Source organism: Solea senegalensis, linkage group LG5 (genome assembly GCF_019176455.1).
Source record: "Solea senegalensis isolate Sse05_10M linkage group LG5, IFAPA_SoseM_1, whole genome shotgun sequence".
In the NCBI taxonomy this organism is placed as follows: domain Eukaryota; kingdom Metazoa; phylum Chordata; class Actinopteri; order Pleuronectiformes; family Soleidae; genus Solea; species Solea senegalensis.
Genome location: NC_058025.1, coordinates 9,474,468 through 9,618,222, shown reverse-complemented (window position 1 = coordinate 9,618,222; position 143,755 = coordinate 9,474,468). Strand labels below are relative to the sequence as shown.

Below are 143,755 nucleotides of genomic sequence, written 5' to 3'. Positions count from 1 at the left end.
TATATATATATATATATATATATATATATACACATATACATATATAAAATGACTAAGTGAAATTTTAGCAGTGTAACTCGATGTTTTAGCAGGAGGAACAGGAATGTCTGGGTGTATATATGTGTGTGGGGTGGTGGCGCAACTATGAATAATTGTCAGATAATAACAGGCATTTTAGCTTTAACTGCCCATCCATAGTTTTATTCTGATGACAAAACGTGAAACCAATATAGAAAGTATAGTACTGAGCAAAAGTCTCACGGTTTGTGATCAGTGGCATTTGGATTGGTATGATGTGGCTGAAAGTTGGTCTTAGATCCAGCATGCGCAAGCTGTCATTGAGTTTTACTCATACAACATGTGTATGTAATGCTCAAGCAAAACCTGGTGTAAATGACTTTTTTCACAGCAGATATTTGTCAACATGAAATAGTTGGACAAACACAGGTTTAAACAATAAATAATAGTCCATTTGCTCAAGTGTATCGGTAGAAAAATTGGTTATTTTAAAACTGCATACATGGTTTCTTTATTTTCTGGATGTGCTCCAATTAGGCGAATGCAAATAATCGCAATAACATCTTCTCGATCATCTCAGTTTCTGCCCATCCAGGCAGCCTCTGAGTTTTCAAGCTGATATGGCGACAGCAGTGTTATCAAATATCTCAATTTCCAGGGCTCTAAAACAAATTTCTGCATTTTTTATATGCAGAATAATGGTGGAACGATTAAACTTTTAACAACCAATGGCATTGTTAATGACACCGCATCTTCCACAAGGGCAATACAATAGGGTAAACTGCAGCATGTGATGTGAGGTGTTATGGGGTAAATAAAATGTGTGCAAGGACCTCACCATGACATAGTGTCTCTGCATCTCTGTCTTTTCACTGGCCAGCTTCTCACACTCCAGCTTGAGACTGAAAAAAGTAACAGTACACCATTAGAAACCTCACAAGAAAGTAAATTTGACATTGTTCAACCCACGTTCATCAGTATAAACCAACATCTTAATTTCCCAAACAAATGAGAATTTACAAATACAATTTACAAATACATTGTATCCTTTGCTTACCAATTAAAAGGGTCTACGAAGACAAATACTACTCTTAACATTGTGGGGCACAGAGCTGCTCTTCAAGCAAATTACAGCTAAACGGAAGCTACGGCTCATCCTGCCAAACTTTGATAACCACACTGGCTGTATGATCTTTGGTTTAACCCTGCTCCTTGTACGTGTGAACCTGCCTGTTGAAGTGGCAGAACCTTTCCGCTGTTGTGGTCAACCCTCCCTTACGACACAAATAAATAAAAGCGCGGACACACACACAGCAAAGAAAAAGACAACAGCACACATACTCAGACAGTCTGTTTCCCCAATATACAACCACACATGCACACACAGGGGAAAATAAGGAGTGATTTATGTAAGCCTGAGCCCACACGCCACCCTCTGGCTCCCACCCATCATCAAGACTTTAGACCTACCGCAGTGCAAGCACTAACACTGATGCATGAGTCTGCCGCATGTGTGCACACTTTTGTGTGTATATGAAACTAACCCAGGTTTATGGGTTAGTGTGAGGCCAAGCCCAAATGTTTTTGTTCATTATGATAAGGAGGGTGGCTGTGGTCTCGAGGGTAGACAACAAAGACAAAATTGACTGTCATAGTGCCCAAAAAAAGAGGTTAATCACACATTTTAACCAACATTTTGATGAAAGGAAATTCACATTTATGTATGTTTCTATCCACTGACGTTACGCAAATACTAGGAAATAGTTCACCAAGATATACAGTAGGTGGTGAAAAACATAAAGTCCAGGTCATCACAGGAGAAGGATTAACAGGCATGAGCTTAAATAAAGGCGTAAATAAAGAGCGACAGTAACTGTTGATACGTGGTTGTGTTTCGTTGCTGTTTCCTTTTTCAAGTGCAGTGAAATGTGATTTCTAAACACTATCCCTTCTTTGCTGAATTGGTTTAAATATAACAACTTTTGAACCTAAAATAAAAATATTAATAATAAAATAAAATAATATTAAATTATCTGTTTCCATTCAGGCATTCAGTTTTTTTCTTGTTTCAGATGGGAACCCAACATCCCTCATAGGGACCAAAGCCTGGTCCCAACAAGGCAGAACCACATTTCCAAGGCACTGATTACTGTTAGGATGAATACACTAATTGTGATGGGGTTAGTTATAGTAAAAGTTATGGATAAAGCCTAATGAATGGAAGTTAAAACAGTGCCCCAACAAGAATAGCTGCACACACGTCTGTGTCTGTGTCTGTGTGTGTGTGGTGTGTTGTCCACCTGTGGTACTGTGCCTGAAGAAACTGGAACTCCTCCTTGATGCGGTCTAGTGACTCTGGGATGGTGAACTTGAAGGGCTGGCCTGGAGCCTGGTGGGGCGTCTGACACACAGATTTGATTATTAACACCACAGACACTCATCAGGTTGCCTATATAGTATATATGATCCTGTCCGGGTGGCATGGAATGTCAATAGTCAAGTAGAGGCAGTTACCAGACAAACAACATTATCAATCCCACGTTATGTTTCTCTGTGCAGGTGCAGAGACCAATTAACAAGAAAGAAAGGGGAAAAAATTTAACCATGTACTTAACCTCAAGGCTGCTAAAACAACAACATACCCGGATAAGACAAAGAGAGGCTCTGTGTGTGTGTATGTGTGTGTGTGTGTGTGTGGTTACAGCCAGGTAACTACTGTTGAAGCAGGAAGGGAAGAGTCTTACCGGGTGCCGCCCCTGGGGAAACATCGCTAACTCCGGGAGGATGCAACCGTTTCCTTAAAGACCACGTTTCACTGGGGGATGGACGCGGGCACAAGGAGGATGAGAGGTGCTCCCGTTCACGAAGACGAATCCATCCGCTGCAATTATTATGACCAACTCTGGTGAATTTCAAACAAACCCGGTCACCTCCTTCCTACTTCGTTTAACTTCACCGCCCGTTTAATGTGAATCCGCGCTCCCTCCTTGGCTTTCAGTCGTCGTCTGTGTTCTGCTCCACCGACAGTGCGGCCGTAAATCAACCGGAAAAAAACAGTGGAAACGGCTCATTAGCTGAAGGCAACTCAAAAGTGTGCCCCCTCCTCTTTGGATGAAAAATGACTGGGGTCACCCCCAATCACTCCGGTGTTTATCTTCCGCAGGATTCGCTGTATTTCCACCACGCAGTCGACCAAACAAACAAGCAAAAGGGGAACAGACGAGAGAGATTCGAGCCGGTGGACGGTGAACAGACAGCCGCAAACTGCGAGCTCTCATCAGAAACAAATCCACACAAATTAATAGCAGTGAAGAGTTCCCACTTGACTCGACACGGACGCTAGTTGGCGGTTGAACAGTCAACAAAAACAGAAATGTGTACTTCCCCCGCGAAGTGTGAATACAAGCCTGCGTCCGGAAAAAAAGACGTTTTAAGGAGAGAAAAAATAAAATAAAACGTGTAGTTAGGTTTGATAACAACAACTCCCACAGCGGCGGCGACGACGGTCCAACATCTAGCTGTGCTTTACCTCAATAGCAACTTTCTCACGCGGTTTCACGCTCCCCTGCTAACTGAAACTAAAGCCCAGCCCACAAAACGGCTCCTGACAAATCAGAGCTGCTGTTCCACGTGGGGACATCGGAGTGACGTATGACGCTAACCAATAGTCGCGCAGTACGCCACCGCGAGGTCGTAGATCTGGTTGAGCTACGCTGCTGTTGACCAATCGGGCTCACGCAGGGAGCTGCCACTCCGGAGGCGCGCGAGGCGGGCAGTGCGGTGCATAAAAGCAAGTCTCAGCTGTCAATCAAAGTAACGTGGGCTCAGCAGGGTTGAAGATGCGCGCGTGCATCCACTCATAGATATTACGCATTTCTTAGCCCCTAACTCTTACTTTAACCTTACCTGTCCACTTAACTTAAACCCAGTTTTAGCCCTTATCTTAAAACCGAGTCTTTACCCTCAAAAAGATAGAGCTAAAATGTCCTCACAACACCCTCATGTCCTTAAAATGATGGGTTTGAGCCTAAATTTGTCCATAACCTAATAGAGACAAGTATTTTTACACAGAGACAGATATTTTATTTTTCGTCTTTTTTGGATGCAAAACCCTTTCCCCAAATTTATCCCTTAACGATAACCCTCATTTATGATAATAATGCCTTGATAGTAATGGATTTTGGTCCTGAGGCAGTGTTAATTCCAGAAAGAGTTCTAAAGATTCAAGATTCAAATGGTTCAGTGAATTAAAAATAGACAACATATAAATTGTAAATTATAAGGGATAAACTGTAAAAAAAATAAGAAGGTATATACATTAAAATGTTCATTCAAGTGCAAATAAGTGCAAATCATCTCCAATCTCTATCTTCTCTTCATGTGATAATACACTGTGTAAAAATCTACTCACACTTGTCATCTTTGTTCAAGCACCTTATAGCTGTTTTATCTACAGTTGATCTATAGGCCTAGAGTCACAGAGATAAATTAGCTTTAAGTGAACATTGTGATGTCTGAGCAGTCATGTCACTTTAGGATTTCATATTTGTGTGAAAACAAACAGCAAAGGCAAAGAAAGGAAACAGGTAAATCCTGATTTAAAGCAGTCCTATTAATGTTTGCAGAATTATATGCTATAATCCGAGAGCAGAGAAGGTGCAGAGAAACACAAATGCACAATTTGTGCACAAACACATGCACTCTGATGTATGAAGTGACATTAAAATTACATAATTAATTTAGTATTGTTGTTGTTGATTAATACATTACAAACCCACATAACAAAATAAATGTGGGTTTCTTTCTACTTTTATTGGTGCCAGACTAACAGAATTTATGACTTTTCAACTTAACATTGGTTACATACTTGGAGATGTTGGTGTAGCTTTCATTATTACCAAAGTGAAAAGTTAAAATGGGTTAGGGTTATTTACATAAAACAATACATGCTCCATAAGAAATGGTGTACAATCTACTTTATATGTATATAGAGCAGACTAAAGTAATGTTTTGTAGTGTTTCATACATTCTGTCCCTGTACTGATTTGAGTAAGATGGAAATATCGCGCATAAACAGCCAAACCAAATAGTGAGTTAGAGACTGTGTGTGTGTTTTTGTTGATGTGGTGCATCTGGTTTGTTGGGAAACCATAGACGTCCTCTAAAACCAAATACCATCCATCCATCCATTCATCTTCTACCGCTTTATCCTCCACATGAGGGTCACTGGTGCCAATCTCAGCTGGCATAGGGTGAAAGGCGGGGTACACCCTGGACAGGTCACCAGTCCATCACAGGACCACATATAGAGACAAACAACCATTCACCCTCACACTCACACCTATGGTCAATTTAGAGTGTCCAAATTTGCCTAATCCCCAAATCTACATGATTTTGGACTGAGGGAGGAAACCAGAGAACCTGGAGTAAACCCACACACACATAGGGAGAACGGGAAAACTCCTTGCAACACTCATCCTGGACACCAGTCTTTGTATTTGTGAGATTTAGCAAAGCTGACTGACCAGCTATGTAACCGATGAGATCTGAAGTAAATGACCAACAACAGATGTGATACTGTGAACATGTCGTGATTGGCGGAGTGGTTGAAAGTGCGTCGTAAATCAGGCCTCTCTGTGCTCCACTTATCCCGTCTAAGCAGCACTCACTTCACATGGAAAGGCCCAGAGAAGCAGAGAGAGAGCTTGACCATTGACCCTGTGAACTTTGACCTCAGCAGCGGCTGATCCGGTCCATATGAGAGATGTCTGACTGTGACCACATTATTTCCAGGGTCTCACCAACAGTCACACACACACACATGCACACACACACACACAGGTGCTATTCAGTGGGTGGTATTGTTAGTAACAGTATGCGTGTGTGTGTCAAATTTTCTTCAGTCTGATTAAAATCATTCTTATTAGAAAGTACAACTTCCCTGGAATTACATGGAGATAAAAAATCCATCAAAATTTTATTTAGAATAAACCATTTTGATTGGATCCCTAAAACCAGAAATGATTATTGGGCTCAGGTCACGTCAGTCAACATGGTCATTTCAAGTTCTTTTAGAGAAACATGGAGTAAATCGACATCAAAACAAACACTTTTACTGTTGAAATTCTGTGAAAGATTGTCATAAATATCTTTATAGTGACATCAGGATGAAATTTTGTGGTATAATTTTAAACTCCTATTGACCACTGAACAGTTGTTTTTCTTTTTTTACCCACTTATTTTCTCTAGACCGACCCCCTCTTAACCAGACTTAACATTGGCTTATCATTGGCCCCTAACCCCTGCTTTACAGTAACAAAATAAACCACGATGGTTGGATTATGTAAATAGTTATCAGCAATTACAGTTCAACAAGAGTTAGTTTAGAAGAACTGACTCCTAAGTGATGGCGATCACTTAGGAGAGTGATGGCGATTACTTAGGAGAGTGATGGCGATCACTTAGGAGAGTGATGGCAATCTCCTAAGGTGAGTGTGTGACTCGCTTCCTTCCCGAAATAACTTTTATCGTTTGCTGTAACCATAAAGAACCGCTAACAATCCCCTGCGTGAAAAGAAGTATGTTTGCTCAATATTACCTCAGGTTCAGATAGAAAAAGGTCAAGTGTCTCAAACTCAAATGACCTGGGGGAGCCACTGAGCATCTCGTCTCGTTGGAGGGGGCCGGTCAAGTGAAAAAAGCCCAACTTTTTTGGGGGAAAAAGCAACTATTCCTTAGGTGTGGGTGATATGAGCTTAAAAAATATATTATAATATTCCATCGTGATTTTGCAAATAACAATATTTGTGTCAGTAGTTGACAGAATTTCAAAATAAAAGTGTTAACATTATGTAGTCCACAATACAAAATGTATTTATGATGCAAAGCTAATCTATTAATAAAAAAAAACTATACATAAATAACAAAGGTTGAAAGTCATTTGGAGGGCCACATCAAATCAATTGGAGGGCCACATGTGGTCCACAGGCCTCTGCTCTAGGTTATTAGCTCTTTTTTTTTCCTTTTTTTTTTTTTTATAAAAATTGACCTACATGGTGTTCTTCAAATAACACTGTTGTCCCTAAAGAAGCTACAGGCTCAGCAGTTTTAATTTGATCTATGATGTGGTGAATTCCAACCTTACATGAACTCGTCTGGATGTTGTACAGTCCAGAGTTTGTTTAAACAGTCTCTAATAAGAAAACCGCATCAGTTCGAGACCTGTTTTCTTCTTGCTCCACCAAAAAAAAAAAACATCACATGTATGCAGGACAGACAAGTTATTGTGCTGCAACTAATGATTATTTTCATAATCGATTAATCTGTCGGGGCCACACGGTGATGAAGTGGTTAGCACTCTTGCCTTGCAGTGAGAAGACCCGGGTTCGAGCCCCGGTTGGAACAAGGGCCTTTCTGCATGTTCTCCCCGTGTGTGTGGGTTTTCTCCGGGTCCTCCGAAAACATGCAATGTGGGGATTAGGTAAATTGGACACTCTATAGGTGAGAGTGAATGGCCGTCTCTATGTGTGTGGCCCAGCAATGGACTGGCGAACTGTCCAGGGTGTACCCCGCCTATCGCCTGATGTAGCTGAGATTGGCACAGCGACCCTCTGATTAATCAATTAATCGCTTGGTCCATAAATTATTGATCGGTGTTCGTCAAACCTGGAAATGATGATGTTCTCAAATGTCTTGTTTTGTCCACAAACCAAAATGATTCACTGTTAATGATTTCTTTGTTATCCAGAGCAAAGAAATAAAGAAAATACTCACATTTAAGAAGCTTAAACAATCGGAAATGTTGTTTCCATCATGAAAAAAGCTTCAAAACGATTAATCGATTATCAAAATAGTTGTCGATTAATTTAGTAATCGATTAATAATCGATTCATCGATTAATCCTTTCAGCTCTACAAGTTATAACCTCAACCAGAACATTTCTTTACACGAACATCGGTCAGGTTCACAATCAGCATAAACCACCTTTAATTGGACCAAAGTATGTGCTTACATTTATTGTGACCTGGCTTTTATTCTAACGTGTGTCCATGTAATCATGCTATTTAGAAAAAACTATGAACATGCTATTCAAAAAGTTGATACCGTAATGCACAGAGAAGAATCTATTTTTAGCGGGTTTTTACTATTTTTACACTGACAATAATAGGATACCATATCTTTTGCGCAGCGAACGGTGACCTGGCAGCACATTTTATTGACTTAGAGTCCGAAGTAAGCACAACATGGTTAAGATTATAGAATTAAGATTTCAAGGTAAACATTAATGGTTTACATAGTTGGATAATAAAACCATTCCAGGTTGCCTTGGGTCATGGAATGTGGCACGCTAATCTTAAATGGGATCTTTAAATACTCTGTTTCACAACCAGTGTTAGCTACTGTTCTGCTTTAGTGATTAGACAGCAACAGTGACCAGGTAAACGGGTAATGAGCTCCTTGCCTCCTGATTTCCTTAACAAATAGCACCTTGCCCAACTTTACCTCATAAGTCTCTGCCGTGTCCCTCCAGGTTATTTGTTTAGAGTGGAGATGCACACAATTAGCCTCCGCTTTGGACGCGACACAAGAACCTGTCATACATAAGCCTCATTTGGTTTGCAAATGTTCCATTTCTTTCTGAATTTAGTGACGAAAAACAAATGGTTGAGCTTCTGTTTACAAGAGTTGGAGAGTGTGTGTGTGTGTGTGTGTGTGTGATTGAGGGGTCGGGGTGTTGCAAAGGAGAAGTGCGTATTGTAGCGGTGACCTGGTCAGCATGTGGAGGACAGGAGAGGATTACTAGATAATGAGTTAACGAGCAACTTTTTGTGGGACAACAAACGCAGTGATCCCGCTCTCACCCTACACTCACCACAAGAAGAACGTTGGTGCGTGTGTGTGAGCTTATATGCAAACATGTGTTTTGTAGGGCTGTCTACAATTTGAATGGCTAGATATGCACATTTGATTACTTTAGACAGTGTGTGCGTGTGTGTGCACAGAGATGCTGTTAAAGAGCGTATTCATGGTCATGAGGTGCTCTCTGTGCATGTGTGTGTGTGTGTGTGTGTGTGTGTGTGTGTGTCAACAGCAGATGATTTGCACGAGTCTTCTGGCTGAGCTGTCCCATGGAGCCCTTTTGTTTTGTTGTGACTTTGTCTATTTTTAATGTACAAACTGGGACGTCATTTAAATGTCATCGTCCCTTCCTGTCTGTTGTCACTTTCTCTTTGTTTGAAGGAGTGGAGGACACATTTTTGGTTCCTTTTGTGCAAAAAATGTGAATGTTTTTGTGCCTTGAACTTGAAGAGGAGGGAGATGTGCTTGGTGAGCAGATGATGGTCTGCATTTGTTACCTTTACATGAGGGAGCACGCGCCACATCTCACTGTTTGGCAGGATCATCTTTCAACCATCAAAACCATGCAGAGGGACAAAGGCACAAATCTACTGTGTCAACACAAACTGTTTCCACTGAGGAACAAGTGTGTTTACTTTGCTCTTTTGAAACTTTCCTCTTGTGACTATTGCCACTGTAAAGCACTTATGTCACCCTCAGAAAGCAGCGTGGGATCATGGAAACTGTTCTTTTGTTGTCTCATTTGGTTCCTCTGGGTGTTTGTGCTTTACGAGAAGAGCTTCAACAGCAGAAAGCACAGCAGATGCCAATGAGTAGTTGTTAACAAATGCACACAGGAAAATTTAAAAACAGACAACACACCTGTGAACTATGAATTTAATTTCCCCCCTTGGCTAATTAGTGCTAAATATTTCCTTCCTTACCCTGATATTTCATAGAGGGGTTCCACAGCAAGGAAGACAGTAAAGGGAGAATTAAATGTCTTTCAAATGTCTATTACCTTGAATAGAAGTATGAATTTCAAATTTTGGAAATGTTTTGCCTAATGTAAGTACACTACTCAACAAAGTAAATAACATTAGTCTCGTCTGTTTTTTTTATATTTAGATACACAAATGTTATGTATTATAAGTCTGAAAGCCAACCTTGTCACCTACTACATCATCTAAATTTAGATGTCCAATAAAGTCTCTGATGTCCCTGTTTGTAGATGAATTTACGAGAGTAAAGTACTCAAGGTTCCTAATCTCAATGGGACCTTTTACCTCGCTAAATAAAGGTTAAATAAAATAAAAATGAAATAGAAACTTCGGTTGCAACCTTGTTGTATTTTACTGCTCACACTTCAGGAATGAACTTTACCCTCTCGTACCTCCTGTACACTAAATCACAACTGTCACCCGTCCACGGTGTCTCCGTTGGGTTGCACATTAAATCATCCCCCACAGACTCTTGTTTTAAGTCTTTGGGGGCAGATTTGTGATTGGTGACCTCTGACAATCACAGTTGATGGCAATAACATATGTGAACATAATAGCGCATACATTTTTATGGAGTATGTTGTGGAAATATTGAAAGCGGACATCAACTGCCTCTGCTCATAGGGAGACACAGTTGATTTAATGACTTTGGGTCCTGTTTCACCCTTATATTTATTATGAAGAATATGTTCCAATCCTCTAACTTGATTTATATGAGTGACTTGTTGCATGTATTACACATAATATTAGTGTAACTGGAAATCATGTCATTTCTGAATCTGAAGAGAGGATCAGATGAGCAGTTCATGTCTCCCTGAATAGATTCAAAAACACCTGCCAGACCTCTTATGCAGACAAATTCAATGTGGCCTCGTTAAAGGAGGTGTTTCCCACATCTCTCCTCGTCCTTACCCTCTGTATCTCCTTCCTTGTTGACAGCACTGCCTACTTTGTCAATATTTTAGTTTATACTGTTGTCAAAACAAGTGCAAGTTATGTATGTGCAACACATATAAGATGTACAGCACACTGGTGTACGTGTACACTTACTTTAGCTTATTTGCTGTTTTGCATTTTTTAGCCGAAAAATCGCTAAAAAGATTTGAAATAAACAGAATTTATCAGTGCTTATACATACTCTGTTATTGTATTGTACTCATCTTTGCACTTCTTGATTCTTGATGTCATAACGCTGCACAAGTTAAGGTAAATTCTGAGAGAACCAACAGCCGTTTGCCCTGTATATGAACTGTCCATGTAAAACGGATTAGAATACTCAGAGAGGCAGATAACGATCATAAAAAGTGAATCATTGGTTGTCATATAATGTGCAGTCCTGGTATTTAATGTGCAGGGATCAGTGCACCATGAGCCACATGCAGATAAGATCTTCATATTGAAAGGGAAATAAAAGGACTTCCGAAAAATCCATGATTTATGGCTAATGTGTATATTACATGCAGGAGGTTTTTAATTTACTGTGATTGTGAGAGTTTCATGATCCTATGTTGAGAATTACTAGCCAAGAATCCAGTTAAGCTATAGTTTCATGTTGTCCAAGCTATGCGAAACAGGTTTCTGGCATTTGCTGAAGCCGCAGTATGGTGTTCATTCCCAGTTTGCGGAGTTCTTGTCTAATTTATGACTGCGCATTAAACGGCCTCGCACCAGGCAGCCTATCGTGTAAACAGATCAGGGCTTTTACAGGCAGCTTGCCGGCTGTTTAAACAGAGGAAAGGGAAAAGGGGAAAAGGCTAAAATGCTACAGCTAAAATGAAAACATGTGTGACTGTGTGTTTGTGTGTGGCGGCGGCGGCAGTGGTGGGGTTGAAACGAGACGATGTGGAAGTGACACAGTGTGAGGCAAAAATGCACACGTAAAAAAACTTGCAGACACACATAAACACACACACGCATATACACTCACACACGAGAGCCTGTGCACCGCAAAAACCTCCAGTTTTATCAAGTCCAGCTGTGAGTGGAGTCGAATCAAAGGCAACATGTGGAGCAGAGCTGTGGTGCTGCAGAGAAAATCAAGTCCAGATGGGTTTCAGTCTGTCAGACAGACCTGCTCGCCTCTTGTGTTTTATCCTGCCTTGTTATGTCACATGTCGACTGATCTTTCTCTCTTCTGCTCTGTCCCTTTTGTTTTATATTATGGCTCTCCTGCTTCACAGAGGTGATTTGCAACACAAGCAAAGATCCCAGCTCAAAACCCACACCTTGGCCCAGGGCCGCGGTGTCATCCATCTGTGTTTCTGGTCACAAAGACAACAGGACATTGTCAGGGGAGAATAAGAGTACAGAACAGTGTAGATCATGTGGTTGTTTTTTTAAGAGGTTTCGGTGGTTATACTCCGTTTGTCCTAACATGTGTAGTGGCAGTCGAAACCATGATCTACAGCAGATGGTCGAGGAAAAGGCTGGCTAATCAAGACACGCACGCACACACACACACACACAGAGAGACACACAGTTCAAAGCCTTGTGTGGGAAGAGCATGGCTTATGTTATATATCACAGTGGAGAAAACATAACAAATCACTTTAAATGCTGAAAAATGATTTCTAACAGAGACATCGTGTAACTCTGAAGCCATTATACAGCGATTAGGAGAGACCACACGTGGTTGTGTTCTCAGTGTTTGGTTCTGAGGAAAGAGCGAGGCCCTGGGGTTATCATTACGATGACACTCTGTATGAATGCAGGCCGTAACAACAGTGAAAAGGGGAAAGATGTTCCCAATTTGTAATGGTGACTAAGTCGAACTGCTGTCAGGGATTTGTCTAAAAAAACCCTCTGTTTTCATTTTTTTTATATGTCGTAAACAGTTAGTGACAGTAAAACAAATCAACAACACTTGTAATTGATTATTCATGTTGCATCCAAGCTATTGATGGTGTTGTTTCATGTGATCAGAGTAGTTCACATCCATTACTGATAAAAACTCCATTAATTGATGAATTTTAAAAAAGATAATGAATGTAACCCTGAAGTAACAATATTTGAGGTAGAGAATGAACATGTGCGGCTTTTCAAACTTTGTCTATAAGGTCTACAATGTATGGACACTCTTGCTGCAGTATCTACTGGTAAAGCTTGGGTGGTGGTTGAGGCCTGGGTCATACTTTCCGTGTTCCGTGTCCGCAGAGAGCCGCTTTGCATTTCTGCATATTTGTGGTTTTATTCATGAGGGTCTCTGTCCGTGTGTGTACTCGGTCTCTCGTTCCATTCCAGTTGTGGTGATATCTCACCCTCATTTGATGACCTTATTTTTGTTTTCAAGCACTGGCTGGACCTCCTTGTGTGACCTCAAACAAGTGTCTGGTGTTACTGAACCAAATAAGACCAAATAAGAACGTGCCACCAACTGGACTGGACTCAAACTAAAATGTGACATCGACAGACTGCAGGTCACTGATTAGTCAGAGAGTGTCATTACTGGAAGAGTCATGAGTGCGACATCCGACACAGGAATCAAACCGAACAATGCCCAAATGTAGATCAGTTAAAAAGACTTAAAAATCCTGAAAACATGTGTTCATCTCTAACATTTAACAAGGGAATTTCTAAAATCTCAATATTTAATAGAGGAGTCTGGTGTATTTAGCGACAGCACTAAAAGCCGGCAATCATGTGCCGAATTACAACCAGTCTGTGCTCCAGTCATGCAGGAAGTATATTTAATGATTCAGTACACCGAAAACAGCTAATTAGTTTGTGTGTTTGTGTCATGTATAGAACAACATCATGTCAGTTACATGCAGCTGCACTATGACAACCCCATGAGGAGGGACTATCATAATTGAAAAACGGCATGCCTAATACCAAGCCGAGTAGAGTAGAGTAGTGCTAGAACTTTATAATGGAAAAGTGCAATAAGATGTGCTCAGGTGGCGCACAGAGAACTCTCAGGAACGGTTCGTAATCAAAAGTTGTACATTTATTGCGACTAAAAGACTCCACTAATGTATGTTGTGTAAGTTCTTGGCTCTCATTTCGACTCGAAATCTCCTCTGACTTCTCTGTAGGCTCTTATACATCGGTGTTCGGGTTTATTTTTTTTCATACAGTATCTCATGGTTTTACAGCAGGGAGGAATGTTCAAAGTCTAAAACACAGAGTCAAACTTTAAGCGACTGTGGTATTTTGATCTGTCTTTTTGATCCCCCGTGTTTGATCTGTCTATTCTTTTTGAAGCACTCACCCCTCATTTTCCTCCTCACTTTAACAAGGATAAAACAGAAAGCAGAATTGTAGCCGCGGAGTCGGTCAGCCACGACAACATGGAGTCTTTCATGTTGAGTGTAGAGTGAAAAATAAAGCTGGTGTTGCTCTGCAGTCTCTGGATTTGAGAAAATATTGCCCATTTAAATGCATTCTCTTTGTTGTATGCATGTGCGCGCATGTGTGTGTGTGTGTGTGTGAGAGAGACACAGACAGAGAGAGATGGATGTGTGTATTTTTTCTATTATCCCTTTTGCTGTTTGTGTGTGTGTGTGTGTGTGTGAGCTCATGCAATGCTGCACCCTTGTAGGTGTGTCGGATGTGTATTCATGGTCTACAGATGACTGTTTTCTTACCAAGCACTATCGCACAAGTGTGTGACGCGAATGTGAGCTATTTGTGGAGGGGCCTTTGTGTAAAAAAAGGGAACAAAGATGCCTCTCTAGATACATCAACAACCAGTTTGTTTAACAGCCATGCAAATAGGCTCAAGGGAAATGCCCACCACGAGTGATAATCAAAGGCTCGTTATGGTCATGGGAATGCAAATCCTAGTGTGTGTGAGTGTGTGTTTTTTAGTTTTATCATCTTTTAGATATTGTGACGTTAAAGTCTATACTTGCTTCAATTATTTGCACATAGTTTGTATGACAATGATCTCTGCATAATGCAAATTGAACTGACTCTGTGTGTGTGTGCGTGTGTGTGCGTGTGTGTGTGTGTGTGTGTGTGTGTGTGTGAATGTTCACACGCGCACACTTGCAGTTGCACTCTTCAGCTGTCTGGCTAATTCTAGAGACAGGCTTAGATACTAACACTCTTGCGACTCCTTAAGTAAGCACTAATGCTGTTAAATCACAACTGAGCTGTTACACACACATTGAGAGAGCAGATAAAGATAGAAGAGGCTGCGGTGTGTGCACTCTATTTCACACACACACCTCTGATAAATATAAGCAAGATATTTATCTTGCTTATGGTCCATAGCCCTCATCAGGCTTTATGGCTGAATCAGCGTGTTGAATTAGTGGCGTCCTCCATCAATGATGTTTAGCTTTACGAAGCATGCAAACACAAGCAGCACACACACACAGATATACTGTATATATATACATACACATATAAATACCTTCCAGACTGAAGGTCAACTGATATGGGTCTTCATATGGCCGATACAGCAAATTACTTCTTTTTTTTATTTTGGCCAATAAATGTAGATGAGGTGCTTCTTTCCTCCATCTGATAAAATATGACAGATTAACAATAACAAATTGAAGACAAAATGGCTTAATTTAAATTTAAAAAAATAATAATAATGTATAAAACAAATATTAATGCATGTAACTTTGAAAAAAATATAATATATATAATAAATAATAATTATCTGAGTCATTAAATAATAGTTGGTCGATGCTCTGACGTCACTGGGTTAGTGTTAGTTCCATACATTTCCGGTATATAAAGATATGTTAAGCAATTCAAGCAAGTTTATCAATCATTGCATATGTTTATGTGGGTAAGAGGAGAGTGCAATCCTGGATAAAGAAAAGGGGGAGGACTGTGAGAGACAAAGATGTAGGGAACAAGTAACGGAGAAAAAGAGACTGATGAGAGATAAAGGAGGAACTGAGGGTGGGAGAGAGTAGAAAAGCGATGAAGACAGATGGAGGCGGTCAGTGAGAGGAGACTAAGAAGATTTACTGTAACCGAGTTATTCAACACTGATAGAGAGAGGCTTATGATTAGATACAGAGAGAGAGAGAGATGTTTGTTCTTGTTTTTCTGCACAGGAAGTGTTAGAAGTTTTTAAGAACCCACCTTCTTATTTAATAATACTGATTGACCAGGAGGGATGATGCAAATACTGTTAGATAGCTTTCAAATGCATTCAACATACATTCATTCACTCATCTTCTACCAATGTATCCTCCTACAATATTTTGTAAGGTGCATATGCCATTAAAAATAAACACGGACTGATGAGAACTGCCAATATCGAGGATTTGTTGTATTGCTTCTAATGTGAGCGGGCAGAGCCTTGACCCATGTGTCATAATGCTTCTCTAGATACATCATCCCAACAGCCACAGTTCATCTTGCTATACAGAGTCAAACCATTACAGGATTAAAAAAAAAAATCAAAAGTCACATGATGACAGTGATAAAAACCATTTGAGAACACAATAATGTGAAAAGGGCCACATGGTTGCACACTGTTGCCTTACAGCAAGTACAAATCAAGGACCTTTTGTATGATGCAGTAAATGTGTATTTGTCTGAAGGCAGAGAGGATTTTGAAGACAAATGCCAGAACCTCCAGACCTTATGAAGTTCTCTGGTCTGGTCTTATGAAAGCTTATTACACTGCTGGTATCCACAGAGCATACTTGTAATGAAGGGTTAATACAATAGCCTCCCTTAACCACCTCATCCCCACAGCAGCTCTTTCCTTTGACCTTATATGAACCTTGCTAACCGCTTCACAGCCTCACAGATCAATGCTAAATCTATTAGAGCAGATTAGCAGCAGTGTGTAATGGTGAGCACAGTATCTATTGGGATCTCAGGTGTAAATACAGACTAGTGGTAATGCCACGATTGGCTTTGGACCTGCCATGGCCAGAGCTGAAAGCCATTATAAAACTGAGGTCGCTTTAACAAGGTCAGTGCATGTGGGCCAATTATGGTTTGGTAAAAGGTCACATGACAAAAGCAGTGAGAATGGAGGTGAGAGGAGTGGAAGTGACAGGGAGATAAATATGACATTTAGGTCAAAGGTGACACTTGCAGGAACATCAGACTTAGGCCACGTCCAGACTGAAACGGCGCAAGGCATAAACAATCTTTTTCTTTGCCGTTTTTGAAAAAGTTCCCCGTAAAGACGAAAGACGTGAACACTCTCCTTTCCTCTGCCGTCCTCTCTCAGTCGAACAGGATGCTGAGCCATCGTGCTTTGAGACTTATAAGCAGCCTTTTCTGAATTAGCAGCATGTCTTTAATGTGGAGGAGCGAAAGAGGGATGGGAACAGAGAGACAGAGATGAAGCAGAAACTTCAGCAGCTTTGTGGTTTCGTATGGAATACCACAGTCCAAATTTTCAGCCCTTTTTTTAACCAGAGTAGTTAACTGACAGCTGTTTGTATTTACAGTAACAGCCACAGAGAGAGCTTGGAGAGGAAAAGGGGGCTTTCTTACAAGTTTAAACAACCTGGGGAGGAGGAAGGTTTTGGTTAATTCCGTGTTTTTATCCAGACTTCAGGGCTGCCTGTGTTGGCAGGTTTACCATTTTGGTCCTCACTTAAATGTTTCCGACAGCTCTTTGATCGGTTGCCATCAAACTGAGGCAGATGGATGAATCCTGTTGACCTATCACTTTTCCTCTAGAGCCCACAGCAGATCAGCGTTTTCATTTAACATCTATGTTTTTACAAGATGGATCAGCCCCAAATTCCTGACAGATATTCATGTTTCCTAGAGGAAATATTTATTCCCCTTGAACAGCTTTGAAACTACTGAATGAGCAGCTGTGACATTTGGTCACTCTAACTGGTATTAACATTCACCCTGAATGAGCCGGTCACAAGTGGACAGTGGACGTCATTTCTGTTCGCAGAAACACATATTATGTAAATGACAAATCTGACTGTACAGATGTGTCTGTTGTCAATGTGTTTGCATGTGTGTCTGGGTAGAGAGAGAGAGAGAGAGAGAGAAAAGGAGTGGCGAGGAGATGCTGTAAGGTACGCAACACAAACAGAGTTTGTGGAAACTGACACATTGACTAAAATGGATGTGTATCACTTCCGATGCCACAACGGAAACGCAACGCGAGGGAGAGACTTTGAAGCGCTATCTGAGCAACTTAGGCCTCGTTTAGACTGCAGCCCCAAACGGATTTGTAAACATAAGAATATGATCTTCCTGACCAACTGTTCACATTATGTATTGCAAGTGATCAGAACCGTTGTCTAGACTTCAGATGCAGATTTGGGCTACAGTGTAAACAAGGAAAATAAGTGCACTACTCACGCTGCTGTAACATGGAATTTGGTAACAAATAAATGAATGTATAGAGCTGAGAAGTGTAAAAGTGCTGTGAAACAGCAGTGGGTTTGAGAAAACCAATCTCCACAGACCCTCAGTACATTTTCTACTCGCCATCATAATCATGTTTCAATGATTTCAATGAAACGTCAGAACAAATCAGGAAAAACCCACGTATCAGTCTTCTGCTGTGTTTTTCAAGTCTTCATCTAGACAAAATGTCCAGACCCAACACATAACACATAATCTTCAGTAAGTCTATCTTTTCCCTGCACGACCTGAGGACCTCTAATCATCAAAGGCCAATATGTCAACTGCGCTTTCACGCTGTAATCTAATTGACAGGCTGAAATGGCTGCCTCACGATCTGTGCCGAAACAATAAAGTGTGACCAGGCCTCTTTAGAAAAGACAGAACACATTCAGGGGGACAAATTAATTTCGAGTTTCTGAAACCCATAACTGGTAAACAGGGTGAGAATGTCAGAGAAGTTCAACAGCTAAAAATAAAAGGGGGAAATTTTAGAAATAAGTGTTGAAGTTATCTAACTGCACCCTGTTTACTGTTTTCTGGGTTTCTGGAACTCTAAATGAATTTGTTCTTTAGTTGTTTAACTAAAGAAGCCTGGTCACACTTTATTTGTTTGCTTCTTAAACTTAACATAAAATATTGAATTATTTGCAGTTGCCAATATTCATGGCAGAAGTCTACTACAAAATGTAATTAATCATGTGCTATTAAATTACACAAACTGATAAATAGTGCACAAAATGTTGCTTTACAGCATATCCTCCTGACCTGATGTTTGTCGTACATCTTGTCATTCGAAACCAATGCCCAATACTCAGGAATGGACTTGTGGAGGTGGAAAAAATGTGATTATAAATGCCTAAGAGTGATTATATACGCTGTTTTATCAGCATGTGATTACAAGAACACAAAAGTGCTTGGTATGTATGCTCTAACCGAACAGTCGCTGGTATTTTCTGCTTCCACTACTACCGTAAATACCCATTTTCAACGCCACGCATTGCCTGCCCCAACAAACACAGTCATTGTTCTCGGTGGCTGAAGGCAAAGTACAGCTGTTAAGTGGTGTGTCAAAGCAGTTTGAGTCGGCTCCGAAAGTCAGTTCATTACTGAAAAGAGAGCATTAAGTTTCCTTCTGAGGATCGACCTTCAAAACAAAAGTTCCTGAGGCAAATTTCACCCTACATCAAGTTTTTTTTTTTTTTTTACATGCTGGATGCTTTCTCATCCTTGCTTTCAATTATAAAAGTTAATATTTTAGTTTTCTTATGTGGAAATGCTTCATCATCTATAACACAGCCAGTGTTGTAATGTAACAAAGTACACATATTTACATGCTGCAACATGGGGTTAAGTGTCTTACTCATGGAAACAACATCCCTAAGCAACTACTTTTGTTTCATATCCATGTGAAAACAACATGTTGAAGATTATATTTTGCAATAATTGACTGACCTCATATAATTATTTAGTTTTGAACCATTTAACTGTTTCTTTTAATGTTTTTCCTAAATTGTAGTTGCAAAAAAAACGCAGTAATATTTTACCCAAACATTTTCTCACAAATTCCACAATTATAAAGCAAGCCATCGTTGTTTCTTGCAGCCTGGAATAGAAACTCAGTCAGACCAAAACCTCGCCCAGCTGCTTAACAAGGGCCTCGTTCATACTTGGCACCTTGGGTGATCCAGTCACAAGTGGACGGCTCTAAGTGCTTCGGTTTACACCTGGTATTAGCATGTGTCCCAGCATGCATCTCGAATGACCACTTGTGCTCTCATCTCCCTGCTTTTTATGTAAATAAACACACAGATTATTTCTGTTTGCAAAGACCAAATACAGTGTTGTTTTTAACCCGTGCCTGGTTTTCTATTTTCTACTGTGTTCCATGTTTGTAGGGCTGGGTAACGATCTGTAGGATAGAGGGAATGACCACGATCCTTCAGCAAATTGTGAAAACTAATACGTAACTGAAATATTTTCCTGTTGAGGGTGAAACATGCACAGGTTATGGTAATTATGCACATCCGAGCTTTGAAGAAAGTTTGGTTGCACTGCAGCGAATAGTTAGTCAGTACATTTACATGTACAGTTTAATCAACGCCATAATCAGACTAAGACAGGCAATCGGACAACTTGCAAAGTCCGAGTACATGGGGAGGAGAAAATCTATTTAGTTGCCGCTTTATTTCAGTTTCCTGTTGACCTTTACATCACAGAAAAACAAACAGTGGGATGGAACCTGCTGTACATGGTAATCGTGATACAAATTAGACGGCGCATGGCTCTTGCGGTTGCTGTGTTGTCGGGAGAAAGACGCCGCTGCCGTATGATTTACTGCAACAGTACTGCAATTTATACTTCCGGGACAAAGACCAGGGGGGAAATTTTGTTGCATGCACAGAACGCCAAGTCCGACTCCAGTCCGACTAAGCCTATAAATGCAGGAGTAATCAGACCATGAATCGCATTATCCAGGTATGTTAGTCCAACCAAGACTAGCTCGATTTTTTTACATGACATTAAGAAAAAACAAAAAAGACTAAAATCAGACCTTTAACATGCAGGTGAACACACTGAGAGATTAACAGAATCACTGTTATATATAAAATATGGTGTCAGGATAAGTGTAATAAAATGCATTTGTCAACCCACATCCAGGCGACATATGTGCATGCCGTACCGTTACCATACCGTTCAAATCATCCTTTAAAACAGCCACTGGGGCAGTGTATGTACACTGTGTGTGTGTGTGTTGAATTATTGCACTTGTGGTAGTTAACAGAACATTTTCCATGTTGAGAACAAAGCGGTACAGTGGCAGAGAGAACAGCAGCAAACACTGCTGACGCATTAAGTGAGGGTTTAAGTGTGTGTGTGTGTGTGTGTTTTAAACACTCCTGAGGGAATTTGTCTCTAATGAAAGGCAGACAGTCCCAGGCAGACTGTGAGGTAGCGTGACAACATGCTAATGACTTTAGTTGCCCTTAAAAAGTCTGCTTTCCCCCCAATGTCTTTCCAAACTCACATCATGGATATATGAACTTCACAGAAGAAAAATAAAAAAGTGCCTGTTCTTTTGTTAAAAAAAAACCCCAGAGACACAGAGAAACTATGATGAGTAAAAAACACACAATTGATCGCTGAAAGCACTTTAGCGGGGTTGGACAGCCGGGTGGTTAGCAATGATGCATGTGACACCAGTGGTGCTGATTTTACTCACCACATCAATGAAATTGCTTTTCCACAACCGAAAGCGTTTCAAAAGTTGTTTGCTGCTCAAACAGCTGATGACCAAGCATGACAGAAATCTCCATCCTCCAACACTGACAAATTGTAAGCTTAAAATTAAGTTTGGCTGTGCTTCTGCCGAGTGTGGCGAGTGAAAACTCTTCTTGACATCTCAGCTGGTGAAACTTTCATGAGGTGAAGTCTGTCTTTATAAGGCTACAGGGGCCTCCGCCCTAAGTTGTTCTTTCAAAAACTACTAAAGTATTCACACAACAAATAAAAACGTCCATATTCTACCTTAACATAAATATAACAGCTGTATTCAAAGTGTGGCTGAGTGGGTAAAATAACTATTGAAAAAAGGACCACATTTTACTGTGGTTGAAAAATAAGGGAAGCAGTGTTCAGTTTAGTATCCAAAAAATAACACTCATTCACAATAATAATTCTTTTACTAGACCAAGGATAAGGCAACTTTGACCGGTAAGTATCTGTCGGGCATCAACGTTTTCAAAAGTCTAATTTTCTGTCCATCCAGACTTAAAACACTCCATTATTTTAAACTAAAGCAACATTTCTAAACTTGTAGGGGACAAGGAACTCTGGAGTATACAGTACTGTAGAGAGGATGGCAAACAAACATGAAACATGCATTTTTAATTCAAAACATTGTAATGTGGATGGAGCCTAGGCCTGCATATATTTATATCATAACATCTAAGAGTGTCACTGTTAAAACAAAGTGCAGAGCAAACAAGGATTAAGATGTGATAGAAAGCCGAGAGTGGACGCCGAGTAGAGCGTTGATATTTTTGCATGATTTATCTTATCCCACAGAAAACTGAAGTTAAGTAGAGTTATCAATAAATCAATAAATGATATAACATATAAGGATAACCCAGACACATTAAACAGCAACACAATGATTTCTGATTAATTGCACAGATAATCACCTTTTCTTATAACACAGACCAAATGTAAAGTGAAAAGTGAAGTTACAGAGAAATAAAAACCCGGAAGAGGATTCAAAATAATGTCGCTTTGTAAGGGTTTTTGTTTTTGTTTTGTTTTTAAACAAAAACATGATCCATGTGTGTGTGTGTGCAGGTGTCTCTGTGTGTATGTTTCCTGATTGAGGGTGGGCCCATTAACCCACAACCTCTCATAGCATATGGGTCAGTGGTTTAGGAAAAAATGTTCTAAACCACAACCACACACACACACACACACACATTCACAGACACACACAGTGACTAACCACGACACACATAACCACACCATCGTGCCAACTATATATACAGAAACACACACTGAAAAAACACCCTGTTCGTGTGACACACATCATAACAAACATTTCTCACTAAACCAAACACTCTGTCATGGTGAGCGCACGAGCGCGCGCGTGTGTGTGTGTGTTGCCGTATTGAAGTTTTATGATGAAACATGACGACTGACCCTAATTTAAACCATATGACAGTGCCAGTGTTTGATCTCCACAAGCTCTCGGAGTCACAAAGGGGCTCACGGTGTGTGTGGTCACACATTCACTTTACACATGTGATGGGTTAAGGGTTTCTCTCCCTCGCACTCACTCACTCTCACACACACACACACACACACACACACACACACACACACACACACACACACACACACACACACACACACACACACACACACACACACACACACACACACACACACACACACACACACACACACACACACGCGCACAGACACACACAAAGTGACTTTAAGCATTGCACAACTACCAATCCAGGGAGTCCATGTTGTGTGTATATTGCATCTCTAGTGGAAATATCTTAATTAAAATGTGTTGAAAAGAAATGACAGTAGTCTCTTTAGATTCAAAAGGCAAAACAGTTCTCATAGGGAAATGATGATTTCCTAAAATGCTTATATAGCTACAAACGCAAAGCCTGTAATAAGTGCCGCAAACGTATAGTTTGCCCAATAGTAAATAAACTTTGCACAATATTGACAATTTTGTAAGATTTTCATTGAAAAAACAAAGCTACCAATGACAAAAATGGAAGAATTGATAACTTACACTTTCTTTTTTCTGAACTAAGAACTCTTTGGTAACTATTTTCCCTCAATTTCTCTTGCCATCTTTTCATTTTGCTTTATCTTCCTGTGTTCACTTTTCTTCTTTTTTTAATAATTCATTCTCACACCTCTTTCCTTTTCTCTCCAATCTACCTGGCACTGTCCTTCTTGCAGCTTTACTTTTCCTATTTCTCCCCGTCTCTCGGTCTCTCTCCTGAGACATTACTTACTCTTGGCCTCTCTCCTGTGCTGATAGTCTTTACTCAGGAGAAATCTCACAGAAGACGCGGCACAAAGCTGTAATCCCCCATGACTGTGTCTCTGTTTTCTATCATGGTCTTATAGGATTCACTGTGCACAAAGAGAACACACTACACAGCCACACGGTAACACAAAGACACTGATAACACACACACACAAACATCGAATCAAAAGGAGCGCATTTATGTGTGAGCGACAGAGCGAAACTGGAGAACATGTCTATCTGTTTGCATTTATTCCACGTTGACTCTGAGCAACACTCTAATGATACTCGCCGTGTACCACTGGGAAAATGAGCTTATAGTCTCACACACACACACACACACACACACACACACACACACAGAGTTAAGTCCACATAGAGACATGTGATAACCCGACCAACACAGGTTAAAGCCAACAAACAAACAAACACACATACAGTACAGTAAGCATCTTTGTTCAGGCGTAAACCTCTCAGTAACAGTACCAAGCTAAACCCTGTGGGCTTTAATCAATATATCTTCAGGAAACATAAAATAACCTGCCACTTTATAGGGTACACCTGTTCAGCTGCTTGTTAAAGCTTAACTAATCAGCGACTCAGTGCAGACTTTGAAGTGTTTAAGAAAGCGGCATTGTTGGAAGTGCAGGTGGGCTAGTCTGGAGTTTGTCTGAAACTGCTGATCCACTGGGATTTAGCATTTCCAGTGCATGTATCCAATGTGGACCAGTTCAATTGGTGAAAAGGCCTTGTTGATGCCAGAGGTTAGAGGAGAATGGCAAGACTGGTTCAAAGTGATAAAGACAGGAGTAACTTGAAACTAGCTTCTTAAGTGTGAATATTTCCTGGATTCTTTGCTCCATGTAACAAAGAAATCATTAAAACAGATTTTTAGTTTGTGGACAAAACAAGACATTCAAGAACGTCATCATTTCCAGGTTTGGTAATCACAAAGAAAGCATTAGTTGCAGTACTACTACAAGCACCTTATGCAGAAGACTATCCACCTGAATGCACAACAAGTCAAACCTCAAAGCAGATGGCCAAAGCAGCAAAACAACACACTTGTTGCCGGTTTTAACACTGAGTGGGGCTATGGTGTTGCTTTTGTTTTCTTCCTCTAAGTCATTTTCTTTCCGCTGCATGCATGATGTCACAATTAACGCACGGGTGAGGCCGGGGTGAAAGACAAAACACCACAGGGCAGAAGAACAATTTTTGGGTTTATATGGGTATTACCCACTAATTTTAGTGTGAATGAGGCTTAAGGTACAAGTTAAAACCACAGTACACAGGATCAGTAGAAAAATAAGTTGTCTATTGAGTCTCATTATCAGCACAGAAAAACAGCCAATAAGAGAATCGTCTCTCTCTGAACTTCCCTGTGATTAGTAAGAGGAAGTACCAAGTCAACTCATCTCTCAGAGCTCACAATTTGCATATGCAGAAAGGTCATTGTGGAACTATAGTTCAGAACACCAAAACAAATCCTGTACTTCTGCCTAAACTCACAATCAGACAACACAATCACAATTACTCACTCTTCTTTTTGCACACTTATTGTGAGTGGAGGAAATTGTTGTTGAGATCACAGCAGAATAATCGGCAAACAACATCATGAAGAGTTTTTCTTCACCATTTTCTTTTCCATTTATTCAATTATGAACAAAAAATATTCAAAAAAAGAATGCAGGATATGCAGCTGAGCAACTAACCATGTACTACTTAGTGAACGAGGGTTTTATTTTGCCCTTAAGCCATTGAACAGATACACTTTGCATTCCTTCAATGTTCTGTGTTATTAAATTAAAACTGTATTACTAATAGCCACGAGCTGTTATCTCTTAACATGTTTTAATGTTTGGGGGCATAAAAGTATAAACACAAGCATCTTAAAACAACTCTAAACACAAGTGGATGCACCTCATTTGAAATGCCTGCTCTTAAAAGCGGCAGGTGTGTGTGTGTGTGTGTGTGTGTGTGTGTGTGTGTGTGTGTGTGTGTGTGTGTGTGTGTGTGTGTGTTAAAGGGATATTTCAGATTTTCTAGTTAAATGATTTAACAATGTTGCATCCGTTCTACTTCTGGGGTCTGTGTCATACAACTTAATCATCAAACATCTGAAATATCCCTTTAATGAACACAACGTGTATGTGGTGTGAGTGTACATGGCTGTGGTAGGCAGTAAAGGAAATGTTGACTTGTCTTTGGGGGGACATTTTCACCTTCTGAGGACAATTGGCTGGTTCTTACAACTTTAAATGGCTTTTTGAGAGGGTTGAGATGGTTCAATTCAATTCAATTCAATTTTATTTGTATGGTTGAGGGCTAGGGTTAAGCGTTAGTTAGTTGTGATGATTAGAGTTAAGGGCTATTGGCTGTGTGTGTGTGTGCTCCAGGTATTACTCAGGTTGTGGGACCTAAATCTGTTTACACCTTATGGGGACAAAAATCATGTCCCCATAATGGACATTATTACATTTTAAGTTGAAGATATGTTGTATGGTTAGAATGAGAGTAAGTCTACAGGAAATGAATGTAAGTCAACGTATGTCCTCTGAAGTCATGTAAACCAGACTGTGTGTGTGTTTGTGCATGTATTTGTTACCTGATGTTAGGATTAGGCATTAACTGGTTATGGTTAAGGTTAGTAATAAGGCTAGAAAAAGAGGTAGGAAAAACAAATGCGAATTAATTGAACTGACAGAAGAAACAGAGAAAGGAAGAGAGGAGAGAGGAAAATAAAGAGCTACTGTTAACACCCAGAGAGAATAAATTTTGTGTGTGAAAAAAGATGGATTGAGAGAGGAGCGGAGAAAAGGGCAGATTTGGAGGTGTATTAGTGAAAAGCCCTGTGGGGGGAAATGGTTATAAATAGTCCAAAGACACAGAGCCGAGATTGAAAAATAAAAAGAATGAGAAAGAAAATGATGACGCAAGGAAGGTAAAGAAGGGATGGAAGAGGTGGCGTGGAAGAGTGACCTACCTCAGGACTTCATGGATGACTAGGTTTTCATCCAAACATCCCAACATGCACTGCACTGCCACTCTGGGATGAAATCAGCCTGCAGCAGCCAATCAGCCATGGCCTTTTATACCAGCTCGCCTCAGGGCAGAGTGTGCACTAGTAAGTAAGTGGCTGTATTTGTGTCTGTGTGCGTGTTTGCATGTGTGTGAAGTCAAGCGTGAGTGTGCACACACATCTGTCTGTGTGCGTGTGTGTGTGTGTGTGTGTGTTTATGGATATAGACGTCCTCACTACACTGCCTCTCTGATTTATCTTCAAACAGACAGCTCACCCGTCTCCTCTCCCACACCTCCACTCTCCATCGCTCCCTCCATGCCCTCTCCGTCTCTGCTGCGCTCACAACCAATCCATCCATCTTCCAAAATACCGTCTCTCACCCGCCCTGCCTAAAACCCATCTCTCCCTTTCACCCATTTTGCTCCTCCATCTATCTCTCCCCCATTTTCTACCCCTCCATCTGCATTTACTTCCCGCAGGGCAGACAATTTCATGAATCCCACTGAAGTGGAAAGATTTTAGATTTAATACATCCCACACTTGTGATGTGTTCAGGCTTCAGATGAAGGGCTAAGAGGTTAAAAAAAAAGAAAAAGGGAACAAGCAGAAGGTGTAAGGAAAGTTTTAGGAAGAGTACACGAATAGAAGCATAAGCCATTGTTTGCGGTCATCGTTAAATATGGATAATCATGGATTTTTGATTATTTGTTTTACTACAATGACCTTGTAACTATCCAATTTGTGGAGCACCTATTACCACAAGGTGGCAGCAGCAATCATTAGTTAATGGACTGCATTTGTGTTTACAGAGGTGATGAAATGTAAGTTTCTTGAATGCATCTTAAAGCCGATCCCCGAAGTTCACTGAACGCATCTAATAAAAATGACTGCCCTCTGACTACATGATTTCTGCTGTTGAAACATAAGTTTTAAATGTAGGTTTGGGTCTACACGGAAACACTTTTTCCTCGGTACCATATGTATTTTCACATACTATGTTGGGTTGTTCATTTTTAATAAAGTGAGTTGTGGAGGAGAAATAATCCATTTCTGTCACTTTGGTAAGTGACTGTTGAACAGCATTTTTTTGCTTCAAATAACCCATTAAATTAAATAATATAAAATTGGTACTTTATATTGAATGCAAACATGATATGCTGATATTAATTAGCAACGAATACAGCAGAGGATGATGAGAATTAGCTTTCATTGACAGGACCAAAGTGAACGACAGATCAACACCGTCTTGCCAGTATCAGTATAGCTAAGCGGTATGTATGTATGTATTTATGTATGTATGTATAAGATAAGATAACGTTTACTTTTAAACTCATTTACACTGTAAATATCTAATAATCAGGGATAGGATGAATATTCACTTATTTGATTGTAAAAAAAGTCAGGTTTTTCTGAATTATTTCAACAGGGTCATTCAATGCATCTCAGCTGCTCCTCTTACTTTCACTAGCTTTAATGCACTGCTGTTTGTGTGATAAATTCATATTAATAATATATGGATGTCACTGGTCACTTGATGATATTTCTAAAGTAATATCTGGTTATTAGCTTAGTAATGAGGATTATTATATGATACCATCGTAGTAATACCACACACAATTTTCATTGTCATTGCTATTTATGCTATTGCATGGTGATTACTATGAAAATAACATCTTTTAGCATAATATTACTTCCCAAGTACAAACTTATTACCAAGATATTGACGATATTGTTACTGTACTGTAATGTTAAGTGTATCAGATGAAGGCCCCAATATTTGACCACTTCCATTGTGAATCTTCTACTGGTATTTCTACAAAATTGGAGAGAAAAATCAAGTAAGTTATTGGAAAAAATATCCGGTCTCTGTAGCCCTCGCAATACTTAACATTACTTAAATAATACCAATTATTTCAACTGGATTAAAAATGTTGGTGTACCAGTCATTCAGTGACCTACCTATAGTATCTGTGGGGTTCATTATAATTTAATATTTAGTGTTTTCTGCAGGGGATTCAGACAAGATGTCATCCACATCAGCACAGCCAAACACACAACACTCTCTCTTCTACTTTCTTGTCAGTTGTTTGTGTACTTTCAGGGCGGAGCTTTGATCAGTGGACAGACAAGAGTGGGGTGTGATATATCGGGTGCATCGGTTGCCGTTTAGCAGCTCTTTGCCAAAACCAGATACCTTTATTTATTGAACACTATCCTGACTTGAAGAGAATTTCAACAAATTGCATAAAAACGTGGGAAAAAAACAATTATGGACTATATAGAGTCTGACAGTGACAGTGTCACATCAGATCACTCACCCTCTTGCTTGTATATTTGAATTTACACTTGTAGGTCTGCTGACAGACACACACGCACACACAAAGCAGTTGTGTGTCTTGCCTCTTAAGGCACAGGTCTCAAATTCATGGCCCGAGGGCCACATGCGGCCTCCCAATCAATTTCATGTGGCCCCCACTTAATATCAAGATATAATGGATTATATCTGTATGTTTTTTATCAATACATTAATTTCGCATTATACATCCATTTATGTTAGGAACTATTTATCGGTCCATATCAAAATAAATGCTTTTATTTTGAAATGATGTGAATAACTTTTTTTCACTCTACCGGCCCCCTGCTGACCAAACTAGACCCTCGGTGGCCCTATAGGTCATTTGAGTTTGAGACCCCTGCTCTAAGGGATGGTTTGTCATGGTGATGATATAATGGTCCGATCAACCTCAGCATAACTGTGAAGACTCCAGAGAAAATTGGCCTGAACCAATCGCATCATCACGCATGTTTGTGTGAGGCTTTAGAAAACCCTCTTCTGTGCGTTCTTAAATATGTGCTGTCATGAGTAAGCCCTAATCAATTAACCGCCAGCTGCTGCCAAACCACAAAACTACTCTTTTACAATAAAACTTCTTGCAAAGTGTCTGAATAACCTGGCAGCAGCAGAAATGTACTCAGTAATGTCTGTAACTTCATGTTGTTGTTTTTTTTCATGTGATGCTCAGATGGCCTGGGCTGCAATGAAAACTGCAACAACTGCCAGATAAAGCATCTGCTGAAACGCATCCTCTGCATCTAATGCGGAGTGAACGGCAGTCACAAGGACAACAAACACATTGCACTTTGTGATCGTGTCATGGCTGCTCCTGTGGCTGCTGTGTAGTAAACAAGCTGGCAGATAAAATGAATGAAATTTACTTTACTTTTTTACTTTTTACCAGAAAGTGGAGCCGATGATTCTAGTTTATAAAACTGCTTCAGAGGTCAGACATAGATAATGATGGACGTGAAGCACCTGAATATTAGTTTGAAGGAAAGACAACAGATGCAATGCTTTTGTGTTGGATTGAATACATTCTTGAATACAAATGTGAATTATTTTAATATAGAACTCTCCTAAGTAAGTGCTTAGTATGTTCATCTGCCTGCTTTTATTTTGAACTCAGGTGATTTTACTTTCCTGCCTTAAGAATCAGAGCTACTCGATGACACCAGACTAGTAGTTACCAGCCTGTTGAATTCAGATTAAATTTAAGTATCACTTTTAACTTCACAAATACATACATATACATACATATATATATATATATACATATCTCAGAAGTGGGGGACTCATGTCACGTAACTTGACTGGAGTCTGACTTAAATTTCAGGACTTAACAATTGCTTGACTAACGTTGGTAACGTGATTAAAAATGACTCGAAATGATTCAACATTTACATTTTCTCAGACATTGAGGAGTTTCTGTTACAATTTGTTTTTGAAACACAAAACAATGGGTGTCTGCTTGCATACAAACCTGGCAACCAAGCGACACCAACACCCCAGCGTGAAATTCCATTCGACACCCCCAATTCCCACAGAGCAAGGTAAGACAGGAAGTCAATTGGTTGCTATTTTGCTATTTTAAACTAACACTAAATAACGTCTTAGTGGGCGCAACGTGCCGTTTTTTTTAAACTAATATTTGAAATGCAATTCCATGGTTTAATGTAGGCCTCATGTCAGTAGTCTTCTTGCCTCTGTAATTTTATTTATGTTAATTTATTGATTGATGATTCTTTTTTATACATATGCATATATATATATGTCTGTAAAAAATTCAGTTGTATGGGACCATGAAGCAGTCCTTACATTGTATGAGTAATACAGTGTTTTTGTTACTGATAAAACTCCAGCAGTTGTCTTTTTAACATATCTTGAAGTGGAATATCTGGGAAATCATCTTTATCTTCTATATTCATACGAATTGACTTGGAACTTAGTTGACTTAAAGCGGGGACTCGACTTGACTTGCTTGATTCTTGTAAGAATGACTTTGGACTTGCTTGAGACTCAGAGGTTTAGACTGGGATTCTCCCAACCACTGCTCAGAGGATTTATAGAGTGGTGCTTACTGCCCTCAACTGGTCACAATCAGGAATTATTCTACAAGTGAAGACTTTTATTATGTGTGTGCATGTCAACATGGGTATTTATGTTTTCCTTCCTTCCTTGTCCTTAAATGTCCTGTATCATAAGTGCAGTTAGCAAAAGAGAATGAGATAAAGATGCACTGTGACTGAAAAAAAAGGTGAGAAAGGAAAACACATAAAGGTGGCGGCGATATGAAAGCAAGATGATAGACAATTAAACTCAAATTACGGGAGCATGCTGAACAGATTAGCTCCAAAAGCAGATAATTAATCATGCTTATGCAGCTTGTCAGTGGGTAATATTCTCAACTTGGGACAAATTGGGAGCCAGTGGGGCATTAAAAACGTGTGTGTGTGTGTGTGTTTGTGCGCGTGTGTTTTGTGTCAGCATGCTTCTGTAGTCCCATTATTGTGAGGAGGGTGAAATCAAAGTGCCATCAAAGACGAACAGTGTTGACTTTTCAATCTCACCAAACACAGCAGCTGATTTCACTTCTCTAATTAGCACCTTGTTAACCACAGAGAAGAAAATAATGTGCGAGATGAGAAGCTGTGGTGGTGTCGCAGCTGACAGCTCTTGTGTATTACAGAGTAAAATAACTCTTGACGCGACATGTTCACGTCGTATACACTTACGTGCATACACTATAGTAAAACCACTGTCTGCTGTATGAATGTGGTCCATCATAGGTGCATGGTGCTTGAACTACAACCTTCTCCAACACTGGTGACTAATGAAACAGATGTGTACCAAATGTGCCTGCAATATTACACCTCGCACCTGCATAAATCTATCTGTCTATCTATCTATCTATCTATCTAATATACCATTTCATTTTAGCAATAATCAGTTATTCATTTACCAGTTCATTGAAGCAGCTCTAACTGTCAGTTACTACTTCCTTTATTTTACTTTTAAAATCATTCAGAGGGATAAGTTTAGACACAATATCAAGAAACTCAGTGGGGATCAGTGTGGAGAGACTGGTGCAGCTTTATTTGTATGCTTCATTGTGCTGTATGTGTCTTGCACTTTGGGGGGCTGTCTAAGTGCACGAGGAATGATTATAATTCCTCTACAACTGTTGGGTTGGGGGTTGTTAAATCTGACCTTTCGCTCTGTTCTATTTCGTCACTTCTCCTGGAGCTCACAGAACACCCAAAGCCGCATATAGACATAAACATTTTTTTACAGTTGCTTTATGGAACAATCACAAACACAACGATTTAAGTTGCAGCCTTTTGTGATTCTATAACTGCATTGTTTCAAATTGAAACAATTAATTATCCAGCCCTATCAGGAGACAAAAAGAGACAGAAGGAAGGTGGAAATAGAGAAATTATACACATGGCGGATGATAAGTGGCTAACACTGTTGTCTCACATTAAGAGCGTCGTCCATTAGAATCTCAGCTCTGACACTCACATGGAGGATATAGTGCATGTACTGTAAATGTGTATATGTGTGTTTTGGGGATGATATAGGACAGACATGTGTCAGCACTTAATCTAGTTAGTTGCTGTGAGAGAGGGGGATACAGAGAACAGGGTGAGATGGAGGAGGTTGATTCGCTGTGGCAACCCCTGAAGGGAGCAGCCGAAAGGAAAAGAAGAAGAAAAAGAAGATGTGTCAGCACTTAATCTGTGTTTATCTGTTTTGCTGGGGTGGTTTCATTTTTGTGACTGAATAAAGTACTACTACTACTACTACTACTACTACTACTACTACTACAACTAGTATTACTAGTTTGTTTATTTCAGCCACAGGTATTCACAAATAAATGCAGAAACATTTTTGTTGACACATATTAAACACACTGTTATGAATTAAGTAGCAGCAGCATTCTTTGTGAACAGATTATGTGTTATCTTTTGCAGAGGTTTATTTTTTATTTTAAATATACATTTCAAAGTGTACAGGTCCACTAAGTCGTATTTTTTAATGCCACCACTACTACTACTACTACTACTACCCTGGGTAAAAAAAACTTGTTCCCTGCACCCAAAACCCATAATTATTTCAATAAAAATGTGTTTTAGCTCAGTCATGATCAACTCTCGTGTAAACATGGTCCAATCAAATGACCCTCTTACCTGATGTGATGCGTTCACGGTCTTTCTTCTTGGCAGCTGAATGACCTGAGGCTTGACTGACTGTGGAGTGAAGACTTGAGTTGAGTGGGATTAGTCTTTGAAAACACAAAAGAGATAAACATGTCTGAGATTAGGAATTCATAAACTCTCAAGTAAGGGTCTAATCAACATGACCTGTGTGAGCGTTTTATTTCGCGCATGCGCAACACGTCTCTGGGGGAACCTGAAGTGAAGTGGCTCGAGACTTAACACGAAATCTGAGATTATAACTCTGCAACCGTCTGCGGTTCATTTCTGAGGATGTTCATTTTCACTCTGCGGACCCCGTGTTTTATATTCAAGGGTTTGATAAACAGCTTGTGATTTTTCCGGAAGCAGGACTCTCCACAGCCCCACCACTGACACGGTAACTTGGGACAGTGCAGCGCTAGCTCCGCTAACTCTAGGTAGCGAAAAGTGCTATCTGTTTACGTAGCTTTAATTAGTCAGCACATTTAAACTACACAGCCACCGCTTAACAACATACGTTTTTCCACTTTGGTGCGAAATTATTATGCTGCTCACTCTCAAGTCATGTAGTTAACACTTTGTTGTGCCGTAGAACTGTAAATAACCTGCTAACCTCGTAGTAGCATGCTATGTTAGCAAGGACGCTAGCATCACTCATTGTTGCTAGCAGATGTTTTTAGAAGCAGGTAGCTAACAATCCAACATTTGGTACTTCCGCTCTGTTTTTTCAAAGTAAAGTAGTGCGAAGTGGAATACATCCACCAGCCACTTTATTTAACCAATGAAATGAGCAGCAGTTCGTGCTTTAATTGCTAAGTTAACATTGAGCAAAGTCCCTGTATGTTTAATGTAGGGCAGCAACTAACAATTATCTTCATAATTGATGAATTTGTAAATTGTTTACTTGATTCATTGAATACTCGTTTGGTTCGAGAAATGTTGATCATGTTTCCCAAATCTGGAAATAGCAATGTTCTCAAATGTATTATGTCCACAAACCCAAATGATTCAGTATTAATCATTTTTTGTTTCAATTACTAATAAAAAAAAACAACAACATTCAAACCCACTCATCGTCAAATATATTTTTCAGTATAGTCGATGGTTAATGTAGTAACCGATTAATCAAATAATCATTGCAGGCCTAATAGGCAATTAAATGATCTTAATTAGAAGTTGGACCTACTGCATTTGTTCTGTTCTCATCAGTCAAAATCAGTTATTCAATAATTGCTGTTAAATTTAGTTGTAGGTCAAATTAGTTTACCTGTGAGCATCTTAACTCCTAAAGCAAAGGACTGGTTTTGATGATTTTTTTAATTACTTCATATAATGCATCAGTGACATTATCTATTGTCTAAAATCAACATAGTGTGGTTGTTTTGTACAGAAATAATACTTGTGTATTTTCACATGGGTTACAGTATGGGTTACATCAACACAGATTATAGTGGCAGGTGTGTTTCCACTGAAATCTTGGTGTGAACACATTGATCAGATGACAGTCTTCACAATATCCATTGTTGGGATAGGAAAGGTTTTGCAGTAGTGTTGGTTAACTTTCCTCTGTCTTGGGTCGTCTTTTTTCACGAACAAACACGTTTTATTTTTATGGCAGTAAGTGTGGACTTCCGGTGAGTGTTGTGCGTCAGCTGTCACTTGACACACTTGACTGCAGTCACAGTGGCGCCGGTAACTAGCGGAAGACACAACAATTTAAACCGTGTTTTTTTTCCAGGATAAACAGTTCATTTCTACCAGACTCCAAACTAACAGTGGAAGAAGAATTCACTTCTCTAACTTTGAATGAAAAATGCAATCGAGTTCAGTCGAGTTTTATGTTATTATATTGAGTTTTATTATTATTATTACTGAATAATGAACGTGTTGTTATTTTACTTGTGTGGAAGTAATTCTTAACTATTTTTCTGCTAACATAGACCTGGGCTGTGAGTAGCTCATTCAGACACTGAGGGAAATAATAAAGTGTATTATTTTCATTCCAACATACGGAAGCAGAGTCCATTATCTCGAGATCACCGAATGATGGATTTGTTATCGCAGGATAACGGTCCGTTATCTCATGCTTGAGGGGCCTGTCTGTGTGATTATGAACCTGACACTATTCAGTTTCGCCACAATTATCTCGCTATCACGAGAAAACCAGCCTTATTATCCTGAGATAATGTTATCACAAGGTAACAAATTCATTATTCCGTACCAACAAAATGTTAAGGTAAAGCTCAAATAATTTCCACTACTCCAAACAAAAACATCCCTCACTACATGGATTGTTGAAATTAATAAATAAATATAAAAGATGGAAAGTAGATTTTTTATTTTTTTTCTCCCAGCAGTTGAGGGATGCTGCATTTGAGTTGAGGGATGTTGCAGTATGCAGGAGGGGGATATAAGTTGAGTAAAATGTGCTAGGGTTTTTTTTCTAGGCGATTTTATAGCATCAAAAGATTCTCATACATTTGTCAAAGTTATAGCAGTCTTTGCAGTATATTTTGTTTGATTCACATTTCAACCATGTTGCTATATGATATTGTCCAGTGCAAATTGGATCATCTTTCACTTATTATAATGGTTCCTTCTTTGATTGTTTGTCAGCAGAATTGCACAAAAATGCTGAAACAGTTTGGACCAAATTTGGTGAAGGTCTGAGCTACAGATATTTTAAAAAAGCTATCTGAAAGAGATTTCATGGTATCATCTCTTTTCAGGTTTTCCCAGAGTCTCTCTGATCTGCCTGATGTACGTTTTTACTGACACGGTGGAGAACATCTCCGGCTTCCTGATGATGTGAAACCTTCTAAGCAGTGTACATACTCCCAGGGAGTGCAGTCGGGAACAAACATCAAGATGTCCATCACCAACACACCTACCAGCAACGATGCTTGCCTGAGCATCGTGCACAGCCTGATGTGCCACAGGCAGGGCGGCGAGAGCGAGACGTTCTCTAAGCGTGCCATCGAGAGCCTGGTGAAAAAGCTGAAGGAGAAAAAAGACGAACTTGACTCTCTCATCACAGCGATCACCACCAACGGGGCTCATCCCAGCAAGTGTGTGACCATTCAGAGGACGCTTGATGGACGGCTGCAGGTAGAACACATAAATAAATATGTATTACTTTTGAGGTTAAGGTAAAAAAATACATCGATTTACTTCCTAGTAGAGCTTCAACTAATAAATTTTTTTTCAGGTTTTGTTTTTTCTGCTCCATATAATAAAGAAATCATTAACGCTGATACATTTGAGATCATCAATTTGAGATTTGTGAAACACCGTTTGACATTTGATGGATGATTATTGAAAATATTTGTTCATTGCAGCCCTACTTTGTAGTCTTTTTCTCCTTCAGCAAATGTCTGTTTTGAATTCATTTATACATAAATTAAAAACATAATGTTGTATTTAACCTCAGTGCAAAGGTTTAGTATAGCATTAAATGGGGCAGTCTCTGAGTAAGGTACCCAGTCTCCATTAGCATCATCCCCACATACATACATATAATATTTACAAATACATATGATAATTATGTTCATAATAAAGTGACAGTTTTATTTAACATTTGTCAGACTCGCAGTCAAAAACTCAGAGTTCAGTTAAATGTCCTCAATAGCAAAGCAAAGAAAAACATCACACTCAAGTAGAGGCAGCAACTAAATGTTTGATATTTCAGTAGAAAACAAAGGAAATATCAAAATACGTTTCTGGCATTTTAAAGTGTTTGTACCCTGGTTTACATGTACTCTTTGTCTCTGTATTGTTGTGCACAGGTTGCAGGGCGTAAAGGGTTCCCTCACGTAATCTATGCCCGACTCTGGCGCTGGCCAGACCTGCATAAGAATGAACTGAAGCACATCAAATACTGCCAGTTTGCCTTTGACCTCAAGTGTGACAGTGTGTGTGTCAACCCCTATCACTATGAGAGGGTGGTGTCTCCTAGCATAGGTGAGTAACATGAGGAAGTTCTCAATTAAGTCGCTTTCATATTTATATTAGTGGGTATACGTGAGATTTTTGAATATCAAGTGAAGCTGCTAAAAAAGGAGATTAACACCATTCTCATAACCAGTGGTTACAACTTTGTATCTTTTACTTTGGTCCCACTCTCAGTCAGTTGTTGGGTTCATCAGATCCCAAGTTGTAAATAGTAAGGTTTGCTACAAACATTCATAATTAACAGCTTGTCTAACGGCCTTCTTAACGGATGTAAAATGAATTATGTCGTTGTGGTGTGCATTAGAGTGTTGCATTCCCACTAATGCGGATCGCCAATAAAAACCCTCATACATTGTGGAGTCAATTGACCAGAGAGTGAATGCAGAGTAAACATATTCCCACCTGTCAATAACACAGGCATTATTAATGTACATGCCTGTAGATTTGATTTGTGTGACCCAGCTGAGATATGCACTGAAAATACTTATAATAAGAAGTTTGAATTGCCTGTGAACTTTCCCATTCCTTTATTTCCTCGGCCCACAGACTTATCAGGACTGACCCTGACCACTCCTCAGTCCAGCTCAGGCCTGATTGTTAAGGATGAGTATGATTTTGATGGACCGCCGAGTCTGCCCTCTGTTGATGGAGGGCACTCCCTCCAGACTATCCAGCACCCCCCGGGATCCAGCAGCCGATCAGCCCCCCCTGAAGCATTTTCAAATCCAAATCTCCTTCCGCCTGCCGAGGCCTCCACCTCCGCCTCAACATCGTCCTTTCCAGCCATCGCTGCTGGATCAAGCGGTAAGATACAGCTGTATAAATATTCCTGTGTCCCCTTTATTTTGGCAGTTTTATTTCTTTTAAGCTCATAAAGTCTCTGTGAAATCATTGCTATTGATTGTTGCTGTGAGGTTTTGTGAAGGCCACAGCCGTATATTAGTGTATGTACACTTTACTCGTGCTTCTGTCAATCTCAGACTTGTGTTTTATTTATTTACCCTCAGGTGCCTCATCCAACTGGTCCAGGAACAACAGTTTCACTCCCAACATACCCCACCACACTAATGGTCACCTACAGCACCACCCACCCATGCCACATCCGGCACACTACTGTAAGTGCAATTATTATTATTTTTGTTGCTACAGCTGCAAGTTAATCTACAAAAATAAATCATCTTTCTGTGTTTGATGCTGGTGATCACTGCCACTAATCTGTTTGTTTCTCTCAGGGCCAGTGCACAATGAGCTCGCCTTTCAGCCTCCCATATCCAACCATCCAGGTGAGAACTCACATTCCTCACAAAACATAAATCACAAATGGAACAAAACTATATTAGGTTATTCTCTTATACTCTTAGGTAAGGTAAAAGCAGTGCTGACCCCATCAACTGCATCTAAAATCTGTGTCTGGGTTAAAGTTGTTTTAAAGCACGTAGGTTAATCTGGCTCACAACTTCATTTTGCATAGTGAACTTTAGGAGCTACATTAGATTTTCTTCAGTTTCAATGTGAGTAAGAACGATTAACTGTTTAATATCTTATCTGCCATTTCTAGTGTGTCACCTTATGACAATGTGAGCTTTAAAATAACAAAATCACTGTAAAGACTTGACTCCAAGAGAGGGACGCACTGTTCTCTCTTTTCCATTGATAAAATCTAACTTCAGGTGCTTCCCTCTGTTTCAGCTCCTGACTACTGGTGTTCAATTGCCTATTTTGAGATGGACGTTCAAGTTGGTGAAACGTTTAAAGTGCCCTCTTCTTGCCCCATTGTAACGGTGGACGGTTATGTCGACCCGTCAGGAGGAGACAGGTTCTGCTTGGGCCAGCTAAGTAACGTACATCGCACTGAAGCCATCGAGAGAGCTCGGTAGGTGACACAAGTAACATTTTTAGGTGTTGCTTTACGCACTGTTCCTCCTATTTTAAAAATCTTCTGTAGAATTTCCTTTCCAAATTCCCTTTTTTGGCTTCTCTCAGGCTTCACATTGGTAAAGGAGTCCAGCTGGAGTGTAAAGGTGAAGGAGATGTGTGGGTGCGATGCCTCAGTGACCATGCAGTGTTTGTCCAGAGTTACTATCTGGACAGAGAAGCAGGCCGAGCCCCCGGAGATGCTGTTCACAAAATCTACCCCAGTGCTTACATTAAGGTGGGGATGTGTTGGTTTCAGTCCATATATCAAGTTTTCTCTGTGATGAAATCACTGCACTGTAAAATCAGGATATCACTCAAGGTTAATGTTTATTTGACTCTGTGGACATTCCTTTCCATCCCATCGCTAATGGCCGACCCAGTACTGAAACGCTTCCCATTCACTTTGAGTAGAGCAGTGTCAAGTGTTGCTGAACTGCATTGTGGGTCTGTTGCTTTGCTCTGCTGATGTTGGGCGTGTCAAGTCGAGTTGAGAAAGGTTCAACTTTTCAAGGAGCGAGTGTAAGTGATGGCTAATCAAATCACATTTATGCATTTAGCTCTTACACCACATGGCCCTAATGCAGCTCTTGGGCAGCTGGTTGTTGTCCACGTTACCAGTGGGGTTTTTTTGTCAGACAAAGAGCACTCAACAATGGCAGACATTACCAACATTACATTTCCATCACTTTAGCAACAGTGGCAACTACAGCAGCAATCATCAGACCTGCTCACTATCAGGAATTAAAGTAATGTATACGTGTGAGTGCAGCATTATACTTTTACAGCAGATGTGTTTCCCTTCCTGATAGATGACCGTCTTTTCCAATCATGTGGCTTATCAGGACTAATTGTGTTCCTACGTCCATTCAAAGCCTCTGGTGGTATTTACGTTTCTCCTGTGCAGGGAGGAGGCTTATCGCTGCACAATGTTCCATATTTAACATCTCTTTTCTCCTGCCAGGTGTTCGACCTTCGGCAGTGCCACAGACAGATGCAGCAGCAGGCTGCTACAGCTCAGGCAGCGGCAGCAGCTCAAGCAGCAGCTGTGGCTGGAAGTATACCTGGTCCTGGATCGGTGGGAGGGATCGCTCCAGCTATTAGTAAGACAGAGTGTCTGCAAATACAGATGCACATTAACACATGGAGGCACTCGGCACACAGGCAGTTTGACAGTGGTTCCAGGTGTTTGTGAGGCTTATGATGCAAGTCAGATGTCATTATTTTAATGCCATGGAGCAGATAAAAGAAAATGATAAGTGGATGTTTAGATTAATTTGCATTACACAACAAAATGTCCTCGTGAAACATTAGATATTGAAGCAGTGGAATACATTGTTTTTCCTCTTACAGTATATTAGTCTTTTATCAGTCCTGCAGGGGAAATTGCTTCTCTGCATTTAATCCATCCTCTACGAGAAACCTTCCTAGAATTAGGAGCAGCAGGCAGCGCACAGGGAGCAATGGGGGTTGGGTACCTTGCTCAGGGGTACCCTGTGTGATTAGCTGAAGAGTAGATTAAATAATTCATGATTATAATGTTTGATTGTTGTCTTTTTCACATTTACCTGACTGTGACTCGCTCTCCCCACACCCGCTCAGGTTTGTCGGCAGCAGCTGGTATCGGGGTAGACGACCTGCGGAGGCTGTGCATCCTGAGGATGAGCTTTGTGAAGGGCTGGGGGCCCGACTATCCCCGTACGAGCATCAAAGAGACGCCGTGCTGGATCGAGATCCACCTACACCGAGCTCTACAGTTACTGGACGAGGTTCTGCACACAATGCCCATAGCAGACCCACAACCTCTGGACTGAGAGCTTTCGAACTGCAATGTCACACAGTGCAACAGTACGGTGTTCCTCTGTGAACTGTTTTTCATGGAGGAGCCAGTGAAAGAACCGTGAAGCTGTGATACTTCACAAGACTGTCACACATATACTTTACAAATACTTTGAGGTGATACTGTGCTCTTTTTAACACTATATCCAGTTACACCAAAGCCATCTATTAAAGATATGTTCATCCAGATTTGTTTTTAATAGATGGTTTTGATTTGTTTTGAATTTTGAATTAATATGTTAAAAATGACGACTATGAAGCCCCACAGCATGCACATAGAAGACCTGCACATACCATGAAAGTGGAATATGAACTCAGATGACTAGCAGTTCTCATGCAACAACTACTGACAGGCATTAGATCCACTCAATGTGTCTAGAACATGACATGGAGTCCACACACACACACACACACACACACTTAAATCTGTGCTGCTGCTGCTTACCGACTGATTAGTTCCTGAAAGGACAAGCAAATTCATTCAACGGTCAGGCTGAATAGAAATGTAGCAGCAGCGTGAAGCGCAAGGAAATCTGCTCGACTTCACGCTGCCGGATCACGTTGTACCTGACGTTCACCATCATCTGCGAGTATTTGCAGAGTATGAAATAAGTGTCCAGACTTTTTTTAGGTCAGTTATTTGACCTATTAAATGATGGTTACAGGTCTTTGTCTGCAGGGTGTCCATTATACAGATGTACAATGCAAGTTTTTGGGGTGTCCCGAGTGTAAATTAGCAGTTGGTGATGCAATGATTCACTGTGATTTTTATACATGGCATGGCCTCCAAAAAAAAACTGTCACACACTAGAATATGCAGTTGGACCGCCTTAACACTGATTATGGCGCACACTCGACGTGGTGTTGTTTTGTAAGTTAATGTCACAACATTGATTTCAGTCTGTAGTTTAATTATTATTTTAAGTTCAGTCTTAGTTACAAGTGTCTTGCATCTGAACGTGACGGCACGCAGGCGCACACAAACCTTTTTGCATCAACAGCAGCAGCAGCAGTGGAAAAGGTCACATTTTCGAGGCCACTCGGTATTGAAGTGAAAGATATTAAAGCTGATTAGATGTACCATACGTTTTATTGATCCTCCATAAAAGGAAATGGAAGTTAATCCATTGTTGCATAGTTGAATTTTTGAGTACGGTTTAGCTCCAGGGGACGGCACTTTTTTCTCCTTTTGTTGATTTTTTTATGACGGTTCTCATTTGTGTTGCATGGTCACATAGTGGATATACAGTAATGTGCAAAAGTGCTATAATGACTGTAATATTTGGTAAAATCACTTCATTGGAACACATCCAGAAAATGCATACACTAATTAATATTACTGATAAAACCTGTGTTTGTCCTATTACATATCAACAAATATCTGCTGGGAATAAGGTCGATTACACCAGGTTTATTCGAGACACACTTGAGCATCACATGCACATGCTGTCGGAGTTAAACTCATTGAGAGCTTGCTAAAGTATAAGACTACAACTTTGGGTCACATCATTCCAATCCAAATGCCAATTATCGCAGAATTTCACAGTCACAAAAACAGCAAAGCCGGTGGTGGTGGCCTGGGACTTTTGCACAATGCTGTGGTTATATATCTGATCCAGGACCACATATTAAAGTGACAGATCTGATTTCATTATCAGAATTGGCAATTTCTGTGTTCAAAAAGCCCTCAAAAAAGCCAATACAATAGCTGATGGTGGAAGAGTTGGACTGTAATGTGTTTGGGGTTAAAGTCTGGACTCTGTTGTGATCCTTTCTGTCTGGGAAAATCATTACTTACGAACCATTCTTTCACAATTTGAGCCTGATGCTGGTGTTTGTAGGTCGTCAGTCAATCTATTTTAACGTAACCTAACGTCGTTGAACCTAGACTTGATCAACTCATAATAACTCTGCCCCCCCAGGAGAATACGAGAGTATGTGAGGACAAAATGCGTTTGTTATTGGTCAGTTTTCACCACCTCTAACTTTCTTACTGAGAGCAGAGACGAAAACAGTCATGATTTCACCACAGTATGAGGGTAAAAGGGTTTATCAAACTGTAAACATGGATCTGGTCAGCTGCTCCAGTCATGTCTATTTCTAGAATTCAATTGTCATTGTGTTTATTTGTATTCATATAGATTGTATTGTTGTCGTGTAAGGACACGACAGTCTCTACACACTTGATTCAGGTCTCCTGTGATGGTTAACTGACAAAAAAAGATTACAGCATTTAAAACAGTTCTTCAGCAATAATGATGTATTTTACTGGTTTGTATTTTTGTTACTTTAATTAACTACATTATATTCTTTCTTTCTTTTTTAGCACTTTATACATTTCTTGATTTTACTCAAAAAAAAGGGCGGGGTGATTGTCTTGCAATTGGAATAAGGGAATAAACAGGTTGATGTATATTTTTTTATATAGAGAAAGAGCACAGAGGCAACATTGTGATGCATTTAATTTGAAAATGTCTAACACTAAGACACTTTTTTTTCTAAAAATGAGTTTTTGCCCTGGTCACTCTATAAGTATTTACACACATCTGTAGGGATTATTTCTTTCTTTATTCTTTTTCTTGTTGATTTGCTGTTTTCTTTTTCAAACCATGTAAATAACTTTGTTTTTGAAATGCATGTTACACCTTCGCATGAACATTAACACCAAATAGTCCATTTAATCCCCGCTCTTGTTTGAAAATAGGCTACTTCTCTTAGCCTGCATTATAAATGGGGAACTGGACTAAGAGGAGAGGAGGAGCCCTGCTTCCATTTTATCATTAAACACATAAAGGGAAAGTTTTATTGTCATGATTAATGTCCGCGATTACGTACACTTTTAGCTCATTAAAAACACAATTTGAATCGCAGACTTAAACCCTTTGATGGTAAACTGAGTGAAACATGACCTCTGTTACTTGAAACAATACTTGATGTGTTTCTCACCAAACTGCCGTACAGTATGTTCAGTCTGGTCATCCAGTAACGCAACAACTTCTTTTTTTATTTCTGTTTTGGTGGGTTACGGCAGAAATTACTGAGTAGTTAAGTGTTTTTGCAACTGTTTCTTCATCTCCTCTGTTGTGTCTTTTGTTTGTTTCACTGTAATTTAGAAAAAAAGCATTATTCTAAAAAAAATAAAAAGTTTACTTCAGGGATTCAGAGTCAAACTTTAGTCTCATAATTATGCATGCGACTAAATCAAGCAGCAGGAAACGATTACATACAACTAATTGTTTTTCATTTCCCTCGAACAGGGTTTCTCAGTCCTGCCCACGTTTAGATGTTTCCCCTGCTCCAACACACCTGATTCAAATAATCAGCTTGCCTGGTTACGAGCTATTTATTTGAATCAGGTGTGTTGGAGCAGGGAAACCTCATATACATGCAGGGTTGACAAACACTGCCCTAGAATGAACCCTTAGGAGTCACCATTTTGGACCACCATGTGTTCACAGTAGCCCACAAAGGACAAAGTAAACATCTTTTGACGCTGACTGAAGGCTTCAAATATTCTTCTACACACTTGGAAGGTAAGAGTGAGCTGCAAAGTGCACCTTTGCCAACAAGTGTTTTTAAATGATTTTAAACTGATGCTTTTCACTGTACAGATTAACACAAACATCTGCCTGTTCATGTTAAATGTTAAAAAGTACTTTTAAAGAACTCAAGCAAGCGGTTGAAACCTCTACATCTAAGTATTTAACCCTGAATTAACTAAAAATGGTTTTACTTTCATCTCTTTCTCAAAAACACAAGCCCTGAACTGTCTGATTCAGTTTAAAACAGCGCGAATACTATTCAAAGCAAGAAATAATTCACTTCGGAATAAGATAAAGACATATAGCGGGGGTACTATATTTAAAAATGCAGTGTGCCAGGACAACTTTAAAAAGTATGCGTGATTCAATCTCGGGGGTTAAATTATGGAATATTCTAACAGATGGATTAAAGAGGAGTTGTGTTAAAAAGATCTGAGGGGAATTAAAATCTGAGGGGAATTAAAATTAAAAATAAAAAAAGGACGGACAGAAAACCCCAGGGAGCAGAAGGAAATGGGTTTTTTGCACATTTCGGAACTCATTTAGCTCCATTTCCCCCCCAAGAAACCTCCCATAAAAAACACAAAATTTAAATAAATATAAGGAAGAAGAACAGCAGTTTATTCCAGGACGGTGATGGAAATGGTCGCAATTAAAGACAGGTCATTAAGTACTTTGCATAACACTTTATATTAAAGGTACACATATTCACCATTAACTAGTTGCTTACTAATATGCATACTAGCCCTTTATTAGCTAGTATGCTACTTATATGCATGTTAGTAAGCACCCAGTTAGTAGTGAATATGTACCTTAATATAAAGTGTTACTGAACTTTGTATATAATACTGTAAATATTTGGTGATTGGATAATGTAGTGTATAAATTGGGTTGTGTGTAATAGGAATGGGGTATACATACAAATCTATACATCTGCCTACTCCTTTTCAAACGTGTTGGAAATAAAACAATCCATCTTATTTTTCACCTCAGTAATAAGTGAAATTAAACTCAATAATTAAAACTCAAATACAGAGGTAGTTCTGCTGTTAGAGGGATTTTCTCTCGTGGAACCAGGATCCTATTTCTCACTTTCGTTTAAGAAGTGAGTGCAACAACAAAATGGCTGCAGAACCACAAAGGATCATTTGCAGATTACTCACAGAACGTCCTGCGGGGCTCTCACATGTTCTTGGGTGACGTTGATTTTTTTTTTTTTTATTCGTTTAACTTGTCAGAACACAGGAGAGGATGTTTTCATACTGCAAATTACAACACGAGGAGTATAGATATGGAGATAGGATGATATAAAGAATGACAAATCACAGTAGGATCAGGGTGGCTTTAAATGAAACAGTCTTTAATAAGTAACTTTAATATCAGAAAAATAAAACTCTTAAATTCTCTTTACAGCAAATATATAATATCAGTGCTTTGGCCACAATAACTTAAAAGGCCATTATAAAATATAGTCTGCTTTTTAACTCCTGACTCAATTTGAAGAATTAATATGCCATAAGACTCCCCCCACATATACAAAACAAAAAAGTGTAGTAAAATTAGCAAATACTTTTTGAACGGTTGATACAGCTTAACAATATGTATATATTTTTTTTGTTTTATATGTAGATAAACTAAGCTACATGTTACAGTATACCGTTCATTATTTGATGGCGTACGAACATGACAGGCAGCTTGAGTCCTTGGCCTTTTTACAGTTGCAGTTATGACGTTTTTTTTACATTGGAGATACATTATAAAGACATGCTCGTGATGCACATTCCGTTTTCCACTAGGGTTGAACTGCTGCTATCAATACTATGATCATCAATACTGTGAACTAACGACTAAAACTACAAGCAGATAGCATTAACACTCTCCTGCAACGTCTCCGAGTCTCTAACTCACTTTAAATCACTCAGATAAAAGTAAAAAATAAAATCTTCTTGTAAACATTTTAATATAGATATATTTATATGTATATATATGAAATGTAACAAAATAAAAATAAGTTCTGTATATTCATCATCAGTCATGAACAGCAATATATATATATAATACATACACAAAAATGTCAATAGATTTGTGTTGAAGAAGTGAGGGCCTGACAGTATATTGCATTCCCTCGGAGAGAGCAGAGAAAGAAAGGACCGTTGGTAGATCTGAGGGGAATTAAAATTTTTAAAAAAAAGGACGGACAGAAAACCCCAGGGAGCAGAAGGAAATGGGTTTTTTGCACATTTCGGAACTCATTTAGCTCCATTTCCCCCCCAAGAAACCTCCCATCAGTCGTGTGGAGATGTTTCCGAGCAAAGACACGACTCCCAGAATACTGTTTACAGCTGGAATGCTAGGGGGACTCCACTTCAAAGTCCACACGGTAAAGCAATAATATTGATGTAACGTAGTGTTGGCACAGTCCAAGATGAAATCATTCCAGCTGCTTAACCCCTTTTGAAAACACCCAAAAACTCATTCAGTCCAGTTAAAAAACAAAAAAAGTCTAGAGACAGGTTTTTAAAGCTAAGATATGAGATGATTTCCACTGATTTGTACCTTTTTTCTTCATTCATCAGTAAGGAGTGGACAGATGTGCATATTAAAGGAGAAGGGAGAAAAAATACAAATGTGTTTTTGAGTCCCAACTAGTTTGATAAGGAGCGGGGGGAAGGCTGTGCTTTGAATGACCCCAGAAAGAGAGCTGATGAAAGGTTAAGCAGGATGTGTGTGTGTGTGTGTGTGTGTGTACCATTTGAAAACACCTCATCAGCACATTAATGCAGGAGATGAAGGTTAAACCCCCCTTGTATAAAATATTACAAAAAGAAAATGGAGGGTTAGTCGAAAAGGTGTATGTCTGAGACTCTGTAAATAAAATCCAAGGAGTATAATTTACCTAGTACTTTCTCCAGGATTTAGAACAGTGAGATGATGTTTGCATAGGCCTGGTAGACGAAACAATATAAAATTTAAGTAAAAGTGAGTGGTGTGCCATCTCAATTTTGCATTTTCCCGCGAGACGGCCACGGGGGGAGCAGTCCGAGGAGATCGACATTCAAGTGACAGAAAAGGGAGGCTATTGAGATGGCTTTAGGTCAGCAGCCTGTCTGTACAGTACAGAGACTCGTCCCAGATTACATCTGTTGTCTTCATAGTGTTTCTTTCAAACAATATCAGCTCTATTGGCTCCCAGGTAGGGATCAAGTTGTTGTTTTTTTAATAAAAAGGAACTGCAATTCAGGGGAACGAGGAATGTTAACCAAAAGAAATAAGCTGTGCATATATTTCTGGCTGAAAACCAGGATCAATATATTAAAAAATATATAAAAGAATAAGATGGGGGGGAGTGTTCATTCTTAAAAAAAAAAGCTGTATAATACTCGTGAAATGCTCTACAGAATAGGAAGCAACAGAGAATCTTTGATTCACAACAATGAATGTAAGAGGGTGAATGTTAAGACTTCAGTCTGACTTTCAGCTCGTGTTCCTTATTGGACTTAGTGTCGTCAGTTATAATTACAGGCGTTCACAAAAGGCCACACGTTTGTTTTTGTTTTTTTTAAGACAGAGCAATGCTGTGTAATCGCCGGAACATTTGTTTCTTTATGCTTACTTGGAATTAGGCACAAGTTTACCGTAAACATTTAGAAATAGAAAGCAACACGGTGGTAACTGAAGTGGTGCAACGTCCTGGTACTGGCTTCAATCTGGGAAAGAAAGAAACCCAGCGGCAACAAGGCGCTACCAGGGTGGAAGTGACAAGTTTGCCAAGTGTGGCTTTAACTCACTTGGTTTAAAAAAAACATTTGGGTGCATTTGTATGAGTATGATATGCTCATTAACTATCTTGAGCATGTAAACATGTCCTATTCAGAGTAATATAACTGTAACTATACTATATGCAAATTATGTGGGACAGAGTTAGCATGTGTTAGGGTGACGTAGCATGTTTACTGTGGCATTCAAATGCTGCGGTCGCAAAAAGAACGACAATCAATTTGTGACTGGGTATATGTAAACATGCTCACCTCAAAATGTCCTGTGTGATTTTTTTGCCATGAGCAAAATTAGGGGGCAAAAGGGGCAAGAATGACAATTGTAGCAGCAAATGCGTTTAGTTTTTTTACGTTTGAGATGTAAACAAAAAAAAAAGCCAACATTATGGAGTTTCCTAGAGTTCTAAAAGGGTTTTAAATGTTCTAGAAAAATAAAATTTTAAATCAATAAAACATAGGTAGGCAAAAAGTTGAAATTAGGGTGACGAAAATGGAAATCAAAAATTGCAATGTGAAAAAAAAAAAAATGATGTCCCACCCCACCCAATGCTACATAGGGGGCTTATAACACCCTCCGATTGATCAATCAGTCAAGGAAGAAGACTTCACAATTTCAAGCACATGAATGGGCTCAAGAGCCAAACCCATGCCCTGAACAAAGATCACACTTTACTCACCTACTCTCCCTCACCTTTGTCAACACCAGCTTCAACAAAACCTCTACGCTAATCCAAGGGTCAGTTTTGTAATTTCCCCACACAAAAAAAAAGTGTAGTGTTGGGGGAGGCTGATCCCTCATCAACCGCTGAGGTGAATGGATTAAAAATCACATGTTGCGGAGCTGAATGGCCTGCGTGACGGGGGACAGGCACACAGGACAAACAGCTTCTGGACACTGGCATATCTGGGTGGCACAATCTAGACAGAAGAGGTTATGGCCACAGGGAACCAAGGCAGCGATCACCTGGTTATCCATACAGTGAATACATATCTCTTGTCCTCTCCCCGCGGCTGATCCGAGCCCTGGTCGGTAGAAGAGGGAGGAGTCAGGAGGCGAGGAAGAGGAGGCAGTGCTTTCACTGGAAGAGGAGAAGGCCGAGCTGTAAGAGGGGAACCTTTGGGTATCGAGGGTCCCAGCTGAGCCTAAAGGCCCTCGATGAACACGCTGAGCCTGAGGGTGCTCCAGCGCTTCTGTCCCAGAGAAGGTTGGAGAGAGCCGGGGTGTCCCAGGCTGACTGGTCTGAAGACATCGAAGACAACAGTCATTAGACGACTACAACTCAATACTCTCCACCACCTTTCTTTTATCACAGTAATTATTTATTTGTTTATTGCTCAGATTCCTTATAATATGTATTTCATGTAAGAAAATCAAATGGTGTACACTGAACTATGAGATGGTTATTTAATGTCTATACAGGACATGTTGAATTCCACCTACCTGAGACTGAAGAACATCAAAGGCCTGGAGGGGTTGGTGGTCCACAAGGGAGCTCCAGACATGCGTCTGTGCAGCAGGGTGTGAGGATTGGGCAGTAGAGATGGTTAATGGGTCAAAACCTGAGGAGGAGCCTCCTCCTCCTCCTCCTCCACCTCCACCTCCCAAGCTGACCAGCTCCTCAGACCCCACAGGAAGAAGGTTTTCGCCATACCACAAAGCTGGAGTGCCAGAATTACGACTGTTGTTGTTAGCATTGGCATTATACGAACAGGTTGGGCTGAAATCTGCCATCCGGTTAGCATTCCCACCGCCATAGAAAGAATCAGCGGAACTGGAGCCACTGCCGAGTGAACTGGAGCTGTCGTTGCGGTAGTTGGAAGACATCCTGACGCCACTATTGATATTGCTATTGACTGGCTGGCCACCATTGATGCTCACTGGCAACAAGCCACTGCCACCCGATGATGTTGCATTAGCGTGGAGCCACCCGGGCTTCCCTAACCCCATTGATGCTGCCGAACTCTCAAAGCTGACATCTGTCCCGTTGTATTGAAAATCATTGTTGTCTACACCTGGAGCCTCTATACCCCCACCGGTCCCCGTGCGCATGGCAATATGTGCCTCGATTTCCTCCCTGGCCCGGTCAACGTTTTCTGGCATCCCAGTGACCTCAAATACAGGCTCTTTGTCTCGACTCGGTGTCACAATGTAAGTGTGGGTCTGTTGCTGGATGCGCTTGATGGTTGCCCCTGAAAAATATAACCAGATCAAGATTCTAGTACTTAAGGTTATTGTCAATGTTTAATTCTACAGACCATTCTAAAACAACCCTGTTTCTCAACGTGCTTAAAATAGTATTAGATTATAAAACTAGAAAAGTAAAACAGTAGTACAATAACAAGCAATAAATAAATGTCTAACACATTTGTGTTCAACTGAATATTGAAGTGTGGCATTTTGCAAATCAACCTTAAGGCTTTGTGACACTGCGGTGATAATGTCAACAGAACAAGGGGTTAAAAGAGTCTGTGAAAACAGAAGCCAACCTTCCTGCACAGAGATGAGCAGAATAAACTCTTTGAAAAGCTAAAGAAATGCTTCACAAGTTACTTTAAAAAGAGCATCTCGTTTATGACACCAAAAAAAAATCACTTGTTGGGTATTGATGTTTATTATCCTGCAAACTTCACATTCATTTAAAAAAAAAAATTCAAATCCTTCTACTTTTTTTTTAGTATTGTGTTAAATCTAGAAACTTAATATAGAAACATGACTTGCTGTGCTGTTATGAAACTCATCATGTTTCTTATAACCGTGTCCTATAACCAGATGTCCAGAAACTGAAGCAAACAACAGTTAGCAGAGTTCAAAAAAAGAATTGAAGACTCACCTTTTGGACCCACAACCAGCCCAACAACACGATAGGGTACCCGCACCTGTGGGGTTGAAAAGACATGTCAAGACATGTCCCTTAAAAACAACGGAGACAGGACACACATAACAAATGTACAAAGAAAATGCATACTTTTTCCTTTTTCTTTGTAAAAAAAAAAAAAGTGAATAATGTGCTCAAGACTCCACTCATTTTCTTAAATTACATAAATAAAAAAACAAGAACCACTAAATAAACACTAGAACAACTAGGAAAAAGCACTCAAAGTGTTTTCACACTGACAAGCACTGACACGCTCGGCCTCTGATTCTGTTCAGTAACTTAGTGCGCTCATTGAGCCAATCCGCTTTATTCGGACCCAAGTTCCACCGCCTTACAGCATCAACAGTGGATATTACTTACACTGTGCTTTCCTTCTGTTCATTCAGAAAAAAGCTCTTTACATGTTCTTTGTTTCCTTTGCCATTTTCACCTGCTCACCTTCTGTCTTACTTATCTCCAGCTTACACTAACACAACCACTGATCACATAATGGTTCACTTGGAAACCCCATGTAATTTGTTTTTTGTGCCATAACATACATCCCCATTAAGTATAATCAAAAGTCCAAACTTTTGAGTTGTCCAAAAACATAACCACTTGCTTTCAGACAAATGTGAAGAAAGTGACTTCAAGTCAATTGTGCAACAGCTGCTGGAACAAAGCTGCTTTTATGTAACACTATTGTTCCAAATATAAACATCTGTCCAGAGAGAGACGAAGCGTAATAAACACTTTAAATCACTTAAAACACTTCAAACGCTAACGTGTAAAACTCAGAGGCTCTTCACTCAATGAAGCAAATGTGTTACAGTGTTAACATTCACAACACTTAATATGATTCATTCCACAAGAATGTCTGCCAGGTCTTAAACATCAAGACTTCACAGTGACTCATAACCACATGCTTACTGACCTGAATGGTCGTCTGTCCAGGTAGAGTAGGCATCCCAGGACCAGTCGCAGCAGCCAGAGTGCCCGTCTTGTTACGAGACGCTCGGATGAGGGAGAAGTGCTCGGCCGCAGATAAGATCTCCCTCTTGGCCATGGCCACATCTTCTTTGCGTCCTGTCACAACAAAGACGGGCTGCTCCCCTCTCACTGGTGTCTTGATGTAGGTGTTGGTCTTGGCTCTCAGTGCCTTAATCTTACAGCCTATGAATATTAGGTTTTAAAAAAAAAAAAGGAAAGACAATAGAATTTTTTTATTATTTCACAAAGTTCAGATCAACATGGAACCATGTTTTCCTGTGTTTTGGGAGCACTGAAATGCTATTTTTTGGAAACAATCCTTTTTATGTATACAACCAATACACTGCCCTAATGGTCAATGTCTTTTACGGTCTCTTTTTTTCTTTCCTTATTCCCCCTGGCTTGGGTCATTATGTCTTTCTGTGGCGGTATACACAGTAGCTTTATATTTGAGGAAAAAAAAGGATGTGCACATGATTAACATCTCCTTTTCTCTTTTTTTGGTCTACTTCTGTAGCAGCGTTACATGCCACGTACAAGCCTGGCATATGTACTCCAGCATTTAGAGTCGTTTTGGTCGTGTTTATGGAACACATTTTTTTTTTTTTAAGAAAGTTGTTTCTGTGTGGACACGTTGCTCTTTTGATGTTCATGTTATTACCTCGGCAGATGAGGCAATGCATTGTTTGTCTGCTTTTGAGCAAAAACTCAAAAGGTAAAAGTTGGATTTTGGTGGACCCATCCAGGGTGTACTCCACCTTTTGCTCTATGTTGGCTGGGATTGGCACCAGCAGTCCTGTGATCCTCATGTGTATCCTCAAGTGTTAGACAGTGGATGGATGGGCAAACAGGGACTTACTAAGCTAAGCTTACTTGTTTGTTTGTTTGATAGGCACATTGTATTTTTGTTCTTTAAGTGCACTTAGAGAGTGGGTACAAACTGAGTTATAGGATTAATATATATTGTGCATCTTGTTGTAAAAGGACAAGATTATTTCACACAACACCTCCAAATTGACCAATAAAATAACTGCACTTGCAATATCACACCCCATTCCCGTTTAAAGATGCCTAAGCTTATAAATTAGATATTCCTTTCAGCTGTGGTTGAAAGTCCAGCTTTATTACCAGAGCCATTTCCTGTTGTTGTCAACACAGCCTGTATGTGAGTGAGTGTGCACCATCCCCCAACTGGTTTAAACCGCTATACAACACTACTTATCAAACCTATGCATCAATGAGTAATGTCAAGTTAATGTACAGCATCTGATTTTAAAAAAAGTTGATGTCTGAGGAAAAATCCGTAGTGATTAGTCCTGTACTCTTGAGTCTGTCACGGTCGGAACCAACCATAGCCTACAGCTGATGTGGCAAAGCAATGGTGACCACCACACCGTCTCCTCCAAGACAAAAGCCAAGCATGGTTAAGCACGACAAGGCAGGCATATATTATCAACGAAACACAGACAAAACATCCACAACGCAGACAACACGACGGGACACGGTTAAATTGTTGGTTGATATTAAACTTGTGATGTAAACTTTTGTTGAGAGGGTGGTGGTGACCCACTTATGAGTGCTAGGCTAGCTGGTTTGAAGCTAACGCTATCGGTTGTATTTTAGTTTTAATTGAAGACATTTGAAGTTTTAAACTACAAACAATCAGTTACAATTGATTGTATTGTACACGAAATTAAATCAAATCAAATTGTATAAAAAAAGCGAATACACATCAGTAACCATGCATGGGACAAGTTCCTATTTAGCTAACGTTAATTCTCACAAAAACAGCAACATGTCATTTAACATATTTTAATTTTCTCTTTTAATCTCTTACTTAGTTGTAGACGTGTTGCTGACTTTTTTAAAACTCTTATTTATGTTTATTCGCTTACTTTATTTTAGCTTTACACTTAGTTTTGGCCCAACTCCATTTAGCAACTTTGGCTAATGAATGCAACACGAACCATCCGACCCATACAACGACTCACCCTGTCTGCCCACGATCTCCGCGACGTGCTCGGAACTCGGCACGGCCACACACTCGGTGGTGTTGACGCTCTTTCGCCGGGCCAACAGCGACGCTTCGGCCTCGTACCCGGGCTCCGCGAACACGCCGGGCGGCAGCATCGCCATGCCGCTAGACGGTAGTAGGGCGCTGCCGCTGACCGCGGTGGCATCATCCTGCTCCCCTCCGTTGTACAACAAGACCGTCTCGATGTGCTCCATCCTGGACGGCATCACCGCCGGCCCCGGCGGCAGGTGTTTGTGGCGGTGGGCCTGCGCTAGCAACGAGTTGCCGGCGCTAACCGAGGGGGAGTCGACGACGGCTGCGACCTCCGGCTCTTCGTCCTCGGGCGCCGTCTTCATCTCGTCTCCCGAGGGCGGCCGGTTCAGAGGCAATGGTTTCAAGTCTAACACCGTACCGAGGAGGTTGAAGTGAGAAACCTGGTGGTGGTTGTGGTGAAAGGACAGACTTTCATCCACTTGTTCGGGGCTCTGGTTCTGAGTACCGTGGTGCTCATCGAGGCCTATACCGGCGAAAGCGTGCACTAGCGGCGGTGGGACCTCGGACTCTCCCTCATCGGCCTCCAGCAAAGAAGTGCTACTGGGCATGATCCAGAACTTTATTGATATTGCTGTTACACAGAAATCGATAAGACTAAGAAATCAGGTTTGTTCAGATTTACAAAATAAGAAAAAGCGACCAGCGCCTGACGGTTGAAATGTGCAGCTTTTGTTTTGTCTTTTGGGCTCTCCATGCAGCCCTCCCAAGTCCCAATACCGTGATCTCGCCTTGCCTCTTCACGCGATACTTTGTTTTGGGGTCAGTGGCGTAACAGTCAAGATGACATCATGCTGGCATGAAGTGCCGAAGTGCACTTCCTTTTTTGTTTATTTAAATGACAAACTATTAGCCAATTAACCAAATAAATCTGAAGAGTGTGAGCAAAATTGTGCACAATATAAAGTACATATACATTTTTTACTGCCATTTTTGTTACACCAAGAGTGACAAAACTGGGGAATTTTCATAAAATAAAAATGTAATATAGATTCTAAAAGGCTAAATAACATTACACTTATATTTATTACACTGAAGTTAAATATACTATGAAAGTAGGCTACACTAAATGTAGTGAAGCACTAAATATTTTGTATCAATAAATGACTTGCAGTCAAAATAGTAACAATTGTTTGACTCCAATTTCTCCCAGCTCTGCCTCTTACAATCCAATTATTGTCTCCCTTGGTATATAGCAATATTTTTCTATGGATGCTTAAAACTAGACAAAGTGGATAAAAAACGAATACAACAGAGGTGGCTAAGCCTGGTCCACAGTCTGTAACACCTAGTTTACAATGTAAATATGTTTATGTGTATCCATGTGTTTAATGAAAGAGATTTTTTTTAAAAAACGTGTATATCTTTCCAGTTCAACTGTATAAGGTGAAAAAACTCAGGAAAATGTCAAGATAAAAAACGAACAAAATATTATATATATATAACAGAAAATACAAAACGTTATGACCACTTCTAGGGTTATTCTACAGATAATCAGTGCAAACTACATGTACAGCTATTGTTATCATCCCCTATAAACATTATTAGCCTACTCAAAACATGCATTATTTTACTCCAGTGTTTTAATTTAAGTCATAAAAAGGACAGCTGTTTCGTCTGCACTACAAATTCATATTGAAACAATACATCTCTGTAAATACACCTTAATGTGTGATGGCATAATGCATCTACACTCCAACCTATTGCTGACTGTTCTTTTATACCATTATTTATCATTGAAAATTTAGCCCCCTGCACTGTTGGACCTATTTACATATTGATTTACTTATTTTTTTTATATAGGCATATCTTATGTTTGTTTGCAATTATAACACCTCATAATTCATTTCATAATTGCTTAATATTGTTTGTGCTATGTTCTTACCTTGTGCTGTTGGACCACATGGAGGGTGTGAGGGTTGATGATTTTAAATGAACTTAGCTTTGTGTATTCAAAGTGAAGTGAATACCTAGTTACATGACCCAGATAACCAATATCTTCTAAGCAGTTTTTTTAATGATTTTAATTATTAGTGTTTTAACAACAACAACAACAACTTTTTCCACAATTTTAACTTTTTTTTTTTTCTTTCTACTCTTTGTACTCACAGTACGCCAAGTACCCTCGTTTGTCCATAATCTTTTCACAGGAGAGCCACATATCTTCAATCTGGGGTGGAGTGGCTCAGTGGTTAAGACCCTACCTTGTGTACCAAAGACATCATGGTCGCAAGTTCGATTCCACCCCTGGCTAATTGTACTTGATTCCATTGTAAGTCGCTTTGGATAAAAGCGTCTGCTAAATGACATGTAATGTAATCTGGTAAAAAAATAAATTTAAAAGGCTCAAGAATTAATTCTTTCTCTTCACCATTCGGATCCATGGTGTCAAACAGCTTTCACATTTCCTGCGCAGCCTCCTCAGTTTGGGTGCTGTTCATGTTCAAAATCTGAGGCATCTCCACCCTGGCTGCAAACAAGTGTTGATTCGCCTGCACCCATTCCGCTGCAGCGTTCAAGTGCTGGTTCGTAGTGCCGGTAGTTAAGATCGAAATATGCATCTCTAAGAGACAAATAATGTCGTAATAAGTAAAACAAAATTATATAAAAACGATATGATATCTCAGTTTTCTTGGTCTTCGTGTAGGAAAATGGCACATTTAAGTGAGCACTATCATACGATAACAACGCTAAAAACTACCCAAAAGTCCAAAACCCGATTCTTTCAAATTAATATAACTTAGGACAATACAGGACAATATATAGTGTGCAACATAACGTTCTAGTGAATAAAGACTGTTTCTGTTTCTTCGTATGACGCAAAGTTGTTGTCACTTGACTGTTACCCACCTCGTCGTCTTCACACTTCACATGGGGAACGAAAAATACGTGCGTCAAGTATGCTCGCTTTTATTTTGAATATTTGCTTCCGTATGGTCGCCTTTATTTTGAAAGGCTTCGAATGAACTTCCGGTCCTGACAATGCAGGAGACCTCACAGTGCAGGTCTGCAACGAAGGGTCCTGACAGTGCAGGTCTGCAGCTAGACCCCTCTCAGTTCTTTGGGGAATTAATTTAAACTTTTTAATTAAATTAATTAGGTCCAAATATTTGTTTTACACATACACATCATCATTACCATCACCTCATCTCACACATATTTTAATAGAACACAGACAAAACACAAACATTTAATCCTTTTTTGTATCGGTTACACACCTGAAAGCATAAAACATTGCCTCATGTAATAAAGTCCATAACAATTATTTCTTGAGAATTACCAAATAAACAAACCAGGCTTATAGACGTATAGTATCACATGATCTGCACGACATAATTAAATAATGTTCAGGTGATACTGAGCCACGTTGGAGTGTTTCTTGCAATCATAGGTTTACCCACTATGTGGATGTGGCCCACGTGATCACGCGTCCTGCTTTTGGACAAATGACAGTTGAGCAGAGGGGCGGGCCTTCACGTGGGACAGCCAGTCCTGCGTCGTTTTTGTGAAACGTCATCGCAGATTAGTCACATCCGGGTGAGCATTTTGAGGTGAGTGGCTATTGCTGACTGAGACGAAATAATAAATTAAGAAATTGTAATGTTTCGCTTTAACTTGTTTGACCACAAATGCGTATATGTTATAATAATTAATTAGCTAAGGGGATATATGATTATTATTATTCCCGAGTGGCTTTTTGTCTCTAGTTTAGAGGGTAGCCAGCTAGCTAGTTAGCTTTAAGCTAACAACTTGCCTGTAATACCAATGTCCGGGTTTGCTTTGTCACCATTGTTGTTTTTAAACCAGCTCGTCTGTTGATTTCACTTTAATGTTTTTTCGTGTTATTTCGGCAGATCCGTGGACGTGTTTACTTTGAAGCTGTTGGCTCTTGGTCTTCAGGATGTACGGATCCTTCCGGGTGCTGCTGCAGGTCCTGTGGGCCCTGCTGCTTTGGGGCTGGGTGCTGGGCTCCGAGCTCACCTTTGAGCTGCCGGACAACGCCAAGCAGTGTTTCTACGAGGACATCACCATCGGTACCAAGTGTACACTGGAGTTCCAGGTGCGTGTGATCCCTTTCCAGCCTCCAGGACAAAGAGCCTGATGGAAAAGTGGTCTTTTTTTTTTTCATTGATGGAACACGTATGTTGACCTATCCTCTTGGGGAAACACACGATGTTATCATGTTACGATGTTAGCAGTAAAATACACTCACAATAAAGAAAAATATTGGGAAATTTCCATAATTGAGATCCTCACAATGAGAAACTATAAAATTATATCATGCAAGTAACCCCATCTTTCCAGGACAACATGGTTTATGATAATCTTGGACTTTTCTTCACTTTAAAATGTACTGTAATGTTTGTTAATTGTATCTATTTATCTAATGTTTTTGACTTTTTGGAAAGTGTGTGCTGTATATAGTGTTAACTTTATAATAATATATTAAAAACTGCATCTTTTACATTGATACAATTTTTATTCAAATATGACACATTTGTCTCAACTTCAGAGTTGCAAACAAACTTATTTTCTTAAAGTTATATGAATATATTTTCACTATATTTCACTGAATAAATTATTTAATATGTCTTCTCAGGTGGTGACGGGCGGTCACTATGATGTGGACTGTCGTTTGGAAGACCCAGATGGCAACACACTCTACAAGGAGATGAAAAAGCAATATGACAGCTTTACCTTCACTGCTTCCAGGAATGGCACCTACAAGTTCTGCTTTAGTAATGAGTTCTCCACCTTCACGCACAAGACGGTGTATTTTGACTTTCAGGTCGGGGATGATCCTCCACTTTTCCCCAATGAGAACAGAGTCACTGCTCTCACCCAGGTGAGCTATTCTTTGTGTAGACATGTGTTTTTGTTCAAGTGAGGAAATATAACTGTGATAAGCCCAAATTTACTTTATGTTTCCAAAATAATCTACTAGATAATTTTCTGGTCAGTGTGTAGTAGAACTAGAGAAATAAACCACTTTCCCACATTTTTTGTTATACATGTTAGGGAAGGATTACTTATCCGGTTGTTTTTGTTCTGTTGCTTTGTGACCCTTTGCAATTCCTAACATATTTCCAACCAACCTAATTTAAAAGTAGTTTAACCGGCTGTAACAACTCAAAAACCTGCTTGGGTGTGCCTGACATTAATTAGATATCTTCTGTTTATTACTTTACTTTTTTAATAAGTCTTTACCAGAATGGATGTGCTTGTATTTAGCACCCACAGGACAACCCAGCCCACATCTGTTATTGGTTTATATGTAAATTTTATATATATTTTATTGCTAAATTAACACGTTCCATAGTGTGGATTTTAAACCAACGTTTATTTTCTGTTTCAAAAACATCAGTGGAATTTTGGACATATTTTGGTTAAAATTAAACCAGCTTGGCTCTTAAAATCCTGAAGGCTGTCCATATAGTCAACATTCTTTAATAATTACCCTGTTATCAGTGTGATATTTCTTAAAGCTTTGTTTGAAAAAATGCAATTGGTAAATCATGAAGGCTGCAGTTAATCTATTTTGATTGTGAATCAAAATGATATTTGAAATAGGTTTGTTGTTAGCTGGTCAGTAATTTATTTCCAGTCACAGTCTAAATGATTTTTACTGTCTCTAGATGGAATCAGCCTGTGTGTCTATCCACGAGGCCCTGAAGTCAGTCATCGACTACCAGACACATTTCCGCCTCCGTGAGGCTCAGGGTCGCAGTCGGGCAGAGGACCTCAACACTCGTGTTGCATTCTGGTCCATTGGAGAAGCCATTATTCTTTTGGTTGTCAGCATCAGCCAGGTGGTCCTGCTGAGAAGCTTCTTCTCTGACAGGAAGACCACTACAACACGTGTCGGATCATAACAGTCTCTGAGCTCTGGGATCTTTATTCATCACGTTCTTTCTTTACATGAGCTTGTGTGTATTGAGTTGCTTAGAATAGCAGGGCTGAATTGACATTGGATCATATCTAATTGCCACCATCTAAGGTCCTTTCGTGTTCAGTACTGCTCTTCTAAGAAATTTAATGCAACCAAGTCTTGCGCAAAAAGGTTGTGTGTTTAAAACGATTGTGAGGTTAAAGGAAAACGGAAGAAAGGCTTGATTGTGTTGCTTCTAAATATGTTTTTTGAGGCAGTTCAAGCAGCTGGTCATATAGTTTAAAAAAAAACAACAACTTACTTTTGAATATTGGAATTTTCTCAATGTGTTCCTACTTTATTTGTGGCCTTTTTGCCCCCATGATCTCATACCCTCTCTCCTTGATCGGTTCCATTTTCAGCCCAAACTTTGCACTGAAATAACCAAGGTAGTGAAAGGTGTAACTGAAAGTATTCATAATGTACAGTACCATGCCAAAGTCTCAGGGCACCACCAGTCATACAACACGTGTATGTAATGCTCAATCATGTGTTGAATAAACCTGCCATATTAGACCTTTTTTCTCAGCAGATATTTATCAACATGGAATAGTAGGACAAACGCAGATTTTACCACATTAATTAGGGTTCCACTCCAGATTTAAGAGAGTCAGGGTCGTGCTATAGTGCTCAAGTGTAAGGGTAGGCCACACCAAACACTTGACACACTGGCCTGTAGAAGTTGTATTTTTCTGGAAAAAGTGATTTTGAAACCGCATGCATGTTTCCCATGTTTACTGGACGTGTTCTAGTAAAGTGATTGGGAAATAATTATCATACCATAGACCATACAGTAATTGTACTGTATGACCATTGTGGTATTGCTAAAACAAGAAAAAAATGGTGGCCTAAGACTTATGCACAGTATTGTAGGTGTAAGAATATACAGTGGATATTTCTTTATCTACAAACCGTTGGGTCACTATCACTAAGATTTGCATTTATTATGACAAGAAAATTCATGTTCCATGTTCTCATTGTTATTAAACCTTACCTTGTTTAGTGAGAAAGACTAGATATTGTGTTTGCTTTTACTAGTTTTGCCATTTTAGATTAGTTATTGGAAGGGGGTATGCTGTGCAGAGTAAATTACTTCAATATTAACTTGAAGGAGTGAGCTATTTTGTATTTAAGCTATTTTTATTTGGATTAAAGTACTCGCATCGCCCATTAATTGACCCAAAATACACCTACTTGACCACACCAAGGTGAATCATCACCCCTAAATTATATTTGTTTGACTTAGTTTTAGGGAAACCTTTACTATATCTGAAAAATGGCACATTTTGTGGTAATAGGCAATGCCTATTACCAAGCGCACCATGTTGTTACATAAACGGTCAGTCATAGTTCCCAGCAATGTTATATCTAGTGCTGCCTTTGCTATTTAAAGTGCAACAACTTATTTATATTGTGGGCTGATATTGTCCTTGTGGTTTTATACAGTACTGTTGTAAAATGTATGTTTTTCTTTTGCAAAATGTTGCTTAAATTCAATTCTAGTATTTGTAAGTTGTAATTTCAGATGATTTCCCCTCACCAACTACTTGGTTCTTCTTCAAACAAAAAAGAACAACATTTTGGACAGAGTTGATTTAATTTGACAGGCACTCATTTTTTTCTTTCATCAGTTGATTCCATAAATGGTTTTCAACATGCAAGTTTCTTGAAATTTTCATTAAACATTTGTATGTGCAGGAAGCTACACATTAATTAGTTGCACACTTATTTCTGACTGGCTGAAACACGTTTCAACGAAGCTTCACATTAGCACAGTTAACACAACAAATCACATATGTACGTCATTGAACATGGATTAAATTCCTGGCAAAGTAAAAAAAAAAATAAATAAACATCTGTGGAATTTTAAATATGGCTAAGGCTTTTACACATGGACCACTGAAATATACCACAAACTCATTCCATTTCAACTTTATAGTCTTGTTCAGTGTTGGTATTTCCCTTACGGTTTGTTCAATTTTTGGACATATTTTGGTTCAAATTCAACTATGATGACTGTTAAAATCTTAATGGCTGTCCATTTAGTCAAAAATCATCAATAATCTTGTTTTCAGTGAAGGGTGACATTTCTGGATGCGTCCTCTGGTGGTGCTTTTCCTGCTCTTAACCTGTAGGGAGTGATATAATCAAGGCCGTCAGAGTCAACTGTGTAGATACACATTTCAGAATATGCTTCACCCTACTAAAAACCTCTCAATCATATTAATCTTTTTTAGATATGACCTTTATTCTGTTGTAGGTGAACTCTAATTTCTTTATTTTTTCATTGAACAAAATACATTTAACAAGATAAGATGCCAGCATAAAATTACAGGATTGGAACAATAAAGTTATTTTAAAAATAGAGAAAAACACTGCTAAGGAAGGGATGCATTGCTAAATAGAAAACATGCTCATTCATTGACATGTTTACACATATTTTTTTGTTGTTGTAAAGGTTTAATGATTTAACTACGGAATTGATTTCAAGTAGAAAGGTGATAAAATTCCTGCTTGTGATCAGCAGTGGTTATCAAACGTTTTATACCAAGTAACACCTGAGAAAACATTGAACAGCGCTGTTATCGTTAAAACGTTAAAATACAGTGGTGTAAATTGGCTGAGCAAAGTCAGTTACAGACTTCTCACAGGAGGCAGATTTATTCCCAATAAGATAATTTTCTCTCTCCCTATCATCTTCTTCCTCACATATATGTCAGACACTGGTGTAGGGAAATTAGATTAAGATGAAGGGAGAGACAGAGATGACTATTATTAATTTTTTGGTTATTTTTTCCATTTTCTACGCACTCCGGTCAGAATTCCTCACCACTCCGATCTCATACCCTGATACAGTACAACAGGATTTCTAATTTTCCTCCAAGTACCAGCAGAGGAAGCTTATGTACTACTGGTGGTACACATACCACAGTTTGAGAACCATCAAAGATTCAAGATTCAAAGATTCAAAGTGTTTATTGTCATATGCACAGTAAAGAAACACGTTTCCCTGTACAATGAAATTCTTACTTTGCTGTCCACTCAAAAACACCAGCATAAAGTAGAAAAGAGATGCTTTTGTAGAAAAAAAAAGTATAAATATACATAAGAAAAATATAAATATTACAAATAAACTAAAATAACATATATGCATAAAATAAGTGTAAACATATGCATATATACAAGGAATAAGAGTATTACAAAAAACTAACATAACATATATGCATAAAATAAGTGTAAACATATGCATATAAACAAGAAATAAGAGTAAATAAGAGTCTATCAGTGTAGAAGATAATAGACACTGTCTTTTAGATTGATATTATAACATCTGATGATATTTTCTTCTAATAATCATCATCATTTCCAGCAGGCTGTACACTGAGAAGGCTTCCTTCCACAGTTTGAATTTCTTCATCACAATTAATCTCATCCTCTCATCTCCTCAATCTCATCTTCTCATCATCATGCAGTCCAAAACTGCAAAGTGTTTCAAAGTTCTCCCCAGAGAGTTGTTGTTCTTTTTCTAATGATATCTAGCAGGTTGTACATTGAGAGGTGCCCTTCTAATAATAAAGTCTTCAGCAAAGCAGTTCAAGTCGTTCTTCTAAAAAAAAGTTTCGATGGCTTATATTCTTACACATAGACCAGTTGCATGAAGACATTACCAAACTACCAAGATAATGATTCTTCTCAATGCTGAAAATGCATACAAGGGAAAAACACGGAAGGTCAGCTACTGTAGTTCAATAAAGAAGATTCAAGAATGTTATTGCCGTTCTCTTTTGAATCTACCACATTCAAATAAAGTATGTTTAAATAATGTCTCTGGAAGTCCACAGACCATCTGGGTGTTTTCTCATGACTTTCAGATAACTATATCCCAATCGCAATGCCGCCTTGAAAAGACAGGGACATCAATTAATTGTTAGGTTCACATAAAACAACTGCAGTGGGGACCAAGTTGGTCATGAAACAGAAATTAATTAAAGTTAACAAAAGGAGCAAGTCTATAATTATATATGAGCAGAGAATGAGAAAGCTGTGTACAGTCTTCCCCTTCTCAGTGAAGTGAGGACAACCTCGTCCCTTCTCTTTAAGTTCATTGAAAGCCAATCAAAGAAACTGGACCTTTAATAGTTTCGCTGTATTCTAATTGGCTGCACGGCGTCTCAGCTGCTCCCTGATTGGTTGCACACAAGTCAATCATTCGCTGTAGTTGAGAAAAAAGACACTGCGTTGCGTTTGCGATTTGACAGAACTTGAGTCGTGATCACCAGGCTGAGCCGTGGGTGGATACAGCCTTCCCTATTTACCTTCCTCCTGGCTGGGATGACAGTCGTGTCAGCGCTCTGAGCGGCCTCACCGACGCTTGCCGGAGGCTATCTTTCCCGGGGTAACGTGTCTCGTTTGTTGCTCGGCGTGTGTGTGGAGGGAATACGCCGTGGATATCGGGGATATCCCCACAACTGCTAAGCCAACGTCGTTGTCCCACGCTAGCTAAGCTAGCAGGCAGCCACACGCCAAACGGGTGGGGGTGGATATCTACATTTCGGCCCCAGGGAAAGTGAATATAAATAACGTCTCAGGAGTGAACTGTGGAACAATGACAGCCGTGGAAAGGATGTGTATTGGGGAAGAGGCTCTTGAAGGAGAAGTGTCCACCGAGGAGTATCTATCGCCGGGCAACTAAAGAGGTGTGAAGTGGTTCAGCTAAACGGAGCTAGTTAGCTTTAAGTGATCAAGGAAGTTGACTAGCCACATTAGCTAGCTCGGCGACAGATGCGTTACCGGACTAAAGGTCGCCTCAAACGCTACGATTTTAAGTGAAGTGTCCACACTACAGACTGACGGTGACGATTAATGAAATGAGATGAAATTAAGAACATCGTAATTCACCGTTGACTCAAAGTGGAAACGCAAGCGTTAGCTAAGAAGTGTGAGCTTGTAAACAAAGGGATCCCGAGCTCCACCTGTCTCACGAAGTATTGTCTGTCCACTAATTTACTGACATGGATTTGAAGACGGCAGTGTTTAACGCAGCCAGGGACGGTAAGCTCCGGCTGCTCCAAAAACTCTTGGAGAACAAAGATGGACATGAGGTAACAAAACTGATGGGCGAGAAGACAAACGGGGCCACGCCGCTGCTGATGGCCGCCCGTTACGGCCACCTGGAACTGGTGGAGTATCTGCTGGAGTGCTGCTGCGCCCCTGTTGAGGTCGGTGGGTCCGTGAACTTTGACGGGGAGACCATCGAGGGAGCGCCACCTCTCTGGGCCGCCTCTGCGGCGGGTCACCTGAAGGTTGTACAGTCCCTGCTGGGCCACGGAGCCTCAGTCAACAGCACGACGCTGACAAACTCAACGCCCCTGAGGGCAGCCTGCTTTGACGGTCACCTGGACATCGTGAGGTACCTGGTGGAGCACAAAGCTGACCTGGAGGTAGCCAACAGACATGGTCACACGTGTCTCATGATTTCGTGCTACAAGGGACACAAGGAGATTGCACAGTATCTGCTGGAGAAAGGTGCAGATGTCAACAGGAAAAGTGTTAAAGGTGAGTGAGTACTTGGCTACACTTGGGGGCAATTACCAACACACCAATGGCACTCAGTGTTCTCCGACATCCACATGATCTCTGACCATGAGATAAGATCAGCTGGTGATCTGTAGCAACATGTCTGTGGGTCATCCAGGTCATAATCATCTTCAGGAGTCGGCAGGCAACCAAACTTCCTTGAGTTCAGTGAAAGTCTTGAACTCAACTCAAGCAAGTCCAATTACCTACAGCTTATTACTGAAGATGTTACTCATTATTATTTATTTTTTGTCATGAGATTAGAAAAAGGTTTAACATATCACAGCAAATTGTTTTCCTACTGTGAGATAATTCAAACATTAGGATTATATTGTATACCACCATACCTCCTACATCACAGATGTTTACACACACAGAAATGTACATTTGGATTTAATCTGGAAAATTTTATGCTGTTGACCCATTTGTGTTACTTTCCATTCAAAATGACTCGTCATAACATGAACATCTGGTTTCACAATAGAAAGTTGTGAAGCATATTATGTCATCTTGGATTTGTAGTGGGTGTGTTTTGAAAAATCACATTTTCCCCTCAGATAGTTCCCGAAGAAGCTCTGCCCACATCAAGTTGGTTTTACAAAACTAAATAACACTTCAAAACTGCATGCCGTCAATGAGCAACAGATCACACACTTAATGAGCCCATTCATTCAAGTGTTGCTGCTGTGGTTACCTTCATTTGTTTGTTACAGTGGAATTAAGGTCACTTTTGAACCTTAGTCCACTTTTCTTCTGAGAATCCAATTTTACTTTAATTGGTCAATTTCACCAGTATCCAAAACACTAGAGTTTAGACGATAACCAGTAAAAGAGCAAGGGGCAGGTGCACAAGCCAGTGCAAGTTCTTTTCCAGCAGGTTTAAGAGAATTGTGATTTGATTAATTTAGAAAAGTAGCCTTGCAATTGGTGCTAATCCTATAACAGCTGAACAAGCAGATTTGCAATATTGGATATGAAAAATAACAGTGGACATTATTTTGAATAAGGAAGATAAACAAGCCTGGCCTCTTCAACCACAGCTGCTCACTTGCCTCCGGATAAACCAACAACCAAACAACTATTCAATTTCTTACGGTCAACTATAATCTATTACTGTGGTACCTCAGTTCCCTTGTGCAAAAAGAAGCCTAAATTCTACTTAGAGGCTAGAAGTATCAATCCTAATCCCTAGATCTGAGAAGTATTTTCCACAGTTCTGGAATTAATTTTCTTAGTTTTGTAAATGTATTAATAATCCAGACAAATGAAGCTGAAGACATTAAACGTCCCCTCAGAAAACCTGTATTGACAAAGAGAGTGTGTGTGCATGCGCGTGTGTGTGTACACATATTTGAACTGTATTGTGTTATCTAAGTGTTATGTGTTGTATCATAAGTGTGCTATGTTTTTAACAACACAACAAAAAAGTTTTAGACCACATCCATGCTTTTTTAAATTAACAGGTTATGTAAGTTTTCAGCTTCTTAAATGTGAATATTTGTCTGATTTATTTGTTCCATGTCACTAATGCTGTGTTTTCGTCATAGTACAGTTTGGTTTGGTATAGTGTGGTACTGTTTACTTTTCAGATTAAAAAATATCCGCAATAATTTGCATTCATACTACCCAACCTACAAACATAATATTATGTGACCGTTCACCACACTGATGTACATGCTCGTGTAAACATTAAGCTGATTATATCCTTTGCAGTTGTTTGCTTGATGATGAATGATGAGTTGACGATAAAGTCAGAGCAGGGATTTCTGCAATTGAAAGTATAAGTGTTAATGTAGCCTTTCTTTTCCAATTGATGGTGAAGTCCTGTCTCAATAATCAGGAAGTGAATGTGCATAATCACATCATTGTTTCCGAGAAAACTGTTTTTGCCTGAACAGATTAAACAGAACTTCCAAGGTTTTCAAACGAAAATGGAGCCAACAGCAATTTTAAACATTTTTGAGGATCTGAAGTGCTAGAGTAATGTGGACATCAGGTGTATCTGGATCAGAATTGATGTGTTTTTAAATGAAAACGGGCAGCATATAGTGTTTTGTGTTGTGTAGATGAGGGATTTTTTTCCCCCCTTAACCAGATATAAACTATCAGTTTGCTCCCAGAACAGTATGTTCCTCAGGACAATGGCACAAAAGCAGCCAACGCATGCTTGGTATTTTACCTCCAAGCTGTTGCATTCATTAAACGAATGACATACACCTTGGATTACAGTCCTACACAGTACGTTCTTCACCTTTTTGTCGAGTTGCACACACAAAACACAGACTACATGCGAAGTAAACATGTTTTCAATTCACAAATCATTTTAAAGCTTTATCACACTACACAAGCCCCCGTCTACAGTAGCTGTGCTGATTTTAGATTCACCAGGTTTGTGAGAACATGATTTGCACACAAGTGGCTCTTTGGGTTCAGAGTTATTCTGTATCAGCTGATCTGGTCAAAGTAAAGAGGGTAATAAATAGTTGCTAGTGTAACTCTTCTGAGTTTCCTTTGCATGTCGTCTGCTTGTTTATTCAAGGAACACTTGTGGCTGTAATGTTTCCAGAATTGCCAAGAGTAATTTTTTTACGAATGCACTTGTCTCTCAATTCTTATCTGTGGGGTGTTCCTGCCTTCTTTGTCCCCTCATTAAATATAAATAACATGATCTGTTCCTTTTTTTTTTTTTTGCACATTATCTCTGTTCACAGGCAACACTGCGCTCCATGACTGTGCAGAGTCGGGCAGTCTTGAGATCATGCGGATGTTGCTTCAGTATGGAGCTTCCATGGAGCAGGATGGCTACGGCATGACGCCCCTTCTTTCCGCCAGCGTCACAGGCCACACTAACATTGTAGACTACCTGACAACGCACCAACAGGTCAGGCTTTTTGTCACCTACTAGTCAGTTTGTCTGCAAATATATGAGTGGCATGTAAGTATGAAAAAATGATGTTCATTACTCTGCAGACAAGCCACAAGGAGCGCATTGACGCCCTGGAGCTCTTGGGGGCCACATTTGTTGACAAAAAGAGAGATTTGCTTGGAGCTTTGAAATACTGGAAGAGAGCCATGGACCTCAGATACATCGACAGTAACAACGTTGTCTATAAACCTGAACCAAAGCAGCTGATCATGGCCTACGACTATGCCAGGGAGGTGAGTCTGGCTTTTCATGTCCCTCATTCTTGTTGTGTTGTAAAGCTCCTGAAAAGGTTTGCTTGCTGCCATAATCCAACAGACAGACTCAACATAGTTAATGCTCTTAGGCACTGTGCAGGTAAAGTCTGTGTCCAGTTTTGGAGAGACATGCAGCTGATTTGTTTATTGCTGTGTAGATATGTAAAACCTGGCCAAATTTCTATCTTTTTACCAGGTCACAAATGGAGAAGAGCTGGACGGGTTGATTTCTGATCCAGATGAGATGCGGATGCAGGCTTTGCTTATCAGAGAGAGAATCCTTGGCCCACAACATCCAGATACATCTTACTACATCCGTTACCGAGGTGCTGTCTATGCCGACTCTGGGAACTTTGAGCGCTGCATCAATCTCTGGAAGTATGCCCTGGACATGCAGCAAAGCAACCTGGATCCCCTCAGTCCCATGACCGCCTCCAGCCTGCTGTCATTTGCCGAGCTCTTCTCCTTCATGCTGCAGGACAGGGCCAAGGGACTGCTTGGGACATCTGTGTCATTTGAGGACTTGATGGGAATCCTGTCCAAGAGTGTGTTGGAGATTGAGCGGGCAGTCAAGCAAAATGGACCAATACCTCCTGACCCTGCACAACTCAGCAAGGCGCTGTCAATCATCCTGCACCTCATTTGCCTATTAGAGAAGGTGTCTTGTACTGCAGAGCAGGACCATTTCAAGAAGGAAACAATCTATAGGTGTGTTTTTAGCCTACTTGGTTACATGAATTTGTTCTAGTGAGAGTATAACCATTTTTTATTGCCACAGGCCTTGTCGAAATGTGTTAATGAGTCTTGTGTATAAATGATTTCCTCATAAATTCTCTCGTAGTTTGATCAAAATTGAAGCCCTGAGCCAGTTTAAAAACTGTCTCACCCTTGCACAGTGCTGCTTCCATGATGTTTGCGGTTCACTGTGATCTTTCTCGATCAAAAGCTGACACCTTTCCATGTCCTCAGATTCCTGAAGCTTCAGCCATGCGGCAAGAATGGCTACAGTCCACTACACCTGGCGGTCGATCGCAACACCACTTGTGTGGGCCGCTATCCTGTCTGCAAGTTCCCCTCCCTCACAGTCGCTTCCATCCTTCTTGAGTGTGGGGCAGATGTTAACAGCAGAGATGAAGATGACAACAGGTCTGTCCACTGACTTTTTTAATTTTGACCCACATTTACAAACAACAATTGATCACTGACTAACTTCTTTAAAAGTGATTTTAATCTTTTTTTTGTTTGTTTGTTTTTGCTTCATATGACAATATGAGTAATTTTGGTTGGTGGTCAAAAGACGAAATTTAAGAACGTCAACATTTCTAGGTTTTGGAAACAGCGATCCACATCTTTTTTTAAACCTAGTCTGGTCGTTTCTGGACCTACTTCTTTATTGGAGAAAATAACAGATTAAGTTGTTATGAAAATAATCGTTAGTTGTAGCCCTAATATATTAAGTTCTTCGTTGTATCCCAAGAATTCAAATGAATGCAAGAAAAAAATAAAAAGTATGCTCTAATAAAGTCCACACAGATCAGTCTATTAGGAGGCTTACTGTATGTGTTGTGACGTATAAACCTCCTTATTATCTCCACCCAACAGCCCCCTCCACATAGCTGCATCAAACGGTCACCCTGACATCATGAACCTGCTGATTTCCTGTGGGACTCACTTCGACAGCACCAACGCCTTCCAGCAAACGGCCTGTGACCTTCTAGACGAGAAGGAGCTGGCCAGGAATGTCATCCAGCCAATAAACCACACCACTCTGCAGTGCCTCGCCGCCAGGGCCATCGTCAAGCATGGCCTCAACTACCGGGGTAACATTCCCGAGAAACTCGAGGCCTTTGTCTTGCTCCACAGATAATGATCATGAAGGAGTACACAGTAATCTGACAGGTGAAAAGAGGTGATTTGTGATTACGTTGAGTGCATTGGATGAACATTTAAGGTTCAACACCTGATCTATTTGATGTTTGACGATCTGAGAGACCCAATTTTTGGTATTCAATGTTTGCAAATCAGAACTATTTGGAGAGAATGAACTTGACCATCCATGTGCACAAAATGTCCTCCTTCAACCAGGACAATGAAGAAAACAATTGGGAGTAAATGGAGGATTGAGTGACCATTTTCGTCCTCCCTTTGCCGTTTTGTGCAGCCACAGCTCTGACCACTCGCAGCCCGACCTGTGAGGATGTATTAAAGTGGATTGCAACATGGGACAGACGCAGTTGTATCTCTGGGTGAACTGTGCAAAGGGTTTATGTATTTTTGCTTCAGAAAACATGGATATCTTTTTGCATATTCCACAATGCTATTTATTGAATGAAACTTGAGAGATTTTTCTCCATGCTGGCTTTAATTCAGCCTCAACTTTGCCTGTTTTCTCTCTTCACAAAGCAAGGATTGAGGTGTTTCTACATATGCTGGGACTTCAGGTTATGTTTTTTTTTTTTTCTTTTGTCCCATCACTGTTGCCATCAGTCATGGACCCTTCCGCAGTCATCATATTTTTATTTTATTTTTGTTCTTTAACAATGCATTTAGTCATTGTCGTGCAACTCGGATATCTGCCAAGTGAAGTGGATTCAAGATCCATTTGTTGTTCCACCTTCAGTGTATATCAAAGCTTTATGAGAAGGGTTAATGTGTGTGAACACCATAAGTGCTTTATTCTTCCTATGCACAGGCTAGGCTGTTGGAAAGAGTGACTGTTGTATTTTGTGCCGGCACTTGTCTGTGCAATATCGCTCATGAGTTTTTGTGTTTACCTCATCGCTGCCGTTTTCTCCAGCATCTCCCTGCTCTACTCGCAGAAGGTGGAGATATAAAAACGATTGTTTTAAGAGTGAATGAGTTTGAGCAATTGTGTCTGTATGTGTGAACAAATGATTGAGTGCTTCATGGATTGTTCCTTGTATGCAGAGTGTTTTTTTTTTGTTTTTTTTGTTTTTTGTTTTTTTTTAGCTTACACAAACTGTTGAGGACAGGAGTTGGGTGAAGTGGCACTCGTGTAGATTCCATAGTGCACGACTGCCACTGAACACCGCAGCGGCCAAAGCCTAACTGTCAACAACCGCTGGAGTGTGCAGGCTTGTACACAGAAGTGACCTCTTCACGGTCATATGTGGCCAACCTTTAGATGCCATCATTCTCCAATGATTCTGATCTAAAAGAAAAATTTGGGTTGGTTACCAACATCGGCTCATGTTCAGCAGCACTATAATTGACTCACCAGGCAGTCATTGCAGAAAACTTTTCACGAGAACTCCTAGACTTCAAACTAGACAGAGCTAGGCCATTTTGGCTTATTTTGTACAAACCGTCATCCAATTGTACGAGAACTAGAAAGACACGAATGAGTGGGAGGGCGTTTCGAGACGTACAAAATAGTAAAGCTTTGTGGATTACCTTGTTTGCACATTAGCTTTAGACGTGTGGGTTGAAAAAAGGGCTTTTCATAATACACAGGATTTCATATTATCATTAGTTTAACCTGAAAGTTTAAAACCAGACATGGAAAATGTGTGAGGACTCCCAGGGCAACTTGATATGAATCTGCACTTTACTTCAGCGGAGTTTAAGATTTGATATGGCATTAATCAAGATCATGTCTTAATAACTAGTTTCACAATAAACCCATGTTGCACTTGTAGCCTTGTCCAAATGTCTTTCTTTCCCCCCCTCATTCTGTGTGGGGACTTTTGCTCATGTGTGGAAAGCCGTGTGTAGGTGTCCTTTCACGTTTTAGAATGAAAGACTGAAATTGGATGTGTCATATCCTGCAGTGGATTGCTTTTCTTAGAGGGAGGAATTGGTTTAAATCGTGACCTGTTTTTTTTTTCCAGCGTGAACTCCGTCGCATAACCAGTGTTGATATATTATTGAGAATACCGTGCAGTACATACTGCATTTGTTCAGAAGCCCCTGCTGCTTGTCCTGCAGAGTCACTGAGTGGTGGACTCCTTCCAGGTATTTGAACTGACAACAGAACCAAACAATTTTTTTTCACTCGTGGTTGCAATACAGGGACGGAAACCTGTTCTTGTGTTGTTTCAGAGGTTCTGATAAAGTGGTTAAAATGTATTTATTTTCATTCGTTTTTGTCAACAATTGTTAGTTTACAGTGAAACCTGGTCTTGTTTAACAGAAACCATGTGACATTACGCATATGCTGTGTCCTGTGTTCATCTGTAAATGGGCTCTGCCAAGCAATACTATCAGCACTGTGTTTACAGCACAGCGCAACGGGGTCAAGTAGTGTTTATCCGGTGGATATCAACTGGGATTTTTGAGCAGCTTCTCACTTCTAAAACTTTTCCTCGACAAATCTGTGTTTTCACTTAAACACCAACCCGTTAGCAGGCGTCTTGCTTTACTAGTGCGATGTGTCTGTTCTGCCTTGATATAAAATTAATCATTTCCTGTGTACAGTGAAGGAATGGTACCAGGCATGTGCCAAGACACATGGACAAGCCATACTTGCCTGCGGTAAAAGACTTCTTCATAGCCATGCATGGGCTAAAGTCGGACAGTAAAAGTAAGGTAAGAAAGAAATCTGACTGACTTAGGTTGGCACCTGACTTTTACCCCAGCAACACCAGCAGCTTTAGATTTAGTTTGTTAGTAAGAATGTTTTTTAGGGAATTCTTAGCTGATATTCATTCACTGTCTACCTTTTTTTTTTTTTTGAGGGTCGTGGGGCCAATCCAAGCCGACAATACCATTGCAGGGCCAACACACAGGTAAACAACCACATTAACATCTGGGGTCAGTTTCGAGTGTCCAATTAACATCTGCATGGTTTTGAAGCAAACAGGAGAACCCAGAGAAAACCTATACACAGGGGGAGAACAAGTCTACACAGATTGAACCGGAACAAATTCTCCTATCAGGTATTTAGATTACAACCATTAAGAAACAAAATAATGTGTTATTGGCTGCATTATATAAAAGTCATGAATAGTCATAAATGGAAGTGTTTTTTTGTTTGTTTGTTTATTTTTAAGTGTCCATTAATTTAAATGCTAAAATTTCCACCCACTCTCACTGTGAGGATCTCCACACCTGTTTCATCCCCACTTTAAGCAGCAGTCGTTCTCAGAATGTCACACCTATCCTGAATGTTCTCTGATGAGTCACTGCCTGTGGAGAGTGGGTATTTCTGAATGAGTCACGATCATTGGAGGTATCTGCGTACACTGGCCAGCTGGGGCAGAAAGGAGAGCAGGTTTGGGTAGATATTTTTCAGTCCTTTTTGTGACCTATATACAAGGTCACAAAATTTGTTCATCTGTGTGCAGTTTACTTTCCAACCGGTGCATTAGCATTTATTCAGCCGTTTCACTCCTGACAATATTGGTAGGCGACATGAGAAAATTAACCTGGACAGAAAGGAAGAAGGAGATTAAAACAAATCTGTGTGTTGCTGGGCATGTTTTCAACAAACAAGTTTATTTGGTTTCCTGGCAGGGCCACTGCGAGCGAGGAGTGCCACTGAACCGTGCCGTTTTGCTTCATCACAACCCCACCCTGGATTACCCGCTAAAAATAACACCGATATAGTGAGGTCAAAGAAGACACATGGTTATTTATTTTTGCCTAGTGTGAGGATTGACGTACAAGTGGCAACCATGTCGGTAGGAGAATCAAATCCACTTCTCACTAACTTAAATTCTTCCTGGCCTGGTTTGTCAGCTGGGTTGCTGTGAACTCGGTTAACCTAGATATCCTCCAGCAGGAATGTTAGCATCTCTCATTGAAGATAATTGTGATGTGTACAGCATGGGTCTGAGCACCTGGAACGAGTCAAGTCTTGCCTCAGCACAGTGTAAAAACATGTGTTCATGCAGAGCAGCCCCGCTTACCCTGGCTGCTGGAGGTTAACAGCGCAGCCAGCTTTGTGTCCAATTAGATATTGAGATGAGTGACGCACAAAGTTGAGGGCGGGAGTAAAGCTCATATGAGTTGCCTTTTGAAAACACTCTGTTCTGGGAGTGTGTCAATATAAAAGCCAGATCATCTCGAAAAATCTTTGCATCTCGTCACCTTTGCAGGGACAGGGTGTAGTGCCACAGATGGTTGCCCGTGAGTAATTCTTTGTCATTATGTTTCTGTATGGACACGTTACTGTGGAGAGGCAGGAAGTCATACAAACACAAAATTAAAGGCTTCAATAATCTCAGAGGTTTGGTTTGTGATCCTCTTTAACACTGTTTTTGAAGCCTGTCTTAAAGCGAAGCATTATCAACACTGCTGGCACAGCACTGAGCATGCACTGTGCACCTAACACCTTTTCCTCTTACACTCTTTCAAGCTATAGAAATTAATATTTATATCAAGGTAATGGACCACTGAATGCACAGAAGAATCAAACTCCTGTGATTCCACGCTGCTTTCCCACATCATCAAACTAGACTTTACCTCACCGTTGGACAGTCTGTTCAAACTGGAAACTGAAGTTTGTAAACCACTCACTCGACCACACCAAAGTCCTTTAAAGAACTCTTTTTTTTTTTTATCTTGCAGTGACACGGGAGCTGCCGATCGACTGCTACATTGTTTGGTAAGTTTATGTCACTTTGGTAAATCTGTACTAAGAATTTCAAAGACCAACATCTCAAATAACACATTTGAGCTTGCTGATATGGAGAGCAGTGGATCAACAACTCCTCTGTGCTGTGGCTGTCTAACTGCAGGATAAAATGACAAATATATTGTTAAGATACTGAAGACTTACAGCAGGTGTGGATTTTATTAGGCAAGCCTTTTATTGCCTTGTTGTTAGTAAGAGGGCCTCGGCAACATGCTCGGTGAAATTAGTGTTGATAATGTCTCGTACAACCACACTTCAAAAAATCTGAACTGTCCCTTTAGAACATTACTGACATCCTAATGTGGCTATTTAACAAGTTGTCCTCCCTTCTGTGTTACAAACATAACCATGAAAGAGAGACCCACTGAATCCCCCATTCCTTGGAATTAAATTGATTTATATGTACACATGCACAATAATAACAACTGTTTTTGTAAAGACCCAGAGTTTTTTTTATTACCTAAAACATCATAAGTTACAACTTTTTCCAGAGCTGAGAAGAGCAGAGTCGATTAACATGGTACACCTCTATATACACAGTATGTCGTTTATGTTTAAAGTGCTCACCACTTTAAGCACTGCAATCAATGACATTCAATGTTGATTGAAGGCGTTTCATCTGATGATTTATAATATTTTCTTTATTTGGGGGTTTACACATCTCTGTAAATCAGTACAGGACAGTCCTTTTGTGTCCAGAGGTGAAATATAATTTTGTATTATTTCCTCTTGGGCAGTCTTGTGTCGCCTCTAAGCTCAGGTGCTCTACCAGAGTCCTGGGAACCTCAGGGTTCTGTGCTGCATCTTAGCTGTTCCTTAAACTGTGCTCTTCAGGACAGAGCTGCTCAGATGTTCTTCCTGGAATGTGTTGGAGCCCCTCACCTAGTCTGGGGTTTACAGCTGAGGTTCCTGTACACTATTCCAGCCACGTAGTTATGGAGCATCTTACACCCTGCTGTGATGTGCTGCACTGTCTCAGGGGCAACACCTGAGGTGCTGTCTGGTGTGATAGATCCCAGCCTCTTCCTAGATCCTAGCCATTTTTTTCAATTTGAAGGTGGAACATACCATGTAGGGGCTTGTCCTTACATGTTTGCCCCTCTGTCTCCTCCTCTCCACTGGGTTTCAGCTGCCTGAGGCATTCACTTAGCAGGACATCATTAGGGACCCATCTTCCTGATGTATTCTTGGATGTTAGTTGCTGTGGCTTTGACACTCACTAGCCCTCTGCCTTTTTCCTTCCACTCAGTGTACAACCTCAGTGTGCTGGACTTAGGTTGAAACCCTCCATGCACGGTTTCATTGCCTTGATGTTAACGGCCTCTATCTCTTCGTGTGGCCAGCAGGGTGTTTTATTACCAGCAGGGCATAGGTATTGATGGCTTGGATCCTGTTCCAACCATTCAGTTGAGTCTTGAGGACCTGTCTTACTCAGTGTAGGTATTTGGTCGTGGTAGCTCCCCTTGTGGCCTCTGCTATGTTGCCTTCAAATAGTTTCTTCTTCCCTTCATTTGCCTTTTTTTTATATAATTCGGCTGTTTATCAAGTCTCTCTTACTCTATTTCCGAACTGTTGAACCTGAGCTGTCCCTCAAGTATGCTAATTTCTGATCCTGTCCATCCTGGTCTCTCCCAATGAAAATCAGCTCTGCCAGCACCAGCTCTGCCTCCAGTCTTTCAGACAGTGTCTCTGTCTCCAAGCCATCCATCATAGCATCACATCTTGTAGACCCCCCCTTTCACTTTTGCTGCTATCCATTATACATAAATAAATATATATATCTTGGTTGCACTGACAGCTTAGCCTACTTTAGCCTTGTCTATATTTAGGGCTGAATAATACCCTGTTGGAGAGCTGTCCTACATTAAGCGAGCTCTTCTATCTTTGAATACCTGCAGGTAACCTCGCCTCATTTACCTCCCATTACTTCCTTTTACCCATCCATCCGTCTGTCTCCACGTGTCACTCAATCCATTTCACTTCATGTCAGTGAGCCATGTGCAACAATGCTGGGACATGTACCCAAGAGCAGAAACAAAGTGGGAAATGTTGAATAACAAATTAGGTCTATTGTCTCTCTCTTTTTTTTTTCCTCATCCTGCTCCACTTGATCCGTGGCTGTCATTCTTCCACCTCCTCACTCTTCTCTGTCGTCTTCTCTGTGTGTTTCTCACCACAGGAGCAGGAAAAAGCTCCTAATTTGCTCACGACTCATCATGCAGCTTATTCATTCTCATTTTCCTTCAATTTGCACTTTTACATTGTCTTATCCAGCACTGAAAATAAAGTACTGTACAATTTAGTGCGATATTAAATATTGATACTGCATAGTGTTTGTTAATTAGATAAATTAATTATTTATATTCTGTTTATTGCACAGTAAAAAGATAATATACACTCACTGATCACTTTATTAGATACACCTGTTTAACTGCTTGTGAGGAAACCAGAGTAAGAAAGAACTGTGATTTCAGTGGCATGGTTGCTGGTGCGAGATGGGTTGGTCTGAGTGTTTTTAAAAAAAACTGCTGATCAACAAGGATTTTCAATATTTTGCAGGAACAACATGAAAGCGCGGTTTCATTCTGCCTTATACCAACAGCTGGTTAAAATTACCAAAACTTAACTTTGGTTACAGCTGTTTGCATCTGGCCCTTTACAAGCTTTGCATATTTATGTGATCTTTGGCTACACATGGTTTTGTTTTTAGAGATTTCACAAGTTAGGACATGACAGTAGTGGTTTATTTCACCTTCACACTGGCTTTTCCAAATCTCCAGGTTTGACTATCTGGAAATATCATTACAGATATCTAATCAAAACCACAGTTTCAGATATCTGTAATTCTGTTTTTACTAGTCAAAATGACATCACTTTTGCCAATCATGTGTATGGGGTTTGTCATTATAGATATATATATATATATATATACACACACAGTTATCCGCAACTGAATTATAGATATCTCTACTTTCAGTTCAGATATCTACATCATTATGACTAGTCATAATTCAAGCTTGAGATACAACCTCATTCTGACTATCTGAAGCTTAATTCAAGATCTAAAAAGGACAATGTAGATATTCTCAATGGAGGATAATTAAAGATATCTTGAACATGAATTGTGACTGGTCAGTATGACGTTGTATCTATCTAAAAGTGGATCTAGAGATATCTACAATCTAGTTGTGGATATCTATAATGACAAAGCCCACATGAATTGCAAAAACTACATAATTCGGAGTAGTAAAATGAATTGCAGATATCTGTATCTGTATCTTTTGATTAGTAAGAATGATGTTGCAGATATCCGTAGTGAATATCCTGTCTACTGATGAAATGTTCAAACCACTTACCATAAGTGTTCTCACATCTTCCTCATCACATCCTTTAAACCTGACATTTTTGATCCTATCTCAAACAAACCACACCCCTACCTCCCTTTTGATCTGAAGTGTTGAACCTGTTGCCTGCTCTTTACTGTGGACAACACCCCAGCACAGCAGGGGCAATAAATCTGTCACCACATGTCATTTTTCTTAGTTTTCTCCTCACTTTGATACTCTGACGTTTTGTCGCCGTAGATGAGAGAAACATGGGAGAAACACCTGCTGGATTTAAAATAAGATGCCCGGTGACTGAGATAGTGGTGTTTAGAGAACGTGACTGATTACATAAGAGCCCCTGCAGCTAAAATAGATCGGCAGGGTATTAACATGGGGATCACTGTGGACTGAATCTGATACGGGTCTGGACAGAACACCACAGCCTCTGCCTTGCTCTCACTCTCTCTCTCTCTCTCTTGCTTTCTGTCTCACACAAACACACACAAATACACACATAACATACACTCCCCGATTGGACCTGGGGGGCCACTGCTAATTGTGTGCGTGTGTCATAAACACTGACCTGTTAGGACCAGTAGTCCTTGTGGAGACCAAAACCTGGTCCTAATGACGCAGAAACTGATTACGTTTAGGGGGTTGGATTTGAATTGTGGTCATTTTAAGGTTAGGGATTAACGGGTTTTGCTTAAAGTTGGGGATAATTCTTTGTTAAGGCCATTTAAATGAATGGAAGTCAATGCAGTGTCCTAAGAAGAATATGTGTGCAAACCAGTGTGTGTGTGTACCTGGTATTCCCTATGTTGTGGGGACCTAATATTATGAGGACCTGTCAAGTCCCCATAATGTAAATTATGCAGATTAAGATTAGGGTCAGGGTTAGTGGCCAGTAGTCGTTATGATTAAGGTTAGAGTAAGTCTCCAGGAAATGAATGCAAGTCAATGCAATGTCCTCTGAAGTCATGGAAACCAGTGGTGTGTGTGTGTGTGTGTGTGTGTGTGTGTGGGCACACTGGCACCCAGACTTTCCACTTTCAGTCAGCTGTCCAAACAGTCATAAAAATAGAGGGAGAATTAACTGGCATGGCAGTGATTAAACCAACACATATACAAATTGCCATACACACACGCAAACAGCAACAAACACATGCAGATCAAATTTTAATTGTGGATTTGGGATTCACTTGATATATTGGTAAGTTAATATCTGGAACATGATGCCAACTGGTGCAATATTACCATTTTCCTGCGCACAGTGCTGATTTAGCCTGTCAGCTCTACTGATTCTCTTTGTGTTTCTCAGTAAAGCAGTGTTTAAATCATGTGTCCCTCGACATCATTCACTTCTTTTATGTCATGACAGATGGAGACATGGGGCGAAAAGCAGGGTACACCCTGGACAGGTTGCCCGAGACAAACAACCATCCACTCTTTAACACCTAAGCCTTAAAATGTCAGTCTGGACTTTTTTTTAACCATAAAAACCATAAAACCATAAAAGGTCCAGAAGATGTCCATTTTTCCAGAATAACTTTTGATATCTGGCAGTTATTTACAATTTATTGCATGTTAAAATAGTTTATTAACAATTTAAAATGAAGAAAAACAAAAAAGTTTTAACTTAAAAAAAAACCCACTTTAGTTTCGATCAACACCAGATTTTTCGTGCTAATTTTTCGTGCTAATTTTGAAATTTGAACAGTATAACACATACAATTTTGTCACTTTTTTTAAAAAGATTACTGTAATAACCACACATTGGCTTTGATGAGCAACTTCTCAGTTTTCAGAAACCGTCCGAATTTTTTCGATAGCACAAACCGCTGCGTAATTATGGTAATGAAAAGTGCAAATGAGTCGTCTGCAATAGACTCGGTGTTAAAGGATTAACCTCTGCGTGTTTTTGGACAGTGAGGGGAAGCCAGAGAGCCCAGAGAACATGCAGGCCCTGGTTCCGACCGGGTCGCGAACCCAGGTCTTTTTGCTGCATGACAAATATAAACCTCCAATGCAAACACCACTCTCTTGCCTGAGTTGATCTCTTTCATATGCCGAGATAGTTTTCGTAGCAATGAATGCCAATTTAAGATCGTATCGCCATGCTATGCTCCACTCGAGATACTTAAAAATAAAGAAGAGTCCTGTTCTCATGCTCTGTATCTACGTGAGGCGTCTAGAGTAACAGTGGGCAGCTGATACTGCTCGCAGTCCAGACATGAGCTGAAGTGGTTGACCTGTAACTTAAGCGGCATCCTGCTTTAAGTCAATGACAGTTGGCTGCAGCGGCAGTGTCCATCTTACACACAGATTAATCAGGAATGTGTTACTGTAAAATCCGGAGATCAGATGCAGTTCACTTACAGTGCAACATTTAATATTGAGCCAAAGTTTGCATAAAGCTGTGGACGCTGGTGTTTTTTTTTCCATGTGAAAACAGACTTATGATGAGTCCTGAAAGCATCTGAACTGACACATTTAAAGAGAAATGCCATCATAATTATTATTTCAGAGAAATGTGTTGATCGTTATTTATTCTTGATCTGGTTCGTGTTCTTCTCTGAGTATGTGGGAGCCAAAACTGCAGCACGACAACCAATGTGTGTGAATACCAGTTGCAGCTTTTTGTTAAAGCATCGCGAAATCTCTTTTCTCTTCTCCTCTCAAGTGTCTTTATTGGCATGAACAAAAAATGCTGCTGCTGCCAAAGCATTTCACAGTTACATTTTACACATCCCTAATTATACACTGAATTTTACATTACGTATTACATTTTTCACACTCTCACCGAACACTTTAATATTAGGCACAACTGCTCATAAAATACACTATATGGACAGTATGTATTTGGCTACACCTGTTAAGTGTTGAATTCCGGTGTCACAATCAGGGTTCTAGGCCCCTTATCTCCAATGAAGGACAATCTGAATGCTTCTGCATACCAAGACATTTTGGTAGAGGGGAGCTCTTTATAAAGACATGGTTTGACAGGTTTGGTGTAGAAGAACTTAACTGGCCCGGCCTTCTCGTTTAACATCAGTGCCTGACCTCATACATGCACCACAGAATGAATGGACACATCCAAGTGTGGAAGCTGTTGTAGCTTCAAAAGGGGGAACAACTCCATATTACAGTACATTTGATTATTTCATTATAGTCCCTGTGTATGTGATAGTCAGGCATCAGAATTCTTTTGTCCGTATAGTGTATCTAATCGGTCATGAGGACATTGTCAAGGAGAACCAGCAGAAGTTCAAAATGAGCATCTAAAACAGCAAAAATGGTGATTTAAGTGACGTCGCATGGGTGTTCACAGTCAGAAACTGCAGATTTACTGAGATTTTCACCCACAACGCACATCTCTAGTCTTTACAAAGAAAAATGTTTGTGTGATACAGAAAATATCCAGTGATAACATGCAGTTATCAGGGCAAAAAATACAGGGTTAATTCCAGAGGACACAGCAGAATGGCCAAACTGGTTTTCATTACAACCAATGTGTGCAGAAGATCATCTCTGGACTCACATGTCAAACCTTGAAGCAGACAACCTCCAGTGGCCACTTATACTTCATACTGGGTGTCCTTTGTACCTAATAAAGTGGCCTCTGAATGTATATATTACATGTAACATAATATTTCATATTACTTATAGAGAAACATGTCAAACATGTATAGAGTTAGATGAGCGCTTCTCCTCTCTCTCTCTCTCTCCCATACACACACACAGTGTGCAACTACTCTAAGGGGAAAGAAATTAGGCTTGTAACCGCAGGGTTGAACCGGTTCAAATCCCTGTGCAAAGATAATTTATTCTTAGTACACTGCAATGACTTCAATTACAAAGTGTTATCTCTAACCTTAACCATAACCAATTACTACTTAACCCTAATTTTGACTGAAACACTATTCAAGTCTTTGATCTATACTTCACCAGGGACCAGGGGTTTTGGTGCCTACTACTGTTCCTGACAAGGCAAGTGTTTATCCACCAAAAAAAGGTTCTAAAGAGGCAATAAGTACACACACATACACACACATACGCACACACGTGGCACTCGATAGTTTACACAAAGTGTGACAGCAGTATTTGCTCTGGCCCTGAGCTGCCAGGAACAGATCCAGTGTCCAGAGGATAAGCTAGACATTCGAACCTGCTGGTGTCCATCATTACCCATGATCCCACTGATGCAGATGATACCTCACTTTAAGCCTTTATATCTTTATCTATCTTTATTTTCCCTCCCTCACTTTCTCTTCTAGTAGTTCAGCCCTGTCTTCAAAAAAAAAGGACACATAAAGTGTTTTAACAGTAATAACGGACAACTTGAAAAGGGATTCAATAAAATAATGGAAGAACTCGTCCATGATGTTTTCCAGGGATGTGCATCAGAACGTTGCAGCCTGCTCCTGCTCATCTCTGCTTAAAGCTACTTTTGCAGCTACAGCAACCAGTTGCACTGTGGATACCAGATTATATCAAGCAGAAAAAATGGAAATCAAAACGACTTATTTGATTCTCCAGCATCACTTTTGAAACTTTGCAGCTTGACCTGACAAAGGCAGTCAAAGAGAATGTGACTGACGTGGCAAAGGAAGAGAAATAAACAAGAGCCGATCTGTGCACGTGTCACAGTCAAAGTAGACACCCCAGTTTTCTGATTGAGGCTCCTGTCCTGTTTGTTTCCCTAGTGAACCTTTTCTCTGACGTGATCCTCCAGGCAGGAAAATCCTTTCACCATGAAAAGGCACACACTTTCAAAGGCTCCTCCAAAAACAGCAGAGACAGCACCGAACCCCAAAACATGAGGATTAAAAGTATCCTTCCCTTGCTATGTGGACCTCTTATCCTAACGTCCTCTGAAGTCCCTTTACTCTGACTGTCGTGTTATTATCCCTCAATCATACAACACCACGCCAGGAGAGGTGTGAGAGTCACTGAGCCCTAACAGTCCCCTTGGAAATTCATGGCAAACATCTGTGAAACAATTCACGGTCGCAGTCATTTATTCATCAACTTGTGCAGAGTCTACATGCAGAAACCAGGCCACTGCTGCGTTTCCAACACACTCTCCTGCCACTTCGTTTGGTACACAGGGCAGCTAATGAAGTAACAGGAGGCGCACTTGGTGTGTGTCTGCTTCAAGGTTTGAAAAAAAGAAAGAAAAAAGAAGCAAACTCCATCCATGTTTATGTCTACTTGGCGATAAAACAGAGTTAAAAATCAGGTTGTGATTTTGTCTCAGCGTCTATAGGCAGTGAAGAACATGTTGTAAGTCACATGTTCTTATGACGCTGTGCTCTCTAAGTTGTTAGGGAATCGGCAGAGTGGTAAGAGTAGCAGTCAGTTTGGGGTTTTATTGCAGTTTTAGTTCCTCTGCATGTTTGATGTGTGTGGCATGCATCGTTATTGATTTACTGTTGACTTTCTACCATTTCAAACCAGTCTGGTTATTCTCCTCTGACCTCTGGCGTCAACAATCATTTCACTGTATGTGTTCTTCTGCACCATTCTCCGTAAACCTGAGTGATGTTTGGGTGTGAAAATCCAGCCTGATCCATGCTACTCAAATCCCCTTTTCTTCCTTATTCTATAAGACAACCACCCAAAGATTCTTATTCAACCCTCACTGACTGGTGATTCATTATGACAACAGGGGTTCCTCCCACACAGGAAGTCTACACAATAAAAGCATAGATATGTGTGCGTGTCACAAACATGGGCAGGGTTAAAATTTAAACAAATAATATACGGTACTCATAATGCCAGTAGTTTCAAATAAAAACAACCACCAAATAGCCTAAACCAAAACGATATGCAAAAATCACAGAGGGTTTACTACTCTTTAGACACACATTTGTAAATTGTGGGAACCTAATCAGAAGCTTCAGAACAGCCACAGCAGCTGAAAACGGAAGAGTAAGACATCAATAAGCCTCAGCAGTAAGAACAAATTTGGCTGATTGGCTGATTTGAAAACACTGAAAAATACTTGAGCTTCCCATCCATTATCTACACTGCTTATCCTATAAGTGGAGAACGGGGGCGTGGAGCCGACCCCAGCTGACACTAAGCTCGAGGCAGGGTTAATAGGCTGCCAGCTATAACTCTAACAACGTCAACATATAGAGAAAAGCAACATTTCACCTCAATGTACAGTCGCCATTAACCCAACATTAATCTGCATGTCTTTGGAGAGTTGGAGGAAGCTGGAGAACACCCACTCACGCCTGGGAGAACAAAAATATCCCACACAATAAGGCCTCATTTGTCCTGTCTTTCAACAAGGCCTTTCTGGTTAGATAAATGTAAAACATAAGTGATTTTCAAATTCAAAGCTCTGCTGCTGACCTGTGTGTAACTGTGTGTCATATGAGGACAGCAGTGTTGATCAGCTTGTCAGTGAAGTAAGGACAGTAGGCGTGTGAGATAAAAACATCCTATAATGGTAGATAATAAGTCATATAAGAGCATGTGACATTGGGAGCCGCTGACGGGACTTTCCCTTAATAATCAGGACGTATAGCCTCCCCGCTCAAATCGGTCAAATACACTTCATGTGACTGGAGGAGTGACGCCCAAGGTTGTTAACACTTCGAGCCTTCTCGCAATTTCAAATACTGAAAGCACTGTTATACACGGCCTCTCTCTTTACATGTATAACTCAATAACCTGTTTTTTTTAAGGAACTTGTAAGTAATAAAGTAGGTTTCTATAAGGAAATGAGGTGTGAAAGATGAGATTATGGACACTCGCAATCAAATATTCTGTATGTAAACATTTGTGCAAGAAAGCTTCTTCAAATTTTAAAGGAGTTGTGCTCTCCTGTTTGAACTAAAGTGCTGCACAAGTGGAAACATTGACCATGGTGGTGTTAGATGAAAGGTCAGAGGTTTACAGAGGAGATGGCCTAATCAGGATTCAGACTCTGGAGACCATTTAGGTTCTCTGTGCCAAAATGTTAGCCCATATAAAACCAGAGGTGGAAAGAGTGCTGAAATATTCTAAGTACCTCTACCTCTAACATTTTACTGAAGTTCAAGTTAAAGTACTGGTCTAAAAATGTACTCAAGTTAAAAAAAAGTAGCTTGTTTAAAATGTACTTTGTTTTAAAGTTACTTTTTGAACAAGATTAGGGTTCTTTCTTGTGTCGTACTCTAAACAAAATATGAGTAACATAAGACACATGTTCAGTCAGGCCATATGTTACATGTGGACAAATGTTCACGTGCCCACTGACGTCTCAGAGAAAATAGTATTTGCTCTGCTCCTGAGTTGCCGGAGACAGATTCAGTGGCCAACTGCACATGTGCCTGTGCATGTGCAGTGGCTCGTCAGCGTGTGAGTGTAACATGCTCAACATGTGCAGAACGTAGTCAGCTCACGTTGCTTCCCTATACCACACACATACAGTTACAGCACAAGTCAGAGCAAACTGTGACAGTGTGTGTGTGTGTGTGTGTGTGAGTATTTAGGAGCATATGTGTGTGTGTTGTTTGTGTGCATGTGTTCAAATACAATATTTGAATACAAAATTACAAAAACGTTTAGCATTTAAAATGGTCCCCATGGTTCCCTTTCAAAACAGTGTGGTTTCGTATTTTTTTAAAAATACACTTGTGCCACAGTCTGTGTTACTTCTATAATGCCTGCGTTTAAGCAACAGGCTGAGATTGAAAGAGAGCAGCAGTGGAGTATTATCACATAATATTGAAAATAGGGAAGCCAGTATTTCAGTTCACCGTGTTTCCTAAATGTTTGGTAACACATCATGGTCATAAATGTCTTACTATCACCTTTAACCCTTGTTACAGCAAACATGTTTACTGATATTTGAACACTCCCATTTAGTGGCAGTCACCAGGACAGAAGGTTCAGACTCATTGACTCACGCAAGTGGCAGATGTCATAAATTATCATGTCAAATTCATGGAAGTGGCAGGAGGTGAAGCTCAGAGTTTCACCATCCATGAAAGCAAAACTGTTTACCAGGGTCACGTCTCATAACATTTCCAGATAGCTGGTAAGAAGAGGTCAAAGGTGACAAGTGTCTGTCTGTTTGTCTGTCTGTCTTCCCTCGTGCTTGTGTTCTCCACGAGACTCTGCAGAATAAAAGGCGCCATTGTTTAAACTCAGGTTGAAATCACAGCACAAAAGAAAGCTCGTAGTAACTTCCAGGTTTGTGACCAAAATCGAACAGAAACAATCAATTATTATTAGTTTCAAGCATCATCTGTTTGTTGGTCTGTCCGAGTATATATTAATTGGTTTGTCTGTTTAGTTTAGCTTCTTTTATACCTATTTGTGTGAGGAAAATTAAAATAAAAGTATTTAAAATACTCTCTTTACATTCTTTTTTCTAGTTGCGAAAAATCTTTTTCAGTTCAAAAACCAGATCCAGATCAACATCATTTTCCTTTACATTAGAGTCACATGAAGTCAAACTAAAATCACACAACACTTAGGCATTTTTATATTGTGCACATATGTTCCCTGCGTGCCTTGTAGAGCACCATGTTTGTGTGGTCTGTTGTGCCAACCGGGTTCAAGGGAATATCTCATTTATCAAATTAAGTGATTCCCTTGGCTGAGGACGAAGGCGGAAATTATAGCACCCTTCATTAGGGAGAGCGGTTGCTATTTATGTTTCGACAAGTCTGCCTCTGCGCCCATGGGAAATACCATCCCCAATATCTGCACTCAATAATGGATTTAGGTTTCTATTAATACTTCCGTCTTACGCTCTCCTTCTTTTTCCCGTCTTTTCTCTCTCCGACTGTCACTTGGCAACCTTTCATTACAATTATAGCTGCTGCCCATCATAAAAAGGCTGCTACAAAAATAACTAAGGCCTCAGTAGACATGATAGGCAGTTATTTGAGAGAGTGAGATGCGTAGGGAACTCGAACCATCCAGTTGACGCAAGTTGCAGTCAGATGTTTCTGTACTTCAGCTACAGAAAGTGTAGCAGGCATCATTTTTTCCAATAAAAAACCCTGTGATTAATTATGTTATTAATGTTTTACTAATGCTTCACAAATTATTTGTAAGCAGGAACAAACTTTGGTGGTGGAAGATTCTCCCTCTGCTTTTCTAGTCGTTTCAGCAAGGATTAACGGACCATGTACCTTCTGAGGTTTTGCAGAACATCTTAAAATAAAATTATTTTCTAAACTCCGTATTGTTGCTTTTACTGCATGTACAACTGCAGATTCATTGTTATGTAACTATATATATACATATATGTATATGTATATATATACATATATATATATATACTAACATATATATACTAGATGTCGATATGGATGCAAATCCTGAGATAGTAATACAAATGTGATGATTGCAGGAGTTGCAGTTAGAGCATTTTGAATGTTGTTACTTCTTGTGCAGTTTGCCCATGGCTGCCATTAACTGCTATAGACGTCATTTCGGCTACAGCGTTGAAAATGGCTGGCAGCTAATGATTTAGTGAATTAATTGCAGTTTATAAACTCTTTGTAAATGGTATCTTATCAGAACGCAGTCACTTATAGAGTGGTAAAATTGATGATCTTGTGCGAAAACAATGTCAAATAAAGTCTGTTTTTCAGGCCTTCACTGGGGACACAGTTGGGCCAGCTGGGGTCAGTTTTTATTATTTTATTGTTATTATTTATAACAATAATAAAAAGTACTCTTATCATTATGATAACTGATGACCTGTCCAGGGTATAGCCTACTCGCCTTTCGCCCTATGTCAGCTGGGATTGGCACCAGTGGTCCAACAACCCTCATGTGGATGATGAATGAAAAAATGAATAAGAATACATGCCCCAGATAAATTAATTTAAATTATTCCTTGTGCCCAATGGTCCAGGAAACCAGGAAACTACTCACGTTTCAGTTTCAGAAAATTCAGTTACCAGCCATAAAATCGAAAATACAATAGTAATAAACAAATAAATAAATAAATAAATAAACAATGGCTGCATTCATAACAATGACACAGCAACTTTACAACATTCAACTTCAGCGTATGATAATAAGAGCAAGAAGCATCTACCCTCGACATACGAAGGACTGAAAGAGTTTGACTAACTGTTCGGTTTCCTTGAGGTTCCGTTTGCAAACGTTTGACATCTTTTTTGTCTAAAAGAAGAAACGTGTCCAACAGTAACTGGATTTTCTGGTTTCGACATTAATGGTGTTTAGCGACCTCTACTGGTATGAAAGGTGATCTACAAGGAAATGTTGCTTCTTCTATTTTTTTAAATAAAGTTTTTTTTTTTCACACAGTTGGAAACATGGCCGCCCTAGCAACCGCTCGCTTTGCTGATAAACACTCAACGGTAGCTACCTCTAACCGTTTATTTGTTCAAAAACTGACATATATATGTATATATGTAAACATTGTATCTATGTTAAACGTTTGTAACTGTATTCTGTTGAACCGCTGACTAGTTACCGTTTGTTGCGTCGTCTTAGACTAACATGTAGTTTTAACTTCGCTGTCCGAAAATGTATGCACCCCTGTGTGTTAATTGTGTTGTGGCTCCAGGTCTATTATGAATGTGCCGTTGTTATTTATTTTTTCCATGATTGTGAGCAGGCAGACAGCAGCAGTGACCATGACAGTGACAGACTGAAAGCTGCTCAGTTCATCAGGGAGGCCGAGATAAACAGGAGGCAGTGAGTTCAAAAGCAGTGAAACATTTTTACCGATTTGTTGTCACTGGCTGAGAATGTTTGATTTTCATTCAGCTGTTCTGTTTCCTCTTCACAGGATTGAAAAGTTAGAGAAAGAGATTACACTGAGTATCCAGTGCAGAAAGAATGACTGGACTTTTTTTTCTGCAGAACTGGAAGGGTATGGGAAAGTGCTGGAGGAAGAGAGAAATGCAGACAGTAAGTGTTTATGTGTTTTAAATGTAATATTTCCCTTTTGACAGTTGATAAGGAAGTCAACACAGGTCTCAACACAACAACAACACAACCTACAGTATGTTTAAATACACCGTTGAACATGTGCTGTAAGATTTTTCTTCTTCTTCAGGAATTAATATTCAAAAGCAACTGGTGAAGATGCATAATGGTGTGAGGAAATTTCAGAGACAGCTGGTGGATGTGAAGCCAACCCCTCAGTGTAAGTAACATCAAGCATTAATGTTCTGCTCTATTCATGTATCAGGTGCCGGTGATTGTATTTTAACGTACAATTCACAATAAAATGTAACTTCTGCTTGTGTTTTCAGTGATTGAACGACTTAAAGAAATAATGTCAGAGGTGGAAATCTCCATTAACACCCTGAAAGAGGAACAGCGCTCATGGTAACAGGACACACTAAGCAAATATGTACCAAACTCAACTCATCGAAATAGATATACTGTGAAATTTAAAGGCATAGTTCAGTACACATCAGAAAACATTTTCAACACTGACTTTTCCAAGCGTGCTGCCCTTCTCATGAACCAGCCCTGGCTTCTTTATTTCACCATTAGACAACAATTAGTTTTCTGCTGTAAACTGAAGTTTTTAAACTGCTCACTCTCCTGTATCAACATTCATATAGAAAATTGGCATTTTAAACTCACAGGGACATATAAGCTGTAAGTTTTTGTCACTTAGCTACACTTGCTAAATCGCAATCCAAACAAAGGACTTCAAACACTGAAGTTACAGAGTAACATATTTAAAATCTGATGGAGGCAGCAGTGGATCAATAACTCCTGTGTACTGGGGAGAGAATATCCAATATCCAATCCAATCCACTTTATTTATAGAGCACATTTAAAAACAATGCAGTTGCCCAAAATGCTGTACAGTAACATTAAAATAACATAAAGGACAAGTAAAGTTCGTAAACAACCCCAGAAAACAGTGGTTCTGCACATAGACAACAGCTCAAACTGTGTCAAAGGCCAAGGAGAAGAAGTGAGTCTTGACAAGCTTTAAAAAGAGGAAGAATAGTTTACAAACTTAAATTTGCTTCTGGAAAAGGCTTTGTCACAGCGAGAAAGAAGTGGCAGACATATTCTTAGGATATATTAGACTTCAGCAGGTGTATATTTTAATAGGTGAGTATTTTGTTGAGGGGTGAAAATCTGTCTTCCAGTCTGTCCCTGCTGGCAGCCATGTTATCAGTGACAGCATGTGTCCGCTTCCCAGGCTGTTTCATAGAAATGTTTTTTTACGCTTGGTGGCATGTTCGGAAAAGTCAGTGTTCGTAATTCTTCCTACACCCACACTTCAAAAAAAACGAAATCATCCCCTTAACACAATAGCTTTTCAACAAACCGTATACTTAATTCATAATCAAATAATACTCTCAAATTAGCGTTGATTTAGTTCTAGGTCGTAATGTTTTGGTTTCCAACAAGTGTTGTTACACTGAATAAATAAAAAAAAAGGATGCACACACTACAGGAGCCAAGTAATTACTGGTTCTTATAAACATACTGTAAAAGCAGTCAAACATACAGTACAAGAGCCTGTGTTCTGTTTATGGCAGTGCACCATATCACAAATAATTACATGCACTGTAAGACAATTTATTACAGTGCACATTTAATGTGAGAGCAATTAATTACTGTTTATGTGTCTCTGCTTCTTAGCTATGAGGCACTTCTTAGGGAGGAGAAGACATGCAGACAAGAGGTCACTGCTTATGAAAGGAGGATTGAAAACTGGAGCCTTGCTCTCAAATCAGACCCCATGCCACCAACATCTCACTCTGTTAAGGTTAGTCTTCCTTCATTCCTTCCTTGATTCTCTTTGTTCATAACAAATGTGTGCATTTGAATAAATAATTTGCCGATCACAAGTTATAAAAATGTTAAACATAAAATGATGAAATGATGTGAAAGTGACCTTTTTCTAAGGGCATTCAGAGTTCTGACTCCTTCAGCCCCTCATGTGTTTTCCAATAAGACCAAACCCCCAGACAGTGACCTGCCTGCAGAGGTCAGAGCACTGGAAGCTTTCCTGCAGAAGACAGGAGGCCCTTATGGTGGCTGGGACCAATATGACCACCAAGCCTTCCTGAAAGTAAGACACTATTGTCATTCTCTCTCAATAATCTGATCCTCCACTTGCAGATCATCACACACTGTAAACACTAACAGTGCCATGTCTGACTTGCTCTTATCTGTATGATACACAGGTCTGGACAAAGTACAGTGGGCAACCAGCCTACAGGAAAGAGGCCAGTCTTTACCTGCTTGATAAAACTTTGGAGGACATAGAGCAACACGAGGACTGGCATCAGCAGCTGATCTGTCTGCAGGACAGAAAGAGAGAGGTAGAGGACAAAAAAAACAGAATAGAACAAAACATGTGTAGATAGTGTGTGGTCAGTTTGGAAATGAAACCTCATTTGTGTATTTACAAACAAAAAACAGTCCTTTTGGAACCTTGAGCATCATCAAAATTGCCAGATCAATATGTAGATTAGTGAATGAATATGCAACATATTTGCCCTTTTTGCTTCATGTAAAATGTGTAGTTAAACGTAAATTATGAAGCCGTTGGCTTTCATGAGTATAAGCTCTTATATTGTTAACCTTGATTAGAACAGCCTTTATTCTTTATAAACATGACTTACCTTCCTACCATACTCAGGCTATTCAGCGGTGGAAAGCCAGCAAAAATCAGGAACGTCAGAGTAGAATACAGAGTCAGGAAGAGGCTGAAAGGAGGGAGAAGGAGGCCAAGACTCAGGTCCAGCAACACAGGTGAGTTACATGTAGAAAGTGTTAAAGAAAAACAATTAAAGGAAGTTGATGTATGCACTGATTCTATGGCTAAAGCAGTAAAATATAAACCCAACTCATAATATTTTACAGTGCAGTGAGCACTAGATCTAATCTAAATGTAGATGAATGTTCAGGTTTCATTAGCTCATAGTCTTTTTTTGGTTTTCGCTTTAGTGCCGTCTGTGATTTATTGTGTTAATTTCTCTTCTGTTTCAGGACTGAAGAGGAGAGGAGAGAGACGGCACAGCAACTGGAGCAGTGGAGAGAAGAGAGGAGAAGGAAAGCAGAACAGGAAGAGGAACAGAGAACGTTGGAGGAGATACAAAAGAGAAGACAGGAAAAGGTGACTGTGTGGCTGTTTGAGAAAAGTCACATTATTGTGGTTATGTAACATTTGTATTTTATTTATAGTGTACAATGTATTTTGCTGTATTTGTTACAGTTGTTTATTTACTAATCAAACTGATCAAACGTATTGTCATCTTGTTTATCAGGAAGAACGACGCCGCCAGCTGGAGGTGAAGCTGATCATTGAGGAGGAGCTACATAAGAAGAGAGAGGAGGATGAGGAACAGGAGCAGTGGAGGAGAGAGGAGGAACTGAGGGAGATGAATGAGAGGAGGAGAGAGGCAACAAAGGGGATCAAACGCTTTAATGAAAGGGTACAAGGAGTTACAGAGACATCATCCCAGAGTGCCTGGTGTTACACTTATTTTAAGGACCAGGATTTGGAGACTTGTTAAACAAGGTTTTGGCGGTGCTGGGTAGAATATAAAAACTGTATCTGCTTGTCTGCAGGATCTTCACAGGGTGGAGGCAAAGCTTCAAGAGAAACAGCTGAGGGAAAAAGAAGAAGAGGAAAGACAGAAGAGAATTGCTGTTAAGTTGAAGGAAAAGGTACAAGGCTGTACGATTAACAAATCAGCCACATATAAGTTATCATCAGTTCTTATGAACACCTATAATAAACAGGGTTGTGGGTTTAGTAAATGGTTGTTTATATATTTTTATCATGATTATTATTTAGGTGGATGGTCACGTCAGCAGAGATCCCTCCAGACTTACCCGTCCCACTAAGGGATGGGAGGAGCGAATGAAGCACATTGGACCTTCAGGAGGAGGACCTCTACTACAGATGTTTCACAGGTCTCACTGTGTCTGCTTTTGTTAATTGTCACTCTATTCTGTCTCTTTTAAGGAATATTTTTGGGTGATTGCTGATTTAATCACTAAAATTTATTCATTTTTCTTTTCTTTTGTTGCAGAGCTGTTCCTTCTTGGAGACAAGGCCTGTGATGAGCAGTAATTGGAAGCCACTCAAGCTGCCACTCAAAATACATTTCACTATGTCATAAGTTATTATTCATTATAGATGTTGCCATCATTTCTGCTGCTGTTTGTTTTTTGGCAGCCTATACTTTTACAAAACTGTTACAATAAAAGAAAAGTGGTTTTGTGTAAATTCCCTCAAACTGTGTGCTTTAGTATTTACATTTCCTGTTATTCAATTATTGTGCAACATTCCCGAAGGATGATGTTGTACTTTCATATTAATGTTGTACATTTTACTTTATTTGTATTTGACATGTAGTGTTACTTATGCAATTACAGACTTATAAAAGCTTTCTGAACCAGCTATTATGGTTGTGTCGTCAATGAGAACCTCTGCACATCGCGCTGTGTTTTGTCGTTTTATTTTGAAAGACAGAGGTACTGGAAGTGATTCCTCATAGGTGCGGATGCAAAGATGGCGGAGGAGGAGAGTCAGTTGGAAGAATTTGAGCAAATAGACTTTTTAAGAGATCGACATGTTCGGTTCTTCCAGAGAACACTTCAAGTGCTTCCAGAGAGATACGCCTCACTGGAAACTACCAGGTAAGTTCACTGGCATCCGCAAAGCGGCTGTGGTTTACATAGTTGTTGATTAGCATCTCAGCTAGCTGTGGCTCAGTAGCAGCTTTGAATGGAGGTGCTACTTTAGCTTAGCCTGCTTGCTAACATTAGCCTGGGCAGTGAAGTTGTGATTGGAGTAAAACAGGAAACTAACTGTACAGCAAGGGCACGACGCCCTGTCACACGTATTAGTCGTCATGTAGTATAGTCACGGAAATAAGGCTCGTTTAGCAATGAAATGTTTATTTTAATCCACTTCTCCATTTGTGTACTTAAACATCTCTCAACTTTGATTAGCTGCCTCTGCTAGTCGAACTTAACCAACAGATACATATGAAAGTACGAGCCACATAACTTTATCAGTATTACCCATTATGTATTTATAACATTATTTTTGAGTTGTGTTTAATTATGTCTATGTCTAATGTGCATGTCCCAGTGTTTACATTAGCACTGGTTAGTTGCAAAAATCAGATATATTTATAGTCATTAATAGACATCCAGTTCAGTTCAAACCTCATTTCACTTTCACAATCCACTAAAAAGTAATACAACAACACAGAAATTCAACATTTTAAATAAATGGGGTGTAGGTACAAAATAATTTGTAATACATTATGTGTTTAGTGTGTGTTACTTCAAGTTAAAATAAGGAGGCATCAGCAGGGCTACTCCAGGACTTACTCCATTAAATGTAAATATTTCCTGGTTTCTTTGCTCCATATAATAAAATAAATCATTAAAACTGAATGATTTTGGTTTGTGGACAAAACAGTTTGGAAAACCACTGATCAACATTTTATGGACAAAACAATTAATCGACATACTAATCATGGAGTAATTGATAGTTGCAGGCAGCCATAATCAGTACCAATGTCTCCACAGCTGGGATTGAAAACAAACAATCACTGCTGAATCTGATGTGAAACAGGATTGAACATGATCTCATTTACAGTACATTACATTACATTACATGTCACTTAGCAGACGCTTTTATCCAAAGCAACTTACAATGGAATTGAGTACAATCAGCCAGGGGTGGAATCGAACTTGCGACCATGATGTCTTTCGCACACAGGGTAGGGTCTTAAACACTGAGCCACTCCACAGTAGCAGTGTCTTGATACCACTTTTTGGTGTCCCATATCGATATCAGAACTTGAGTATCTACTGATATGGATATCAAGCTGATACAGCTTTTATCACCCTTTAACAACTAAGAGCATATATTCTACCCTCATAAAGAAATAAAAACATTTTTCATGAACAAAATGATACACCTTTTTTTGTTTTTCTTTTAGCTTAAATAATTCCACACCACTGACATGGAACCAGTTTAGTCCTGGTATTAACATCCATCCTGAGTGATCTGATCACGGGCTGAACACTCCCAATACACAAACTCCCAACACGATCCTTCCTCAGGACAGATTAGAGACTGCATCTTCAGCCAATGTCATCTGATCCACACAGATATGACACTAGTGTGTATTTAAATAAAGGGGCAGAGACATCATATCCAATCATTCAGGACTCACTTTAACACCAGGTGTGAACAGTCTCACGGTCTGTATGTGATGTTAATTCTGAACAGGGCCATGATTCCTGTAGCATGACAGTCCTGTGTGTCCATCACTCCCATTCTGGTCGGAGAACCACTGTTGTCTCTCTTTACAGAAAGAACTTTGTGAAGCATTTATGTGATATTTAATGTTTACAGCTTGTATTGATCCCCCCATGCATCAAGTCTGTAAATACATTTTAAGTATGAAATGCGTAAATTGCTCTCTGCCTTCTTTCTCTCCAGGTTAACAATCATATTTTTTGCCCTCTCTGGTCTGGATGTGCTGGATGCCCTTGATGTGATTGATAGGAACATGATGATTGAATGGATCTACTCACTACAGGTGCTGCCAACAGAGGACCGTAAGTCTCGAATCTTCCCACCTTTTCACCCCAACTGTGAAACAAAATGTGTTTCCACGGTTTGCTGTTAAAAGCTTTGCACTACAAGTATTCATTGTCAATAAGAATGATGATTAAAAAAATGAAGTGGTAAATCAAAGGTTTGGAATCAGCAAAGGAAGATGAATAAAGCATGATCACTCATGACACACAGGGCTTCAAAAACAATTAATTTACCTCGTGTCACCTGCTGCACTGCAGAGTAAGGAGTAGTTTACATGTCTTTTATCCAAAGCGACTTACAATGGAATTGAGTACAATCAGCCAGGGGAGGAGTCGAACTTGGGACTGTTGCGACCATGATGTCTTTCGCACACAGGGTACCGGTCTTAACCACTCCACCCCCTAGTAGCCTGTCAGCTTCAGCTTTTCTTTCAAACTATTGTGTAAGGGAGTAGAATCTAACCAACAGACGTTTTTTTGTTTTTGTCAAAAAGCAAGGATTTGAAAGCTGTGTGTGAAAAGGAAGTGGTAATCTACATAAAACTGTACAGGTGGTAGATGCAATTGCTTTAATTGGGCAACTTGGTGAAACTGGTCCATACAGATGAAGATGATAGTTTTACCAGATATTTTATCTGATATAAAGGAGTTTTTTCCTCTCCTTTGTCACTAAGTACTTGTATAGCAACAATGGTTCCAACTGTTGTTGCTATAAAAATAACATTTAATTGGTGCACATTCTAGCATACACCGTATGAGTGAATGGTCATACTCAGATGCTGAAACAATGTAGTCGTCTTTTGCAGCACAGCACAGGTGTTTCTGATAATATTAACAGTGGCTATGTACAGTTCATGTATGTCAGGAATGTGTGACAGAGAGCCAGCATGCACCCTGACACTGGGGAATCTAGTTGAAATTCAGCCATCATTAGTTTGATTAATTACACCTGTGAATTTACCACTGTGTGAACTGTGAAAATGGCTGCTGTGCAAATGGTGTATCACTGAAGCATATGAGATAATTATTCCATTAATGCCATTTAATGTACCTTGATGACTGATGGAAAGTAGGATAACTGGCTGAGTAGCCAACACTGCATTAGAGGTATTGGCCTAAAAGGGGTTTTCTGCAAACATGAAATTGTCAAGCGTACTTAAGTGTGCAACTTCTTATTATCGTGAAGCAGATATTAGTCTGCAGGTGTCCTCTGCACCTTATCTGTTCCAACTGGGCGTCTGTTCATCTGGGAAAAGTTGGACTCTAAATATTTAATGAGATTTTTCTCCTAACAAGCCATTCTGTGCCATCTGTTCAAATGCCCAGTCAATTAATTATTCAAAATATCAGCAGAAATCATGTTGTGACTTGATTGCTTTCATTTTTTTGCTGTTGCCATATGTTTGGTGTCTGTATGGTTTCTTATCATCATTAGATGTGAAAATGCAACTTCAGAGATTTTCCAATGTGTGATCAGAATAAAAATGCCTTTGTTTTTGCTCAAGGTTATTGAGAGTTAAAACATGTGTTGGTGTATAGAGCTGATAAACAAACTTCAATACTTTTTTGGTATCGACCAAACTTCAGAGCAGAAAATTGCTCCATATTCAACAGCAAGAAGCACCCGCTAAAACTTGAGAATTTTAATTTAATGTGGAATCTAATTTTTTGTTATATTTCATAAAATTGGTATCAAAAATGTATTGTTCTGAATTCAGTATTACAGGTAGAAATGTTGTTGTTTTAAATATAAATACATTTACTCAATCCAGTCTATGAAAAAATATTGAGATGTATATTTGATTTGAAATTAATTAAATTGACTGCAAACAATAAATCATAATCACAAAATGACAATGGGGTTTCTAGGAATTCTTCAACTTCATTAAAAATCAGATACTAAAATCTGAGGAATACAAATATTCAGTTATACTTTGTGTAGTTATACTCAGTTATACTTTGTGTAGGTTTTGTTTAACAGTATGACTGTTACACCCGCTGTGCACTTTGTTCCTGAATTGACCACTAGGTGGCTGCAGCACACTTTGTAGCCTGTATATGATTATTGTACCACTTGGCTGCACCTTGCTGAGACCTAATTTGTGAGATAGACTGCTGCTTTCTCTTGATGTGCACCAATCAAAAACCCTTCTTACGTAATTCTCCCTTTTCTTCTCTTACAGAATCTAACCTAAGTCGTTGTGGTTTTCGAGGCTCATCGCATATTGGAATTCCTTACAGCACAAAGGTAGCTTACCCCACATTTGTAACATCCGTCCGTCTCTGTCACATTATTGTCAACAATACAAAGCCAAAACTTTGTCTTTCCACTGTATTTGTGATGTTTGATATATTGTTCAGGGTCCAGGTGTTCTCCATCCATACGACAGTGGTCATGTGGCCATGACCTACACAGGCCTGTGCTCGCTGCTCATACTGGGAGACGACCTCAGCCGAGTTAACAAACGGGCCTGTCTGGCTGGTCTCAGAGCACTGCAGCTGGAGGATGGCAGGTAAGTGCACCTGAACACCAACTCGCTCTCACACTCTAAATCAATTATAACTGAGGTGATGTGAGCCCTAGCAGTCTAAACCAGGGCTGACATAACTCAGGGCTGCCTGGTCGTATGTTGTATATATCATGCATGGCTGATAAATGTGTCCACAGTCACACAGGGCTCCAACTAAACTGTTCTTCTTATCCTCTCCAAGGTTTCACATGTTTTGCATTCTGGTATTTTGCCTACCTTGGTGGTAATGAGTGTTTTTATAGTTACAGTGTTTGAGTTACTGTTGCCCCACTACCATCTCAATCCAGTCAGGCAATTCTCCATTTACCTCTGTAAATCAATATGGCTTATTCACTCGGAGAGCTGCTGCTCACTGGATATTTTTTCTCTTGTGGAGCTTTTTTCTCTGTAAATACTCTAGTAATACTACAGACCAACCTGTATGGCACCAACAAACGTACCACACTCAGTCACTTAAATCACCCTTCTTTCTTATTCTGATACTCAGTTTGAAATCTTTGCCATGTCTACGTGGAGTTGCTGCCATGTGATTGGTTGATTACACATTTCTGTTAAAGAGCAGTTAAACAGACGTGCCTAATTATGTTGTTTGTTAATGTACATTGAGTTATATACTGTTTCTATAAATCTGACATGATGTGATTTAATTGTTACAAATCTTGACTATGAACACTCGGCTTAATCCCACTTGTTCTGTCCGTCCTCTTGCTTCCAGTTTCTATGCAGTGCCAGAAGGAAGTGAAAATGACATTCGCTTTATTTACTGTGCTGCCAGTATCTGTTACATGCTGGACGACTGGTCAGGCATGGACATCCAGAAGGCCATCGAGTACATCAGGGGAAGTTTGGTGAGTTGATTTTAACAACCTTGACCACTGTCTTTGCACCATTCAAAACAGAAAGAGGCCACCCACCCCCAGGAGGTGGTGCTGTGCCTTGAAATACTTACATCTATAATAAATGGAGGCAGCTGAGTGGTGCACCGTAGTCTTAAAGATGTTAGAGACAGTTTTTCCTCCCCACCAGGAAAGAAAGAAGCTCCAAGTTTGATATGAGTGACATTTTTTTAAACAATGTTTAATTCAACCTCAATGTTTGTTTCTCTATGGGATGTGGGTTAGATGCATGGAAGCACTGCAGTCCTATGCAGCAATTATATTAATGCTCATGTGTCTGTAACTCAAACCTCTCTGAACAAAGAGATAATCCCTTTCACTCCTTCACTTCATCTTATCTGTTGCTCCAACATTCAACACAAGAGTGTTTCATTACATAGTTCCTTCCTGTATGTGAGTGTGTGTGCATACTGTCCTTCTGTTTTCTCTTTGTTCATTAACATGTAACTGTAAATCATAACTGAAAACCGTTTTAAACGCTGACCACATACTAGTACGTAGATTCCAAAATGTCTTTGGCAAAGCAAGTAAGTTGCTGGTGAATGTAAAATTATGTGTTACTGGAAAGGTTTACTGGAAGAGTTTTGGGAACACTGGAAGTTTCACTTGTGTTTGGTGCCAGGTATCCATCTACTAACCTCATTGTTATCGTCTGACCAGACACAGGCATAGAGGAATTAAAGAATGTTAGTTTTTCCCAAGCGACCATCTGCCATCTGTTGTGTCACATGTGTTTCAGTTTAAGGGAAAAGATATTTCATTGAATCTTTCACAGTCATGAAAACTAAATTTACTTTCTTTGAAAAGAGGTAACCATATTTATTAGACCCGAAACAAGGCTGTAGAGCAGTAGTACTCAAACCTTTTAAACCAAGTAACACCATTATCACCAACATTAAAATACAGTATAAGATACTGTGTATCCTGATAAAAATAACTGAATATTTAATGACCAGCTCTTGATTCAAGCTGTTACTTGACATTTGCTTTATCTAGATAAACATCATTTTATTTGTCCTGTCCGCAGTCATACGACAATGGGTTTGGTCAGGGAGCTGGGAGAGAGTCACATGGTGAGTATGATCGACTTCTTTTGCTTTATACGTAGTTACAGATATGAAATGTAAGAGTGTGAACCCTTTGTGTGCATTAGAGGAATTGTTCGTGAAGTCACAGCTGTAGAGGTAAAAATTAACACAGTTGTCAGCCCAGATGTTATAGACCTGTCTGTGGATGTATTGTGATTTTCTTTTTTCCAGAAAAAGTTAATATCAGATCAAATGCTTTTTCAGTGTGTTGGCGTCTCATGTGAGATGGCATGAAAGTGGCTGTTGGGAATAACTGGTTTAAAGGATTAGCCATTGAAATCCATCTCTGTAGCTACATTGTCCTCTTTAATCCCGACTCACTAAAATTAAACCTTATTATTCCAACACAAAGGCCTTCATCCTACGAACTCACACCAACACATTTAGATGAGCTGCTTCCATAGTTGCCTTTTTGACATGGTGAAGGAGGTAGCATTTCCTGTGTAATGTGTATGGAAAATTAAAACCAGGGACTGATCCCAGTTCATCTTAAGGATTTTCCTCCTTGTGATAAATGTATTCGTCTGTGAATTAAAGCAACACCGTAGCCTTTATTTAGTAAATGCTCATTTGCAATCTAACCTTGTATGTGTGTGTTCACTGTGCACCAAGACCTCCCACACAGTATTCTGTAAATGTGCACCTTTTGTTTTGGTAGATAATTGCACTGGTGTGTGTAATTATGACCCCACTCTTCCTACATTCCTCTTCATTTAGGCTATAAACTCTAGTTATGATTATTTTTACATTAAATGTATTTGTTTGTTCCCACGAGGCCCATAAGGAAAATTGTCACATTAAATTGGGAATATTTGGCTTTAATGTTAAAGGCATATGATGATATAAAGGCCTCAAATCTACTATTGGAGTAAACGCTGTTGGATATCCCCGTCTTGTCACATTCAGATTTATGTTTACCTCCTGATCTTCTTGTGGCTCCAGCAGATGTATAGTGAGCTGATTAAAGACAAGTGCCATGTGTGACAGATTTACGTTCCCTGACGCACACGTCACCTTCTCTTTGTCTTCTCTATCTCACACAGAAATGCAGATAAGTGGACAGACATTTTGGTGATGTTAAGGCTTGAGTTAAGGGCAAAGTAATAATGGAAGCAGTTGACAGTTGGGTTGTAGATGGTGACTGATGGCCGCTTCTTGTGGCTGTACTGATAACAGGTTGTCATCGGTCAATAAGTGCACCCGTGTTTGTGCGAATGTGGGAATCCTTTCAGTCCCAAATCTTAATTTCAAAATGCTGGTGAAGAAATTGTTGATATTGGCCCCACCAAATGTAGTATACATTGCATAAAGATTACATTTTGTGCCCACATTTCTGAATATGTTTACATAACTTAAGCTCACTGTATATTTATTTCACTGTGAAAGGGGGAAAGCAAAACCTCATCTAGTCATCTAGTTGTATATATGATGTAAGCTTTGTATTTATTCCAGTATTGTTATGTGCACAGTCCATATTTAATATATACCTATGTATGTGTGTGTGTGTATGTATGTATGTATGTATGTGTATATATATATATATATATGTATATATATATATATATCTACACACATATATGTAAAGCACCTTTCTGTCTGTGTCTCCAGGTGGATGGACTTATTGTGCAATAGCCTCTCTGTGTTTAATGGGTCGGCTGGATGAGGCACTGAGTCAGAGGGAGCTGGACAGGATACGGCGCTGGTGTATCATGAGGCAGCAGAACGGCTTCCACGGGCGCCCAAACAAGCCTGTAGACACATGCTACTCCTTCTGGGTGGGAGCTACACTAGAGGTACGGAGTCTGAGGTGTAAAAGATACACTTAATTCACATTATGCCCTGCACTCCGGCGTGTGTTAACCTGTTCAGTTGATTTAAGCATTTTTGTACCGTTTTTCCCATGGGAAAGGGGGGCAGGATGTGAACCGAATAACATACCAAGTTTTAAAAATAGGACGGATATCACTAACACACACTCACAGGGTTGCACGGCTATTCTTCAATGGGACACTGCATTTGACATTTTGACCGCCGAAACAAAGCATTATCCATAACCTTAATCATAACCCGTTAATGCCTGACTTATGTCCTAAACTTAAAGGAATACTTCACTGATTTGCATTTAGCTTTGTTTGTACGAGTACTATTGTACTAGTGCCCACCAGTGACACTTGGTCCTGTTAGTGTAACTGTTAGCATGAGGTCCCGTCCCCCTACCAGTGGGTCTAAAATGTGCGGAATTAGCGTTGCAGTTTCAAGGCTCGGACCAAGTGTCACTGGTGGGCACGTAACAAAAAAAAGAATGAAGATATTTCTTGACTCAGGGGAAACTGAGGTTGGGAAGCACAATTTTTCAAAAATACTTCCCCTATTCAATACAAAGCTAAATGCAAATTGGTGAAGTATTCCATTAACCAGTTGCTCAGTCCTTTAACCAGTGGGTTCTGCCTCATTAGGACCAGTTTTTGGTCTCCATGAGGACCACTGGCCCTGACAAGGTCAGTGTTTATGGCAGAAAAAGTCCTAAAGAGGTAACAAACATAAAGCCACGCACAAATAGTGTGTCTACCAAAACTGTCCTTATCTTACAGTACAGACACCCCTGAAAACTTGTGAACAAACCCTTTGGCATGAGATTCACAACTATGCCCGAGATACATACACACATACCTAAGATAGCAAGCTAAACGGCTATGAGTAAGACACACACACACAAGAATGTTACAGATTGAATGTCATTAAGTCTTTGATTTGTGTTTTCCTTTTCTCACTCTCTCACGCTGCTGTGCCAGCTGTTAGACGTGTTCCAGTTTACAAACTTCGACAAGAATAGAAGCTTCATCCTGTCCACGCAGGATCGGTTGGTGGGCGGATTTGCCAAATGGCCCGACAGCCATCCAGGTAAATGATTTAACTTTCACATGAACATCTCGCAGTGAATGCCGTGATCAGACAGAGTGCAAATAAAAGAACGAACATTTAAGCCTGAAAGAGGTGACGTTTAAGGCACAATGATGCCATGACTAAGAGTTTCGGCCTCTTTGTCTGTTTCAGAAGAGCATTTTTTTCACCCTGCCCTCCACAGGTGCACAGAGGTCAGGGTGGAGTTGTGGTTGGCAGTTTTTGCTTTGAGTGAAAAAAGCTCTTGAAACCTTAAACTTCACGGGTTTACATGCCTGTGTGCATGTGTTTGTGTGTGCTCTCGCTTGCCGTTGTAATGTGTAATTGATGAGGTGATTGTGCATCGGTAGCCCAAGGACACAGCGCATCCAGCTCCTCGCATTACAAGAACCGGGCGGGGAAGATGGGCAGGAGGAAACAATGATACAAAGCAGATGCTGCACTGACAAAGCCTCATAAATGCATACAGAACAAAGGAGTTTTTGAAAAATAAAAGGAACTGTGCTGCAGAATGGCTGCAAATAACATTGGACCTGGGTGTACTCAATCAGTCCCTGTCATGCTGGTATAGAGAGATAGAGAGGAAACAAAAGCAGAATAAAAGAAGGTAAATGGTCTGTATTTGTGTAGCTTATTTCTTGTCTTGATGACCAATCAAAGTTGCTTTACTGAGTTCCTGCTTGTTGTGTATTTTATAGTTTGCGTTACACTCTCTGCTCCACATCAAACGACAGACGGACACAGTTAGCCACTTGCCCGAGAAACACGGTGGAGCTTTTAGATGCTAAAGAGCCAGATGTGTCCCCGAAGAATTGAGAGAGAATGGATGGAGCTAAAAGAGGGAATATTGAACTTGTAGTTTCCAGATTGACACAAAAACAAGTCTAAATGGATTCTCCAAAAGCTTTATATAATATAATAAGTGATGGTTTGCTCACAATTTTGCACCATCTGTAAGATATATTCTTTGAATGAAACCCATACAGGTAGTGAAGCACTTCATCTTCATAAACATATATGTAACCATTTCCTGTTTGTCTGTTTGCTGCACTGCATCCAAATATCAAAAACATCCTCAATCTATAACATTAGACCAACCTCTTTATGATCAACCTTGCCTTTGAGTCCTAATGGATCCTGATTGATGCAGCAATGTTGCTTTGTTTTTTTTTCTCATGTCTGCGATCAATCATGTGTCATTTCATTATAATTCAATTACTGCTCCATTTACTGAGCTGTACAGCTTTTACACTTGTCCCTGGGGAGGGAAATGGGTCATGGGGCCAACAACTGTGCATCATTTATAACCTGCTTAAAGGGGGCGCATTCCAGCAAAAAACAGTGCTGCTTTTGCATAATTATTATTTTTATTGTGAAATTAGGTCACTGTTCTGTTCAGTAATTAAGAGAGTGACGTGACGAGCGTTATTTTTGTCCGATGTCTGGTTATTCTGGATGCTTCTGCTGTGATGCATATTACTGGCTCTGACCTAGTTTCTTGTCCTTACTCTCCTTTCTTTCACTCCTTCATATCTGTGCCTCCTCCACCTTCACTTCTACCTCTTTTGCTCCAGACCCTCTCCATGCCTACTTAGGACTGTGTGGTCTGTCTCTGATCGGGGAGCCCAACCTGAGGAAGGTCCATCCAGCTCTTAACATCACCCAGAGAGCCTTTCAGCACCTACAGCAGCTGCAGCAGACATGGAGGGACAGCACGGGCAGCTGCAGCAGACAGCACTGACAGCAGGATGAGCCACACGTCTGCCTCTGAACAGGTTCAGTCAGGAACATCGAAAAAGGCAACTGGACTTTAAACTTGGTCTTGAATATGTTTGGCCTCTCATACGAGAGGCCTTCCTATTTCAGGATTCATGATGGTTTTTTAAGACTCTGGTTACACAGTATTAACGTTGTGGAGCTCATTTAGCGTTCACTTTCAACCATATACACACACACCACACTCTGCTGCCTTTTTATTTGTAACATTAGTAAATAACGTGTCGTTTGTGGGAATAATAGTAAGTGCCACAAAGTCAAATTTAAGTCACTTAACTTCCAGATGCCTTAAATTTGCCAAATCTTTAGATTATGATGTTTGTCTGCTGCTTACCCTCAGCATCATTGTCAGCAATAGAATCTGTTGTAAAAAAATTCTGTCTAGGATTAGTACGAATGACGCATGGTCACGAGAAACGTCCTTTAAGTTTACATATTTGTAAATCTGATCAGGGCTTACACAAATCTAAATTACCCAGAGTAACTTCAGACAGTTCTCATTTAATGTGAATCATAGAGCTAGGTTTTTTTTATGAATAATGTTCCTATATTCTATGACAAATGGATCAGATAGATTTTCATTTTTGTGCATCTAATATGAGCCCAGTGGTCATTTTGGTGAGAATCTGATGAAAAAACTTTATTCTTTACTTCAGATTAACACTCGGACAAAAAAAAAAATTAGGTTTAACATCAAAGTCCTCCAGGTTGTTTCTTTGTCTCTGTCTTGTTTCTTTTCTGCCCTTCTTACGTCTCCATCCTGATATGGCTCTTGAACTTCTTGAAAGCCCTGAGCTCTTTGCTCCCGAAGGTGATGCCAGCCTGCAGGTTTTTACTCTCCTGTGCGTCCTTAGGTTTCACCACTGCAGGATTTGCTCATTGATCAAGAGAGATTTGAACTGACAATACACCTGCTACAAAAGCCAACAATCACCCCTGGAGTCACATCTATGATGGCTGGGGGAATACAAATTCAAAAAACAAAAAAATAAACACATTTAGCTTCAGGTCATCTCATGCCAGATCACAAAAAACACAGATAACGCTTCGAAATTGTTCTAAATATAACACAAAAATGGATTGGGCCTAAGGGGAATACGCTAAGGGGGGGTATTTTATTCCCTAGAGGTTGTAGCTGTCGGTTTTTGCAGCAGATGCCGTTCCAACATCCCCTGACTCCTGCTCTGCGCAATCCTCCTTCACCATCCTCCCTTCAAGGCTCCCTCTGTCCTGAAATCAATCGTAGAAAAGATCAATCAGACATTGGCATTGTAACTTTGGGAAATGTCTGTTATTCTCAGAACAATAAAGGTGCAAAGAATACAAAAACAAAAGAATAATGTATATACTGTAAGTGAAGTCTGGTCCTGAGGTGTTCACCTCCAATGAGACTTGGGCACAGTGCTCTCAAGTGCTACCCCATTGTCTGCGGAGATGCTCATTTGCAGCTCAAACGTAATCATGAGCTGAGCAACATTTTAAACGGTAATGAGCCATCCAAACATGATCCTCCTTTTATAAAGCTTTTAGTGTAATCATGGTGTCCAGTCTGAGTTTGTCTGGTCTTTGTTTCGATTAGTCGGGGCTTGTTTATGTCGAAGCATGTGTGATGCCTCCATTCCCAATTAGCAGTGACGTAATTGCGACAGCTGTGTGAAAACGCTGTACCACCTTTCTGCGATTAAAAAAACCTCCTGCTCTTCACTAGCTGATAAAATGGACATACAGAGGCTACAATGTTTAGTCCAGTCTACCCACAGTATGGCTGTGCTATTCAATTGTACTGTTTTTTTGTCCAGCGGCTGCTTTCACTAAGTAAAACCTGTAAGCTATAGGTATCGCCTCATTGAGGAGAGAAAAAAAGAAAGTTGTGGCCACAGAAGCATTCATTTTGGCCCAAGCTGCTGCTGATACTACTGACACTTGGCAGTGAATATCCTAAATAAAGTTAAGCTCTACAAGCTCTCCTCTTGCCTTTATACATTGGTGCTCTACTGCACCCTGCCAGGTAAAGCGGGGTGCAGGTGTTATCACAGCATTTTTAAAAATACTATGTCTGCAATATTGTACCCTGTGGGAGTTTGCTGTGTTTAGCCCAATATCTGACTTGATATTAAGAGTGTAACACCTTCATGTTCTCCAGCTCCCGCCTGACCTGGTCTATTTTCCCACTAAGTTGCCCTCCTTTTCAGACTTGAAACCAGACCAGGAGGTCAGAGGAAAGCAGAGAAGAAGAAAAGAAACAGAGGGAGGCACAGGGAATAAATAAATGATTTGGCCCATCTATTATTAAGAGTAAACTGTCGGAGGCTAGAGTCTCCTCTCTGATCCCTAACCAGACCTCCGATGATCCACAGCCTTTGTTTTGTTTATCGTTTTATTTAAAGCCACTGTTTTGCTTGAGATAATGGGTTTTCTCTCCAGTGACTCTCACTGAACACAATATTTTATTTAAACAAACATTTTGTTTGTTATATATCACAAAATCACCATCCTTCCCCTCAGAAAGATAAAGCCAAGACATTCATTGCTGCTGCTAAACTCAGAGTTATTTATCATAGGATAGTCTGGTGATAGTGGAAATTGAATGGATTTGAGAGACACAATGACTTGAACAATGCAGGCTAAATCATATGCCAGGACCACTCACTCAGACTTGACTCGTGTGCCTCGTGTAGTAGCGTTGTTTGGGGTCATTGCTCCCGAGATGAACTCAAACCTCTACATATACGGCTTGCTTCATTTGAGTGTAGCGGTGGCTATGATGAGTAGTCTGAATATTATTGTTCCTCAGAGAGGAAAGTGAGGAAAGATACATTTATTAAGGAAGTGGAAACATCTACTTTTAAAGTCCCAACTTCACTCGGGCACTAAGAGCTGACTGGTAGAAGTAATTTTTACCAGAATCTCACTCTACCACTTCCACGTCTGGTCGATAATGTAATTCCGGAAGGAGACAAAAATAATGAATTGTGGCAGAACTCATAAATGCATACTCGTCTTTAAAGGGATGAAACACTGGACGGATGGATCTGAAACTTGCCGCAGACCAAAGGCTGCGTCTCAGCACTTGTTCTGTTATGTCTTCTTTTTGGCTGCGTCTCACTGCAGTCCGTGCTCACGTGCCCCGCAGCATGAAAACAGGGGACGGAGGCTTAAAGCCTCAGTGAAGGCTGCAGTGCAGCTGTTTGGAGGGGATCAGCGATGTGAAAGGATTGTTAACTCAAAAAATGTCACATGTGGCCCATCGCTTCATCGCCACCCAATACACCCACTGCAAGAATAAATAATGTAACAAAAGAAAAAAAAAATGTAATATGTAATTGAATTTATTTTTTCTATGCTGTGTAGAAACATTGAGTGTAGATACGTGTGTCTATGAATGTGTCTCCTCTGTTGTGCAAGTGCTCAAGGTGATAAAAAAAAAAATGTTTACAACTAAATCTTTTTGGAATTGGATATGCAAATATTTGTACAGTATGTGATGTATTATAGTATTCCAGGGCCGTAACATCTCCAGCTTTGCAGTGTATTTATGTTGAATAAAACACATACTAACGTTTACAGTAGTTTTTGGTTTCTGTGGGTTTGTTGTTAAGAATCGCTGGCAGCACCGATCAAAAGATTGTGAGATAAAACGTCGTCTAACATCGTGTATGATTCACGCCGACCAGGTATCTAAGTAAAAAAAAAATGTTCTTATGTCATGCAGTGTGATTGGATGACTCAGAACTGTTCTATTTTTAACCACACGCATCACAACTGGTCAGCATTTTCCTTCTAATCTCTTTCACAGCGGCTTTTTTATTTTTCCCTGCAATGAGATTGAGCTTTGCTTCAACGGATTATTGTTTGTTTTTTTTCTGTCCTTTGTTTCATCGATGACATCATTTTAAGCCGCAGAGAAATGGGGGACTTTCACTGACGACCGAGCCCACATGGACACAGTCCCACCTGGGAGCTGCATAGCACAGTGACAGACTTCACTGTTGGCACTGATTAGGAAATGTGATCCTGACAAATGTGCACTGGTGACAGCTCTCTGGATGAAGAAGTAATAAAAAAAACTTAAACGACACATGGTCATTAAGAGGTGGGAAACTTAAGGATTGAAATGTGTTTGAATCCCCTGGTGAGTGGAGCCAAACCCTGAATCCTGAGAGTGTCGGGAGATGCTCCCTCGACAGACAGCTGCAGCTCTAGTTTGGGTGTGGTTATTATGGTCTGCTCAACAAACAAACAGCCTGTTACTGTACCTGTGCAGCCCCAGACTTTTCTCTGAGACATGTTAAGTGTACACTGCCAACAAGGAAAGACTGAGTGGCACAAAATCTGGTTTTGTGAACTTTGATGACTCACAATTTCTTCCATTGTGGAAATTGAAAGTGAACCTAAGTTGAGGCTGTTGCTGTCGTACACATGTAAACCCAGACCACACAGGCCCTCATGTTTCCTTTCTCTGCTGTTTTAATGTTTCTTGAATGGAGCTGTTGCTTGTGTTTAGGGCTTTGCAGCATGTGACGGACATTACTCATTTTTAATGATCCGCGGGCACGTGGCTGAACTCTGCTCATTCAAGAGCTCGGTAGTTATGTAATGTTAATCAATTCTGCTGGAGACCCGGCTAATCAATGCGTTGTATTGATTATTCAGTCAAGTGGAGGGCACTGCAGCCTTTTATGGGGCATTCATGGAGTGTCATCTCCACCGTTATTTCACATTAGCTCCTGGCTCATCTTTGACTCGGGAGTATGTTTCAAAACTGGCCATAAAATGTTGGATTAAAAACTCTTTACACGCTGCAGTTACCAGTGAGTGAGCGGTGCGACTTTTCTCATATACAGAGACACCCCTTTATACAGTGTTTAGATATATTTGTTAAAGGTACAGTGTGTGAAATCTAACTTATATCCCTCACTTCACACTTTCAACATGTGTAGCCTTCAGTTAAGAAAAGTTGTTTATTTTTTTGTCCATTGTGGACTATTGTATTGTACACTTATATTTTTTTTTAAATGTGCTTTCCAACCTCAGTTTCCCCTGAGTTGTGAAATATCTTCATTCTTTTCTTTGTTACATGTCCACCAGTGACACTTGGTTCTGTTAGCATAACTGCTAGCAAAGATGGCGGACACTGTTTACATTGTGGGAATGAGGTCCTGTCCCCTTACAAGTGGGTCTAAAAAGTGTGGAATTAGCGTTGCAGTTTCAAGCCTTGGACCAAGGCTCGGACCCAGTGTCACTGGTGGGCACGTAACAAAGAAAAGAATGAAGATATTTCTCCGCTCAGGGAAAACTGAGGTTGGGAAGCACAATTTTTCAAAAATGCTACACCTATTCTAGTAATACAAAGCTTAATGCAAATCAGGGAAGTATTCCTTTAAGTATAATTATTTTGTCTGACAAATGGTCCAGAGAGGGTTTAATGGCAGACATTTAAAACACTCCCCATTAGTATGTTTGTATAAGTATAAAGTAAAGAGTTTTGAAAGAATCTTTCTATCCATTCTAGTATGTGAAGGCTGGATCTTTACTTCATTAACTCCAATGTATACTGTCTGAAATAACCCGTTGACAATGTAATGGTTCCTGTTACCATGGTGACACAGAAGACACATGCATCATAGTATATTTATAGCTCTTTAAATTCATCGCCCATCACCAGACTGAACCGCTGATTTATGGCTTGACATTTCAGACTTGATGGATGGACAGAAATTTGGAGAATTCATAGTTCACAGATAGTGACACAGATCCTAACTCATGTCTGTGATGATCTTGATGACAAACTTTCCCACTTCTGTCACAGTGATGATCAACCCATTTGGTTTTTACTGTGAATCTCCTCAAAAACTACTGAATGCATTAAATTCATGTTCTCCTGATGCTAAATTGCAATTTTAGTATGCCCAATCTTTTTAATCTAATAAAATCTCCTAATAAATGAACCACTAAAAGTTAAGAGCATCAGATTAAACACATTAATAAACTAAGGGAAAGTGAAAGGTCACTGTTGGAGTTCATCCTATGGTTTCAAAAAAGTTAAAATAATTAATACAGGATTCCCACAGGTCCTTGAAATCTCAAGTCCCTTAAAATGTTTTGAAAATGACCCAAAATAGATGCGAGTGCTTGAATTTTCTTGTCAATATAAACTGTAAAAACTGTGATTTTTTTAAAAGGTTTTATATTAGTTTATAGCCAATCACTGACGATGTGTTAACAGTTGCTGGTGTCATTTGTCATGTACTTTGCACTGATATTAGCTGCACATTAAAAATGGAGGACACAAACAAAAGGGTGACAGCTTTTCCACATGTTGTTCCACTAAAGGCAGTAAACTAATCCCAGTGTTTTGGAGCTCCCCCTGGTACATGAGTGGGCCCGCGACCCGTGTTCCCTTTTTGGGGGAAATGTGTGGCCGCTTGCTCCCCGCCCTCCTCCACATGCTCCACGTTGTGAAGTATGTCTGCGTGAAGCCATGAGGCCATCTGCTGACGCGGAGCAAGTGGCTTTGCCAGAAACAAATTAAAAACAGAAACTTAATCCGGTCTCACACACACACACAGGCTCATGTGTGAAATGGGTCAATTTGATTCTGTCACAAATTATGAAGGAGGAGGAGCAACTACAACAGCTGTAGTCGTGAGCAGAAATTAGCACGTATATCTAATCAGGTAATGACACATTGAGATTGAAAATCTATTTTAAAGTGATCGATATTAAAGTGACTATCATGAGACAAAGAAATAAAGAAAAATAATAAGCAGTTAATAATATACAATAAAATAAGGAAAATATGAACAAAAGGCACAATATTAAAGGTGAAATTAATTCCATTTGGCAGAATTGGAATATAAAAAATAACACATTTTTTCTCCTTTTTTGAGAGTACAGTCCCCTGAATGCACTTTGTTGTTTTAATTTTTTAATGGATGATAACTGAATGTTCTCCCATCCTTGGAAGTATAAATAAATAAAACTATGCACACTGCCTTGAGGAAATGCATGTTGTGATTTGGCGCCATACAATGTACTGTATGTTATATTCTACACACTGTACCTTTAAGAAGAGTTCAAGGGGAACTCTAACACATTTACACTGACCAGGAGTGCTCTTTGAAATCCCCTCAGTGATCAACTGTGAAAGTTTATGCTACATTTGTAAATTATTCCAGGAAACTGGAGCAGCAGCTGACTGTGAGGACTGACTTTTTCCACAGTTTGTTTATTTTTAGTTTCCAGATACATAGAAGTCAATCCGAATAGAGATTTATGGATAAAGGTCATTCAGTGACTAAATCGTATATGGGTAACACAAACACAATTACGCACACGTGAGCGCGCCGTCGGCCATGCGTAAAAGCCTAACTGGACTGAATGCAGCACTAATAGATTTAAGACTCCCCTCCCTCTCTCCCTCTCTCCCTCCGCTACCTTTAATCTGCAGACTGAGATTATGATGATTGTTTCTACAGACTGGTAGTGGATGAAACTGGATCCATTCTCTGCGGGTTGACAAGTGACACCCACACTGATACAAAGAGCCGTGTGAACGGAGACGTCGCCGCTGAGGGAGGGATGGCGTGGAGAAGGAGGGATGGATGGATGGCACGGTCACAGTCACGGTGCTGGGGAGGAGGCGAGGGCGGAGTTTTCCCTCCAAGATGAGGCCAACTAAAACAAAAAATTGGTTGCCGGCGCATGTACTGTAGACTCTACACAGCCACACACTTAAACACAGAGAGAGAGAGAGAGAGAGAGAGAGAGAGAGAGGGAGGAGAGAGAGACGGAGAGAGGGAGGGAGGTGATGAGGAGCGGCTTTTCTCCCTTCATGTCATCTCACCTCCGTCTGTGAAGCTCGTGTGATCTGTTTCTTTCAGCCGCAGCTGCTGCTTGTGTCTGTGTGTGTGTGTGTGTGTTTGTTTCCCCCCCAATACATTTCATTTTAATATTCCCGTCTTTGCATCCATCTCCACCACCTTTATCATCTTCATCTTCATCATCATCATCATCACCACCACAGTCAGCATCAGCATCATCATCTGTAACCATGTCGGACTCTGAGGACATGACGGAGTTCGCCAGTATCGTGGAGAGGATCGAGCGAGGCGAGGTGAGTCTGCTCCGGATGATTTATGTGACAGCAGCCCTCTGTCTCTGTCTGTCTGTCTGTATGTCCACATGGACCGATACCGGCCTGCAGCGATGGATTCTATTCTGTTCTATTCTATTCATTGACAATACATAAGACCACTGTATTTCATGCTGTCTGTACAGTATACTGTATTTGTACAGTATACAGATAGATAGATAGACAGCCAAAAAGGTGTCCTTAGAAGTGCAATAAGGAATTTTTTTTATTTTATATAAACCAATTAAAATGTGTCCTTGCTGGTGCAACAGGGCAATAATAAATAAATCTGAAAATACATAACTGAAATAAATTACATTTTCACACAATAGATTCTTGATATCAAGTGTTTGAATGGCCTGCAGCTCTGCATGAGATAGAAGCTATTTTACTCCATACTTTTCTGATGCTGCCACATTATTGTGTTGTCTTCTGTTGTGCGGCTCTACACCTGCAATATCTAAAGTAACAACATTACCCCCCCATGGTGTTGTATTCTTCCTGTCAGGTGTGTATTTGCCTCTGTTACATTAACCGGATTGTTGTACCACACAAAACTCTAGTAATCTTACACGTCTGCTGGATTCTTTTACACTGTATGATTAAGCACTAAGACATCTTTGTGACTCAATTCTCGTAACTGCAAGAAGGTCCGTATCAGGTTTTTATCTGTTGTTAAAAACATTGAATAAAGCCATAGATGGACTCACACGCTCTGTGTTCTCCTCTGTCACGGCTTTGTGGCCTGAAGGCATAATCTTTTCTATTCTTAGACGGGGGGGAAAAGAAAATGTGAAGAGTGAACATAAAGAGTTTAATTAGAAGCTTGGGCTGCTCAGTGTGTTGGTGCAGTCGGGACGGTGCTGCAGGCCGATCACAGACTCTTGTCAGTATGTGGGACACTTGGCAGCAGCTGTGTGGTGAGACAGGGAACCTGGTTACTGACATGTGTATGTGGCTGCTGCTGCTGCTGCTGTATGGGAACCTCTTCACCCATTTCAGACTGACATAACATATTAAAGTGCACCCCCCCCTTGTTCTCACACACAGGCTCTGACATTCACCCGAGCATGCATGAGCTGTGCGTATGTGTGTCGACTACACACACATTTTTTGAATTTGAATCAGGCCTGTTTTTGCACAGTCAACGACAGTTGACTCAGTGCAGGAGTGTTCCCAAAGTGTAAAATTAAAAACCCAAGGAGTTAAAGTACACATAAAAACACATGGCAGCAAGTGTGGCCTCTAGAAAAGCCAGTCAGTCAGCCTGAAGAGTAAGTGTGCTGTTGCATGTGTCTTTTGTATTTGCATGCAAATAAAAAGAAAGAAAATCAATATAAAAGTACAGCAATGGAGAAATGAAGTCAGAAGGAAGTGAGGAAAAGGAGAGAGGAGAAATTTAATAAAAATGACTAATGGGTGATCTAAACACGAGGTTAAAAAAACTAGAACAAATAAAATGTAATGAAATAGTTAATTGATGCTTAAAATAAGTAAGTAACTAGAACTAGATCACAAAATAGGTGCAGTAAAATAGTAAAAGTGAAAGGTCTATTAAAGGACACTAAATAGTAGAATAAAACAATTTGTGACAAATCCTAAAATGAAATCAAAAGAGTACAAATAAATGATAAATCTCAGGTAAAAGCCAGGTTAAAAAGGTAAAGGTCTTAAGTTTGTTTTTGAGGCCTCACCAAAAGTTTTGGTTCTGTATGAATTATGCAGATTGTTTAATTTAGGGTTGATAGTTTGACAGTGAAAGAGAAAGTGGATGATGTGTTGAAATCTAGAGGAGCTAAAATTCTGCTCTTGTTTGTTGCCAACAAATGCTGTTGGAAAAGAAGCGAGCAGTACTTCAAGTGATGCTTGGGTTAATGGATTAGTTCAAACTTTTCATCCACTTTATTTTGTGGCTGCTGCAAAGTTGTCTATGCTGCACTTTATTTCCTCAATAAATCACCGCAGCTCCTTCCCAAAAAAACCTCCAAAGGTCTTTCACGGTCCATTTTGTTCTTTCACCAAAACAATGTTAGGTTGACCCGCTGCGAGGGCCCCAGTGTAACATACAATGAACTGCTTTAAAATGGTCACTGCAGCCAGTGATGAACAGATAATAAATCTTGTGAGATAATGAAACAGACTTTGGTAGAATAATGAATGTAAAGTGAACAGAGTTTACAGCTTTCATTTGTCCCTTTGTCCCAGAGACTTTGAAAACCTTTTTATAGAAATATTGATTGGGTAACTTAAGAGATTTAGTGTTTCCAATAAAAGTGTTAGAATTCAAAGACCAAACATTCACTGAAGATATTTGGGATTCAAATCTAAAGTTAAATTACAGACAATAGTTCAGCTTTTAATTCCTGTATGTACACTCACCGGCCACTTTATTAGGTACACTTGTTTAACTGCATCTTAATGCAAATATCTATTCAGCCAGTCATATACGTATTTCAGTAAGTGCTGATTTATTGGGTTGGGTTTTTTTTTTCAAACACAGCTGTCTCTAGGGTTTACAGAGTGCTCTGAAAGACAAGAATAATTTGAGACTTACATATGTGTGACTTACAGTACTCCTTACAAAAAATGGCTGCTGTGCAATGGGTTAATTTGCTTTCAGGTTCTTACAATACAAGACTAAAAGTAAACAAACCGCTGGTGTGCTAAGCAACGTAAATTTGAGTTTGACTTAGGACAACAGCTGCCTCTGTTGACTGACACTTCAGTGAAGAACCCCCCCCCAAGAAAAAAATAACACTTAGTGGCATCAACCTCCACAAAGGAATGGGCCACACTGGTTTTATGTACTGATGAGTCCAAGATTAACCAAAGTAATGGAAAGGCCCACAGAGAAAAAAGCAAGAAAGGATCTGCTCATGATTCAGAATACACAGATGGGTTCATGGCTGCTTCTGGAATAGTTTTGTATAAAATCTCTCGAAATGGACGGATCAAATGAAATGAACTGCAGTGATTATTTATGGTCCATAGATAATGACTGAGGCTGCACTGGCTTTTTTTTGCTCGTTTAAACACCATGTCAAGGTTTTCCCATATTCACAGACACAGACTGACTGGTACCAATGTTGGAACAGACAGTTATATTTGCTTCAGCATGACAGTAACTTATGTTCTATTTTCTTCTAGTTCAATCAACAGGCTTGTGATTTTGGTTTTGTGTTAAAAATACCAAAGAACTACAAAACCAGGTGGACTGGAAAATTTTGTGGGCTTCGGTAATCCGATTTATAAGCACTAAGGAAAAGTGTTATTCCAGTGTTATTATTTACTCGATAATTTACTGTGTTGAATTGATTATTCTGACACAACATAACATTAGTTCTGAGGAAAAATACTTGTGTCCTTACTGGCACCTTGCTACAGCTGCACCTTTGACATGAACGTGACCAAACAGGAAACTTTAAGGACACAAGAGTTGCCTCTTTAAGGTTCCCCAAGACCTCAACATCAGATCAAACTTGAATCAGTTTATCACCACATACAGTACCTGCTGGACTAGTGACTGGCAGTAGAATAGAATAGAATAGAATAGAATAGAATAGAATAGAATAGAATTAGAGCAGGGCAATAATTCAATAACATTATGAAAACTTTTCTTCAATATCCACATAACAAAGATTCATTATTTATTGACACAACAAGATATTGCTATTGACTGTTTTGAAGACACACAATCAAATATGAGACACATGGGTGTCAGGATACAGTCTTTTAAAATGGAGGAGTGGGACATACTGTATGTCACACACACCCACCTTCTCACACACACCCCTGCTCAACTCTCCATAAACCTGGACTTGCACCAAGCTGCACTAAACTGCACTTTGTAGTTTTATATATTTTACTTGCACACACTTGCAGTTTTATATTTTGTTGGGTTTTACATTTCGTTGTGTCTTATTTAAGTGTCAAGTCTTTTGTTGTGTCTTATTTAAATGTCAAGTCTTTTGTTGTGTCTTATTTAAGTGTTAAGTCTTTTGTTGTGTCTTATTTAAGGGTTAAGCCTTTCGTTATGTCTTATTTAAGTGTTAAGTCTTTCGTTATTTTTGCTATTTTATTGTGTACCTCAAGCTGGGAGTCTCTGCAAAAATGTCATTATGTCCTCATAATGACAATAAAAAATTCTTGAATCTTGATGTGCTACAGGCAGATCAGGAAACTGATTCTGTCCGCTGCAGTTTTAGAAAGTATTATTAATGAGAAGTAACAACTATGATTATCATCATCATCATCTTTATTTATTATTTATAAAGCACACTTCATGCAAAGAAGCAACCCAAGGTGCTATACTCTGACAAATAAAATCAAACTTGCAATCAAACTCAAATAACAATACAAATGATTTATCTAATGTGCTTGCTATATATGTGCGTACGTGTGTGTGTCTGTATTTATATGTTTTGTGGGGTGCTGCTTCATGTCTCCTCATGGCAGCACTGCTCAAATAAACGTTGTATCATGATATTATTGGTATCGTGGAGCATATATGGCATATTGTGATGTACCCTGTGACTCCCACTCTTATTGAGGAGGAGACAGGTTACCAGTGCAGAGTTGTCCATAGTGCTGTACATCGCATAAAAGGACAGGACATGGGTGATGATAGCTCAGTGGTAGAGTAAGCTGTCTTTCAACTCAAAGGTTGTGGGTTTGATTCCTGGCTCTGCTTGTTTATATGCACTTTCTGCACATAGATGCATTGTGTGAATGGGTGAGTGGCAAAACTGTAGTGTGAAGCAGCTTTGAGTGGTCATCAAGACTAGGAAAGTGCCATATAAATACAAACTATTTAAATTAAACAATGTAAAGTAAAAGCAATATAAAAGACACATTTTGGGTTTTTTGTGATGGATTTATTTTTCCCACATTATCGTTACCTCGCTCCAGTTTGGGGCGATAAAAATAAAAATTGCTGACTTCCACCTGACAACGGCACCTGCGTGATAATTGTGGAGCACTTGAAAGAAGCAGTCGTTCCTATGGAGACTGTCCTCCCCCCTCCTTACCCCCTCCCCCTCTCCGCTCTCTCCACCCCCTGTTGTGTGGTTCCTCCGCCTGCGTGTGTGTGTGTCTCTGCTCCTTTCAGCAGCGTCACTCTATTTAAATTCCCTCGGTCGTCGCTGTCGGCATCCCCCGAGTTTGCGGTTCAAGGAGAAGTTTTGTGTGTTTGGAGAAAGACGTTTTTATCCGTTTTTATTTTATTTTTATTTTTTGTTTTAACTCCATCGCTGATTCTTGATATTTTTCTGCCTCGTCATGTCTGCAGAGATGCGGCGAAGCAGCAGCGGCACGACCGCGGTGAGTGGCGGAGGGTTTGTGGAGTTTGGAGGATGATTTCTTAAAGAAAAAAAAACGTCGTTAAAATTAACTGCTCTGTAGCTCGTTAGAGGTCGGACACTGTAAGAAGTAACACCACACTTAGTGCAGCTGCCTGTTTCTGTGTGTGTGTGTGTGTGTGTGTCTTCTTCAGTGACTCGACTCATTGTTTTCTATGAACTTTGTTCGCTTTCGTCTGCTTCTTTACAGCTTAAACTTCCTCTATTCTTCTCGGTATTGTGTGTTTTTTTAACCCGTGTACCATCATGAATTATATTTAATGATAGTTATCTCACTTGTTTCACACCAGCTGAAATGAATGAAACTCATCAGACATGTTGGAACTGGGAGCACAGTTGGCGTCTGTAGAGTTGGGGCTTTTGTTTGTTTTTGTTTTTTAAAAGAAAAACACTAGTTTTGTTTAAATGGTAAAACGTGAGCTGTTTGCTGGGGGTCGTGTATTTAACGTGTTTGTCTATATTTAGCCGGACATAATCCGGTCTTATGTAATGTATGGGAAACATGGTAAACACACTCACTGTTGTTGTGATTGTTAGGACAGGAGGACGACGTGGCCAAAAAACCTTATCACCATTTTAATCGGTCCATATTGATAATAATCGCGATAAATCAATAGTCGTTTTTGGTCTTGAGTGAAAGCTGTGGTTTTAAAACCTCTTTGTTTTCAAAGAACCAAACACTCTCATCCAAAACAGTGTTTTTGTTATGTCTCTGTTTACTCAATGTATTAAATATATATTCAACTGGTCCTGTACATCTATGGGAGAAAATGATATCTCAATATGTATGGTTGTTGAATTATTACCCATCCAATCCTATGTATTGTCATTGTACAACATTTGTTGACATCCTAATAGAGCGTTCATTTAAAAATTAAGAATGGCAAAGAAAAGTAATATTTGATATTTAAGTATAACATGTTTAAAAAAGGACCATACAATGTGGAATACAGACGTCAGTAAACTATAGCAGGGTGAAATGTTTGTTGTTGTTTTTCCTTTGGCTCTCACCTCCATTCAAATCTGTCCTTTTAATTTTTGAGTCGTGCTGCTCACAGACAGACAAATAGACGGACATATTTTGCCTTATACAACTAAAACCAGAGGAAACCCTAAGATATGACACGAAACAGTTAAATAACTGCACACTTTGTTTGAATTCTACATATGAATGTTGTTAGGGTGCTTTTCAGTTAATAATAGTTTAAAATGTGTACATCAATATTAAAGCTTTCCTTCTCGCTGACTAAGCAAAAATGTTTTTACAGCTTTAAGTGAAGACAATGGCTCTATTTTAGTTTCGTCTGAACTGTCTCTCATAATAGGATGTTGTTCAGACCATCAAAGAAAGAAAACACTGTTTGCCCTCTGTTCTTTTGTTTGGTCAACCTTTATGAAAGGGTCAACATGTGTGCATGCAAAGGTTTAGAATTTGAAAGAAGCAGCACAGCCAGTTTTTATGATTCATGTCTTCATCACCAGGTCCCGATCAAAAACATAGAGCGGGAGCTGATCTGCCCAATCTGCAAGGAGCTCTTCACTCACCCGCTGATCCTGCCCTGTCAGCACAGCATCTGCCACAAGTGTGTCAGGGAGCTGCTGATGCTGAACCCTGACGACTCTTTTGACGCTGGTTCGGAGTGTTCGTTACCGGGCAGCCCCCGGTCCAGGGTTCCCTCCCCCTCTATGGAGAGGTTAGACAGGCTTGTGCGATCAGGTGGGTCCCGGGGTAAGGAAACCAAACCTTTTTGATTTTCTCTGTAGATTGAGTTAATGCCTTCTTTAGGGGAATCATTTAATTGTGCACAGATTATTGCAGGGAACTTGATCTCGCATTTCTGCACGGGGAAAAGTATTTCTCAACAGCAAGTGTATTGAGGCATTAGAACTGTGTTTGTGTTTTGAGGCTGGAATGTTCTGCCAAAACCATTTAAAGGTGTTAAAGTAAGCTGATGGAATACTGATCATCAGGAAATGCAAGAATCAAATGCATATTCTTCCAGTTGTGATAACTTCCCACAAAGGCAGCACAGGGCAATAATGGCAACTTCCTCTTTCATTGTCTTCCTCCCAACTCCCTCAGCTTCAGTTTTTAGTTCTGATGTCATCTCTGTGGCTGCATTCAACAGGTTTCTGGAAATTACCTTTTATGGAAATGGATAAAAGCTTTAAAAAAACATATAAATAAGAAAATATGTAGTTGCAAGTAAAAAGTGAAGGACGTAAAACTGTAAAATGTAGTGGCACAGTGAAAAGGATGAACCAGTAAGCAAAGCTTTAGCTAATGCAAATTTAGATGGTGAATAGTTCTATGGAAACACAGCAAGACACACGGCATTGTTGTATGATGTCAGGGTTTTTAGTGTGGCACAGACACCACCCCCTCCTCCCTGTTTAACTGGAACTCACATTTAAGTGATTTGATAAGTTTGCATTTAAGGCTACTGTCAGTCATACATTTTATATATAATCCTGTCTGTACTTACAGGATTTGTCAAATAAACAGCAGAGAATTTGACAAGCTGTGTTTTGGTTCACCAAGAAAAAAAGAGACGTTGACAGGCTCTCAAGAGTAAATTGTCTTCACGGTGTCTCCTGCAGCCCAGGGGCATCAAACACCCCTCTGTCATGCAGGGCGGCAGTAGGTGTGGTGCAGGTAGCTTAATGTCGCACAATTCTCATCAAATTCTCAGCTAAATGATGGCACTGCAACAGCCAAGCATGAATAGGTCAATGTCCAAGCTTTTAATACAGCATAATAATGGGACACATTTCTTACATGCACTAAACTCTTGTCTTGAGGGTCTGTACTGTATGTGTGAACACAGATGTATGCAGATGTCGCACCGGACATTTTTTGTCTGACGGCTCCCCCGGTGAAATCTCTGGATAATGTCCAAGTGAGTTCATGTGAGAATGCAGCAGGAGAAACTCCGGATAGTTCACAGCGAGTGAACAGGCGAATGCTCTGCTTTCTGCATGCTCAACCTTGCCTGGATCCTCTGGTGGTTCTCCTGCTGCTGTAATCTCCTATTGCATTCCTCTTAAGTTGAATGTCTGGACCCAATTCTCCTGACATTATCCTGACTCTTTGTCTGAAAACACTTCTATTCCCGACCCTCAAAACGTCAGGACAGAGTTTGGTTGTCGTCATACCGCCATGATTATAGATTAAGTGAAAACAAATAATTGATTGAGTTATAAAAAAATGTTCACTCTCATACACCTACAAACAATGTTTCCATTATCTGGAAGTGAAAGTGCACACATCATTGTTCTTTCTACACTCCATTCATGTATAAATCATAAATTGCAGAAGATCTCATGAATGTTGAGTCATAAAGATAAAGCACCTGCCAACATTTTTCTTTATGGTGATCGTGAGATGAAAGTGTATATAACTCATATATTTTATTCCTAGCATCTGGCTTCACCGCCTCACCATCTGCCACGCTAATTTAACCCCGTCTCAAAAGACGTTCATACACATGAGTCAGAGTTTCCAAACAGTGCACTGAGGTTTGTGTTATAAGTTGCATTGTGTTTCTTCAATGCTCCAATTTGTATTATATATGAGGCCCCTGAGATACTGTTTCCAACTTTCATACCACATTCTAATTCTAAGCAGAGTACAAACGCACGAGAAAAGTGAGACAACCTTAAAATCAAAAATGATGACTATGCAAAATAAAAGCATCCTTTGAGTTTTCTGTTGTTGTATACCGTTCAAAGCAATATTCAAAAGCAATAACCACACAATTAGTCTGTTTACATGAGTATGTATGTAGTATGGAACTGGGTTTCAACTCAGGACATTAACAATCATTAAATCACGTTCATAAAATGTTTTCTTTTTCTACTGCATTTTTTTTAATTCCAAATTGCATGTGTTCAGCAGTTCAGCCGAGTCTTGGCGTGTATGTGGTTTGTTCTTATTGAAAGTGCCGCAACGCTCACTACAACAGCTTGTTTGCAAACTATAACGCTTGTTTTTGAGTCTGCATTGTTGTCAAGTAATGCATAGTGTTAATGGATAGAAAATAATGCAAATATTGTTACATAGCAGCCATTTTGACACCATCTCGCACTGAGGCGGTGGAAGCACCAACTGAAACACTTCTCATTCACTTGATAATAGAGCAGTGCCACGTGCTATCAAACTGCATTGTTTGTCCATTGCTTTGCTTTTCTCAGTTCTGTCAAATCACCTTGTTCAAATATTCCAACACAGGCACTCAAGTCATATTTTTCCTCCCATGTTGCTGATTTTTATTTTTATTTCTTTGGACAAAGTACATGTAACGTTACACCTGGACATCACATCCCATTTCCATGACTTTAGCAACATTCTTGCCGTGTAGTAAGCCTTGCTCTGTTAATCAGGCCAAGTTTACGTTTGAGTCCAACATTACTGATCACATAAACAGTCTGTTCGGTCAATGTAAGTCAGGACAGGGTGAGAGTGAACCTCGAAGCTGATCGTTCATTTGATTATTAACATCTGTTATTTTCCTTTTGTGACCTGATGAAATGGTTACTATGCAAAGAGACCACGTTGCCTTTTAATAGATGAATAAAAAAAACTGTAATATGGATTGGGTCACAGCAAGTGAGTTTGTTATGTGGTGTAATTTAACTAAGATGCCAACTAGGCTCAGACCAACAGTCGGAATGTAAAACAGGGCTGAAAAGATCCTTGGAGTACAGTGACGGGAACAGCTTTTCTTCAGCTATTCAGCCGTGGTTCACAGCCCGTAAGACTGGGCTCTCAAGCACAGCTTCCCTCTTTCAGACTCACCCCCCCTTCTTTCACCCTCAATGAGTTCATTCTTCATTGGCAGGACTGCGTCTGTTGACTCAGGAAATCATCAAATATTGCATTTGAGCAAACCAATCTCCCGCACAAGGGCAACTCTTGTATCACTGATATTCCAGTCTTCTCATGCTGTGAAAATGTTACTTGATGCCCCTTCTTTTAGACATCTTTCATGTTTATTCATGTGCGGGGTTAAAAAGGTCACGTCAAGAAAGAAACCAGCCATTAACATGAACTGTGAACAGATCACGTACGACTGGAATTCCCTCAGGGATTATTCAGTAAGTTTGATCCTGTGTTAAGTTCATTAAATACAGCAGATTACAAAACCGTTTATAATTAGACACCTCAACGTTTGTTATGAGCACTATCTCAAACGGGACGGCCACCTAATTCTGCAGAGCACCCTCAGCGCTGGGAGATTAGATCACTGGTCGTCATAGTGACACAAGCTGACTGTAGGGAATGAATGCGGGATTAGGTGAAGAGAGACAGAAAAGACTTGAGGCTATATTTATCATTGTGCAGCGTGGACTAGTCTTGCTGTGCATGGACAGGTGACTGGCAGTTTCTAAAAATTCATTTTGAATCCATTTTAAATTTTGTTTTTTTAGTAAACTCTTGACAAGTGCACCTTTTTTAAATTTGGACTAATAAAACCTCAAAGTCATCGAGGAATAGTTCAGCATTTTGTGGAAATGTGCTCATTCAATTGAAACCACTCATGCATGCTGGAGATTTAATGAAACGGTAGTTCATTTCTGTGTTGTGACATTTATGACGTTTGCAGATAACATAACCACAGCGATGTATTTATAACCTAAACTCTGTAGTTTCTAAATAATAGGTTTGTTTCTTAATTTCAGACAGTTAAAAACTGTCAGGTTTTTATCAGCGGTTTCTCAGAACAGATAAAATACTGTTCAGTGCTCACTTTGTATGACTAGATCCTAAAACATGCATTACATTAAATATGTTGTGGGACTAAATCTGCATGTTAAACGGGATTAGTTTAGTTTATGTAGTTGTGTCAGAGTCTTTCTGCATGAGTGGGACAAAGTGTATTTACCCAAATGCCGAACTATTCCTTTAATTTTCCCAAAGGTATTCACAGTGTAGATGTGTTTATGGTTATAATTACATTGCAGTATGTTTTCCAAAAACACTGAAGTACAGTGTTAAAATATAGACTACAAACATTTCAGTGCACAAATCAAGATTTACTCGTGCTTGTACTTGTACCTGTTCACATCCTGTGTGTGTATATTTGAAACACTGTCTGGTATTTCACTCTGAACTGCATCGCCTCATATTTTAACCACAAACCTTTTATTTGACTTTTCAGTTGATTTGTGTTGAACGACTAAAAATGTTTATAAAAATGGCTCACACCTCACTCCATGTTATGTTATGCATTGTTTCATTTTTCTTGTTGGTCTCACCTCACTTCTCTGTTCATTGCTTGCAGCCACAGTGCGAAGGTCGTTTGGAAGTCGAGGTAGACGCGGGCTCCGTGTTTTGAGTAGCTGTAGTGAGTACAGTGTTTTATAGAAAACCCCCCCCCATGTGAAACCCTAGTTTGGTTCTACCTTTTTTCTCTACTTAGTCTACTGTAGCTCTGTCAACACACATGAGGCAACAAGCCAGCTCACATTGGTTCAAAAAAAAATCTCCATTGAGCATGAAAATTACATTTATAAAAAAACGAATCCAGATTTACAAAGCGTGTTGTAGGTGATAAGAAAAGACATTTTCCTTTTGTTATTTTCTTGGCAAAACTGTGCTATTTCATTTTATTTGTAGGGTTTTTCAAAGAGTGAAAGCAAAAAGGAGGGGGAACAGAATTGTAAACTGATCAGTCAGCATATAACAGTGGTAGGAAGTGAAATAAGAGGGGTTTATTCTAGGAGCTGACGTGTGTGTATACATTAGCTAAGCATTGCATTCATTTTGCTAAACATGGAGGAAGTAAAACTGCTTTATTGCAAGGGAGAATCCAGGCTCTCGGCTGCTTCAGAGTTCCTCACACACGTACTGAAAATATGTTTGAGCCTGCTCAGACTCTTAACTGGCCTTTTCTGATTCATATCACTGTGCCTTTAGGCCGCTGCTTATACTTCACTTGACAATCATTGCCGTTTGAGAAATGGTTCATAACCACTCAGACCTGTTTCAGCTCACCTCCCTAAAAATGTTTTTGCACATGATTAATTGGGAAATGTCAGATTGCCATCCAAGTAAAACAAAGCTGAATAAACATTTTGGTTTAAATTGGCCGACTAATGTTATTTGATAGACTCAGTGGGAGTTTCAAGAGAATTTAATTATCTGCTTTCTGTAAAAGGCAGGGGAAAGTTTTAATTTCTTCAGTCCTCCAATTTAATGGATTAAAATGTTTTTTAAATTTTAGATTTTAAAACATTTTCTGGATATTGAAATGTTAACACTAATGGTAAAATAACCTTGAGCAAATATACAACTCAGTTTAAAAATTAGAAGTGTCTAAGACACTCCCTACTCTGTGGTAGTCACAGTTGGAGGAATGCACTTACATTAACAGTATCATTTTATTGTCTCTTTTGTTGCTAAAACAAATGCTATATCAGTTCAAGCGTCATTGTGTCTTTTTTAGATGCGTGTTGATGTGTAGGGAAGGAAAACCAAGCTCCTCGTGCACGACAAGAGTGTAGCAGCTCTGCAGTGACTCGTCAGCTTCTCCCTCCGCAGCTCCACATGCACACACGTAGCTGCAGGCGTCTCCCCTTAGCTCACACAGCCTGAGTCACTGTGCAAAGAAATTCCCGACTCGACACGCGCATGAGTGAAGACTCGCACGTGCACTTCCTACCTTTGCAGGATGAGAATGTCTTTTTATGCGTCACTCACCGGTTTATATATGTCGTTTTATCCACCTCACCATATCAGAGACCATATCACTTTTCATTACCGTCATCAAGTTCATCATAACCGTATGTTTCAATTTTATATTTGTCTTCAGGTAAGACGGTAGCAAACTAACGTCAGTGACTCAGTTTATTGTCCGATCAGGCAGACTCTGCCTCTCGGTTGTAAAATATCCACTGTCACAGTCTTCTGCTCTGCTCATGTCTCACAGCATGCACGTGGCTACTCGTACCGCTTACATGTTTGCTGTTCTGCCACTGCTTTTCCCTCAGCTTCACCCTTTGCAAAGTGCTATTTTGAAGTAGCGCTGGTGTGTTTTGCTTACCTGAGGAGTGTTTGATTTAATTTCCAGGTCCTCGGAATCGGAGCGGAAATTCTGGCTTGAAAACTGAGATAAATCCAGCACTCCTCGGTTCCCCTGTCCCTCAGAAACGTGAAGCATAACTTACATTTCTGCGTGTATCTACTTCAGTTTGCTGGCTTTAAATGTGTGGTACCCGTGTGTTAACAGACTCCTGCTTGCGTCTGATGTGACCTTGTGTAACACCTTGTCTTCACCTCATGTGACTGTGTTGCTGCTTTGTTATGATGCTGCTGCATCAGTAACAAGCGCAGTGTTGTGAGAAACTCTTTAAAGCAGTGTTGCTTTAAGAGGAGTCATGTTGTCTTGTAAAACACATGGTTTGCTGCATTGAACTGGACATGTGATCATATTATAAAGCTGGAACGTTTTTTTCTCCTTCATTACAGTGTAATGCTTGATTCAAAAAATGCTTGATTTTTCTTTTGGTCTTTTTCTTTTTTTTAAACAGTTTTTTTCTGTTAATTTCATCATTTGTCTTTAGAATATAGAATTTATTTTCTTTGTCCAGATCATTGTGAGCACTTGAAAGTATTTTTCACTCCTGTGGTAAACATTAAACTTGTAGTGAAACATGGATTTCTCATAAATCCCTATGAGCTCCAGGGATGCTATCCTCCCAATCCCGTACCTCATTACTCCTCATTCAACCCCAGTTCTCTTGGATTGTCTCTCCTCCTGGATTCCTGTATGATGACTACTTGATGTTTTGCAAGTTTTTGTGTTTTGATCCATACAACCATGTCTTGATCAAGTAGTGGTCATTGTGGAAATAAAGCACAAAGGGAGACAAGCTGAGGCCCTATTTGCGAGTACTTGACATTTCCATACCAGCTATCAAAGGCTTCCTTTGCCTTAAGATCATAGTTGGCAAGTGACTTCCAATGATCTCATGCTGCATTTGTGAACCCAGAATCTGTTCAACACAAGGGCTACACATTTTTCTTAGCCCCTTTTTGGATTATCTTGGAAAAAATTATTTCATTGTAATTTGAAGACAAAGAACATTGTTGTTCACATGTCAAAATAGAGCCTCTGGCAAGAAATGAAAACTGGGTGACTAAAGGCCATCAATCTGTGCTGCACATGTTCCTATTCTCACTTGTCTGCCTTTGCCCTCCCTCCTCCAGGCTCCATCTCATCCCCAGGGTGGCGCAGAGGCTCTGTGACCCCACGAATCACCACCATCCATTGCCCGGGCTGCCAGCATGACATCGATCTCGGTGAGCGCGGCATCAGCATGTTGTTCCGTAACTTCACCCTGGAGAGCATCGTCGAGCGCTACCGCCAAGCGGCCCGCGCAGCCGTGGCTATCATGTGTAACATCTGCAAGCCTCCGCAAGTGCAGGAGGCAACGAAGAGCTGTATGGACTGCAAGGCTAGCTACTGCAACGAGTGCTTCAAGCTGCACCACCCATGGGGAACCCCCAAAGCTCAGCACGAGTATGTTGGTCCCACAACAAACTTTAGGCCCAAGGCAAGTATCGTCAGTATCGAGAAATAAGAAAACAAATCACAGATCAAGATTAGCATGTATAGACTTCAGGAGTCACTTAAGGAGAAGGAGAAGTAGCTGAAAAATTGGTCACTATGCACAGGTTTTATGTTGATGGGGTTGTTTTTGTTTGAATCTTGTGAAAGTGATATCTTAAAAACAGCTGGAGGGAATTACATTACATTGCATCTGGCACAAACGGTCACTTGTACTCAAGAAAGAACTGATTGAATTACATTAAAAGTCAAGAGCAATGTGACTTGAAATACTTTATGAGCTAGCTGACAAATCAACATAAATGTCTAATTTATTGCGTCTATTGTCCTTAAAACTTCACTCTTTATAAATTGGCTTTAATCTTTACTTTCTATGCAGGAATGTCTCTATAATATGATCTAGAACATGAGTTGATTATGTATTGATAGTTCTGTTTTTAGTTATTGTTACTAGTTACTGATAGTTATTGTACAACAGCCTGTGTCATTCCCTCTAGATTTCAGTTTATGTTCTAAATGTGTCGATATGTTAAATTTCTCTCTTAGTTTCTTTTGGTGAACAGCTAAGTACTGTTTCTGATTTACCATTTTGGATCTTTTCTGAAAAAAAGTTCTATTTATCTATTTTGAAATGATTCAGGAACCGTCTCGATCCTTTTAAAGGATCAGGATCTTCCTGTTTCACTTCAGCTTGTTTTTAATCACTAACGTGTAAAAGCAACATGCAAACACATTTGCAAAAGAACGTTTTGTTGGACTCATTTTAACTTGCCGTTCTAAATATCCCAGGTGCTCATGTGTCCGGAGCACGAGATGGAGAAGGTGAACATGTACTGTGAGGTCTGCAGACGGCCCGTGTGTCACCTGTGCAAGCTGGGAGGATCTCATGCCAACCACAAGGTCACCTCCATGAGCAGTGCCTACAAGATTCTCAAGGTGCCACAGTCACACACTGTTTCACACAGCGTGTCAGTCAATGATGTGGGGTGTTTGTTGAATGAAGTGGACTTTGTTTTCTTATCTGTGTGATGATGTAGCACAATACAGGCTTATGAGAACAATGATTGTACTGGGCTTGAATACACAGTGCTGTGCAAAGTCTCAGTCCTCCACCATTAGATTTGTTGTTTTAGCAATATTATAATGGCCACACATTTATAGGAACATATCCAGAAAATAAGGGAAACGTGTATGCAGTTTTTTTAAATAACACATGCTTGAGCATTACATACACATGTTGTATGAGAGTCGCTTGCTTGTGTGTGTGTGTGTGTACGTGTGTGTACGTGTATATATACTGTATATATAATCTATCTGTCTGTCTGTCTATCTGCACATATACATATATGCATATATACATTTGCACATAGCTGTAGTTCCATTGAATTCCAATGTGTGAAGTAATCATGGCCAGGAACAGAAGCATGTGGAATTAGAATATTTTTGGAGTGAAAGTATCTATAACTACTATTGTGATTCAGAAACTCAACCCAGTGGTATTAGAGTTACAGACCTGCAATAACTTGATTTAATATGAGGATTCAGTGTTGTGTCATAGTTTATTTAACAAAAACATTAAGAGCATGTGTGTTTTGTTGGTGATGTGCTGCCAACTGTGACTGGTCCTTGAATATCTCCTCTCCTGCTGTAATGTTAATGCCTAACCTGTACCTGTGTTGTTGGCAACATGAGACTGTAGATAGCAATTTCTCTTTCCCCAGATTTGTGCCATTCAGTATAATTAATAAATCATTTTTAGTCTTTGGTTTAGACAGAAATGTCTGGGTTTTTTATTATAGGACTGCAGGGTTGCTATAACAGCACTATGGAACGAAAGAACATCAAACAGCTGACAGAATGGCTATTTAAGTGTCATATACTGAATAGTAACTTAATCTCACTGCCATTAGCCCTCTAGTGTAGTGGACTCGATGGTAGGTGGTTCAGCAATTTCAAGCAGAACCTGCGAAAGTCAATCTGCCACTGTATGTGGACACAAACACTGTGGTGCTTAATATTTAATGAGGCCATTTGTTCTCTTTGATTTTGTGTGCATCGTGTCTTCCAATTGCTGCATGACTTATCACATGTCACGAAAACCCTTCGTCATTCATTTGGTTTCAGTTTTCATCCGTAATGCACTGTCACAGTCACCGTCACAGGCTCCCCCACTGTTTAGGACGCTGTACAATGTCCTTATCCTGACAGGGCGCTGCTCCTGCTGCAGTCATGAATGTGTAGGCACGTAAGCAGAGGTTATTAAAATCCTGCCATCCTGTTCCTGCCAAAAGCATGTATATCAATAAAGTTTTAATGTTGACAGTGTTACGGGCAGATGCATATCCAGTCAGTGTATAGCAGTCATATCGTATGCATATATCTCAGTGCTGTGTTGGTTAGCATATGTTTCAGACTTGGAGTAAAGACCTTATAAAATCCACTGCATTGTAAACACTGCTGATCTGCTGTCTCACCAGGAGAAGCTTGCCAAGAGTATCCATTTCCTCATCAGCAAAGAGGACCAGGTCAGGACTCAGATTACTGATCTTGAGCATCTCATCAATCAGACCGAGGTGAGAGAGCTGAGTCATGCTGCTGCGACTTTAACATCCTTTTTCTCTCCACTCCTAACTTGCAGTCAATTTATGTCCAAGTTGAATTAATTTATTGTGCGAAAGCTGTATTGTATCTTCATTTTCAAAATTTATTACACATTTTTATGTAATTTTTCTTTCAAATCATTTATACTTTCATTTTCTAACTTAAGATTCACCTCATCAGGCAAATATTATTTTGGATGATATTATTATACAAATATTATTAGATAATTAATAGTTCTGAACTAGTTCCCTTTTTGACCACAGATGTTTAGAGTAGATTGAACTTCTTACAGGATACAAATAAGCTTTCTCAAAACCAGTCTGTTAAGTTGATGAGCAGTGACACACTTTTTTTTGTGTGTGTGCGAATAAGGAAGGTCGTTGAACAAATAACATGCAAAGCACAGGGAGCACAATATTTGCTTACTGTTTTCCCTAACACACACATCTGGCTACAGTGTTCAAAAGTATCATTAGTGTTGGTTAGAGCAGTGTCTCTGAAACCAGTGAAGACGCTTAAGGCCTGTACACTGCAAGAACAGAGAAATGTTATTCTTTGTGGTGGTGGCAAAAACAAGAACAAAGTTAGCGCTGACATTTCATACTTCACACTCCTGGGAAGTCCTCGTGGGGAATGACAACACTTCTGCATTAACCACGCCCACTTCTAATTTCTGGCCAATCACACAATAGTTGTCAGATACCACACAAGAAAAAGGGTTCTGCCCAGATGATGTGTTAAGAACAAGCTGCAAGAACTCCCAAAGGAGAGCTGCAACATAGTTGGTTTGTTTTACTTTGTAAAGCTATTAAACCACTGACATTCTGGCATGTAAAATTGGCAAAATAAAACCAGAACACTACAGCTAGTTCAGGGTAACTGAAGTGCCCCTTCCACAGTTTAAAACTATAGTACTTAACTATTAAATAAAAAATGTCCGTTACATTCAAACCTTTGCCAAATGAGTTCACACAATCTATCAGCTCCAGACAACACAATCTGTGTTTCTCAGCACAGCAGTAGTTTTATGTCAAGATAGATGGAGGCAACAGCAACATTGTGCTAGTAAAGTGAGACCGTTGCAAACAATAGGTTGGAGTGTGAATGAAATTGCAAAGAGGAGCCCATGAAAAGTTTCAGAAGTGAAATCAACTGCTCAACAAACCTGAAACACTAGGTCAATTATTAGTTTAGAATTTTATAATAAGTATCAGTTTGTACTTATTATCTTCACTTGTTTTTTCACTCGTTATACATCTATTTATTCAAAGTTAACGGCAATAAAACAAGGGGAAAAATGCCATTTGTATTCACCATTTTTTATTCATGTTTCACTAAACTGTACATGTGACTTTTCATCCTTGAAGGAAAACGGCCAGCTAGCAGAGCGTGAAGCTAATGAGCACTTTGAGCGTCTGTTTGAGACTCTGCAGGAGAGGAAGTCTGAGATGCTGAGATCCATCGAACAGTCTCGTAACCGGCGCCTGAACCACCTCAAGGGCCAGGTACGGTATATCTATTGTATACAAGTTTTTTTTTTTACGTTCTAGATCTGTCTAAAAGGTGTTGTTAGAAATGAATGACTTTAGATCATGCAATAGTGTGTGTTTTCATTTCCCAGGTGGAGGAGTACCAGGGCATGTTGGAGAACAGCGGACTAGTTGGCTACGCACAAGAGGTGCTGAAAGAGACTGACCAGTCCTGCTTTGTTCAGACTGCAAAGCAGCTCCATGTCAGGTACAGCTGGGATGACTGACATAAGCATCTCTCTTTAACAAGTGCTTTGATTTCAGTGTATTTTAAGATGATTTCTGAGATATTTATGTCAAGTCTGAGAGCCTTTAAATCACACATTATATTGTAAACGGGATCAGTTAGTCTATTCATATAGTTTCCATGGGGATCTTCTCCCTTTATGTGATGCCACAGCAGATCACCTGCCTCCATCTTCCTGCATCCCTTGTCGTCAATAGTCCAAATCCAACACTTGCACAAGTTGTGATTTATTTAAACCCAGAAGTAGTCATATTTCAATTCCTCTCATTTATTGAAATAGCATTTAAAATCTGGAACTATTGGTCAGTTGTTTCAGTATAATAGAATCAAAATGACCTACATTTGATGCTTAAGCACCTCAGCGTAATCACTACTCCTTCAACTTTAACAAAATGCTAAGCCAAGCTGTTCTTCACAGCTTTTACCTACTAAATTCCTTCCTGCAATCAACTCTAAATGGTCAAATCAATAACTAAGCTTGACAGTGATCACCTCATATTTGAATATATTACAAATTACAGAAACTAATTGTGACGATTTACTATCAGTCTGTTATGACAAATTTTATGTTTATATGCGTCATCAGTGACACCTTCCTGCTCCCCTGTGGATTTTAAAATTAGACTTGGTGAGTTTTTAATTTTAGTGTTTAGTGACGGCATCAGTGTGATTATGTGTTTGAGACGCTTGAGTGTGACGCTTGAGTGTGACGCATACAGAGGAATTAACGAAATGAGTTGCAGTGTCCAGTCAGTGTCTTTTTTTTTTGTCTCTCTCCTAAGCTAAGTAATTGATCTCCATTAACGGCTTTGGATAATCAGGGAACCTTTTCACTCATGAACATGATACAGGGCCGTGCTCATTTTTCTCCTGTTAATCCTCCTCAACACTGAAAGATGATGCCAAAATAGATGCAATTCAATGAAAAATAGTATGTGGGAAGATACCTGATAAGACTGAGAAGGTGCTGGGTCCTGTTTTGTGTCCTTGTTATATACAAGTAGGCTTACACTAATTATAATCGTCCTTCAGTGATAATGGTTTATTCATGTTATGTCTGCATTGTGTGTTTTCAGGATCCAGAAGGCCACGGAGTCTCTGAGGACCTTCCACCCTGCAGCCGACCCCTGCTTTGATGAGTTTGTGTTGGACACGTCTAAAGAGGAAACTCTGCTCAAGGAGATGTGCTTTGGTGGAGGTAAGACTGGTGTTATTTCACTGACGTGGTGTGAGATAAAAGTGGACACTTACCAGTTTGCTCACTTTTATTTTTATGCTTCCTGTTTTTCCAGCAACCAAAACCAGATTTATCAGATTTTGAATGTGGTTGGGGATGTTTTGATTTACAAAATGTATAATATAAATACATGTTTGTTTGCTGCTTGGCGACTTTATGTGTTCAATGATTCATCCACGATTGTGTTTCCACACAATCATGCCTTTCTTAAGAAACATCCTGCTGGAAAATGTGGTGTTTTCTGCAATTATTCTTCTCTATGAAGATGAAAGACAGTGTTCATGTGTCCTCTGGATCAGTGGCTAAATGTGACTGCATGCAACAACATAGACATAGTAGACACATTGTCATTGGCTGTTTGTCACATGCATGGCAGTGTGAACTGTGTTGTGTTAAAAGTTCAGGGATCGTCTGTGGGCAACTAAATTGGATCAACAGTTGGCAGACTGGATTTAGTCAGAGTGGATTTTACTGCTCTGTGAAGCTTTGTTCTGATCTGCTGATTGACAAAGACTTGGCGTAAAAACAACCTCTCGGGTACAAGTTTCCCAGTGGGAAAAGGGGATGCAGGTTTTTTTTTTCTTTTTAAAATAAAGCACATTCCACAGAATATTTCACATAATTGTACTTTTACTCTGTTCGATAAGGTTGAGGCCAAAGTAAACCTTAGGAGTCTATTTAAAGGTTTGTCGGGTGATCAAATAATCAATAAAACATGATCAAAGATCAAAGGTCTGCTGAAAAATCAATAAGTGTCACTGAAAGATCAGAAGCAAAGTCAGTATCTTAGAAGGTGATAATCTCTGACATGACTCATAAAACTGGATTGATGTGTGCATTGCAAAACACGGTGAAACCTTTTGTAAGATTAACATGTTTACGAACTTAAGTCTGCATATTGCGTCTAACAAATTCTGGAGAAATCCACATATTGTACCACAAGATGAACGCTCAATCTCGCCATTTTAGAGAAAGTGGAGGAAAATAATTCCTGGATTTTTTTTGTACTGACAATCCTTACTCTAATCACATGAGAAGAGCTTGATGTATATATTGGTTTGTGTGGTTCATATGTAATGTGACATTATGTTTCTCAGTGACTTGGTATGGAGAGTGGGATTGAATAGCCTTGAGAGCAGCAGTTGGTCGTGACGTGACGTCACAACATGTTAGTTACAGTTGTGTGGTATTGGTTATCAGTGCAAATGAAAAGACGATCATATTCAAGTGTTAAGATCCAGATTTTCCAAAATTATTGAGAGGTTAAATGCTGGTGGGGCATAGAACCATTCTCTTTTTTTAAGTAGATGCAGTGAAAACAACTGACGGTTTCTGCTGTCGGTGTCAAACAAAGCTGACTGTAACATGAGCTTGTGCCTTTTGTTGCTGGACTGCAGAGCCTTCTGTTGGTTTGTCAAAATTCAGTGATTAGAGCGTCATCTCAGAGGCTGCAGTTGATGATCAAATTTCAGTGGTGCTGCTGATGGTTTTCAGGAACATTCGATATTTACATAGGGATAGAAATGGGTTCCACTATGAATCCACACAAGTAAAGTTTTAAAGCATGATTTATTTAGTTGTGAAGATGTTTTTGGACATTATAATTAAACTCAGCATCATATGTTCAGTGGACACAGGGAAAAAAGTGGAAGCACATAATAAGTGAGGTGGGAAATATCAGAAAAGGGACTTTGGTAAGAAATTGATTTACCAATAAAATTATTTACTTATGTTGGGTATAAATAGTCATGTTTTTTTTTTCTTCTATCATAATGTGTATTCTGAAGGAAATGGGTATTTCATATAGAAGTTATCTGCAGGGAGTCAGTGCTGCATCATATTTGGTGAAGTGTTCCATGCAGCAGTTAGGTGACAGTGATGTGTGTTTTTAATTTAAGTAGTCCAAGTTTACAGAGAAAAGAAGCAGTGGGGGCATTTTTATAGCACAGTCATTTAATTGAAGAGTTGGCAGCTTAAAGAACCCACTCCACAGTGTTTTTCAATAGTGCCTCAAACTATGATACATCCATTATACCGGAGAATGACAGCACATTCGTCTTTTTAATAAGGATGTTTTCTTTAATGAAATCGGTTTCTGAACTGACTTGTCATCGTCTATTACTCAGTTGCTGTATTTGTATACTTTGTCATAGAAATCCAATTACTTCCCACTTTTAAAGTGTTTTGTCATCCATCTTGTTAAAATACAAAGCTGCAAGTGTTCTCTTTTATTGACTGCCTATAAGTTGAAAGCTTGCCCATTTTATTTTGAGTGACCCCCTCCTCTCTTGGACAACACTGTGCTTGTGCTCTCCCATGTTAATGCAGCTGTGGCCTTGCTAGCAGATTTTGACCCCATGCTCTACTTCTCTCTTGAAATAATGGCTGAGCTGTTGAGAGTAAATGTCCATTTGTGGTTAACTTTAAGATGGAGACATCTTCAAATGTCACGTTCAGCAAAACACTGCTGTCAGCCTGTTTTCCACTTGGACAGGAGGTTACAGCGTATGTGAGATTATAGGGACATATAAAGTTAAGGTCCATGTTTGTCACATTTACAGTTAAAAAAAACAAAAAACAACCCACTGAAGTCAGTATAACGTGGGACTGGTGCTGGATTGTTTGTGATCATTGCTGTTTTTTGTGGTTTATACTCTGAGGGATTCCAGCCTGCTGTGCAGAATGACTGACTGCCTTATGTGGTCCCAGCTCCCAGGTGGAATAGACATAATATAGCACATTGTGTTGGTTATCATTTGAGTTTAGATTAGTCCAAAGTTGTAACTCATTGCTTTCTTTGTTTCATACTTGTGTAACATGAGGGTGTAGGAGAAATGTTGACATGAAACGATTGAAAATCTTCAGTGTCTTAACTCTTAACTTGGAGCTAGTTATTTTAATTCCTTAAAAAGAAACAATGGCAATTGCAGTAGGTATGACAACAGAAATGAACAAGGTCATCTTTTGAACGTAATGTGGGTGGCAAATTATTTTGTGCTACCAACCACAATGGCTGCAAGAGGAGAGCTGTTCCTGGGAGAAACGGAGGACATAGACTCAGGATTAGTCTGAGTGAATCTGAGAGGCTCAAAGCTCTGGCCAGCAAGGGGTAGAAAATGAGTAAATGAAAGGAGCTTTGGAGCTGGAAGGAATTGGGGATTTGAAAATAACACAATAAAGGAGAGGTTAGAAAGAATAAGCTAACTGTTTAAGCGATAAATAAACAGTATATGTGTTAACATCTTGAATGTAGGTTGCAGTCATGTGATTTTCTTTCTGTTGAAAAATCAAATCTGCAAAAACTGATTAAATGATTTCTTACACAGCAGATGTGGGTTGTTGTGTGTATATATATATATATACATATATATGTATGTATGTATATATATATATATGTATATATATATATATATATATATATATATATATATATATATAAAAAAGTCAGCAAATGATGCCTCATGAAATCTTTCAACCACTAACAGAAGGGAAGACAAATATGCTGAAAAGTGGAATGGGAGAAAGGGAAAGTGGGAGAGAAGAGGAGAAGGGGGTGTTAGGTGGTGGTGGTGCTTTAAAGTGCATTTCCTGGCAGTGAGTCTATGAAAACCTCTTAACAGGCTCCATTATGCAAGACAGTCTTGTCCATTGTCCTGAGTGGATAGTCCTGATCCTGACAAATCTAATCTTTGCCACACTTAAAATGCCTCATTTGCTTATTAAGCTGCATTACTGTACTTATCATGATTAAGACACGAGAGTTCTTACTGCACTTTCCTTGTGTTTGCAGTATTTTTCATTTATGTTTAAGTCTGACTCTTTCTGTCTGGAGAAAAAATTGTTATTCTTGCATCTTTGGTTTCTTTTTCTTCATGCTCTTTTTTTCCCCCTCTCCAGTTCCGGACCCTCCGTTGATTGACCTGTCCCACAGTAGAGTATATAATGAGGCCTCAATCTCCTGGAGGCTTTCTGATGATCACTTGCCAACTGATCACCATGTGGTCGAGTACCGCAGGTGGGTGCAAACAAAGACGTGACATTGTGTAGATAAAACGGGAAAGCTGTTGTGGATGTGGAAAAGTCTGAATTATTTGCATTTTTGTTTACAGACTCGGGGCCCCGAGCCCGTCTCCATCCCAGGAGGACGTTGACGATAGTAGTGTCTGGAGGGCTACAGACAGGGTCTATGGCCCCAGCGCTGTTGTGTGCGACCTGGAGCCCAACACCTTGTACGCTTTCAGGGTCCGAAGCTGCAGGAACTCGATGTTTAGTCCCTACAGCCCTGAAGTGACTCTCCACACACCCCCTGCACCCGGTAAGCCTGCAGAACGTTTTCCCCTATAATGGGTATGTGTTCATTTTCTGTCCTTTTGAGTCTTACATTTGAGATGTTAAAGGGAGGAAGAAATGTGTTGAAGCAATTTTGAAGTTGCTGGAGCTGAAAAAAGTGGTTAAAACTAAGTGCTTTCTTCGAGCCACAACATGTGAATAACTCAATAGCAGCATTAAGCTACTGCTATTGACGAACCCGCCCCTTTTATTGGGCCTCTTTTTGCTGAATGGAGAACAGCAGAGCACTCTCTCTACATTTCACAGTACCTGCAGGAGTTAAGCACTTGTCCCTGCTTAGAAAGACAATGAGATCACATATGCCTCACTGTTTTTTTTAAATGTTTAATGGTGTTTTGTTGTACGTAATGAAACAAACAGTGTTTCAGTGATCACCATGCTATGCTATGTCTGAGTTTGCATGGTTGGAGGGCGATGAATAGTGTGAGAGCTCAGACAAAGAAACCTGCCGTTACGTTTGTTGCTGGCATTCATTAAAAAGAATCATCGTCCCCCACCATCTGCTGAATTTCACTTTAAATATTTTTTTCCATATCACTTTTAATTTATTTTCTGCCTAGCAGTCGTGACATTCATTTTCCTTTTAGATGTTTATGGTTTGCTCAGGCATTTGTGGCATTGTCACTACCCAGTTATGGTGGAGGGTTTGCATTGAGATCAGCCCGTGCACACATGCACACACGGCAAGTCGCTCTGATCGAACATGACTGTGCTGTTGTTTGTGTTTTGATTGGACCTTCTACATTCCTGTGCTCTCTGGATCGTGTAAGACTGAGCAGATGGATTCACTGTGTGTCTGTAATGAGGTGGAATTTCATGCTGCGGTGAAATAACAAAATGTGCATGTATTGATGGCACGAGTATGAGGGGGACACAGTTGTGGTTTTAGACAACAAAGGTTTCTAAAGAGACATGGACCTGCATTAGATTTGAGGATTCATCTCCAGTCTTATATCACTGTCAGGGCCAGTGTTTTCCCTGCTGTAAAACTGCACATAAAGCCACAGCATTGCTTGTTTACCCTGGAGGTGGCCTTATACTATTCTCATTATCATGCCCTAGTTGGTATGAGGATTTTGTTTACACATTTAAATGGACAGATTGCATGGGATGGCTGAGTGTACATGTCAGCTTTATGTGACCTGGATTATGTAAATCGGAGCCTTTGGCCTATAAACTATTTATAGAACAACACAAAAATAAGGGTCCATTGAGGACCATTTGTGTTTTATTCTTCATGGTGTGACGATGGCAGCACATACTTTGCACTTCTTTGTGTAGCTTTTTAACATTGTGCAATTGCGCCCTCTTGTGTTAGCCTCTGCCCCTTGCTCCATGTCAGACTTGAACAGGGAACAAACATTGTCGGTGTACATGCTCAACAAAATCAGTGCTCTTCTTTAACCGTTTTCATCTGTCCCCTTGTGTCTCTTCACACACAGCTTTTGGTTTCCTGTTCAGCGACAAGTGTGGCTTCAGCGCAGAACGGCTCGCCCTGAACAAGCGGCGGGACACTGTGGAGAGTGTCGCCGGCATGGCTTTCCTGCTCGCAGCTGAGCGTGTGCAGACGGGCAGTTATATCGGTCTCGACTACATAATCGGGGACACGGGTATTTCTCAGGGAAGGTATGTCAATAACTGACGAACATGAGAACCTTTTTTTCAATGAAGTTGTATCCAACAGCATTTTTTAAATCGTTGCACAATAAAGAGTAGTTACTCATGTTCTCAAAAGCGAAAAACTAAAAGGAATGAGATGCCCTCGTCATGTCAAAAATGACAAAATACAGTCCGGAACACAGCTTGCCGTGCTCGTTATACTTAATGATAATATAAAATATTAAAGAGAAACCAGTAGAATTATTAAAGTGTCATTTACTACCATCATGGAACTGAATAGATCATTTATAATCTTTAGTTCAGCACTAAAGAAGCAATTTGTCCTTTTCTCTTCTGCAGACACTATTGGTCATTCAAGGTGGAACCGTACTCCTACTTGGTTAAAGTTGGAGTGGCCTCTGACTCGAAGCTGCTCGAATGGTTTCACAATCCCAGAGATACTAGCAGCCCAAGGTAATGGCGCTTCTATGTTCATAACGCAAGGTTATCCTTTATAATTTGTGTATAATAAATAGACATGTGGGGAAATGTACACAAGTGCAACACAGACGTAAACAATCTCATTACAGCAATAAGTGGGTTTGAGTCTCTCGTAATCCTGTGATGTAAGAGGACCTGCATAAACCTCTCAAGAGCTTACTCACAGACGAGGCCTGCTTTTCTCACTGGACCTGCTCTTGTAAAAACATGTCAAACAACACATTATTTAAACAAATATATTGTTAGTCTGCTGTAGTTACATAATACATGCAGGGTTAATGAACCTTAGGCAACTTTCAGTTATTAAAAGTTTAAGTATCCCTCCAAGGGAAATGCCAAGGCAAGTGTCTTTTTAATTTAAATACTAATAGCAATATTTTTAAATAAACATAGGAAGGAGCAAAGAAAGGTTTAGAGGAGATTTTTCTTTTGCTCTTGTTATATTTTGCTATTTGCTTTGTACTTATCAACCGAGAATAAATCTCGTAACTGTCTCCAGTGGTTTAAACTCGCTTCTACTGAAGTTTCACTTTCACATTATAATTAACAATGTTTGCCAAAATCTCAAAATACTCTTGACATTTCATTCAAACCGTAACAAACTTGTGTCTGTCTCTCCATCCACACCATCCTTCTCCGTCATTCACCAGATACGACCATGATAGTGGGCACGACAGTGGCAGTGAGGACACGTGCTACGAGCTCTCCCAGCCCTTCACCCTCCTCACCCTGGGCATGGGCAAACTCTTCATCCCAAAGTCGTCTTCGCTGTCCTCCGTTTCGTCAGCGAATGCATCTTCTGCCGCTGACCCCGGCAATCGCGTGCTTCCCATGCCACAGCGTCTGGGAATATGCCTCGACTACGAGGCGTGCCGCGTGTATTTTTTCGACGCCGACACCATGAGGTGCCTTTACGAGAGGCAGGTGGATTGTTCGGGGACCATGTATCCAGCCTTCGGCCTCATGGGCAGCGGCAAAGTTCAACTGGAGGAGTTCATCGCTGCGAAGAAACTGACCTTCTGAGGAGGGGATAGGGAGCACCGTTGACGCTTTAAGACCTGAATCAGTTTAATGTTTGGCATGTTCTCGGCAGAGCAGGTTTTGTTGATGATTGATTAATGTCCAACTCATTTATTTGAAGGTCGAAGATGAAGCAGATGCGATCCAGGGCCTTTGGTCCTTAATGTAAACGTGTGATCTCTGCCTATTTATTTAGACTGTTCAGCCATGGCATTTTAAATGTATGATCCACATATAATATGGTCGACACAGAGTATCAGTGTCCACATACAATGGGCTTGAGAAGTTGGTATAAACGTGAAAGGTCCTCTCTACATACCAAAGTCTCTGTATCTGTCCGTGGTTGGGTTTTAGATGTGGTGGAGTTGGTTACAATGTTAGTCTGCAACCACTTTAAGAATCTTTGGTTTTAACCTAAAACAACATTTGAGCTCACACTAGTCTTTTGCCAGGTTTATGTTGACGGTATGTATTAATTAGTAAGTGATGGTTCTTTTTTCCTCAAGCGCATTTCTATATTCTTAGTGTGAACGTAGCAACATATGTTTACATGTGATGATCTTTGTGGACCTGAGGGAGCCTTGTAGCTACTTTTTACAGCGAGTGCCTTTCTGCCTTTTTTTTAGTTGGTTGTTCTGGCAAGCAGATACTGGTGTCACTGCACAAGCGTCATAGAAATAATTAGTAGCACATTTATTGTGTGATTTGTATAGTTTGATTAGACACTGGTGTCAAAGTTTAAAGTGGTTATTTGTTCTGATTTCTAATTCACTCTTGACTTTATCACATAACACTACTTTTCCTTCTTGTCACAATTATGTTCAGCAGTTTTTGCACAACAGGACGATGGATGCCTCACACTCGATCACCTTTACACCCATTACATTTAAGGTCACTACCTATTTAGCGTCTCACTGATGTCACACTATGTGAAGTGTTCACCATCACGAGCATGAACATGAATCCTCGAGCAGCAACTTTGGATTTACAAGCCTTTCGCCGTTTGCACTCTTATGGTATCGGTTGCACTGAATGTGATTTTTAAAATTTTTTTTTAACATCATAAAAACCAGCAGGTACCGGAATATTGTGTACTTGTGGTCAACAGCACGTTGACGGCTGCAAAGTTAATGACATCCAAATCTTGTTGGCTCTGGTGCTGATTTAAAATGTAACACACAGCCTTTTAAACTGTTATGGACGTCATAGCAGTTCAGGTTCTTACAAAAAGTGCTACCACAACACACTGTTCGCTGTATCTTTGGTCCATTTGCAGTGCAGACACACTAAGTGCATCTTGCTGGTGAGTTTGGCTTTGACTAAAGCAGCTTGGATATAGAGGTTTCACTAAACAGACTCACTATTCACTTGGCAACCACACTTTGTTTTTGTATAGACGTATACGTGCCTGCATAGTGGTTTACTTGTACATTCACGTGTATGATTTCATTTCTGGAAGGTTAGGGTAAGTGGTGTGCGTGTGTTTTCTCAGGTTTCTGGTCCTGATCGGGGCCCCAATACTACCTACCTCTATCTGTCAGGCCTGGAAAACCTTAACTACTGTACCTTTCCTCTCAGAAGTTTGATTTGATTTGCGGCTTTGTCTGTAATAGTCCCAAGTTCAATATTTCTGCCTTTCGCTTTAATATCAAATCATAAACTGATCCTTTTCAAAAATGTTTTTTAACTTACATGTACATATTAATCCAAAGTATATAATATTCAAGCGAAATAAAGTACATCTTCAATATTCATGTTCATTAGGTTGATGTCGAGATGTGTAAGCAGATTGTGCCTCTTGTCAAGGGAGTGTTTTTCAAAGGGTACTAACAATCTTTTGCTCCTTTTTTGTGGCAGTGGTTTGCATAGTGGGATTAAATATTTTATTTGTTTATGGGGTCTTGGAACGGTTATTTCTGTTTTTGGTTAAAAACGCTACATAAATACACGTTCTTGTATTTAACTGGAGAAAACGTGACGTACTGGATTTTTGTGGCAGTGTGTATATTTTGTCTAACATGTTGCTGCGTGTTATTTTCACCCCAATGCTTACAGA

The 143,755-nt window shown here is 39.8% G+C and overlaps 8 protein-coding genes and 1 long non-coding RNA gene across 19 annotated transcripts in view; 6 read left to right on the top strand and 3 right to left on the bottom strand.

The window, feature by feature from the left end:
- LOC122769467 (transducin-like enhancer protein 1) overlaps positions 1 to 3,646 on the bottom strand; it is a 23,142-nt gene extending 19,496 nt beyond the window's left edge. For 3 of the 4 annotated variants that reach the window (XM_044025999.1, XM_044026000.1, XM_044026001.1), the window contains exons 1-3: positions 2,763 to 3,646; positions 2,319 to 2,419; positions 857 to 920 (exon numbers count right to left, since the gene is read on the bottom strand). In XM_044025999.1, coding sequence (XP_043881934.1) covers positions 857 to 920; positions 2,319 to 2,419; positions 2,763 to 2,786 — 189 coding nt within the window. In that variant the 5' untranslated portion in view covers positions 2,787 to 3,646. The remainder of the gene's footprint in view (positions 1 to 856; positions 921 to 2,318; positions 2,420 to 2,762) is intronic. The other variant, XM_044025998.1, reaches the window with a different exon arrangement.
- Positions 3,647 to 33,468: 29,822 nt separating this feature from the next.
- On the top strand, positions 33,469 to 43,837 carry LOC122769811 (mothers against decapentaplegic homolog 4-like). 2 transcript variants are annotated; one of them, XM_044026660.1, is made up of 10 exons: positions 33,469 to 33,665; positions 35,998 to 36,376; positions 37,054 to 37,228; positions 37,766 to 38,023; positions 38,227 to 38,334; positions 38,452 to 38,502; positions 38,909 to 39,092; positions 39,203 to 39,371; positions 40,098 to 40,236; positions 40,736 to 43,837. In XM_044026660.1, the coding sequence occupies exons 2-10, from the start codon at positions 36,137 to 36,139 to the stop codon at positions 40,945 to 40,947; spliced, it is 1,536 nt and encodes a 511-aa protein (XP_043882595.1). In that variant the 5' UTR covers positions 33,469 to 33,665; positions 35,998 to 36,136; the 3' UTR covers positions 40,948 to 43,837. The 2 variants fall into 2 exon arrangements, with proteins under 2 accessions (XP_043882595.1, XP_043882596.1); XM_044026661.1 differs by having other exon boundaries at positions 33,469 to 33,705.
- A 1,150-nt stretch (positions 43,838 to 44,987) lies between these two features.
- Positions 44,988 to 47,857, bottom strand: LOC122769855. Its single transcript, XR_006360467.1, has 2 exons — positions 46,794 to 47,857; positions 44,988 to 45,082 (listed from the first exon to the last, which is right to left on the bottom strand). It is a non-coding gene; the product is annotated as an uncharacterized LOC122769855 (long non-coding RNA).
- Positions 47,858 to 47,862: 5 nt separating this feature from the next.
- On the bottom strand, positions 47,863 to 54,964 carry LOC122769854 (RNA-binding protein MEX3B-like). The gene is made up of 5 exons (XM_044026729.1): positions 54,127 to 54,964; positions 52,080 to 52,318; positions 51,122 to 51,167; positions 49,732 to 50,480; positions 47,863 to 49,530 (listed from the first exon to the last, which is right to left on the bottom strand). The coding sequence occupies exons 1-5, from the start codon at positions 54,749 to 54,751 to the stop codon at positions 49,117 to 49,119; spliced, it is 2,073 nt and encodes a 690-aa protein (XP_043882664.1). The 5' UTR covers positions 54,752 to 54,964; the 3' UTR covers positions 47,863 to 49,116.
- A 2,747-nt stretch (positions 54,965 to 57,711) lies between these two features.
- LOC122770019 (transmembrane emp24 domain-containing protein 7-like) lies at positions 57,712 to 61,842 on the top strand. The gene is made up of 4 exons (XM_044026973.1): positions 57,712 to 57,751; positions 58,055 to 58,260; positions 58,801 to 59,046; positions 59,837 to 61,842. Exons 2-4 carry the CDS (start codon positions 58,102 to 58,104, stop codon positions 60,071 to 60,073), a joined length of 642 nt encoding a protein of 213 aa, XP_043882908.1. The 5' UTR covers positions 57,712 to 57,751; positions 58,055 to 58,101; the 3' UTR covers positions 60,074 to 61,842.
- A 2,529-nt stretch (positions 61,843 to 64,371) lies between these two features.
- On the top strand, positions 64,372 to 72,544 carry fem1c (fem-1 homolog c). The gene is made up of 6 exons (XM_044026861.1): positions 64,372 to 65,685; positions 68,418 to 68,587; positions 68,677 to 68,865; positions 69,083 to 69,594; positions 69,856 to 70,032; positions 70,489 to 72,544. Exons 1-6 carry the CDS (start codon positions 65,142 to 65,144, stop codon positions 70,751 to 70,753), a joined length of 1,857 nt encoding a protein of 618 aa, XP_043882796.1. The 5' UTR covers positions 64,372 to 65,141; the 3' UTR covers positions 70,754 to 72,544.
- An 11,400-nt stretch (positions 72,545 to 83,944) lies between these two features.
- Positions 83,945 to 94,189, top strand: LOC122769136 (coiled-coil domain-containing protein 112). 2 transcript variants are annotated; one of them, XM_044025436.1, is made up of 15 exons: positions 83,945 to 83,971; positions 89,104 to 89,156; positions 89,417 to 89,496; positions 89,591 to 89,712; positions 89,861 to 89,950; positions 90,060 to 90,135; positions 91,420 to 91,546; positions 91,736 to 91,852; positions 91,968 to 92,105; positions 92,426 to 92,538; positions 92,776 to 92,902; positions 93,054 to 93,221; positions 93,358 to 93,456; positions 93,587 to 93,705; positions 93,825 to 94,189. In XM_044025436.1, exons 2-15 carry the CDS (start codon positions 89,112 to 89,114, stop codon positions 93,853 to 93,855), a joined length of 1,452 nt encoding a protein of 483 aa, XP_043881371.1. In that variant the 5' UTR covers positions 83,945 to 83,971; positions 89,104 to 89,111; the 3' UTR covers positions 93,856 to 94,189. The 2 variants fall into 2 exon arrangements, with proteins under 2 accessions (XP_043881371.1, XP_043881372.1); XM_044025437.1 differs by lacking the exons at positions 83,945 to 83,971; positions 89,104 to 89,156 and having other exon boundaries at positions 89,665 to 89,712.
- Positions 94,190 to 94,286: 97 nt separating this feature from the next.
- On the top strand, positions 94,287 to 109,121 carry pggt1b (protein geranylgeranyltransferase type I, beta subunit). The gene is made up of 9 exons (XM_044026766.1): positions 94,287 to 94,434; positions 96,260 to 96,378; positions 98,544 to 98,608; positions 98,722 to 98,873; positions 99,607 to 99,739; positions 100,815 to 100,860; positions 102,484 to 102,668; positions 103,668 to 103,776; positions 105,351 to 109,121. The coding sequence occupies exons 1-9, from the start codon at positions 94,307 to 94,309 to the stop codon at positions 105,515 to 105,517; spliced, it is 1,104 nt and encodes a 367-aa protein (XP_043882701.1). The 5' UTR covers positions 94,287 to 94,306; the 3' UTR covers positions 105,518 to 109,121.
- Positions 109,122 to 113,326: 4,205 nt separating this feature from the next.
- On the top strand, positions 113,327 to 143,476 carry trim36 (tripartite motif containing 36). 6 transcript variants are annotated; one of them, XM_044026328.1, is made up of 15 exons: positions 113,327 to 113,668; positions 120,526 to 120,760; positions 125,328 to 125,399; positions 127,116 to 127,196; positions 128,255 to 128,601; positions 129,405 to 129,551; positions 131,093 to 131,188; positions 132,584 to 132,721; positions 132,838 to 132,953; positions 134,069 to 134,190; positions 138,127 to 138,244; positions 138,339 to 138,544; positions 140,022 to 140,205; positions 140,539 to 140,652; positions 141,330 to 143,476. In XM_044026328.1, exons 1-15 carry the CDS (start codon positions 113,606 to 113,608, stop codon positions 141,700 to 141,702), a joined length of 2,412 nt encoding a protein of 803 aa, XP_043882263.1. In that variant the 5' UTR covers positions 113,327 to 113,605; the 3' UTR covers positions 141,703 to 143,476. The 6 variants fall into 6 exon arrangements, with proteins under 6 accessions (XP_043882263.1, XP_043882260.1, XP_043882259.1 ...); XM_044026325.1 differs by lacking the exon at positions 127,116 to 127,196 and having other exon boundaries at positions 113,328 to 113,668; positions 125,328 to 125,357; XM_044026324.1 differs by lacking the exon at positions 127,116 to 127,196 and having other exon boundaries at positions 113,328 to 113,668; positions 120,526 to 120,772; positions 125,328 to 125,390.
- The last annotated feature ends 279 nt before the right edge of the window (positions 143,477 to 143,755 follow it).

Bases quoted from the DNA above. Each gene is read 5' to 3' on its own strand.
- LOC122769811 (XM_044026660.1), top strand. From the start codon at position 36,137: ATGTCCATCACCAACACACCTACCAGCAACGATGCTTGCCTGAGCATC. The intron at 38,335-38,451 runs GTAAGTGCAATT...TGTTTCTCTCAG, and splicing joins GCCACATCCGGCACACTACT to GGCCAGTGCACAATGAGCTC. The intron at 39,093-39,202 runs GTAGGTGACACA...GGCTTCTCTCAG, and splicing joins GAAGCCATCGAGAGAGCTCG to GCTTCACATTGGTAAAGGAG.
- pggt1b (XM_044026766.1), top strand. From the start codon at position 94,307: ATGGCGGAGGAGGAGAGTCAGTTGGAAGAATTTGAGCAAATAGACTTT. The intron at 96,379-98,543 runs GTAAGTCTCGAA...CTTCTCTTACAG, and splicing joins GGTGCTGCCAACAGAGGACC to AATCTAACCTAAGTCGTTGT. The intron at 98,874-99,606 runs GTAAGTGCACCT...TCTTGCTTCCAG, and splicing joins CTGCAGCTGGAGGATGGCAG to TTTCTATGCAGTGCCAGAAG.
- trim36 (XM_044026328.1), top strand. From the start codon at position 113,606: ATGTCGGACTCTGAGGACATGACGGAGTTCGCCAGTATCGTGGAGAGG. The intron at 132,722-132,837 runs GTACGGTATATC...TTCATTTCCCAG, and splicing joins TGAACCACCTCAAGGGCCAG to GTGGAGGAGTACCAGGGCAT. The intron at 134,191-138,126 runs GTAAGACTGGTG...CCCCCTCTCCAG, and splicing joins GGAGATGTGCTTTGGTGGAG to TTCCGGACCCTCCGTTGATT.
- LOC122769136 (XM_044025436.1), top strand. From the start codon at position 89,112: ATGGCCGCCCTAGCAACCGCTCGCTTTGCTGATAAACACTCAACG. The intron at 92,903-93,053 runs GTGACTGTGTGG...CTTGTTTATCAG, and splicing joins AAAAGAGAAGACAGGAAAAG to GAAGAACGACGCCGCCAGCT. The intron at 93,457-93,586 runs GTACAAGGCTGT...ATTATTATTTAG, and splicing joins CTGTTAAGTTGAAGGAAAAG to GTGGATGGTCACGTCAGCAG.
- LOC122769854 (XM_044026729.1), bottom strand. From the start codon at position 54,751: ATGCCCAGTAGCACTTCTTTGCTGGAGGCCGATGAGGGAGAGTCCGAG. The intron at 52,319-54,126 runs GTGAGTCGTTGT...TAATATTCATAG, and splicing joins GGAGATCGTGGGCAGACAGG to GCTGTAAGATTAAGGCACTG. The intron at 50,481-51,121 runs GTGAGTCTTCAA...TATATTTTTCAG, and splicing joins GCTGGTTGTGGGTCCAAAAG to GGGCAACCATCAAGCGCATC.
- fem1c (XM_044026861.1), top strand. From the start codon at position 65,142: ATGGATTTGAAGACGGCAGTGTTTAACGCAGCCAGGGACGGTAAGCTC. The intron at 65,686-68,417 runs GTGAGTGAGTAC...CTCTGTTCACAG, and splicing joins CAACAGGAAAAGTGTTAAAG to GCAACACTGCGCTCCATGAC. The intron at 68,588-68,676 runs GTCAGGCTTTTT...ATTACTCTGCAG, and splicing joins ACCTGACAACGCACCAACAG to ACAAGCCACAAGGAGCGCAT.
- LOC122770019 (XM_044026973.1), top strand. From the start codon at position 58,102: ATGTACGGATCCTTCCGGGTGCTGCTGCAGGTCCTGTGGGCCCTGCTG. The intron at 58,261-58,800 runs GTGCGTGTGATC...ATGTCTTCTCAG, and splicing joins AGTGTACACTGGAGTTCCAG to GTGGTGACGGGCGGTCACTA. The intron at 59,047-59,836 runs GTGAGCTATTCT...TACTGTCTCTAG, and splicing joins GAGTCACTGCTCTCACCCAG to ATGGAATCAGCCTGTGTGTC.